This window comes from Manacus candei, unplaced genomic scaffold, assembly GCF_025592945.1.
Source record: "Manacus candei isolate 608988 ecotype Guabito, Panama unplaced genomic scaffold, ASM2559294v1 h1tg000018l, whole genome shotgun sequence".
NCBI lineage: Eukaryota > Metazoa > Chordata > Aves > Passeriformes > Pipridae > Manacus > Manacus candei.
The window spans coordinates 11,740,317-11,879,715 of record NW_026138066.1 but is presented as its reverse complement, the minus strand read 5'-3'; the positions used below and the strand labels follow the sequence as shown (position 1 = coordinate 11,879,715).

Sequence of the window (139,399 nt, the reverse complement as noted above, 5' to 3'; positions counted from 1 at the left end):
ATGAAGTCTTAAAACATCTGTTGATGATCAGGAGGATAGAGGCTCCAGCAGAAAAGGGCAAAGATGGCTTTTCTTACCAGTGTTTATACTGGCCTGCATTAGGATCAATCATATATGCAGTCATACTTCATCCAATGAAGCCTATGGAATTAGTTCTCATCTACTAAATACTCAGCACAGGGGACAATTATGTTAGTCTACTGCTAAACCACTGTTCAACATAAATTATTGCTAATCTGAGCTCACTCCTTAGCATATATTTGTTGCTGCTCTGATCATTTCTTTTTAGGTTGTTGTGAACTGTCAGTATTGGTTTTTTTAACAAAGGAACACAGTATTCAGAAAGTACCAAACAACATCTTTATAATTATCATGAAATCTCCTATAGAGCGTTTCCTGTTAACTTTCATAGTGTTTTGAAGAAAATTCTTTTGAAGGCTTTTATAGGCTCTTTTCCAACATATCTGGGGAGTCTGTTTTTCAACATCTAGTTTTACTGTTTAACGTTTATTTATGGCCATTTCAGTGCCTTTAACTTCCTAGGATTGTAAAATGTTTTTTTAACCAACTTACTGATTTTAGATTTACACAAATTTGGACAAAGACCAGCTGATTCACTAGTAATTAATGTATAATCACAAAACTCGTTCTTAAAACAACTTCATTTACAGCTTGTGTTCTTTCTAATGCTGCACATGGAGAAGCACACAGAGCTGGCTTTGTTTTGGCTGTGTACAGCTACACCTTGTGCAGGGTACAAGGAGGAAGCTATAAAGGCTAAAGTTCATGGTAGATATTGCAAACAGGACATGAATTCCAGTACAAGTTCCTTTCAGGAATCTAGTAATTTTTGTCACTTTTTCCCACACTATTTTTTTAACTTTGTTTTTAAACCTGCTTCTTTTTAAAGGATATGGATTGGTGTAATCGTTTTCCCCACGCACTTAACTACCAGCCCTTATCAGGACTGCAATGTAAGATCCTAGAACAAACTGGAATGATTTAGGCTTCTGGTATTTCCTGGCTGCTTATATAAATCAAAGTACCTTCTGACTTCTTATATCTGTATTTACAGTGATGGGAGCAAATATTTTTGTAGTGAACTCTATTAAACTTGAAATACAAATCCAGTCACATTCTGAAGTGTCCATTCCCTTAAGATTGTGTCACGGTAGTTGCTGCTTTTGGTTCTACATATTGTTCATGGTAATTCTTCTGCTGGTACAGTGAAAACTAGTTGTCCTCTGCTACTCAACTCTGCACATAACACACTTTGTACACAGCTCATTATTTCTTTACATCTACTTCTGAATAGGGAGAGTGCTTTTTCAAATAGGGCAGAAATTACTAAGCCCATCATCCTACTGCCCAGGTACCCTTAAGACAGTGTGTGTCTCTGCAGACCACATCGCAGCTGACATCTGGCATCCCACACAGAAAGAGAGGATTCTTTGCCTAATGGTTGAAATGTTCTCAATCAGTAAATACTTAAGCATAGCTGGAAATTGGAAGAATATGAGGGGTCTCCTGTTAAGTAGGACATCTGCCTGTAGGATCTTTCAAAAGAAGGCCCTAGGAAGGAAAATTACGAAGTGAGAAATTGTTTGTGTTAAGGCTGAAGTGTCCAAAAAACAAGTATTGTTATTAGTTTTGAATTAGCTCCTCTGATGTTACAACAAACCTTATTAGCCTTCTTTCAGCAAAAAACTAAGGTTGTTGCTTAACTTTCTGGAACAAGCCACGAATTCCTGAATTCCATTGTTTTTCAGAGGCTGTGGTTTGATTCCCAGAACCAAAATGAATCTGATTCTTAAGCTGGCATATACCATTAAAGCATTCCTAGATCAGGGTTCTGAAAAGAGAGGCTTCGGTTTCAAAACCTCTTTCACATTAATGGGTTCCTTATGAGTTATAATGGTGCAATTATGAGAGATGGAGAACCAGACTGAGCAGTGGGCTACACAGCACTCGCCCTTTTTGGATTCATTGGAGGGAAGGAGTAGAGGCTGAGGGTACTTAAATTTAGCCTAAGGAGAAAAACAAGACCTTCTAACCATGCTAGATGGCATCTGCCATGTTTAGAAGGCTGTTTGCAAAAGGACTCATTCAACAACATCAAAATCTTGTGGAATCTTTCTACTCTGCTTGAATTTAAATTACATTCTGTTCCTGTCATGGTTATCTGCTCAATGCCTTTGAGAGATATTTGCAGAAAAAAACTACTGCTTACTAATTTTTGGCTGACAGTAAGTTATGAGGCAGGTAATCAGTGGTTACCAATACCACTTTTATCTACTGACTCCTGAATTACTCAGTGCACACATGTTGCTGGTGAGGCTGGTCTGTGTAATTTTTGTTTTCTGTTTGTCGTCACCTGTCAAGCAGTTGAATGCATTAACTAAAATTTGTCTTCAGTTCTACAAATATGTGTGTGCTTATCATTCACCCTATGCATGTTTGAATGACTGGCCATGAGTTCTGTGCACTGCTGTGAAACAACACATAAAAATGAGCTTCTCCTGAAAAGAATGAACTGCTGTACTATACAACGACATAATAGTAAGGGTATCACAGAGATCGAGTTAGCTGGCACCATGTGCCCTGGGCTATTCACCTTGATGCACTGGGTTAATTAGCAGATTACAGCTGGCACTGCATCTACCATTATTTCCAATCTCTTATTCAGAAAAGGTGCTTCATGTAAATCAAGACCGATAAATAAGTATTCACGTGAGAGAAAACCCAGAGGCAAAGCTAAAAAAGGTTTTGTGCTCATTTACACTCTGCCAAAAACTACAGGCTTCACTAAAGAACTTGCTGATACCTTTGTGGCAACAGTGTTGAAATGCCCAGCTGAGTTGGCAGGTTAAGGCTGCAGAAATCTTGGACAACTGTCTTTGTCAGTCCAGTCTGCATATCTGACTTCATATTTGACCTGGCTGTTGGAATAGCTTCCAAAAACATACCTTACTTCATTAGGTACCAATCAGAACTATCTAAATAAGTTCTGGACTGTGTATACAGATTCAACAATAAGGATTTCTGGATGGAAAATTTTCAAAGGTATCCTTTTTAATGGCTAATACTCCTCTTCTGACATTATTTAATTAGTAGATGTTTGTCTTGGTTTCATGACATGGTCTCCAAATGGTTTTCTCCCTTTATTTTCTTTTTTTAAAAAAGTCCTGTGTTTAAAATTACACTAGATGAGGGCAGAAAACTAGAGAACAGATAGTCAGAATCCAGTGTACATCAGATTTGATGGCAAAACCAAACTCTACAGATTTATACTGTGATTAGAGTAGATTGGGAAAAGTCTTTCATGTATCTGGACCAAAACTGCTAGATCTTGTCTTCTAAAGCTATTTGGGACAGCAAGGCTTTGATATTCTTCTGGAAGAAGCCCTGGAAGGCTGCTAAGCAGATGGGCTCCAAAGCTCATGCCTTTATTTAGGAGGGCATTCTGAAGAGTACAGCTGCATTTCTCTCTTACCCAGCATATAAGCTTTCTTGCAGTCTCAGAACAGATTACATCTGTTGTGAAGGTTCATAAGGCACAGGGTGTCACTTAGGAATAGATTAACTAATACACTCATGCAGAAAACAGATCTTCCAGTCTTGTTGCACAAGGGTGGAAGTGGCAGTGAAGAAATTCTCTCTGCTTATGATACACGAATTCCAAGACCATTCAGTACCAAAACTTTTGTTCTTGTAGGCAATCATAAAGAAGCACGGAAAGGTAGGTGACAAACTTATGAAAATCCACACCCTTAGTCACCAGTATTTAATCACCCTAGAACAGAAATACTCTAGAATTATTATTAGAGCCAAGGAAAGTCTTCCCTTGGAATGAGAGCTTTTTGGGGTGATAAGACGAGGCTACACCTCGTGAGATGAAAGAGGAAAGATGTCCTTACAGGATTCACTTTGGGCTTTTTGAGGAACAAATGGCGTCAGTCTGGGCAGGAAAATCCATTCATTCTGAAAGAATACACCTAAACCCAAGAACTTTTCTGAAGAAAACCGAACTATAACCTCAGTGAACTTTGTATGATGCTGAGAATTGTTTATTTATAACAAAATGGAGAAAAAAGAGGCAGGAGCACCTATCTTGTAACATGAACTTTAAAGTATAAAATAAATATAAAGCCAAGAAGCATTCAGGCCCAGGAATCCAAAACAAAGTTTGTTCAAAACGTGAGCAGAGGCACAGCTGTCACAATGCTGACTTAGCATTCTTCAGGTTTCAAAGGAAAGTCAAGCCCATCAGTATTTCCATATCCGAGTAAACCCATACCTAGTCTTAGCTGCAGACATTGCTCTCATTCACACTCCTTCATCAGGACAAAAACCAGAATGTCAGTTGCCCTTAGACATAAAAAAACCCCAATGAAACCAACCAAACAACACGAGAATAATTGCATAATAATATCATATTTCTGCCTTTCACATAGAAGCCAAATTGGAGTTATAAATTGTCATAATTAAGGGTTGGACTTGATGATCTCAGAGGTCTCTTCCAACCCAGCTGATTCTATGATTCTATGATTCTATGATAATTTCAATTACAGTTTGGAAAAGTGATTCCCAAGCAGAGTTTGTGGACCACTAGTCACCTACAGCAATCCTCAGAACCACAGACTGTCCAGAATCCTGACAGAAAAAATCTGCAGGTTGACATCGCTTTAACTTTTTAAATTACTAAATTATAGAATATTTTTTCTCAATTCTTTTCCATAAAAGCAATTTTTTCTCTGCAGTCACTTCAGTATTTCACTGAGTTTGGTCCACAGTATGTCATTTCGGAAGCACAGGTTTTTTGTCCTTACTATGTCATTGACTATTGCAAATTGCCGGCAGGAAATTTAGGAATAAGACAGGTTTTTCATGGGCTACTGATGTTTTACCTGGAGAAACAGGCTTTATTTTGCACTGTGTACATAATTTCTTTCAAAGAATGGGTGAAAGTTTACATAGTGTATTTTCAAAATATTACTATGCTGAAAGATCAGTAAATATAAAAGCTGAGAATTTGAGTAATTCGCTCCATTTAGTCTGGCCAGACAAACAGTGGCAGGAAGGATGGAACCACGCTACATTGACTTTATCTTAGTTCACCAAAACAAGGTTTCAGCTGTGGTTTTAAAGAAGCAGAAAACATGAATGGCTGGCAGCAGCAGCTAATGAGAACCAGAGCAGAGGGCAGCCCCCTGTGAGACAGACAGAGGGCTACGTGGGGTTGTCTCCAGTGGGCTCCATAAATTGTGGCTGGGACTGTGGGCTCCCAGCAGTCAGAAAGGTTCATGTTGTTTGTGAAAGCTGAGCACAAGAAGGACAAAATCCCAAAGAGGGGCCATTGTTGGACACCACAAAAAAAAAAAAAGACCAGTCTTCTTTACTGCTGCTCTCACCCTAACTTCAGTTCATCACTTGCATGCAAGATTGTTGTAGTGCAACACTTGGCATTATTTCTCCTGTAACCTCCCATTCCTGTTGCTGTTTTCAGTGTCTTGATGACAATGCTTAGCTTGGTTAAGAAGCACGACTCCTTCATAAATCTCAGGTATAGCTCTATTCTCTGCAAGTTAGACCAAATGGCAGCTAAAAATCTGGCAACTCCCTGCAGTCTGCCTGCAGGAGGATTCCAACTTCTCCTGCCTTTGGTGGATTAAAATCAGTGGGAGGTAATTATTGTTATTTTTAGCAGAACACAGAGTACAGGAACCATAAACTGGCTGGAAAAGTCTGAAATGTGGAAAATCTGAAATTATACAAAGGCTTGGTTCCAGTCCTCAGTTATTATCATAAAGCAGCAAAATCTCATTCTCTTCCTATCGCTAAAGCTTTCTTATTGACTAGTCTGCCACATTTCTGCTTGCACCTCTCGCCACAGGTATCCTTGATCCAAGGTTTGTATCTGTGATTCAAACAGGAATAAAGGAATGTAAATATTTTAAATTGGAATTTGTTTAAATTGAATGTGATTTTTGAGCACTTTTGGACAGATTGCCTTTAAAAGAAACAATATAGAAGCAAAAAAAACCAAAACCAAAAACAAAAAAAACCAAAAAACCTCCCACCTTTTAAATTTAGCTTTCTGGCCTGAGGTGGTCTTCCATCCTACTGCCCTCAGTCACCCTGTGCATTTACTCCAGTATTTGCAGCACCATTTTGAGAGTAAGCTCCTTATGATTTTGCTTAGTGGAAAACTACATGCCAGCTTTAAAACTTCTACAGTAAGTTTTTATTTATGAGTCATTTGTACCAAAACCAGACACTTTTGGAACTGAATGCTGCCCACTTAGGACATCTAAGGAAAACAAAAGTGAAAATTTAATGTTAAATCTTTTTAAAGTTCCTTACAATGATCTGACAGCACAGGAAAGTCCCTACCTCACATGATATTGAGAATTTCATATTTTGTCATATATTCACCTAGCTATATTGAAACGCTGAGACACGATAATTTCTATTTAGGTAGGTCTACACTTTTGCAACAGCTTAGGCATTATTATACTTGCTATTTTAAAACAGGTGATGGTAAGCAAATTTTTGGAGCAGTCACCCTTTGGCCACATGTACACATGTGCTGATGTAGGACAAAGGTTTTCTCAACTGGAAGTCATACTTTCTGCTCTACCCATACCTATTAGGGACCTTAAGGACATTTATCATGCTGGTCTATGTTGTTTTCTCTCTTTCTGTCTTGCCATGGTGTGTATACAACCAGAGCAAGTGATGTCAAGAATGAAAAAGTTCATACCTGCAACATGGTTGCATAGTCCCATTTTTATCTTGAGTCTTTCTCCCTTATGTGACAAATCATCTTCTACAAGACAAGAAAAGGAATGAATGCAATAATCAGTAGAACTTTGTCAATTAGAAATGCCTTCCAGTGTGCAATGCAATCCTTCCTTTTGCAAGCACAAGCCTTCTTTACTGCAAGGATGCTGGGGAAGTCAATAAGCAGATGTTGCAGATCTTATACTGGTGGTGTTAATAAAGACTAGAAAGACTCAATGCTTTTAAAATATGGAAAATCACATAACACGTATAACGTAACACTTCCATCCCTGACAGTGTTCAAGGCCAGGCTGGTTGGGGCTCTCAACAACCTGGTCTAGTGAAAGGTATCCCTGCCCATGGCAGAGGGGTTTGAACTAGATGATCTTTAATCAATACAAACCATTTTATGATTCTATGACTCTATGATATTTCCTATTTGTATGTTTTAAGTATAAGAAAAAGTATGGGCTGTCTTGATCATTCAGTTCCTCTTTGATAATAAAATGCTTCTGGATTAAGTATGAATTAATCTAAAAAGCTACATATATAAAACTGATAAGAGTCTCTCCACTCCTATTTTTGAATTTAAGACAGGATTGGGATAAAAAAGGAAGCTCAAACAACTTACAGTATAACATAAAGAGAATAAAATACATCATATCTTCATTAAAGGGATCTTAGCAGATTTACATTTTACTGACCATAAGGATTTGTAAATATTCCAAAGGGATTGTGACAAAAATCATTGTTTTAAAGTTTCATACAAATCAATTATACCTCCTTCCAAGTACTTGGAAGTCTTTCAAAATCAAAAAAACTGGTTAAAAAGTGTTTTTTCTGGATATTTCCATTAATCTTTCAAACATCCACTTCGTCAGATAAATTGAACTCACTGAACACAAAATATCTACACATAGATGAACATCTTTGCATTTGTGGAATTCAAGCTACTGCCCCCATAGAGCTCAGAAGATGCAGAGTCATACTGGCAGTCGTTTTACTAGATTGCTTGTTTCGTTGTGTGTGTTGTTTTTAGGGAAAAACATGTATCTCCATGGTTCCACCTAACTAATTAGAGAAAACTTGCTACCATGTGGGACTTATGTCACCCTTTCTGTGTTTAATTATTTGCTACTATCTTTTTTTCTCGTTAGGAATTCAAGTCACTAACCATGTTAGATGGAAAAATACAATTATAATGATGGCTGCAACTGGGTTTTGACTCAGGAAATGCAGTTCTAACACATTGCCTCAAGTGCCTGCCTATATATTTGGAGATGGCCAAGATACACAATTTATACCATTCGGGCATTCTCCAGACATTAGAAGTGGGATAGAATTTTCTTTAATCCTAGATTTGCCCACTTTTCCACTTCACCAGCCAAAAAAAATGTGTTTAGAGGATGCGTTGTAGGTGCCTGTGGCAACTGAATATATTTATCAGGGCATCTGTTGTTGCACCTTTTTACTGCTCTGTCAGAAAAATATTTCCTTTTATTACAATTGGAGTTTTCAGTTTTCTGTCAAGAAAGGCCTCCAGTATTCAGAGAGCCTTTTGGTATGTATTATTAGTGCCAAAAAATAAAGTTTTACCAGACATCTTCCCAACATTTAATTTATATGCATCACTGCCTATTTTTTATTAGGTGTTATTTGGTATCTTTTCCACTCTGTCCCTCCTCACACAAGAAGAAGGAGTCAACCCTTTTCTCTTAGTCTCCCCTGTATATACGTATTACAATTTTAAGCCAAAACTGGGCCTTGTGACCATTATGTGTTTTTTCCCCATAAACATGCAAGCTGTAAATTGTCAGTTTTTTTAAGCCACCTGTGCAACAGTACAATCTGAGCTTCCTCTGCAAGTGTACTGCCATTTGTGTTTTAATTTTACAGTTATGCCCTGTATTTCCATAGGGAATCTCTCATTTTATTATCTCTCCTGGATAGTGGTGCAGGGCACCAACTTCCATGATTCCTGTACGTGGCAGTCTGATGCTTTCAACCTGAAGGGGAGCTCAGCAGAAAATGTTGTAGCAGAAATGGACAGGGAAATCCCTGTTGTGGCTGCTGCACAGGTCTTGTGTCCCTCTTGCTCCCACTGTTGTGGTGCCAGGCTGGGTGCTACCATGGGCACTGTCCTCACTCTGCACATGGGGAAAAATAGGGCTAACAAAGATTTTACTGAAGGTTGTAGAGTTCTGGTGGGGCTGGACCTCACTAGGAGGAGAGAGACAACTGAGGAGGCCAATCTTGTAGCTCTTGTAGCTCTTTAAAAAGATCCTCAGGTCTGATTTTCTAGCTTGGCTTCAGACTTTTCTCCACACTATGAACATGCTTGGTGATCACTGGAATGTGCAATGACTTGGTGTTTGTCTCTGGACTGGATGCTGAATTGCAAAGTCAACCTGACCTCAAACCTGACTCACCACTACAGACTTGCCTGTGACCTGGACTTTTGGTCAAACTTGGCTCCAGTCACTGAACCCTGTCTGCTCTCCTCCCTCGGGGGCTGTGGCACTGTGCCAGTGCTGACCAGCTCTGCTTCTGCCTTGCCACCAGCCTCATTTCATGTCTTGCCCTCCCTCAGGGGAAGGGAACCTGCCCTTGCTGCTCCCTGGCAAAGGCTTTCTCTCTGATCTAAACAAAAGAACACTGAAGCTTCAGTAATATTTTTTAAAAATACAGAAAAAAAAAAGCAACTGATTTTCTTCCCCTAGCTTTCTCAAGAAGGTATTTTGAATGATAAGTTTCAGGAACAAATCATCCCAAGAGGGCACCTGGTCTGGAACATTCCGCCTCAATGGCTGGAATGTGGCAGGTCTAAAAATCTGCTCTAAGTGTGTCTGAAATTTTTATAAATACTTCTGTGGCATTTTGCAAGAAATGGATGCAGGGGATGAGGAGAAACATAGAGAGAGGGGACTAGGTAAGTCAGTGAGGCATCGAGAAGGAGCTAGAGGAAGCAAAAGGAGCAGGTTTATCTTTCCTCTGCAGGAGCTCCAGTCACTCCTATGAAAGAAACATGAACCGAAAATTGACTCGAGCTGCTGCAACCAGATGGGATTCACCACCATGGTGTAAGAGAACAGGCAGGAATTTCAAGTGGCATCTTGACCAGTCGCACTCAGAGCTGATGTACTTTTGGGAAGTATGGATGAACACTCTGGTTTAGAGAGCTAAATATTATTCTTGCTATTGCCATGGGACTGTATGTGCAAATGAATGTCATTGAAAGAGGGTTCAGCAGGAATGAAAATTATGACAGCCTACAAGACAAACCACTGAGTAGGGTAGTAGAAGTGAAAAGGACTCTTAAGTCAGACTCCTGAATTTAAGCCTTTGTTTAATCTCAGTGACTGATCTAACTACGAGGAAAAGAAAGCCTTTGCTCATGATGCTTTTATTTTTCACTGAAAAAGCTTCTGCATATAAGACACAAAACTCATAGAGGAACACTGAGAAATCCCTGGTGAGATTTCTCAGAGATGAGAAATAGCACTGGTGTTTCGTATATTCGTGGTTCAAATATAAGTTCAATATGTACATATGCCATCTTGGAAGTGAAATGGAGCTGATAGTGCTTAAAGTAGCTGTAACTTTCCCCCCTCGCACACTAGAGAACCAAAAACTGGAGAAATCCCTCCTTGAAAAACTAAACATTTTCAAAAATACTTACTTTACTGTGTTCTGTTCAGTAAATCTTCTTTGGTTTATTTTTGCTTTATTTCCACCCCCCCCTTTCTTCCTTCCCCCTTTCACATGCAGCACAGATCATTTACAAAGAGAATTACAGGTGTCTTCTTGAGAGTAATGATCCAGGAGAAGAAGAAAGGAACAACAGACTTAGGATGTTTTCTATTTATAAATCCTAACCAAGAAGTTTCTGTTCCCTCTCATGCAAATTTACAAAACTGTCTTGTCTTGAAAACAACAACCAAACCACAAAACCATTCTGCTACTACTTTTCCAACCTTACTATAAAATAATTCAGATATTGAATACCCTAGTGCTTTGGGGCTTGTTTATTTTTTCACTTGTGTGTTGTTAAAGAACGATTTTTGTAAGGCTGACCTAATATATCTGTGATTTCTTGTGGGACCCTTGAATGGAAGTGCTAGGGAGGAGAAAAGCTTTTATGTGGCTTTCCCTTCCCCATTTCTTCTTTCCTGATCTAGAACCATCTGATCTTGGCTTGTGCCTAAATGCAAATAAACCAAAGCTGTAATTGCGGTGTAATGGTGTCACTGACTTCACAGAAGAAGTTTTCATCACAATGTTCCCCCTTCTTCCCAAATCCCACTATAAACCAAAGAAAGAAACCACTTCAGAGCAAGGTGAGGAGAAGCCAGAAAATGGTTTGTGATGGCAGGAATTAGGGGAACTTTGTTGAAATTAGGGATAGCAATGTGTATTGCCATTGCTCCATGACTTAATGAACTTCAACAAGCCTGAGTATTTTTAAAGGCCCTTGGGGCAGCAGAAAGAGAGTTTCAGATCTCTGTAAACACTGAAGTTTACTGGGGGGTTTCCATCAAATTACCAGCTGCTATGGTTAAAAACAAATCCTGTCATAATCTACTTTGTTAATTCTTTGTTTTTAAAGAAAAAGAGTAGTACTCGTAGACAAAATCTTATGTAGGTCACTAAGGTTGCAAAAAATACTGTGTAAATGCTGTCATAAAACCAAACAAAGCAAAATTATTCTGCTGTGAATAACATGTGGTTACCATTTGTTTACGATTTAGTCCAGCTATCAAAACAAGCTAAACATTTTGCTAAATGGTTCATAGTCATTTTAGAAAGAACACAGATAAGGGGAGGCATATCCAGGATTTGCTCTTCTAGTGTCAGCAGTGCTGCTGAACCTCTGCTTCCTCTGCCTGGGAAATAGGCAAGCTACACAGGCTAACTGTATATGCTGCTTACTGTGCTGTCCACTGGTGAGCTGATCCCACTGAAGCCATCCCAACATTTTAAAAGAAAAGAAAGAAATGCAATGAATTCCCTCTTTGTTTCCTTTAATTCTTTATGGTAGAAAGAATTCAGAAAGAAGAGTTGGGTCTGGGGTTGACAACACATCGTTTTCTTAGTATTCAAATGACTTAAGATCAGCAATTGTAACTTGTCCGGAGGATAAACAAGGAAATATTTTGCACTAAAGAGCTGTTGGAAGTGATGTGCAGAGGGGGAATGTCTGGTTGCCTGTGGAGGCTGAAGAGAGGCTTGCTTCAAAGCCAAGTTTCAAATATCATCTGTTTTCACTATAACACCATGTAACAAAATAAGCCTCAGTAAAATTTTCATTTAAGTGAGGGAGAATTTAAATGTTTTGCTTTTTTTCACTGTCATTTCTTCTCTAATTCAGAAATATGTTTGAAGGAATTTTGTTTGCTTGGATCTTGAATGTAAAGAATGTTCACTGCCCCGGAAGAGATGAAGTGTTGCAAATTGGAACTAAAAGTATAAACACGTTGGGAAGTTAGGGGTGTGTATGTGAGAATGTGTATGTGTAGATGCATTTTTTTTTGTGATGTGAAAGAGCTTATATAACAAAAACTTTCAAAATCTAAGGATAAAGATTCTGTCCATGATGAAGTTAAGCATCAGTAAAAGTTTTTTTTCTCTCCCCAGTTCACTGTGTTTTCATATGTAGGCTAGACAAAAAGAGATCAGGCAAAACTATTAAGTGAAGACAGGCACTAAAGTGAATTTGCTACGCAAACCTAAAATCACAAATGCTGGCTATCTTCTAGCTAAGCTGAGGTGCATGTGTTATTGGAGAAATGCATTGGTGGACAATTGCTTGCAACTGACAGATCCAAAACCTGACACAGATGAGCAAAATGACAGCTGATCCTAAGTTTCACTCTTACGGCAGGGCAGGAAGAATCTTGGCAGGTGATTTCTGTGTGATAAGGAGGCTCCCACAACAGGGACACATCCTGAAAAATTGCTGAAGTATGGCATTCGAAATTGCATGGCTGCTATCTGAACTGATTGTGTGACATCAGTTGTGGCTGTGGCTTGACTGTGTGCTCTGCATGGGAATACACTGGTAGTTTAGACGCCCAACAGAGACATACTAAAAGCTAACAGACACCCACACAAATCATAACCTCTTTTCAGAAAGGAAAAAGGAAGTTCTTTCAGGGGAAGGTGGGGCTCATGGCTCCTGAAGTCGTTTTTGGGTCAGCAGTGCCCCCATTGTACGTCATCTGGCAAACCCCCCCATAATGACAGCACGTCCATTACTTATCACACTGCTCTAGCAAAGGCATCTGAGGAAAAAATCCAGTGCCAAATACTTGGGCAAGATTGAGCAATTCAGTCCCTGGGAGAGGTGAGATTAGCAACACAGGGAGCAGCAGCCAGCTGGGGCCTGAGGATGGGTAGCTGCATTTGGTCCTGCTGGTGGCTGAGGCTCATTGCAATGCCTGGACATCCTGTGGAGAGTAACAGCATGCATGTAATGGAGCAAAGGGATGGACGCCCAGGAGAGACAGATCCTGGAAAAAACAGCTAGTGCAGGGTGTGCTGATATGTATGACGATATGGACACAATAATTGAAATGGAAAAAAACATCCAGAACAGGAGAAAGACAAATTTAGTTATGCAACCCACTGTTTATACAGCAAAAGGAAAGTTTGTACTCCCACCTGATTTCCTGAGGACTGCCTTACTCAACACCAGCACAGCGTGGTCCACTTGTGAGCACAATATAAATAATTCCCGAAGAGAACTGTCCTATTGTTCCTGTCCTCACTGCCAAACCTTCAGTCACCACAAAAGCATGGCATCTCTCTTGATCCAAGCTGGTCACATTTTGAAATGTTTTCTGGTAACTGAATACTTAGAGCAAGAAGTTCAGGGAAATGAACAGAATTTGATTTCCTAGGGAGCTCGAGCATGTGCCTGACTAGCTTTGATTTCTAAGATGCAAGCTCTGTATTTCCTACAGCAGGGCTACAGACCACAGCCTTATGTTCATAAAAAGCTATGGGACACAACGGAAACCCTGTTTAACTGCACCTCAGATTCTAGCTGTTGATCAGACCAGTTGCCACTGGTTATAATCTCACTGGCAATGTATCAGTGTTGTGCTGTCCTGCTGATTGACACAGGGCTTGAACGAAGAAAATCCCGGTGACAATCCTATATTTGAGTCAGGGCTGTGACCAGAGGTCTAAAAGCTTCTAACTAATGAGGGGTCCTAACCTTAGGAGAAAAGCATGAATGAGAACTGAGCAGCACCCTTTTCTGGTATGGATTGTTACATTATCTCTCCTTTTTACTTAGCTGTTTATTTTCATCAAACCCATAAGGACCCTGATCTTTGAGACGTCCTGCTCTCCCTAGTAGCCAAATGTGACTGAAACTAGCCAGTAGGTTCTGAAAGTTGAGGGAAAGTAAGGACAGACACATATATAAAGTGATGGTTTTTCCTTAGTAAATCTGGCTGAAATACTTTCCTCTATTAAACTACGCAGAAGCCATCAGAGTCATCCTATAAAATGGAAATGCTCAAAAAAGAGCTTGGTTTTAAATATGGTAACAGGTCAGCTCAACAATGTTTGAAGAGCAAGGATGCCAGGAGGCTGGAAGAACCAGTAACAAAGCCTCACATTTACAACAGAGGAGGAGGCAAATACAGAAGCCAAATGTGAGGCAAGCTACAGTAAGAAAAATACTAATAATAAACCCCCACCCATGATACTTTAAATGTATTCAGCTGTTTTGAAATTTTCTTCTTGATGTATGCTTTTATGCAGGCAGGCAAGCTTTTGAGATCAGTTCCCTAAACCACATCAAACACATGATAAGGCATTATGGACCTAATCCATTTTTACAAAAATACTGGCTGTCCTGTGAGGAAAAGGCAAATGATGAAACAACTGAGAAAAACACAACTCATTCTCTCTGCTTGTTCCCCTCCCTACTTCTGATCTACTTTAAAAGTAGGTGAACTGGATCTCAACATGCAAAAGTATTCCCTTTTAAAAAGCTGTTGGGAAGCATTGAAGAGAAATCAACACTGCAAGTTGTTCATCATGAACAGTTTAGTTCTTACTGGGGAAAGATTCCCCATGCCCTGGAAAATGGTCCAAACTGTGCTGTAAGAAATCACATCAGGATTATGGAATCTGTTGGGAGCATGGAATCAACTGAATGCTAGAGATCATTTGTTTGAAAGCAAAAAGGATAATAATCACAGTTCTTAGGAGAGTTATTATTTAAACTGGACCTCACAAGTTTTCTTCCACTGTCCCATTCTTCACAGCTTGTTAATTCAAGTGTACTCAAGTTCTCACCCCTACAAGTGACTTAAAAGATAAGGTTTATTAAACAGTTCATGGTAATCACCTATAAAAAGAACAGTTTGTATAAACACAAAAAATTATTCTCAGATCCCTTTCTTCTGCCCTGTATTTTCAGCACTCAGGTACATACTCTTTTCATTAAAAGACTGGTCCCAAGCTTAGCATTCACTTTACTTCAACTTCTGACTCTACAGACCAGGACAGAAGCGATAATTTCTAGTGTACATATATTAGAACATACAAGAGCTTGAGAAGCAAAAATTATACTACCTAAATCAGGGAATACTGTTATCTATGAATTCATTCCTTCAGGGAGAGGGCACCAGTTTTGAAGACTGAAGCAAAGAAAACCAACTGTCTGCACAGTGAATGTTTATTCAGAATTTTCCTTTCGACCCATTAACCTGAAAATGGGAAATACACTGAATGAGAAAATAATCCACTAGTTTAAGGTCAAGACACTGCCTTAATTTATTTTTTTTTTTAAATGCAAATAAAACTGAGTGCTTTGTGCTACATCTGTTCTCACCCAATGACCTGCATTTTAATTTATGGCCATTTCAACTTGTTTCTTCAGAATGTGTATAAGTATTTGCAGACACATCCTTTGCTAAGCTTGTTTCTGTCGCTCATTTTTTGTATGGTATGAGGTATATTATTTTAATATTCTGCTTGGTTTCCCTCATAATGAACTAGCCCATGGAGCTCCCTTAAAATAATATTGTATTAGCAAAGTTAGACAGTCAAAACCAAAGCAGAAATATCCACAGTTTCCCAAATTAATGCAAATATTTTTGGAAGCAGTAGCAAACTTGTAATTTAGCACTGAACATCAGTCTCTGCTCACAGCTGGAGTAAAATCTTGGTGTCAGGAAAAGGGACTGCAGGAACACTGCGGTGTTTCTCACATCTTCCCTTAAAGTGCTCTACTGATTTTTACCAGAGACAGAACTGCAAAATTAAGCAAGCCACAGGCCCCAGCTAACGTGGCAGTTCCTGTTTTGCTTGTAAAGTGGCCTGAATGAAGACACCATCACATGAAGCAGCAGAATAATGCTTTGGACACTAACGCGGGCATTTGACCTGCAGGCATCTCAGACACCAGGACGCAAAATGTTCTCAAGGGTAAGAAAATATACATCCCATTTTGCAGACAAATCCATTGGAAGACTGTTACCTCCTATCAGCTTTTGAGAGAGAAAACTGGATTCCCAGAAAGATTAAGCCTGTGATAAACTTAAGTTTCATGCTACACAACACTATGGAAAGAAAAATTGACCTGATCACATGCAACTCAAAGTTCTGATCTTAGCAATGTTCTCTTTTTCCAAGTACAGGCTATAGCTTGTTATAATTTTTTTTTCACAGAATGTCAAACTATACACTTACTCACTGGTGTAAATAATACACACTGGAAAGAAAAATGAGAGAGGAAGAGACTCAGCTTGGAAAAAGAACCATCAATTTTCTTTTCAAATGTAGCTGAACAGAAGAGTTGAGAGGGAACAGATTAATGATTACAAGTGCTAAACCAGGACTTCACTATAAAGTTATTATCATGTCCAGATGTTGGTTTTGCCTTTGACAGTTTTTTGAGGTTTCACTTATGTAAATACAGATACACATCTAGTCTAAGGGCATCTACGTGCATTTAAAATGCCTGTAATGCCTTTAAGAAACTGACCTTCATGCATTCTGCACTCCTGTTCACCCTCAAAATGAGGAATATGGTGATGGGATAAAAATGTTTGTTTAAACATTGAATATAGAATTTACTAATAGTACATAATTACTATTAACAGATGCATTCAACAGTTTTTCCAGCAACATACTGCAGTAGTTTTCATGCCTACAAATTGTAATATTGCCCCAGACGATGAGTTCAAATCCATGCAAAATTTGGGCTTATTAGATGTGTATTTACTGACATCTCTTAATGCATACTGCATCTTTTAAAAGTTCTTTGCTCTCAGAAGCTTTTAAAAATAAAAGTCTCTTAAAAAATGGACTTCTTCCCTTGAAAGTATTACGTATATCTGATTACTGTGCAGCCAAGTTGAAACACTCTCTCCATCTTCTATTCCAAAAGAGATGGCAAATAACAAGCAAGTTGGAATATTCTCTGCTTATAGTATTTAGGTTGTGGTTAAGGACTTTCCAACTTTCTGGGTTAGCACGATCTCACTAGAAAACTGCTGTAGATCAAGGAGGACTAGCACAGCTGACATAATTCAGTCTCAAACCAACCCTCCCACACTTAATAGCTCCTTGTGTCATCATGTGTCCTAAGTTTAATTTGGCTACAACTTAAGAGTAAAGGGATGTGTTCAGCAGATGACACTGGCAGGAACAGAAGAGCCTAATGTGGTCAGAGGTTCTGAAGGTAGTGTAAGCACTATGGTTGCTGATACACTGAACGTAAAAAGGGAAGGTTTTATCTTTTTTTTCTCTGGTTCCTCACAATTTAGACATTTGGATTTTTTCTGTGCAGTGTGCCACCACTCAACTGGAGGTAAGACAAAGTGGCAAGATTTTTCTTAATGTTTCTGCAGATTACAAATGTTGCACTATTCCAAAGTAAAAATCTATCCCGAAAAAACCCTGAAAGTCTTAAGCAGTTAAATTCACCATGCCTACTAATGAAATTGTTATTCTGTGACATATATAATTACCAATTAATTATCCCTTATTTAACAAGTGACTGTTGGCTAGAGGGTCTCTTTTTCGTTCCTCATAAATGTACATCTGCAGTGATGTAAAAGATTTTTTTTCCTGACTAAAATTCCTTTACACCAAATATTTCTTCAGAATGTTAAACAACTGAAGTTATACCTCCTTAAATGTCTTTTAGTAACCTTGTTTAGTTCTTCAGAAAAACAATTAGCCACTATGTCTCAAGTCAACTCTTTAAACCATGCTACTTCCTTACATAGGTTCATATCAGTTTAAAAGTATCAAACATACAGTCCTCACTAATTTCAGTCTTCCTTAAATTTGCTTGTCAGAATAGTGTTTATGGGATGATCAGTTCTCCTCTAGTCAGAGTGCCACCTTGGCTTAGGTTAAACTCCAAACCCCAATTTTCAACACTCCCTCTTTAGGGTAGCAGGTTGATGTAACTTCAGCAGGATTAGTTTTGGAGAAACATGAATTGCAGAGATTTCAGCAGAATTTTCACTATCTTGCTTAGAACAACATACAGGAATAAAATAGAATCAAAACTTTGGTTTACAAAGTATAGCTTTAATTATACAGACTGCTTAAATGCGGTTTTAAATATAGATTTTAGAAAGTCACCAGTGTTTCAATACATACTTTCTGAAATAACATTATCACATTTACTTTTGAAATACTTATTGCTAATATGTTAATATCTGTCGACTTTTACCAAGTGTTAACTATAACTATTGAATATTTTTGTTTAAGTGTTCAATAATTAATCCATCACTGAAATACCATCTCTAGACATTCTCTAGTGCATATATGCTTTTGTAGGGATTCAGGCATTACTCTGATTCACAGGTTATGGAGAGCAAAAATATGTCTACTAGACTCAGATGTGAGCCATGTTTAAGCTACAGAAAAAAAAAAGGCAGCTAACCTACTGAAGTGGCATAAGTAACTAAGAGAGAAGGTATTGACTCACTCATAAGTCTAACAAACTTACATACTTAGCTTCAGTTTTAGTCTTTTCTTGGTCTCAAAAGAATGTGAAATACCAGAAAATTAATGATTGTCTGGCACACAGCATTCTGGTATAATCAAAATTATCTGGGGAATTCAAATAGATTCTTTTAAAGAAGATGCTTTAATGAAATGTCATTTTTGACTCACGGTAATTTGGAGAGGACTCTTCAGGGCCAGTCAGGCTTGAAGTGCATTTCTTTATATTGTTCCCCAATGTATACATCAAGAGGTGGAAAGGTAGTTGTATCATTATACAAACTGAATTTTACATTCTTTGCTGAAATTATCAGCAAAGGCACCAACTTGGAGGGGATTCCTCATCCTATGGAAACTGCTCATCCAGAGCTTCTTTTGAATAAGCCCAACAGCAGCCAGAAAGTGGTTTCAACAGACCCACATGACAGTGGACAAGTAGCGAGAATTCGGTATTCTATTAATAATCACCCAGTCCCTTGCTTTTGTCACAGTATCACCTTCAAACCAATCTTGAAATGTTTGCAGCTTTCTACAACACTGCAAGCTGAATTTGATACATAACTCTTCTACAAAGTAGGAGTTTCTTTAACTTTGTACAGATTCTACGGTGGCATCGAATAGCAGGATATGCTTTGAAAATAGATTCAAATTGGGTTTTAATATTTTTTCACTTGTATTTTAGTTTCTCTCAAAACAGAGTATCACTGATTTGCAATCACTATAAGATAGCTGACTTACATGTAATTCTTGTCATGTCACTGTAGATATAGTATATTGGGAAAAAAGTACAATTCATCAATGAAACAATTTCATTTTCAAAAGTTACTTTACCTGTAAGTTATGAGACAGAAAGAAGGTAACTTAGGTTAAATGTTTTACAAAGAAAATCTAAAAATGATCAGAATGCAGTTTTAGAGACTTGGAGGTTTAGAGTTGTGGAATTCTTAGAGTTCTATGAAGTAATTTCTGAAGAATCAGAAATAAATCTGAAATGATGCAGCATCAAAACTGCAAGGATCTCATGAATCATTTTAATAGTGGAAAGGTTCAGGGTGAAACATGCTGCCTGTTCAAACTTTCTGGAAGAGAACGCAGAGCATCTTAGTTCTTAAAAACACTGTCGGATAAATCACGTCACCCATGTGACCCACGCAAAACCATTGTCTGCTAAAGCTCCAAACACATGAGCACTTAACAGGGCTTTCCAAAGGCTGAAATCAGTCTCTTCAGTCACTAAATGAAGATTCACTATCAGAACTGTCTTCTGCTTTGCCATCATCTCCCCAAGCAGGCACAGGGGCATCTGGGGTCCTGCAGGCAACAAAAACATTCTATGTTGCAAATCCAGCTGAGAACACAAGCAAGCCAGCATTAAAGCTAATGTGCTTTCACTGCAACTGCACACACTTTATTTCCACAACATTTAACACATTAACTGTTTATGGTTCACAAACTCACACCTTAGTGGTATTGCTTCACCTACACCTGAAAGATAAACACTAGAAACTGTAACTCACTGGACATCAAAACTTTGCAGACATCAGTCTGAATGCACACCTTTGAGGTTGTTTGGAGTAATGACAGATCACTAAGAAGTGGCAAACACTTGTAGAAAGAGTTGAAAGCAGGCAGTAATGATTAATTCAATTTTTTTCAATCTTCAGAGGTTCTAGGGCTGAAAGGAACATTCTGTACACCACTGAGCAGTGTAAATAGTACATGAAAAAATAAGACAGGAAATGAACAATATTGTATCCAACTAAAACTGCAGGGATAATTTAGAGAAGCAAAAAAAGAATTACTCACAGTGGAATTTGGCTAGAACATTGGGTTAAATTTGACATGCAAGAACAGCCATGGGATTTTTATGGACTACAAATGATCAAACCTCTTGTATTTAGTTTTAAAGGGAATATTTAAAAGGGATCTTAATATCATGGCAAAACATTTGCTTGGGGAATCTACTGGAGATGGAGGGAAGCAAGCCATCTAAAGAGTAACTAACACTACTGCCTGAAGATGCTGGATCTCTGGAGTCTCCCTGCTAAGTATGTAATGAGTTTGACATACAAGCAAGACTGAGCCTGATGAATTCTGAAAACAAGGTAGAATATATGCAAATAATTATACTTGGGAAAGAATGATATTCAGAGAAACCAGCTTCCTGTATGACAGTTAACATCTCTTGGATAAAATATTGCATTTTAAACTGAGCTGATAATTATATTTTTCATCCTGTTCTTATTTATCTTGGGGGTTCAGAGTTTCTTTTCCAACTTTAGTTCTGTTTATTATAATTTGTCTTTTGTGAATCCCTAAGGTACCTTCAAAGTGTTTCTAAACACTTTGGGTGCAAAGATGAGAAGTGTGTTACAGAACTGCAGAAGAGCCTTCTCCCTCTCCCCTGCACACCTCTAAAACAAATTAAGAAAGCATTTGCTTTCTCATGCAAATACCACTTCACAATATTATTCCTTGTTGCCGTGGTAATGACAAAACAGAAGAGCTGTGCAAAGACATGTGATCTGGAGAGAACAGTGCAAAACTCTCGTCTAATAAGAAGAGGAAGATGGCACTGAATTCCTTTAGTTTGTGAGAGGTGGACAAACTCTCCTGGAGCTGAAGGCAGGCAAGAGAGGAAGGGTAAGAAACAGAAGTTAAAAATAAATAAATTGAGAGCTTGACAGAATAGGCAGTTACCAAATGCTGTAAAAAGCTGAGGAAGAAGCAATAACAGAAGTGGAACAGCCAAAAGAAAAGAGTACAAACAACTCCATATTATTAGAATTAGCATATCTACAGCCACAAAACTCATGCTCAGTCACTGGCAAGTAGATGGGAGAGTGTGCAATAAGTGAGTGAGCCCACAGCAATATGCACATTTTCCTAATTTTCTTTGGGACTGAGTGACTAGGCTTAAGGAACCTGAAGACCCAAGAATTGTGGTGTGAATGGCAAGATACACATAAAAAAAGAACTCTATAATATTGAGACAAGAAAGCAAGAAAATTGAAAGAATGGTCACCCTCGACGCCTTAAAATATTCTGCATTATGCACCTTGCCAAATAATTAGCTTGCTTTAATCAGTCTTCAAACCCATAACATTTTAAAGAAAATCTGACTAAGCATTATTATTGCACAGAATCTTTGAAGATGGACTTTGGGACCAAATCCCAAACATATTCTGCAAGCCTCAATATACAGTAATAATGTTTCTGTCTTAACCCAAACCAGAAAACCCGAAAGCAGATATTTTTTTAAAAAACAGCGTTTGAAATATTAACCTTTTATTAATCTACTATAAAAATCCACCCAAACACGAAGAAAAAGCACCAATTACAGAAAGGTATGGACTTGAAGTGCCGAGTAAAAAATATAACACATTTAATACACATATAGAAAAACCATGTTTGATAACCCTCAGACTTGCACAGGGTCTTACTTCTGCTCTTCTTCCTATTTCTCATTCAATCAGTAAAAAATATCAACTGAGGAATAACTATTTTAGGTTTATTTAGACACTGGGAAGTAGCTGGGAGATAAATTGACTGAGCACGTGATGATACTTCAGGTTTATTTTGTTAAACAAGTTGCTAGTTTCAGAATAAGCCTTTACAAAATGTAAAAAGACTTCACTGGAAAGGAAACATGGACTTTCTAATACACTGACAGTTTCTGAAGAGGATGTAAAAGTGCTTCAAACAGTTTGGTGGCTATAATGTAAGAATGACAGTTAATACTTTCATCTATTTAACAAATTCTGTGAAGTATTACAGTAAAGCTAAATTAAATGTCAAATGTAAAATAATCCTAAAATTAATGTTTATGGCCACTATGACAAGTAGCTTTGAAAATTAGTATCTATTCTTAGTAGTCTTCACATCAGGTTAACTCAATCAACAGCCAAAATTTCAAACTGCTGACTTCAATTTACACTGACAATGCTGAAATCAAATTGTACACTCCATCTACTGAGGGAATCTGGAAACAACTGTGCTGTCCCTCATGCATCCAGCAAAATAAAATTGAGTTTGTTCTTATTAGTCTACAGTTTTGACAGTTTGTTATTGAAGGGTTGAAAGAAAACATCTGGGAAAAACCTCACACCCTAAACAGTGCAGTGAAAACGGCTACTGACATTTTATTTCATTTCTCATTGCTAAATGCATGTTGTGAAATGCTACCCTGTCATTGCTATATCCTTCTCCTTGAATCTCACCACCTCTGCTTGGCTTGGAAGAAAGGCTTTCATATTCTCTTAAGCCTGGATGGTAAAGTCCTGCAGCTTGCTGTTGGGAGGGTACAGGACTGACCCATGTACATTCTAGTCTCTGTATTTCCTGGGACATGCCTTGGACTAGACAATGCTGAAAAGATAGCTCATACTTGAGATTATATCCCTTCTCCTTTGATAATGATGGGCCTCTTCAGGCCTGTAAAATGCTAAAAAAACCTTTCATGGAAGACTTCAAAACCTGTTTTAATGCTGATAACTTAGACTCATAACATCTTGAACAAGCTTTTCTAAGCACACTTTTTTCAAAGTTTTTTAAACACATGTTGCACACCAGACCTACACAAAGGTACAAATTACTTACTCGAGAAGATCTGGATTTAGTCCCTCAGAAATCATTTTGTTTCGTATTGCCATTACAGGAACACCCTGTGTAGCAGGAGGAAGAATAACATGAAACTGCTGGACACAAACTGGTGAACTAAATTACCCAGGTTCATTTAAGCCACACTTTCATACAAATTTATGCAGGTCACTTGTCAAACGAGCATGGAATGATAATCTTAGTTGCCATCAGTATGAATCTAGAAGCAAGGAATGATTAAGATTAAAGGCCCTTTTAATCCATTTTATATTTATGGCAAAACATCTAGAGAAAGTTGCAGAGAGAGAATCAAGACTGGATACATATATTTGCATATCATGCAGACAAAACCAGGAAGGTGAAGTTATCTTTATGGATAAAAATGTGGAGAAAGCACAAAGTAGCACAAAGACATCACAGGACAGCTGTGCTAGGAAGATAAAGAAGACTTGGACATGCTGAAGATATACCTAAGAGAAAGGAAAACCAGGACAGTGCATCTGCTACCACTCCAGAAGGATACCTTAAGGCAGTGCTAAAAATTGGAAAAGTCTAAAAAGCATGCAGAAAAAGGCAAGCAGGACATGAGAACAGAAGCACAATTTAAAAGTGACTTGTCTGAATACAAATGCTTGTGCAGTCAGGCTTAAATTTTCTATGACTTGGGGACAGATTTCAGCCAACTATGTACATGTTAAAAAAATTCCTTCCTTTCACTGTAAGTCATTCCACAGCTTCTGCACTTTATTTTATTCATCAACACCTAAACATCCCCTCATCTTGGATCACATACCCAAGACCCACTTCATCTTATAAGAGACACATTCCAACAAACTGCTCCTATGTTTCCACTAAAGCCGCTCAAAGGCAACTTGTTGCTTTGCCATCTCCTGTTGGAAACCATCAGAAATACCATCTGGATCACTCCATGCCAATATAGGACATGGTGGGGGGGTGGGCAGCTGGGGTGGAAAAGAAGGATACAATTTCTGATTTGAAAGGGACAAAGCTACAGTTCTTCTAGCAAACAGCAGGAGAGGCCTCAAAAGCCAAATGAAAAGGAGTGTAGGACTCTTTTTGCATAGAAGAAGTATCTTTTGTTCAAAAGTAAGTAAGATAGTGATAAAATAAAGGGCAGCCAGAGAAATATGTGGTGCTCTTGACTAGCTAACCTGGCAAAGTGTGTACTAAGGTAGCTGCTTACTGTGTTTTGCCTGTGCAGTTTCACAGTAAGAATCACAATCAAGACTTGTGCATGAACGTTCTGGAATAGCACACAGACAGGTACATAGTATCAGCAATCTATCAGGCACATCAGCAAAAATGTCACTCAAATAGTTGCATGGTAATAGCCTGAAATAAAGAACTTCTCAGTATTTCACAACTAGTGTAGAATATGGAGGTGAATATTTTGAATATTCACTTGAATATTTCATGATAGCTTAAAAATTCACTTGGACAGCACGGATTGTGTGTCTATAAACCATCTTGTACTAATGCTTTTTAAAGCAAAAATGAAATTGAGTCAGATCAGGCAAAGCAAAATTCATATTTGCTTTCAGTCAAAGGGAACTTGGTACAGGAACTTCTGAGAATGGGTTGTTCTTATGTTGACACTTGGAGTAGTGCTTTATTCCAACATTGTGTGCATCAAAATCTGCAAGAAGAAAACCTCTCAGTACCTTTATATATCACAGATTTACTAATCAAACTAATCAAAGTTTAATCAAAATACCCTTTAACAGTGGACTTCTTTCCCCGAAGGAAAACAATTAAGATTGTACTTATATCTGTTTATTATACAATCAAGGCATTACAATTACTTTATCCTTCATGGTCTCATAAGTCTTAATCTGGAAAAATATTTTAATACTAATATTCTAATACTGCTAAATCTTACTAAAATGAAACAGAAACCTATTTTAAATCTAAAGATTAACTACACTGAGCATACAGGTCCACTGAAATGGCACATTTGTACTTTTCTAACCTACAAGCCAGTACTAAATTTCCATCGCATTTGTCTTGTTTAGTTAAGATTTGAAGTAATCCAAGTCACTGCATACTCAACAGTGCACCCCAGCCCCACTCCCAGACAGATCCTGCAGATCAGGAAGTGTGCATGTCCTGGAGAAGCCACAGTGCAAGCAGCAATCTTGTTGTAATATGGGTTTTAGTTTTCCATAGCGCACAAAGAGACCACATCCCATCAGTGCTGGCAATTCCTGAAGATTGGTGCACTCTCCATGTTTGTTTTTTATTTCAGTCCTTTAAAGCAAGAACTAACCTACTAACAGGCCAGTCAGAATCCTGGCATCTATACAGCCATTTCTGGTGTTTAGAATCAAGTCAGACTATTTGTATGTTAAACATGAAGTTTATCTCAAATCGCAGACTGCTCCTGTCCCACTCTCAATAGAAGCATTCTGAACATTTATTTTAGCAAATATGATACTGTTTTTTAAAGATTTGTTTGAATATTGTTGTTGTATATTTTAAAAAGTAAGAATTTAGTATGTTCAACTGCATTCCATCAAAATGAGTTTGTTACTATTTCACAGGAGAACTACCTTAAGTGCAGAATGGTGCTAATTCTTATACACTACAAATATAGCGAGCAATAAATAAATCATCAGTTCAAAAAAATCTTCAGCTAGAAACTTAATTTGGGCAAATAAATGACACCAACTGAAATACTTGACTGGAGGAGAAGACAAGTTTGGCAAATACAAAAACACACATTAAATTGTAGTATGTTAGTTTGACTTTCCTACCACACTGTTTACAACTGGCACAGGAGTCACCAGGAACTGCCAGTACAAAGGAGAAATATGGAAAGTGAGATCTCACTCCTCTAACAGTCACAAAAAATTCAAAGTAATTAGACCATCCAGCACTTTCACATTGACTTTGAAGTCTGGCATTAAATCAATACACTAACACAGTGTTCAACTCTGCTACTATCCCACTGCTAAATTTTCCAAATGGTTTGTAACAAGCTACCCATAAAGTGCCAATTTGTGATTCAAGTGAAAAACAAGGTCTGGAACATCATCCAAAAGACCAAGCACACCAATTGTAATAATTTCTCTGAAGAATGAGTGAAATCGAGAAGTTAGTTTTAACATTTTAGTAATACTATGACATAGTCATACTTTCCAGAATTATAATATGTATCATAGAGGAAATTTTCCACTGACAGATTGAAAATAAAGACAGGTTATTTTCTTTGTTTCCAATCTCATTTTTAATTTTGTGGATGTGAAAAAAAGAGCTCTTAAAAATGTCATGAATAGTCTCCCATTCATCCTTTCATTCCTTCATTAGCTTTCACACGTGCAAATATTGAGATTACATTAATTTCTTTCCTATTTATCTGTAGAACAGAACACAGATAAAGAGGTTAACAAAACCTGCATCGTGAATAACAGGAAACTGAAGTGGAACCACACAGTGAAGCAATCATTGTATCTCTATTTTAGTCTCTACAAAAACATGAAGTACTCCTGTTCTGGATTATACTAGCAAAGCTGTATTTTGTACCCTACAGCAAAACCAAACTGTAATCATGTCTGTATGTAGGGAATGACTCCAATTCTGCCAGAATAACTACACTTTCAGTGGTATCTTCTGTGACTCCAGCTAATATCACTTTGCATTACACATTTCACACCTTCAGTTCACAAGTATATCAGTAGAATTTCATAGAAAGATATTGCCAGGAGCTGTCTGAAGGAATATATGACATTAACTCATTTATTAGAGAAGATGTGCTAGAAATATTGTGATGTTATCCTAGCTTAAAGATTACTGTTGCAATATATGTTTTCAGACATTAAATGTTCACTTACAGCTGTGTGTGACATTCCACCTAAAAATAAAAGAGTAGCCAAAGAATGACATGAGAACTGACTTACCACTTGTACCATTTTGAGATATCTGGCATATCTTGGATCCTTGGCCACAGTTGTGACATTTTCTGTGACTACCTCCGTTTTCTGTAACCCTTCTTCCTGTACACTGTTCTGCTGCATACGAAGAAGACAACCTTTAATGGGTAGGTTGTACAGACCAGGTGTATGAAGAGATTTCAATCCATGAAATTTGATATTTAAAGTAAAGTGCAACTCTTCTTCATCAAGATTACAAGTTATACATGAAAAATCAAAAAGCCTCTAATAGCCCTGTTAAATCGCACTTAGTGAATAACACAGCACTAAATCTAAATGTTCCTTTCATAAAAAAATACTTTTAAGGATTATATCTATAAATCTCCTTCAGTAGTCCAATGCATTTTTTCCTCAAAATATTTGTTTGATCCCCTAACAAATGTTTCATACAGATCATGTAACTTTTAAACTATACCTTTTAGTATAAATCATTATCTAAAGGATAACGTAATGAAATCAAAGAATCCTTGAAAGTATTTAATTTAAATAAAATGAAAAATGACAAGAAGTTCTACTACTACTTAAACGAACACAGAAAACTGTATTTTTACTATAAAACTAACCATTTGAAAGCAGCACTGGAAACCTCCTTTCAGAAATATCTGAACTTTATATACTTAAATATACTTTATATACTTTAATATCTGGGAGGAGGAACATTTTAATGAAAATAAAATAATGATGAGTCATTTTCTAACATGGCTGAAACACACAGTGCTGTCCATTCTGTCTCCCATGCTGCTGCCTGCAAATCAGAGTTATAATCTCTGACAGGCAGGCAAAAGCAGCAGAGTACTCTGGCTACTGCTGCTCCACAGCAACTTCCACCAACTAAGAGAATGAGCAGAGATTGAAGATTCCCTGAGAAGAAACCGTAAGGGGAAACTGGGAAAAGAAGTCCATCTACAAATGGGCTGAAAAGCCTCACTTAGTTAAGCGGTGATCGCAGGATTTAAGTCTGGGTTAAAAACCCCACTATCTATACACATAAACCCCCCAAAACAATATAAAATTAATTGCAGAGATAGGATCTTAATGTTGATTGCTTGTAATAAGTTGGCATTTTTTGTACATAGAGAATAATATACAGAATATATTATAGACTGTATATAGAATATATAGCTATGCTTCATTACTTACTCCAGATTGAGGTGATACAGCTGTCTGTTGATCTGTAGTAGCTTGTGCCACAGGACCATTTGTAACACTATTTGTATTTGCACTGGACACTTCAAATTTGACATCTTCTAGGCCAGGAATAGAGGATAACTGAATGCATAAAACACCATCAAATAAGCAATGAGCACATCACAAGTCTACATGTACAATAAAACCTGCAGCATGCTGCTTACCATATATTGCTCAGCTAGGCTTTACATTAGTAAAACTAGCTCTTTATCACTATGGTATTTTGATTGGGGGAAAAAACCCCAAAAATCTTTCTATTCAGGAAGCTTCCACAATAGAAAATCCAAAACAGTCCACTGGAGCTGTCAAAGTCAATACAGGGTCGCAGCACAGGATAGGGTTCCACACCTTCCCAGAATTTTGCTGCTGCACTTACCAACCACACAAGACCATGCCATCTCTGCTACTTCTACAGTGAAAGAAATCATGACAAGAACAGCTCTATCACCTAACAGATGGATGACTGGTTACAAATTTTTCAATTTTCTACATATTTCACTCTTTTTTAAGGGAATGCTGAAAGTGGATATTAAACACACTGCATATTTATTTGAAGAAAATTCTATTTAACACAATTATGAAGAATTCTGCAAAAATCATCAATCATTTTGAAAACATATTTGCTCAATTCAGGCCATGAAAAGGAAGCTAGTTTATGTAATCTAGGAGGCTGTCACTGCTAGAAGACAAAGTCTGTATATGTACAAACCTTTGCATCCAAAATATTGAGTGTTGTTTCGATCTGTTGAATACGGAGAGAGAGTGCTGACAATTTCTACAACAGGAAACAGTCAGGATGTGAAAACACTTCCCTAGGCAATTGTACATATAAAACAGTTTGCATCTAGATAAAAAAAATCACTGTTGTCTTCTACCTGTTGGAGGCAGCATGTAAATGAGATCATCACATTAGGAAATAAATAAAGCAATGACAACTCTTCTTAGTACAGTAGCTACAGTGGTTCAGATTTTAAATAATTTTACTCTGCAGTTAGTTTTCCCAAATAATGACTGACAGAAATGAAGACAGACTATGTACAAAAGAAAGCCAAAGTAAATAGGGTATTCCTTTGGGGAACTGGAGACTAATGGTACATATACTGTACTCTCACAGTTATCAAAAGATCTTTCTTCAAAGTTTTTTCCAAATGTGGAAGATGAAAAGATGTGATGTGTGCATATGTAACAGAGCAAATACAAAGAGAAAATCTGATAAATACAGCAGATAATTCAAACTCTGTACAGTCAAAATTCACAATGAATCAGAACTAACCAGACACTTTATATGCTCCAAGTGCACCTCAATCAAATTTCGACACTTTTTTAAATACAACTCAAGTTTTTCTAAATTACTCTATAAGAACTGTCAGTCTTTTAACTAATCATTACCATACTCTACCAGACCTGTCCAAGAGAAGTTGGCTAGCACCCTGGCTGGCAGATATGTACCACTCTGACAGCTTTCTGGCATGTTGGCAAGATTCTGCCTGGCTCTGAGGCAGAACTTTAACACCCTTAGAAAAAGACAGTTCTGCCAATATGCTAGAAAAAGTAGAAAGAGACTGACAGGAGTTAGTCTTTTCGGATAGTGCACTGACTTGTTTACAGATGGTCCTTTGTTCATGAAGAGGAGTTAGTTCCTATTGGAAGGAACTATGTGCCCTACATGTAGCTGGGTAAGGGGAAGGAAAGATGTACAGAAGGCAATTATGTAACTTTATGGGTCTATTTGACTAGACAAGAGCCAAGAAATTTAGAGTTAAGGATGGTGTCAGCCCTAATTTTGAATTTCTTGGCTTCTGCTGACTTACACCATGACCTTTCACATTAAAAACACTTCGGTACTCCACAGACACAAAAAACTTTTCAAGGAGTTTATAAAGCAATTATTTAGTCTCTTTAGGTTAGCTAATAACTGTTTTATTAGGTGGACTTCACAGCCCTGCTCCATGCTCAAAGTGGCTTTAAATATCTGTGTTCTGATTTCCAGAGTGCCTATGTAAAAGGCAATATTGAGATTGTGTGACAACGGAGTTTTGGACAAACGACAACAGCATCATCAGGCGGTTACACTGTCCCACGTACCAAATTACAAGGAGTTTAAAAATTTAGGAAAAATTACTTTTTCTCCTCTGAAGCACCATATATTGATGCGGTAGCCAAATTTTATACTTGTCACGGGTCTGGCTCTAAACTTTACTAACAAGTAACAGAATTTCTCAGATTACACGGCTTAGTCTAATTGGAGTTGACTGCTGCCCTAGCCCAGCTGGCTAGGGCTGTATAGAAGTCTTTGTTGAATAAACTAATGAACAGTTACAAAAAAACCACTAAAGACAAAAAGGTTAAGCTCAAAGCCACATTAGAAAACACCCTTTCTACAAGGGAGGAAGCACTCTTGTCCTGTTCAGTGGACAGTACTAGTCTTGTTGGTCTGGCATATTTCCACTGAATCTAAAGTCACCGCAAAAATTTATTAGCCCTAAATATTTTTATTTTTCTCTTTTTTTTTAAAGCAAACTGAAGTTAAGGGCTTCAAGTTCTATACTAACCAGTTACCAAAAACGTCATTTTTTTCTACATCAAAATTATTTACATTCAGAGCTCAGAGTATCACCCTTTTTAATTAAAGGTGGTAAATTCTGAAAGTAAGGTCTGATGCACCATAGGTATATGGTATCCTTCTTCTATAACAAGTCAATAGATATAGATGAAGTTGCTCAGAACAAATTCCATGTATCAAAAAGTTCAAAGACTGTGCCAAACACAGAAGTTTAAGAAAACAGGATTGAATGTGGGATAATCAACAGTTCATGTGGATTCCTTGGGGGAAAAAATCTGTCTTAAGCACTTACTCAAGAGAAACCTTGAATAGAAAGCAGACTAATTTTTTTTGTTGTAAGCTACCAGTGTTACTGCATCAAAAATATTTAAATGAAGGGTTCTCATTTCTAGAATTTTTTAATTGTAAAAACTGACAGCTGGGAAAATAATAAACATACCTCTTCACAAACAGTAGAAAAGCGGTTCAGAAACTGCACTGTATGAACCACAAACTGGTTTAGAAACGCTACAGTTCTTTTCTGCTGAATAGCAGGAACCTGCATCAAAAAATGTAAGAAAATTAGGTTACACAGCTATTTCAATTTTCAGATTTGGATTCAAATATCTGTTAAAAAATGCCGATGCTTTAGAAGAAATTATTTTGGAAATATGTTTTAAGTGTGCTTGCTATAAGTGCCTGCATATACAAATCCTTTTTTAAGACACAGATACATATATATGCATTCATACAAATCCTTGCCACTAAAGTCCACTAACATGACAGTTGAGAATTTGCAGGATACATAGAAAAGGCAACAGACCTACATAAATGAAGGACTGTTATCTTGTTTAGGAAAACGGCTTTAGATGAAATTGTGAAATTTCCTGAAAATCTGTGTTAATGTTTCTTAAAATCGGTGAGGAAATTACAATCTTTCCTTTTGAATTTTAAGAAGGAAAAGCAAACTTGGTCACCCATATTAATATTCAGATGCAACCAACAGCATCACCAAAAATAAAGTGTAGTGATGTCACTGTCTCAGTATTTAGTGGCTACCCATACTGTTTCTTACTTGCAAATTACCAAATTACCTAAAATTACCAAAAATTATCTTCCAAGTGAGATCCGATACTCACATACTTTTCAGACTAAAAGGTAGAATCTTAAGTTTGTCAAAAAAAGGTCTGGTGCCCATAATGTAACAGACAATTGGCATTTTTATTTAAATCATTACAGAAGACTGGAATCAGGAACTTTCACCCAAAAGTTTATATGTAAAATTACAGAGCCTCAGGATTAATTACCATGGACAACTGTTTTAAGTCTTAACCTTCAGAGAGGAAATTTGCCTATGAAACTGTCATTGGCTGAAGTGAAAGCTTTACAAGGAGAAATATTTGCAGCCAAGCTTCAGCTGCACTGAACATCAGTTTGTGAACAGAGTGAACTATATACACTACACTGTGACAATCTTAAAACATCCTGATTTTTTTCTGACGCTTTTGTTGCTACTATCTCAAGTCTTCAGCCTGTGCACCTGTATAGCAGGGTTTGCTCAAGTTCAGTTCTGTGGTTCCAAAACCAGTCAAACAGTGCTTACGACCTTAGCAGAAATCTGTGGGGTGGCACAGAGGATGGAAGGACCATCGGGGCAACTGAACTGCCCAGTCTTTATGCTCAGTATTGGGGAAACAAAGTTTTTTTTTTTTTTGACTTTTAAAAAAAAAAAAAAAGTTTTTGCATCTATAAAAGACATGAATAATCAGTTTTGCACGGGATTTGCCTCACAGATAGGCGACTGAAACGGCTTAGTCTTTAAACATAACGCTACCGCAGACTTTGCGGCAAAACCCACTGGGAAAGGTGAACCCTGGAGACACGGCTGAGGACAAGAGCCCGCTTGTTCCCGCTTGTCCCCTCTGCGGGAACTCGGCCGGCGGTGCCAGGGCGGCCCCGGCCCCTCATCCCAAAGGGAGCTCCCCTCGCCCGCGCAGAGGGCAGAGGGCCCGGGCAGAGGGACCAGGCGGGGACACGGGGCTCGCCCAGCACCAGGGCCAGCGCAGCCGCCGCCGCCGGCGGAGGAGGCGCGACAGCTCCGCACCCCCGGGCCACAGCAGCCCGTACCTTGGTGAGGTCAATGCCGGAGCCCACGATGGGCAGCCCGTCCTCGTCCATCCCCGCGGGGCCGGGGCCGGGGCTACCCCACCCGCAGCAGCTCCGCGCACCCCGGAACCCCCTCGGCCCGGAAACAAAACTGAGCTCGGCGGGGCGGGGCGGGACCGCTCCCGGCGCGGCTCCTCCTGGGAAGCGCAGTTCCTCCTGGGAAGTGCAGTCCCGGCCAGGAGCCGCCCTGGCCCAGCTGCTCGTTAAGTTTTAACGCGCTGCTTGTCCCCGAGTTTGTGTGGTGTCAGTGGTCCCAGCCGCTGGCATGGTCCTGAGGATCGCACTGACTCACAGCACTCCACAGCCTCAGGACGTAGCCCTGGATTATGCTGTTTGGGGAGATAAAGTGTCATCCCCTGGGGTCAAAGGTCAAGGAAAGAATGAGAAAAGCCTGTGAAGAAACTGCATCTGTGCTGTATGCATTATTTGGGTGGGGAGGGGCCTCGCTTTGAATGTGGGGGATAAAAATAAGGAGAACTGAATGACCTTGTGTTTTTCTGAACAGGACAACACATGGCTGCAATAGTGTTATAAATGATTCCTGTACCTTAATGCTTATAGAAAAGGAAAAAAGGCGCAGGTAAGCATAAGCATGGCCTGTCTACAACGTTTTTGTTTTGTTCAGCAGTACCTGTCACTAGTTTCAGCTCATCCTCATGCTCAGGGAGTAGGTAGGTCTACCCTTTCAGCCAAGGAACCTCAGAGGTACAAGGCTCCAAGGAAATGGGGACTAGACCACAGGTTTTCAGGTGTTCCTCTGGAAAAATTCCCTAACTGTAAAATAACCAACCTCTTCTTTTTTTTTTTTTTTTTTAATTTTAGAGTGGTTGCTTGTATTCTTTTTCTTTACAACAGTTTCAAAGGACTGTGCCATTTAGAAGTGGGGTCCTAATAAGAAGATGGGCTGAACCCCTCCAGTGCACTGCATCATCAGGAAGGGTTTCTCGCCTCTCTCTCCCCCCTCACTAAAGGCTACACGTGCCCATTTCACCATTTGTCTGTTATAGCACACAGTGATCCTTCCCTTAAGGTGGTTCCAATCACCATCTTGGTGGAGAACTAGTGTTAGAGGGTCTGTTTTCTGCTTGGTTCATTAATCAAATCAGCCAAAGTGTTTGTTGAACACCAGAGTCTAGTGAGCAGGGTTACAGAGTAAGACCTAGTTGGTTTTGGTAGGAAAAGTACTGATAACTCTGCTACCTCATCCAACTTCATCTGTGACATTTCAGCAGAAAGGTAACAGAAGTACTTCTTTGTTGGGACACACATCTGAGTTTTTGTGTTGTGCTTGATTGAGCTCTACTGGCTGAAATTGATAGGCACAGTGAAAGCTTAGGAACAGGACCTGAACTCCTGGTACTGCCAATTTGTCTGCCATCTATGCTAATAAAAATTTGAATGTGATGTCTACGGTTCTACACAGTTACATACAACAGATTGGGAGCTGAATAGAAAGTATACTTAACCCCATCTTGTATATTAAATAATTTCTGCATCTTCTACAGGTCTTCTATGACCTAAGACATCTATTTTCTGGGATGGCCAGACAACTGATTGGGATCAAAACCATTAAAGAGCAAGTCATTAGAAATCTGAGGACATGTTGCCTCTATGGAGAGTCAGGACTGGCAACTGCATACAGAACATGCATCTACTCCACCCCCCCCACTCCAAGCTGATTAACTGTGAATAAAAGATGAGAAATGACCTTTAAATCCCCAGAGATGTGGCTCCAGACAGAACATTACACGCACCTGCATCTGTAAGTAAAACCAACTCAAACAGTATATGGAAGTAGTATTTACTGGGTTATTCCATGAAAACAGTCATTGACTTTCAGAATTCATTCTCATGCTCGCCAGGAATAATTGAAAAAAAGTCTATCCTTTGGAAAAGGCATGGGATGTCAAACTGCACACTGACCTCCCAGTTCTGATGTGTGGGCTAAGTTTTGGAGAATCTAGGCTAAGCAACGAAAAAATACTAGAATGATGATGTTTGTTATAACATTGGAACAAAAGACTACTAACAGTTCAATCTATTAGGTAAAACTTTGCTTCATTTAAATTCAAAGGTTTTGTACTACTGGAAGGCAAGACAAATTGGGGTGATCTGGAGTCCTTGTTTACAGCAGTAAATCTAAACAGACTGCAGTGAGGAAAATATTTGGTGAAAATTCTCCATGGTTACATCTGAATGCTGCCACATTTAATACCCCCCCCCAAATTCAGGGCAGTTAAGAAACTACCATATTCTGAGGCTATGAGTTGAAAGCTTCTCATGTGATGAGATGAATAAGGATGCACTAATTGCTGTAATACTCTGAAGATTAAAACCCAAATGTGCTATGCCAATTTTGGTTTAAAATTTACCAAAATTCTCTATTTACTTCCAAATTATTATAGTTAAGCATTCTACAAATGCACAGACAGAAACAATGGTGGCTTACCTAGAGCACTTAATTCTATTGCTCAGGTTTACATAAAATTCTCATTTATCTACTGAAGCAGCTTTTTTTTATTACTTTCACAATATATTTATTAATAACCTGCTGTCAAAAGCACATCGTGATTACTCTCTTGCTGAGATAGTATAACAAAGTTTTTTGTCTCTACTGCTTGAATTACTGAACAACTTGTGATTCATGCTATGCTTTGGAGCGCTGACGTGTTGTAGGCAATTTCTCACCTTTCCCAAAGGAAGGACAGTGGGCTAATCCACAAAGTTCAGTGGGTTTAGCTTTCAGTTCCTAGCTTATAGGTGTTGTGTAAATTTGTGTTGGGCAAAGGAGCAGCTTGTTTAAATTATTTAAGTGAATTATCTTGCCACCTTAATTACCTCAAAACCCCCACTAAATTATATTCAAGAATTAATCTCATTTATCATAAAGTGTCTATAATACAAGTTTTCCAGGCGATGGCACAGAAAATTCATAATGTAGATACATAGTCAGATCTTATCTGAATGTTTTGGTCTGTAAAGCTGGATAAGAAATCTCACAAGAATATGCTCTACTGTGAACTTTCTGGTACTTCCTGCTTTTAATCTGGCCAAAAATACTACATAAAAAAGTGCAACGCAGCACTTTTTCTCCCAGCTGGAGTTAGGAAATGCAGGGTATGAAAAGTAAAAAACAGAGAACGGAGAAAATGATCCAAATTTTCCAAAACTTCTTACAAAAGTTTTAATTGAACTGGTTTGCTCAGCTGTAACTATAAATGACTGATCTCCCAATGAGAGGATTTATAAAAAATAATTGAGTAATAATATCTTGATTTATTGTGTGTACTATTTGAAAATATACTTTGTATCAGCACCCATATTGAATGATAAATGTCAAATTGAGGAATAAGTACTATACAGTACCTAACTGCTGGCAGTTTATACCCTGTGTATATGTTCACATATATGGAGGCATTTAAAGGCCCGGTCATGTAGCTCCACCTTTCAGTGAAGGAAAGATTAAAGACTGTTTCAGAGTTACTGAAATGAAGTTTGGTTGAACATTAGTATTTTTAAAATGTTAACTTTCAGGATGCTGAGGCTAACTTGGAGTGCAAAAGCCATGTGTACAGAAAACTGATCAAAGCTCTGTCTTCATCATTAGTAAAAAATATTTTGTCTTGTGATTAGGGTACACTGAAAAGTAAAGGGAGGAACATGGGTTTCAAAGCATTGAAACCGACCTGCTATATATAATTTTATATTGCACGAAATCAGAGCCTCTGGTCAACTGCAAAACAAAACTGCACAAGCTGAGAAAAACTGGCAAGTGCTACTGTAGCTTACAAGGTTCGTATGCATCCTGTGTGCTTATATACTGTTACATGTCCCAGGACACAACACTGGGTTAGAATCAGCCCAGAACTCAAATAGCTATACAACTGAGAGACAAGTTAAACAGAAACAAAAAGCTGATCCAAAAAAATCTCCAGACATGCTGTCACCTGATCCTCCACAAGGGGCAATAGTTGTTTTTAATAAGGTGGTCCAATGAAGAGCTGAAAAGGTCAGTGTGGATTAACATTTGCTTGATTTCCCACAGAGTCTTCTAAATCCGTGCCAGCAAAGGGTATTCAGGTAAAGTTTTCTCTATGAAACTGATATTGCCTCAATGATTCTTCTCTCAACTGAACTTAAGCTAAAAAACTCCCCTATCTCTATGATCTTGGTATGTCAGAGTATGTACAAATCTCGCAGAGTTCAGAGAATTATCAACCCTTGACAGTTAAACAGACTGAGAAATACAAATGTTAGGTGTTATGTAGGTTTATTTTAAAAAAAGAAAAGAAAATGGAAAGTAAATGATAAATCATTTGGAGTTCTCTGAAAATGGCTTGTCATGTTGCAGTTTTCCAAGTACTGTGCTAAGGCAACATCAGAGGATTAACTAATTATTTTGTATGGAAGAACATGCTAAAAACATTAGCTGCTTGGCTTTTTGTTTGTTTGTTTTTGGTTTTTTTTTTATATCCACATTACTTTTTGCCAGTGTAAAATGAAGAGCCTGGAACTTGGCAAGATCATTCTTTAGTAAACAGTTTTAAGTAGTCCTTAAAAACAGTATTAAAACGGAGCATTGTGGCTTCTGAATTAACTACAGAACAGAAGAATTTCTGCCCTTTACCCTCTTGAATCTTAAGCAATTCTAAATCAAAAAAGTCTCAGTCAGAGTGCACCTGCACATACCTAATGCAAATTGCCATTGTCAATATGATAGTGGGTATAGTGTATGGTATTCTGCATAGCTAGGAGCTCTGAAAAGCTTTGCTCTGAGAAAGGACAGAAAAAACCCAAATCTGTTTCAGTTTCACTACACACCAGAAGGACAGCAATGCCCCAGACCAATCCTTCCTTCCAGATCCACAAAGAATTTTACCTGTGTCTGCAAGCGAATTAAACCACCTGTTAAGCCTGCAATCTCCAGTCAAACTATGGATACAAGATAAACAAAGCACTGTTATCTTGAAACATTCTCCACTCTGCTTATTTTACAGTTTAAGCACACACCAATCAAGACTGGTACTTATAAGGAACTTTATATTCATCTTTTAGGTAAATTCCAGTGGCAGTTGGAAAGCAAAAGTTCTCAAGGATAAGGAATGATGAGAAATAAAATAAGTCTTACATTTTAAAAGGTGACTGTAGTCTCACTTATTGTTGTCCTACTTCTGAATTTTTTTTATGTTTCCTGCATAAATAGGAACAAACAACAGAATAATTTAAAATCTAACTACTGCTAATAAGGATGGCTATGATGCTATAAGGAGCTGTTACACTAGCTGAACATCTTGATATCCCTTCACTTGCAAAAGCATGCAAAAAAGATACTGAAGACAGGAGTTATGTCTGTCTTTTTCTTCCTTTACTTCATTTCTGGGTCTTGTATAGGAAGGACAGGAAAAATATGCTTCTAGAAAGCAGAATGTCTTTGGTTTTTCCTGTAAAGGCTGGAAGTAAAAGGCTGTAAACAGAAAAAAACCCACCATGCAGTTTGACATGCTTGAAGTAAATCCCTCTGTCATCTTAAGAGAAATAATATTGCTTCAAATCATCATTCTGATTTTACCATTAGCTTCTTCACTGTTCGTGGTAATTCAAAAATGTTCAGGGACAACATTTTTTTTCTTATAAGATAGTGATGGTTGGGAAAGTTAATACAGAGACAGGTGTTCTTTCTGTAGGTACTCTGGACAATTTCAGAGTACTTGAGCTGTGTTAGTGAGATTGTCGACTGGGGTTGCCGGACATAAAAGCCCTTAAAAAGCACTTAAAAATTAATTTTACACCAAATACTATATTTAAAAAGTACATTTTATTTTAAGAGAAATAACTAAGCATCAGATGTACGATAACCAATTTTACAAAAGCTCTTACAATTGCAAGCTAAAAATCAAACACAAATGATTCATACCTTACTTGTTCCTTTCTTATGTTCTCCAAGTGAATAAATACCATTACAAAGAGTAAATGTTTTCATTTTACTAGAAAACAGGCATTATGCTGTAAAGTTTGATATTAAAGGCAAATGATTATTTTACATTTCAGTTACCCAGAAGAAAATTTTATGATCTCCTCCAACTGCACATAATGGAAGAGTTCTGTGCCATGTCAAACCGGACCCTACGGCTGCAGTTCCCGTAAGAATGGGCTTCAAAAAAAGACAGAGAGAGAGAAATATCAATACAACTTCCCTTATAAATGATTTCTATACCACGTATACCAAGTTGCATAGACAAATAAACACTATAGATTAAGTACTCCTTAACAAATACAGTTAAAATACAACAGAAATTCAACTGAAAAATCTGATTCTCTTCTTAGTTTCCATAGCTACTTACCACATTTAAGTACATCAAAATAGTCCATAATAACAAATTGTTTCAACTATTTACATTATTATAAATGTTATTGTTATTTTAAAGGCATACTTTCAAACTTAAAAGCCTTTTTAAATGAAATTATTTCTGTTATTTCAGTGTACTCACAAATAGTATGTTTGGAGGTAATACTCTTACTGTAAGTAGTACAAATGTATGCTGACTCCAGCAAAACCAAAATATTTCTTATGCTTTGCATTTTCATTCATGATTTAAAATGCAATTAGTTCAAACCAGTAAAATACAAAACTAGCTGGTTTTAACCTCCTTAGTATTAGAAATATCGACAAATTTATTAAATAACAGGTTAAAGGTGTTTTTCTTCCCCTTAGCACTGATATGGCAAAGAAAACTAAAACATATAGATTAAGCAGCCCTTAAAATAGCAGGTTAAGTGTGCTGCAATTTTTTTTCCTTAGTATGGATGTCACAAAACAAAATAAAATAGGAACAACAAGAATAATTTCTGGATGGTTTGGGCCAGTTTTTAATTGTAGCTTTTTAGTATATATGAGGAGAAGAGATGAGACTCAGAAATTTACCTGGGGATGTCCTAAGTGATGAACCAGGAGTTGAGTCGTTGTCTTTCCTGGATATCCAGTGGTTGCAAACAGATTTTCATTCACTCGGGACCATCTATGAATAAAACGAATGTACTTTTCAAATACTGCTGTCACATGATCCGTAGCGCACACAAAGTGGAGTTCTCTCCCTTGTGACTGTGTGAGGATGTCAGGTATTCTACTAACAGCAGAGGAATAAATTTAGCCAAATGGCTTGTAAATGCCTCATATGCATGTTGTTGTTAAAAAGAAAAAAAATCATGGGAATGTAACGTGTGTATACTAAATGTGGGTCTATAAACTTTATAGACCAAGTTTATATAAAGTTTATAGACCAAGTCCCCCTAAAAATGACTTAACTGAGACCAGGTTCCTAAACTCACAACTGCTTGTATATACATAGATTTATAGATTTATATAGACAAACCCCACAGAATACAGACAACACATACCTGAACAACCTGGCTCGATCAACATGGACGGGTCGCTTATCCTGTGGATAACTAAAACAGACATTCAGGGTAAAAAACTGCTCTGCAAACAACTACAGCTCATACTAGAGGTACCAAAAGCATGTATCATTTAAACAGTGAAGGGGACACATTGTCTACTCTCTGTGAAGCACCTGAGGGAAAACTAGACCATTCCTGCAGCTTACATCTCAGTTTGAGGGAAAATTGAAGTAGTTATCCAGTTTATTATGGATCAATAATTATCTATTTATGACTTAGAATGAAACTTTAACACATAAAACTTACAGTGAGAGGGAAACAGTGAGATTCTATCTCAAATGGACAAAAAGACAGACAATCTTATTTTTAATAGATAAAGATGAAACAAAGAATATCAGGGAATGGTCTGTATTGATATCGTAATTACTGATAATTGTTAATTTATTTACTGAATAGTTTATACAATATACAGTGCATTGGGACTACAAAGATGATTAAGGCACTGGAGCATCTCTTTTACGGAGAAAGGCTGAGAAAGCTGGGCCTGTTCAGCCTAAAGAGGTGACTGAGAGGGGACCTCATCAATACCTGTAAGTATCTGAAGGGAGGGTGTCAAGAGGATGGACCAGGCTCCTCTCAGTGGTGCCAAGCAAGAGGACAAGAGGCAATGGGCAGAAACTGATGCACACAAGTTCTACCAGAATAAGAGGAAGAAATTCTTTACTGTGTGAGTGACAGATTGCCCGGAGATGTTGTCAAGTCTCCCTTGCTGGAGATTCCAAGACCTGTCTGGATGCAATCCTGTGCCCTGTGCTCTAGGATGACCCTGCTTGAGCGGGATAGTTGGACCAGACGAACCACTGTGGTCCCTTCCAACCTGACTCGTTCTGTGACTCTGTGACTGACATGCTGTATTAGCCAAGTAGCTGCATCTCCTCATGTACTGATAAAGAGGAGAATAAAGAAACCTCTCTCATGGGTATAAAAATACCTGGAGCGAGTGATATCCCAGATCAGCCAATCACTTCCAGCAACTGCTCCGATTTTAAGAGTATTTTTTAAACACCAGTCTGCTGACATCAGTGGCGTTTGTTCACACTCTAGGGAGAGAATGGCCTGCTGTGTAATTAGATCATAGAATCGGATTGTTCCATTCTTCTCTGCTACCATCAGCTGTTAAGAGAAATTAATAGAATGTGGTAAACTTAGCATGTAATGAACCTTAATACCTTTTCTACTCTGTAGCAAACTTAGAGTACATTCAAGCAAACATTAACAATACTAAAATAGATACAATTTTTCACTTTGTACCAGAAAACATTCTCCTGGACTCTCTTCTACCAATAAATAAAAAGCACTTTAATCTATACTACTGTTACACTGTTATACATAATGATTACATTATTTTATCTCTATGTATCTATAGATATCTATGTATATAATTTTGGTGGTTAGAAACACCAGTTCTTAACCACCAATGCACTGTGCTTTTAGAATTTCAAAGCAAAATGTTATTATTTTAAAATGGAAAAGTTCCTTTTCTGAGTTAAAAGAACTGACTGACAGACATAGTGCTGTAAAAAAGAAAGGGTTATCAAGCACTGAAACAGGGTGCCCAAGGAAGTGGTGGAGTCACCATCCCTGGAGGTGTTCAAGAAATGATTGGACCTGGCACTTAGTTGATATGGTGGTGGTTTGGTCAAAGGTTGGACTCAATGATCTTAGATGTCTTTTCCAACCTAAATGATTCTATGATTCTAAACACACTATTAATCAGTGTAACTGTACAATCTGATTTTATATAACATCTCTTACTTCATCCTGTAACAGTTTGCAACAGATTTTATCTAAACTTTTTCCATTAAAGTAATACATTCAAGCAGTTGTTAATTAAGGACTGTAGAATGAGCTTCCTCATTAAATCACAGAATGATAGAAGGTTTGGGTTGGAAGGGATCCTAAAGATCATCCAGTTCCAATCCCCCTGCCATGGATATGGAGACGTTCCACTAGACCAGGTTGCTGGGCTCCATCCAACCTGTCCTTGAACTCTTCATGGAATGAGCATCCACAACTCTGAGCAACCTGTTCCAATGCCCAGATGACAAAATCAGATTTTTCTCCATGAGGAGCATTGGTTCTTAGATAGTCATGAATGATAAAGAAAGGCAAAGAACCATAAGAAACACTACTCTGATAACATTCAAGTTTGTTTGGAAAAACAGAACTGTCACCAAAACATGCTTTTCTACAAACTAAAGGACATGGTGCAGTAGGCATTTTGACCTGCAATAAGCTTTTCAGCAACCACTAAGTCTGTCAAGTTTTATGAGCTTTTTGAAGGGACTTTTCTTTAAAAAAATATAAAATCCTGTGCCTATAAGAGTCAATAAAAAGACGTGCTAATAATAAGTAAGATCCTGTACTATTGCAATATTTTTTAACAAATCTATTAATTTTGTTGTGCTAACAAAGTTGCCCAGTAACAAACAGCAGCTAACACATTCAAGTGTGATTCTGTCTGGATCAACATTTTTCCAAGCTTTCTTAGTAAGGACAGATACTGATATTGGTGGAAATGTGGTGAGAATAGAGCTCCTTCTTCCCTATTGCTATGTAAATACTTTGATATCTTATTTGACTGCTTTCTTCTGTTTTAAGTATGTTTTTGTGGTAACCTGAACAACTATTTGTAGCTGCTTAACACAGTTATTGATAGGCACAACAGGAATAATAAATCCAAGACAGCAGGGACTAGACCCTTAATGAAGCTGAATATTTGGGTACATATCAGCTGATTCATCCTCCCCAGTACAATAACCAGATAAGTACAAAATCACAGTCTATTGATTTGATTTTTCAAAGCGTATTTCATATATGGCAAGCAAGAACAACAACAAAAAAAATCCCTTCCTAACTTCAAACAGATACTTTTCAAAGCTTGGCATGCTCTATAAGAGTCTGTGTTACTGGTGAACTGTGTTACCGTAACTGAGTAAAACCCAAGCTTTTCTCTGGTAAGCTTTTCTCTGGTATTAATCTGTAAGTTAATATGCAATCAGCAGAACAGTTATCAACAACAACAGATGTATGTAATAAAGAAGGAATATTTCTGATGGGAGGAGTAAGGGACTGAGGGTAAAATGACAAGAATGGTAATGAGAATTAATTTACAGTCACTTCACATTAGCAGATCCAACGGATATCCAGTTACAATGTACACTAGCTCCCCAAACTTCAATGATACAGCATCAAAGATTCATAGTTTAGTTAAGTCCCCCTCCTGTTTTTTTAAAGGTGATGAGGGTGAGAAGCTGAAAACCACAACCTTAAAAGCCTCCTCAGGATGCCAGCAAACACTCATTCCAGGAGAACGTAAAACAAAATGGGCCTTCTCATTTCCTTCCAAATCCCAGACCCTAAAGAAAAAAAAAATAAATTGACTGCAAATACATTAACTTTCAGTGCCTCAATACATCCACAAAAGAAATGACCAAATAGTGTTCATGCTGTATCATTTCAGGAAGTCAGTAAGAGTGGTCAGTGCTGCAGATAATGTATTTTAACACCGATGAGCCAGGCAGAGCCTCCATTTAAGTATCAAAATAATTTGACAATTTAGTTATCTAAACATGAAATCTGGATGAGATGCTCCCACTTTTTTCATAAGTCACCACTACAGCCTTTGTACTGTCAGTGTTCGTCCAGTTGATACAAGCAACCTAGAATGTAGTACCAAGCAACTTAAATCATCCACGTTGCCATGAAAAGGATAAAACCATGCATTAAAGTATTTTGGTTGCCTAATATGTGAGTTTCCAGCGTTTCCTGGTAAGACAAGATTGAGTAATGGAAATGTAAGAATCCAGAAATGAAGCTAAAGTAAACAAAAGGATCTACGGCAGAGGTAACAAGAGGCAACAAAGGGTCTTGGCAAGCTTTCAATAAATAAATAACATGGGCCAGTTTATTCTTTTCCTTTAGAAGGGCTCGCAGTAAATATCAAGCAGCCATAACAATGTTAAAAAATCAGCAATATTTGGACAATATGGATTGACAAGGAAGTGTATGCTGAAACTCCAAAATTAGGTGATGACTGAGTTTTCTTTGGATGCATTCAATATGACTGTTAATGAGCTATGAAGCTACTTTGTTTATAAAATGCAACAAAACCAAAACTGAACCTCACAGCAACTGATTTTTTCCCTACAAAATCAGTAGCTCAGTTGTAGGACAAAGACATCACAGTTGTGAATATCAGCCTGAACTACAAGGCTGAATACTATTTATATGCATTTGGACACTGAAACATACACATATATCCTTCCTCTCTGACATGCAAAACCTTAGAAACAGCCAATTTTTAAAGTTGTGTTCTGCCCAGTCTTTTGAGTTAGATGAGTGGCTACATACTATTATTGTTTATTTTAGAGGATTTTTGCTGACTTCCTCCAGACTTTTTCAGTTTATATCTCACCAGGGTGCTTAGAGCTTTATATTTAAGAGATTTCAAAAAACTCTTAAATAATACATCATAAGTCTAGACAAAATATATGGGAATAAAGTAAATATATTTAATGAACAATGTTGTTTTCTTGTGCCAAACCACAACAGATCAAATATTTGTTCTCCCTGTAGAAAACACAGGGTCTCTAATCTTGAAGAATCAGTGTCCTTATTAAAAAAAGTCAAAACAAAAAGCTGACAAGTGTTTAAAAAATGAAATATCTACTTGATTAGGTAATTTAGAAACATACAATACTTTCTTCTACTGCCAAAAATTTTGCCTTGTAGATTTGTCCAAGTCAAATCAACACTTTCCATGTGTATTTACTGTGCAGGGAGAAAATTATGATACAACAGAAGATAGTGAATCATTTTGGCAAAAGGAACAAGCCATGATGTTTCCTTCCCTGAGGTGAGTGATGTTATTAGGTGTTGAGACCGAAATTTATATTTTTACCTCCCTAACTTTGTTATTTATAAAGTTACCAGACTTGTACTTTGTAAGAATGGCAGGACTGCTAGTAACAAAGAGTGGAGGGAAGGGATAAAAGCCCCTCTTATATTTCTTTCTTTCTTTATTGATACCAAAGATAGTCTAATTTAGTTTTGAAAAAAAGAAAACCCAAACAACCCCCAAAAAACCAAACCAGGCAATACATATCAAAGTAGATCTTTGTCTGAATGCAGCAAGTCTACACAATTACATATGTGTTCAATTTCTTTGTGACTAACCCAAGTAAAAAATGTGCAAAGACCAAAAATTAGCCAAAATGAATTTCAATTACTCAGTTACTCAGTAATCATAACCAAATCAGCTACAGATGCTAAAGAAAACCCCTCTACTTTTGTCTACATTCCTATCACGTAAATCAATCCAAGACGACTGAGCATTTTGTCTCCCATTCAAAGCTCTTGAAACTTTACTAATATTATCACAATTTTATACCAAAGTAAACTACTGTCTACTTTTCTCCAAACATCTGTATCTTTCGTAAACCTGCAATGTGTCATCCTCTTAATTCTCCTCCTCCGTTCATCAACTATTGTTGTATAGACTTGTTACTGGGCTCGTGGTATTTTTTTCTGATGTTTAAAAAAAGGTCCACAAAAATTTAATGGGGAAAAGTTTGAATGACGGCAGTTGAAATAACGGCCAAAGTTTGATTAATGGAAAGTCTCAAAAATAATATGTAATCTGCCCAGTAAATTAATTATTTTTTTAAGTATCTAAGGACTGAGAAATTATATACTGCAATACTCTCAAAATTTAAACAAACACAAAATACAGACACAGTTGCAAATGCTGTTAAAGAAAATTCTTGAGATATTAGAACATTTCTCTTGTCACTCACATCTGTAATTAAACAAAGAAATGACAACTGCAGTTATCTCAAAGCTTGAAGATATTCAAGCTCCCTTGGATCAACTATATTTTATGTCATATGCATGAATATGGATAATGACATGCTGCATGTGTGCATTAATATCATCACACAATGGACTTTTATTACAGTCGGCAAAGTATTTATTTGAACTCTGAAAACCTGTCTTGTGGCAATGGAGATGATCCTTATTTTATATTCTAATTTTCTGAATTATGAATAATTCTAACTAGCAGAATCAAATCCTAACTGCACTTACTACAATAGTAAAAGAACAAAACCATATTGCAATCTTCAGGCATTTCTCAAATCCCCAGAAGATGGAAGTAAAAGCAGGAATTCTTCCAACAGAAGATTTCAAATAATTTTAGTGAGCGGGGTGTGGGCTAGAACAAACCTTGACATCCGATAAGATTCCCAACCACAAAGAATGATCAACTATACTTGAACCATTACTCAAAGATTACTCATATCCAAAGTGGTTTTGTTGTTTTGTTGGGTTTTTAATATCTAACTTTAATATGTTTCTTTATATCTCCATCAGAAATATTCCATGTGCAAGGAAAATCCTATCACTTCTGAAAAGCTTAGAGGACTATAGAGAAAGGAGAGATTCCTTTTACTGAAATCACACAAAGGTAAAGTGAAATTGTTCCTAACTGAGCACAAGGAGTGAGGATATCTCACTAAAGGAAAATGGAAGTGGGCAGATTAGTTAACACTGCAGAGAATACAACCAACATTGGCCTTATCTAAGGTCTTCTGCCAACTCCATATGGAAGTGGTTATCAAAGATCTGGAGGGTACTATGCAGGACACATAAGAATAGAAGGCTGAAGTGGAACTGCAGAAATTCCTTCTATCTGGTCAGGTGAAATATTCAAGACAATTTCTAGTAATTTATTTTATTTTACTGACAAAGAATTCAAGTTATCTAATGCAAAACCAGAGACCACACAGCATTTTTGAAAAAATGTGAAGCTTCATTTCTATCCTTTCAACCAAAAAAAAAAAAAAAAAAAAGTCTGCTAAGAGTTATCAGCTTATTGTTTCCCATATAGATGTAAAACTAAATGCTGTAGTATGACTTTTCCTGAGAAACTCAAATACGATTCTGCCAATGACTTTCTAAAATACAAATTGACTTCTAAGCAAATCTAATGCAATTATTTCTATTTAAAAACAATTTATAGGCTAGACTACGTTCTAGCACTGTGTGACCCTTAACATAAATAATAATGTGCCACACAGGAAATTACTACATCATCCTCGTATTTTGAAGACTTCCTAACTAAAAGCTTATTCACCCACACTTAAGACCAGACTGAAATAACACTCCAAATATTTGATTTGGAAAGTGTTTTTTTTCTTAAGCTGATGGGAGAGCAGTTAATACTCGCACAGTGGTTGTGAAGTACAACACAAGATGGTTAATACTTGCATTGTGGCTGTAAAGTATAACAGAATTGTGTAAGACCACATTCAGGGGAACAGGGATACATATAAAAAGTGGGCAAATTTAAAAACTGGACTCTTAAAAAATATTCAAGACTCTTCTTTATTTTCCTCAATTATAATGCAGAACTAGCTTGATAAATTGTAACAGGCATACCTCAGAAAGGACAGGTATTTTGGGATGACATTTCTTATATGAAGACAGATTGGAGAATCCAATCACACAAACGGATGAAGATAGAACAACATGAAATAAGACACCTTTTATAAAAACATTGGTAAAAATCCATAACTGACTGCACTAAAATGGGAAGATACAAATAAAATATAATTTTTATAGGTAGAAACAAGTGATAATGACAACTTTTCAATACAGCCAAAGGCTGAAATATTTATTGAGTACACAAGGTAAGATTCAAGTGCAACACGTGCAACATGTGCTGGCAATACATTAAAGAACACAAGACAAAAAAAATAAACAAGAGTTACCATTAGCTTTCCTACATATTGTCTAGAGAAAAACCTACACAAAATAACTGGGGCATAAGAGCACCATGTAAAAAATATATGCTACAGATTAAACCCCCCTAAAACCAGATGGAACACATTTTGAGAGTCTAGTTGATTTAGCTTTCAGTGATATCAAACCTTTCCCCCAAATCTCTGTCCAGGGAGCAAAGCTAACCTTCTGATGGACTGGCATTTATATTATGTGCAACACAACACTCAACTTCACGGCGACTGATAAATTAATTCACAAAATCATTGTCTATGAAGTCACATGAACCACGGCCTAAGTAACTGAACAGAACTCAGAAAGGAACCAAAGGGCAAGTATATGCACAGATAAAGTGGAAGATAATGCAATTGTACATTCTTTTGCACACAAAGAGAGAGGAAGATGATGTAGTTTAAGGAATAATTAAAATTAGAGAAAAAGAGAGAGTGAGGGAGAGAAAGGTATGGATCAGTCTTTTTCAGCTTTTTAAAATACAAACTTTTATGATACCAAGAAATGGACAAGCAGATTATTTTAATTACACATAAACATTATATAGAATTTTGAAACTGAGATATGAAAGTTAGATTATGAAAGAACTAGACTTAAAGGAAAACAATTAGATTAAATTCAAGAGGCAATTTACTTTTCTGCCATGACCATATTTGGCTTTCAGCAGTAATGTAGAAATATCCTAAATTTGATTTTTGACTGCACATAAGAGATATTTACTTTTGTTACTTCAGTTGCACTTAATTTGTTATCACATATGATTTATAAATGAAACTGAGTCAAATTTTTGTTTAATATAATGTTAGTTATTTCAGCTATTTCCTCTGCCATTTCTTTAGAATTTTGCAATGAAACATTAGAAATATTTTTCTATTTTTAAAGAAACATTACAGCAATTCTGAAATGTGTAAACAAGTGAAATGAAGCAAAATTTTAAAACTGCAATATCCTGCCAAAGATACAGTTTAACTCTAGGCTTATGAACAGCTTCATACATCTTGAAATATAGCTATGCCTGGGACCAAAAGAAGTAATATATGATATTTAGGACTCAGGATTTGAATTTTTCAATCAACTTTCCAGAGGTAATTTTTAGCTACAGGAACTTAGATTTTTAATATAAATACAGTTGTAAGTAACTGTAACACAGTGAGTTTTAAAAGTGTTCCAAAGGTGTCTTCTTTCAGAAAAGCAATTTTTTTAAGGCAATATTAGTTTTGACATTTTTGGTGCAGTGAAACATTAGATTATTAAAGTGTACTGCATATTTACATACCAACACCTCTTTACTTGTCTATGAACGCACATAACACTTACTCACAACCACCTGACACAGATGACCACTGCAAATATTTTTATGCAAGAGTATTTTTAGTTCAGCTCTACTTCACAGCTGGAAAAAAGTCTTGTGTTGTGAGATCAAGGCCAACAAAGACAACATGCAAGAAACAACAAGCATTCCTGAGTGACACAGCAGCAGCTGAAAGGTAAGAACACTGGACAGAACTAGTATCTGACTTACACTGTCTGTCCTCCAGCCAAAATGACTGATCCCAGCTCTGAGATGCCACTGTTGTAGCAGCCTGTGGCATGTTGTTGCATGTTCAGTATGTGCAAACTGAAAATCTCACCTCCTTAGAGGTCTCTGCTAAACTTACTACTAAACTTTCTACTGAGTGAAAGCCAGAGAAGACCTAAACATGTTTGTATATATTCATTACATACTGAAATATTGTATTAAAACTTTATTAAGACTTAAAAGTGGAACTCAAAACTTTGTGTCCTTGTACTAACTGTTCTAGAACTTTATTCCACCTGTATTAACAGATGATGTATCCTGAGAACAATTTCAGAATGGAAACTCAGTACAGACAGGAGAATTATTCCTCTTCTTACATTACTACTGAAGCAAATTACACAGTAAGTTAAGAATGATTTTGGTAAGTCCCAAGGAATGCATTTTCCATTAGTTTTGAAAGTGTAACCTTTAAATTCAATAGAAAAGGTCTTCATGCCCCACATGTATGAATGGAAAAAATAAGAACTCAAGTAGCCAAAAAAAATCCTACTTATTTCCCATGGCTTTTAACTAAAGACTTTATGGTTTATGGCATAAAATGTCCTTCATAGTTACTAAGCTGAAATCTTGTTAGTATATGTTAATTATATAATTTTTATTTGCTTTTAAAGTAGTATCAATTAGACTACTGGTTTTAAAACAGTTTTCTTTCATCCCAGGAACATTGAGCATTTCATAAAATAAACAAAAAAAGGCCACATGGTCAAACAGCTTTTTGCTGAATAAGCCCAATATGAGTTTAGATTTAATAAAGAAACCAAGGAGAGGAAATAAATCAGAACAAGCTACACATAAGTCATACATTTCTACTGTTCATTCCTAATGATTCTGTTGGAAATACAGACGGGGCATCTATGGAGAATCTGCCTACTCGTCAAAGTAGCATTTCTGAGTTCCTCAGGGGTGTTAAAATCACAGGCCTTTAAGATTTTCTATTTAGGTAGGACAGAGTAGCTCAACTAAAGCTACTAAACTGTGATTTATATCAGTTGACGATCTACCCTTCATAAAATCTCATACACTGAGTAATCTTTCTAAGAGCTATTCAATTCTTTCCTGACAGGTAGAAGATGGCTTAAATGAAAAACGACATTTTTTTCCCTGAGTCATTTATATAGGAATTGATATGGTGGTAACTTCAAAGATCAAATATACAATTCATATAATTGGAGAAGAAACTAAAACAGTTCCTCAATTGAGAAAGTTTTGAATTATCACAGTTATTACAGAGAAAAGATGATGCTTTCTCAACTCTTGCTGCTCTGCTGCAGTGACCTGCAAAGCCTGCATGGCTGCCCTTCTGCCACTCCAACTGCTTTGAAGGGATAAGAACAGCAGCTTTTAGCAGACTCGAGCACTCTATTAGAAGAGGAAGATGGGTGACCTTTTGATAAGGAAAAACTCCTGTACTACAAAACTTTAACCAGCCTTTTCCAAAGCATTAAACCATGTTTCCCTTCTACTTCCAGTAATATATATCTAAATATATGGGTTTGAAGCAGCTATAATCATGATATTTTGAGCTGCCAGTACCACTGTGTAAGTATTGTAATGTTTTTAGGCTATGTCATCCCTACCTCCTGGTAAGGCTAACCAATTTGGGTAAGTTCACATATGTTGATTTTAAACTTTACTTGTCTGATGACAGAATGGATAGAGAGGGTCTATATAATTCAGAGCTGAGCTATGCATGGCTTTTATTACTGTCCAGCATGGGGAAAAATAGTGTATGCAATTCCAAGACACAATAGTTTTTTCACATTGAGTCTAGTTGGTTCGAAATACTGTTCTGAAAAAAAAGAACCCACAAGTCACAACAAAAAGCCAGTCTGCAACCTAAGTTAACAAGAATAGTCCATTTCTTGTCTTGTTAGTGGACTGGTCTTGTCAGTCGGCCATGAAGGCCAACTAAAAATAAAAAAATAAGTGCTTATTTATTTAAGTGAACATGTAAGGTATTCACACATAGAAAAAGTCAAACACTACTGTTTCAATAGTGTTTTGAACAGAATGCATACCTGCAGGTGTGATCATCACTTACGCTTGCAACCTCTTGACCTTCACTGGGAGCAAACACCAGATCATTAATGTAATCTGAGTGGCCATCAAATGTCTGTCAATGAGAAAAAAAATAAATACTTTTACCTTAGAGAAAAAAATAAATACTTTTACCTTAGAACTGCCTGCTCCATCAGCCCACAATGTACTTAATAGAACTGCTAACGGAAAGATGTGTAAGTGTTAAGATAAAACTATCATTTTACATAGAAGGTAAAACAAATGTTTATCGATAACTGGGTTTCTTTAAAATATCTAATTCATGTGTAGATTCACACTGTAGGTGAAAATACCCCCTCACTATTCCTTGTAGTTACCACACAGGTCAGTTTGATGCTCTTGCTTGACAGAGATCATACTAGAGCTTTTTATCCTTCTTTTGACCACTGAATTTTGAAAGTAGAAGATAACAAATCTCAGAAACAAAGAGGAGAATAAGCAGGAAGTGAATATGTGCATGGTCTACCTATATTAGAGAACTCTGATTACTGGTAAATAACTCTGATCTCTGAATAGTCATTTTTCCTACGGGTTCCTGCGAGCAGCAATACAGTTTATCCTGAAGGAACAATAAACCAGTCACTTATCCAGCACATGTCCTTTTCCAAGCAGGCAGTGCACAAATTGCCTAAGAGGATAGGTCTACTAAAGATGGCAAGCCAAAAGGCTACCTTTAGAAAAAACAGGGAAAAAGCTCGCAGTGAAAGAAGAAGAAACAGAAGACAATGCACCATCAAGACCTTGAGAAAATCAAAAATGAGGAAAAGCAGTAGAAGCAAAATCAAGGAAGTCATACAGTACCTCAGCAACTACCCACAATTTCTTTTAAGCGTTTGAGAAGAGCAAACACAGTGCATTGTGCTCTCTGCTTTACAAGCTGTTGTGCTTAAGAGAAAAGAAAATGGGGTATAGCTCACACTCTTCTTTTACTATGAATTAATAGATCATCCATTCTCAAATAATAGGAGACAAGCACCCATGGTGTGAACGCACATGTGAACTGCCACTCAAAAGCAAACATCTGATGTTCTATCAGAAAGCATAAAGTTATTTCAATGGAAACCTTGTTACTGTGTAATTCTTCTCATCTGATGCTTCTCAATCATGACATTTTTATTTCTAACTACTGCAAATAATTTATCTGTAACAAAACCCAATTTAGCAGCACAGCTTTTCTAAAGAAAAAAAACCCTCCAGTTTTAGTAAAAATTAAGTTATATAATTCTTACGTATTTTGAAGACTGTTCAGTTATCTTGGCCATAATACCAAAACACCTCTTCCCCCCCTTAATTCTATTAAGTGTTTTGTATTTATCTACAGATATCAGTAATCTTTTGAGGTTTACAGTATCATCAAAAACCTAAGTTAAATAACTTATACACATTTAGTAATAAGCAAGTATGCAAAAGTCATCTCATTAGGGTCCAGTTAAAGTTTAAAGTACTTTCAAATTCATTCACGTGGGGGCTAGGTATGAATAAATCATCTCAGGTCTCATTAGAAAAAAATCAGCTTTCTCTGTCTGTGCATTTATACATATTTACTCTCATTAAATATATCTGTGGCGGTTTTGACAGGCAAATGTCCATGTGTAGATATATCTGGTATCGTTCCATCCTCTTCTATTCAGTCCCACTGATTAAGTCTCAAGGCATAGCTGCTCTTGTTTTGCCCAGCAAGGTATCATAAAAATGAGACAAAAATATCCTATGGGTAATAGCATGAGATGGAGAGATTGCAGAGGAAACCAAGGTCAAATGAAAACAAGTTCCACAATTTCTGAAAGGGAAACAGACTACCTTGTCTCTAAGTATAGCTATTCTGAGGAACAAATGCAGAACTGATAAAAAAAAATATTTCTCAAGCACACACAAGAACTAAATCCCCCTCTCTAAAAATTTTATGAATTCTTCACCAATTCAATATAGAAACATTTTCAGCAGCCAACTTTATTTTTTCCAACAGGTCCTAATTTTATTAAAACCTAATGGATTATACCAGAACGAATATATCAAAAGATGATGCTAAACTATTTAGACAGAAATGCCAATTTTTTGAAAATTTTCAGCATTCTGAAAAATGCCTCATTTTACTCCCACAGTTCTGATGAAATATGCTTTTTATTAAACAAAATTTGAAGCAGGAGAAGGAAGCCATAACTCATTTCCAAATGAAAACCTCAAAAGAAGAAAAAGGTTTCATGAAGATCCATCGGTCATATTTTACCTTTTGTTTTTTTGTTCTGGGCTTGATCCAACCCATAAATTTTGGATTAGTTGTGTTGACAAAGTAATGGAAAACTCGGTGTGCTTCAAGTTCCTTCTTGATAATTACATCAAGACAGCCTTTCCATGGGGAAAACAGACTAAGATTACTCAGTCTATCCCTCCAGAAGCAACACACACAAATTGTTTACTATAAAAGACAAAATGTTCAGAGATTACACTGTGACTGTAATCACATACTTCCTTCAGCATTGTTTGCACGTTCTGTACCTCTCCTGAAAATCCCATGTGTTAAGTACGCATTATATAATGGATAAAAGTTTTCCATGTGTTCATCCTAAATTCAACCTAAGGTTTACCAAACAGGCTTCCTGAGGTATCAGTAACTGTTACTAAGAAGCCACTGTATCAAACTTTATTGGAAGCCAGCTCAGGGTAGTAGCTCATGGTGAGTTTGTGAACAGTTGAGACTCTGCATGTGCTTTGAATCAGAGCTAGGGGTTATTTTTTTCTTGACAAGAAGTCTAATGATTGTCTAGGGATAAGAAATTAAGACCATTACCCAGAGAAAGGATTTTCCACACTTTCTATCGGAAAAAACCCAGAAGACATTTCTCAAAGACAACTTTTACCAATATAAACAATAAACACACTAGTCCACATTCTTTCTTTTCATTAATGAGTTCCCTGCTAATAGGTAAAATAGCTATCACAGTAGGTTCTTAATAAAGTTCTTAGACTTAATTCCAGTGATGGAGCTTGCATAAACAAAGCTAACAGCTTTACTGTTAAATTCAAGCCATTTGTATTGAATACGCACCAAACAATTACAGAATCATTAAGGTTGGAAAAGACCTCTGAGATCACTGTGTCCAATCATTAACCTAACACTGCCAGGTCCACCACTAAAGCAAGTCCCTGAGCACCACATCTACATGTGTTTTGAATGCTTCCAGGGACAGTGATTACACTACTTCCCTGGGCAGCCTCACCACCCTTTTAGAGAAGACATTTTTCCTAATATCCAGTCTAACCCTCCTCTGGTACACTTGAAGCCATTTCCTATTGTTCTATTGCTTGCTACCTGGAGAAGAGACTGACCCCCACCTGGCCACAACCTCCTTTCAAGCCAGTTGCAGAAGGTGATAAGGTCTTCCCTGAGCCTCCTCTTCTCCAGACTAAACACCCTCTGCTCTCTCAGCTGCTCCTCATAGGACTTGTGCTCCAGACTCTTCACCAGCCTTGCTGCTGGACACGTTCCAGCACCTTCAATGTCTTTCTTGTCATGAGGGGCCAAAAACTGAACACAGGATTTGAGGTGCTGAGTATAGAGGGACAATCATTTCCCTAGTCCTGCTGGCCACACTCTTTCTGATACAAGCCTTGTTAATCCAAAATAAATAAAAAAAATTAGAATTTAGATGCTGAATTTATCTCAATGAAGTCTGTAGTACCAGGCTCATCCCACTGTTTCATTATTTCCACTTATTATCCACCCATCAGTTACAATGTTAAAGTAACTTCACATTCTGCTAAAAAGTTAAAAGATTTAATTCACACCTTAACATTAAAGCCTGCTGTCTGAAATATCATAAAACTGGCAGATATTACATAAATAGATAACTTTTATAAGGAGTGACAGAGCTTTTAGAACTATTTTGTCAGAAATACTATCCAAGTTGATAATAAATATATCAGTTATCCCACTGCCCTGGTGGCAAAGTCACATAAATTGACCAAAACTGAAAGAAGGAAATTAAAGGTATGTGCAGGTATGAAGCAACATAAAAAGCATTTTCTTTAAAGACATTTTGGCTTTGGTAACATCCATCTTTACTTCTTATGCCATGCTTTTATTCATTCTATTAGCAGTATGACCAGATAAGTGACACCCACCATTCATTTAGTATGACAAATGTCATTGTCTTACTAATACAAGCCAACAAACCACAAAAAAAGTGTATTATTTTCTCCTTTATACCCATTAAACCACTCTCACCAAAAGAGGCATTATCATATCCTAAAATAGTAAAAACCAAGAAACACTCCCCCAGGTTTCTTTGTATTAATTAGCTTTGCTTATTCTTAGCTAAGACCTCACAAAAAAAAAAAAATTCAAACTGGATAGCACAAATATCTAACTGACATTATTTCAAAGGAAGAACTTCAAAGAAAACCAAAAGATCATGTAGCTGATAATTACAGTTATTCCCACTTTAAAAACAGAAAGGTATATACAATACAATAATTATCCCTAAAGATGATGGATAGAGGATCTTTCAGTTTTGTGCTCTATCTCATACAGTACATTAAGCAAAATGATCCAGAATGACAGTTAAAGATTAGACTTCACTAAAGACTAAACTACCTTTTAAAAATCAGCTTAGCTGCCCTTACCTTAAATTCATTCTTGTCTTGAAGGTCTGAAGTAAACAGCCTTAACTTCCTATCAGAAGCTGCAGTACAAAACCTATACTCAACAGACAAAAAAAAGCCTGTCAGTCAATCAACATTGCAATGGTTGACTTTTTAGCAGTTTTCTTTCAGTTTAAACCTGCAAAGTGACATGCGAAGGAAAAATCAGATTTTGAAAAATGCCAAAAGCATCTATCTTAGCTTTTCTGCTTTGGTAACAAGTAGAGTTATAATTGGAACTTATCAATAGTGTGTATCAAGTGCCAAGAATACTTTTCCACAGACAGAAATGCAAAACATTTCACAAAGCTAAATCTCAATCAATTATCAATTATCCATTAACTGAAATATCTTTCATAACTGCCACTGAAACTTCCCTTGGAAGAAGTTAAGAGGCAGAGCACAGAAAAGAACCCTCATTATCAGTGGTCTAAAATACCAAAACATAAAATTCATAAACCAATTTCTAACATATTTTAAACAAAATACTGTACAAAAACACAGCAGTAAGCAACTATCATAATTCTGAAGAATCATACAAACTATTGAGAACATTTTAATTCTTAAGTGCACATTTAATAGCTAACTATCTTTCTAGATTTACATCTCAGTGTCTCTCACAAATAGTATTTGACCTGCTCTAAAACACAGCAGACTATGCAGACCACTACAAATAAATAGCTTTAAATAGCTTTATAGAGGAAGCCATTACAATGATCTCGTACTTAAAAAAGTTCTTAAATCCTTTTTCACAGATGTGAAAGAATGAACTAACTACATCTGAGGTCCATGAAAATAATGAAAAAAGTATTATTTACTGCTTGTTCACTGGGGAGAGGGTCAAGGGGCACAAGAAGTAGAACAAAAAAACAAACAAATGAACAAAACCAAACAAATCAACAACAAAAAGATAACGTTCTACTGAAGTGTTCAGAGACTTCATCAGTGATTTCTCAAGAGTTAGATTTCACTCATAAGCTTTGAAGAGTCCAATATTAAGGAACTAGGGAAAACAGGTAGGAGACAAAGATTCATTGTAGTCATTTAGTGTAAGTACCTTATCTGGGGAGGTATAGCATCAAGTCTAGTTTCAGGACTCCATGCTATGGCATCAACTCTGATTCCGTGGTGAAATGTTCTTAGTGTCTTATATTGCATGCCTTCCACTTCTGCATCCTCCTCCTACAGAAATATTGCAGTTAGCTGATTCAGAACAATGTCTCGGTGACTTCTAACAAATCAGATTGATATGAAATGGAAAGGCTTTCAAAATTACACGTATTTGGGATCTTTTTAGATCGTAACACCATCAAATTGAAAACCCGGAACATAAGGAAAGTATTAACTTGAAATATTTAAGTACTTAAAAATACATTAAATGACTGTAGTCTCAAGCCAGAGGCCAGGGCAGAGTAAAAAAATCAGAACTGAGTTGCAAAGATGCTGAGCTCATTCTTTGTCCAGGTAGTATCTTCACAGATACAACTAAAGCCACTTATAACAGCAGGGTAAGTAAGTGCACACTGCAGTGAGGAGAAACAACATGAGCAAAAGCAAGCATGTAATTTAAGCTCTCTTTTCTCTGAGCTGCTTTCACACTATGGAAAAATGCTAGCACTTTCAGAGCAGCAGTCTTCAAACAGCAGGAGCTAGAAAGGTGACCTCTGTCATCTAACTATAATTACAAACTTGTTTATTCTTCCCACTGGTGAGAACACCGGATGGTGAGAAAAATGAAACGAGCTGGGGTTGTGGACTCCATCAATCAGTTGACCTCCAAAAAACTTCCATAATTCCTCAAAATATCTAATGGATATTTCTACAAAATTTTCTCTATGTCATAATTCTGGTTTATGGTAAAGAACCTTCTGTATGCCTTCTGCATAATGTAGAGGCTAAGCAGAACCTAGCTGAGGATGCGTGACAATATCTACAGTTTTCAATGCTTCTCAACAGGGAGCAAGAACAGCATTTTTCTCCCCTGCTTTGAAATACTCAATGACTCCACATGTGGAAGAGAAGTTATGAAAATTATAGAAAAACTACCTTGTACCAGCGGTTGTCAAAATTTTACTTGCTTCCTTTTCAAGGTCTACACTAGAAACAAGGTAGAGAGCAATACAGATGACAGTATGTTTTTATGGCCAGCACTAGATGCCTTTCAGAAAAAATTCCAATAATAAGACCCCGGGGAATAACAATAATAAAAATACCAGTTATGCTATTATTCATAATAGACAAAGTACAAAAATAATACTGTATAATAGAGAAGTGAGATGAAAAAAAAAAACTTAAAAATTTCAAACCATTGTTTCCAATTGAGTTTCAAGCATCTAGGCAAAAAACTCCACTTAATTAAAAACATCTTATACAGCATAAGAATATACAGTACTTGGTATTTCACATTTTAAAAACTTTCACAATATGATGACTAAATAATTTCAAGGTAAGAAAGCATATTTTACTGTTTCCAACAGTCTGTGAGAGAGATCCAATAAAAACAATTGGGGAAAAAAAATTAGGTAATTATTTCCACAGTCCTTCCCTAGAAGAAATACCCACAAAATTAGCACAGACATGTTAGTTCTAACCTTGAAAGTAGTTGTAATCTTTTCTACTTCACAGGCTAGCTGAAAGCTTTAGAAGATAATTTAATCTAAATAGCAAATGTATGTAAAACAAAATATAACTGTGCAAAAATGTGCCAATTACCAGTAAAGAACAATGAGCAAAACAGAGATTAAGTCACATATTTCCTAAATTGGGCATTTAAGTTCTGAGACATTCACCAACATTAGCAAGAGATACTAACATGGGATTACTCTTCCAGTAGAATACTTCTGATTTCTTTGCAGTCTACTCAGAGGGTGTAGTGATAGAATGAGAGGTAACAATTTTAAACAGAAAGAGGGCCAGTTTACATTAGATATTAGGAAGAAATTCTTTACTGTGAGGGTGATGAGGCACAGGGAAAGATTGCCCAGAGAAGTTGTGGATGCCCATCCCTGGAATTCTTCAAGGACAGATTGGATAGGGCTTTGAGCAACCTGGCCAGTGGAAGGAGGAACCAGACGACCTTTAAGATCTCTTCCAACCCAAACCATTCTGTGATTCTATGATTCTAATCAAAAGGAACTTTATACCATCCCATTTATATCAGCAAGATGGTATTATATCAGTGTGTATTTTATATATATATATATATATAAACATATATATATATTTCTATTTTCCTGAAGAACAAGTATCCCAGACTTGTTAATGTAATAAACAAGTAAAATTGTCCCGTTTACACAGGGAGAGGAGGAAAGAGGAAAGTGGCCAGAGTCTTTCTATAGTAGAAGTGCTGGCAAAGTAAGTTTCAGGACACAACTAATAAAATCAACAATAACACAGACTAACCTGAAATCTGCAGGTCCCAATAACTACATAATTATTGCCACCATAAGCAATGAGGGAACACGCATCTCCACTGTCAAAGGGATTGAATTTTACCACATGCACATAATCTTCACAATCCACAGTGTAAGCAATGTTTCTAGTAGAATCTTGCTTCATTTTCAGTGGACTAAGTCAAGGTATCACGGAAGCAATGTCTTCTCCAGGATGAAAATCTACATTCCTACACAGAAAGTTTTAAAAAGCAAGGATTACTCATTTGCATAAAGAAAAAACGTAAAAGGTATTTGTGGCAAATCAAAATTTCCTGAAACATCATACTTAAGAACACAAAAGCTGCACTTAAGCTTAATATTTTCAGATGTAATGTAGTTCCATCAATTAAAATATTTACTAACCTAGCATATTTTCAAAACTCTCTACAGACTTCAGCAATGACTGCAGATTTTGTGCTACTCTTGGCAACTCAATAGCAATACAAGAAATTAAGTAACTGCACACACCAGAAAAGTCACATACTGTATTTTAAAATTTTCAACAAATGACAAGAAATGACACATTACTACCTTAAAATTCTCTTTACTTGTCTACCTCTTTAAAGATTATCTAACTACAAGCAGAGTTAACCAAAGCTACAGAACTGCAAATAAAAGTAATCATGCATAATCTTTAAACATGATTTCATGATTTATGCCTCCCCAACTGCAGAGCACCTATTACCTCTACGTACTAGAACTTGTACTTTATTGTATTTAACCAATTTAATACAAAATCAGGTTCTTGTGCTAGTGATTTCAGAATCACTCCTTTTAGTCCCAGTACAGATTTGATGTTAGTTTAAGCCTTTTTGGGAAATCAGACTTTTAACTACACAGCTCGTGGAAAACCAGCTTGAAATCTCAGACCTTTGCTGTGTTAATGATCTGAAGGTCTCAGCATCCAAGACTGAACATTCTGGTTGGGAGCCAGCCAGGTTTGACACGGGCATCATTCAGACACAGAGAGGCTCTCCACAGTTGTGTGTTTATTTATTAATTCATCCAACAAACCACCACTATAAACACTTAAGCCATATAACTTGCATAGCTTTGCTCCTACGGCCAAATGCAAGTTCTAACCCTATCTGTAGTTTCCTTCCTTTAAGGCTTCCCACAAACACAAGCCATTATAGAAGGATAGAGTGTTAAGGGGTTGGAATTGACCTTAAAGACCACCTAGTCCCAATCCCCTGTCCTGGGCAGGGACACTTCCCACTAGACCAGGTTGCTAAAGACCTTATGCAACCTGGCTTTGAACACTGCCAGGGTTGGGGTATCCATGGGCAACTTGTTCCAGTGTCTCACCACCCTCACAGTGAAGAATTTCTTTCTAATATCTATCTGAATTTCCCCTTTCAGGTTGTACCAATTAACCCTTGTCCCGTCACCACAGCTCCTGACAGAGTCCCTCTCGGGACTCCCTGTAGTCTCCCTTCAGATACTGGATGGTTGCTGTGAGGTCTCCACGCAACCTTCCCTTCTCTAGCCTGAAGAGCCCCAGTTTTCTCAGCCTGAACCATCAGCCATCAGACTAGTCTTAAGTGAAAACACCAAAAATATCATTAGCTCCATTTCTTCAGGAAACACGCTTAGGGCAACTGACCCGCGTGGGTGCCCGCTACCTCCGCCCATCCATCCGCCTCCTTTACCCTCGTACTTCCCCTTTTGTCCCTTCGGGGCGCAGCTGCTGCTCCCCGGGGAGGCTGCCCCGGTTCCCCCGAGCCGGGGGTCCCCCTACCCGCACCTCAGAGTCCCCTCCGCGGACCCGACCCCCGCACGGCCACCGCGGGTCCCGCTCCGGCTCCGCCCCTCCCGCGCCGGGAGCGCTCCCTGTGCTTCCGGGGCAGCGGCGCCCGCGCCCATTGGGCAGCGCGGCGGATTTGAACGGAGCCCGCGGGGCACCGGGAGCGCCCACGCTTCCCGCGGGGAGCGCCCGCACGTCCCGCGGGGAGCGCCCGCACGTCCCGCGGGGAGCGCCCGCACGTCCCGCGGGGAGCGCCCGCACGTCCCGCGGGGAGCGCCCGCACGTTCCGCGGGGAGCGCCCGCACGTCCCGCGGGGAGCGCCGCCGGCAGAGCGGGAGCGCCCCGGCCGGCCCCGGGCTCGGGGGTAAAGGCGCTCCGGGAGCGGCGCGGGGGTCGCGGCTGTTCCCGGGGCGGGACCGTGGGAAGGGGCTCCCTGGGGCGGGCGCAGCGGGAGCTTTCAGCTGGGGGAGCGGTACCGGTGATGCTCATGCCGGCTCTCAGGGGTTAGGGGTTGCTCCGTAGGGTTTTTGGCTTGTTCAGGCTGTTTACCCGGGAGTTTGCTCGGAGTGGCAGGTATTGTCCCTTGGAAACCTCTCGGAGCAGGGAGAAAGAGAAAAGACTCCGGAGGGGTTTTAATCTGTCCCACGCTGACTTGCAGCTGCACAGCTGTTTCAGAACTCTGTGGTCCCCATGTGACTTCGTGTCAGCGTAAAAACAATAAAGTAGGTTGTCCTCTTCAGAGGTTTTGCAGAGTGAGAAGGTGTAGTTGCTGTTGCAGTCTTGCTTGTTGCCTGATGTCTCCTGCTTTCCCTACCCCTCGCACATGCTTCATCCCTATTTCCAGTCGTACCAATCACCAAAAACCAAACCCAATGTGAGCTCTGCCTTAGCTAGGTGAAATAAAGCAAACAATTGGGTTTGTGTTCTGGAAGTAAGCAGTATGGGTATTGCTCCTCTACTGTCGCTATGGTGTTAGGGAACTTTGTTTCAGAAGAGAACAAATTTAAAGGCAAATTTTTACTACAGTGTCTAGTACCTATGTCTTGACAAATGCAAGAAGGTGAAAAAGACCAAAGCATGGAGTAGTCCAATTATTGTCAGAGGAAATAGGGGAGATAAAGACTTACAGAATTAAAAAGAAAAATAAAAATAAAGACTACATAGGTAACAAAAGTATTTAGAGTTAACTTAGTTAGTAAGTCTTAGAAATACTAAATCTCTTTTTCCAGGTTTAAAACATCCCCATATACCCTGACCTGAATGTATAGTGAATGCAGAAACTACAGAAGACATTCTGAAGCTGCTTTTGGAGACAAAAAGACTGTCATATTTGTGATAACATTCTTTTTTGTTGGTATAATGTACAAGAGGGATCTTCATGAAGGTGTGACATACTTTTAACCCCTTATCTTCACAGTTGCTTTGTCACAGTGAGGCAACTCTGGTTAAGTGGAAATAGTTTCTTGAAGGAACTTGATCTTTAAGAAAATACAACAGGATTTGCACAGCTTATTGGAAGGTGAAGTCATGCATATGCTTCTTGCATAGTTATATTCATTTTTCTCTTGATTATCTCTGTTTTCTACTCTAGACAATGATTACTTTCCAGCAAAAAATTTTAAACTTGGTCAAGTGTTTCAGAAGGCAATGGCGTTTATTTTCAAACTCTGAAAGGACTACGGTATGTGGAGCAGACTGCATGCTGATGGCATTGCAACTGTCCATGGCTGAAGTCAATAAACAGGTTAGCATTCTTTTCAGTATGTTCTTGATACTTAAACTTGGTTCACTTACTGCAGTTTTGGTCACTTCATTGCTGTTTGTTAAAACAGGGTGCATCTGAGAGTCAGATGCAGCAAGGCACTAAAATTAATATGATTATTGAATCAGGACTTAGGAAAAAGAACTGCAAGACAGATGGGAGGATGGAAGTGCGTTAAGTGTATATTTGAGCTCCAGAATTTAATGTTAAACATTAGCATATTTTTGCTGATCATGTAGCTTCTGTTTATTTCCATCAAAATTTCCATGTTTCTTTTGTGTGTAGGTCGGGGTGGGAGAACTATGGCATTTGGGATACATCTTTTTTCTGAGTGCTCCAAAACTTCTTTGGAATGACATGAGAAGGATATCAGTGTAAAACTGATTTGGTATAGTCTGCATGAGCTGTACTTGCAACAGTCTGTTTTTAGCTGCCATTTTTTCTGACACTCATCAGATGAAGACCTATATGGACATATAAGTTGTGAGTGTACACCCTGTACCAGTAGGAATTACGTGGCTTTCTTTGGATCTGCACAAGAGGTGTCTGCCAAATGATGAAGAGGAGGTGTAACCCTGAGGTGCCTCTGAAAGAGGCTCTGTGGCTTGTTAAAGCAGGGTGATTGGGCATTAGGAGTCATCTGAAACTTATCAGATACAGTTGCAACATACAATCAGACCTTTGCATGTGTTTCATCTAGTAAGAACTATTGCAATATTCGTTGCAATAACCTAAAGATATCTTTTGGGATCAATGAACCTAATTATTGGTGAAAATAATAAGTCCGTTGTTGGCAGACTTACCCAGATGTTGCAAAGTAAATCAAACATGGAGTACAAATCTTTAGTTTGAAAAACCAAAACAAACACACCAAATCAACAAACACAGCACAAATGACAAAACCACACCAAAGTCAAATCTCCAAACCAATAAAAAACCCAAACAAACAGAAAACCTTCTTCAGTCTGTGCATGCCTAGTTGCAACATATTATTTAAAAAATTGCCACTTGTACTGGAAGAAGATTATATCTCCGAGGAAATATTTCCAGAACCACTTTTTAGTGTCATTGAGTTCATCACCAGAAAAAACTTTGTAGTCTAAAATGTGCAGACTGGGGGTATGTCTTGTCTAAACATTCAGTATAAAACTAGACAATTCATCTCCAATGTAATAAATGTCGCATCAAAAACATTAGAATCCCAGTATTCTACATTTGTACTCCATAAAATGTAATATATTCCAACCAGGGGCCTGATGTCCTCGCAATACCTGTGTAGGTAAAATCGGAGGATTAGCATGCGTGCATCAAAATGAACTCCTGGAAAACTAATTACCTATGGAGGCAATCACTGTTTGTCATGTTTGTTGTGATTCTAAGGGAAAGCTACAAGCACTTTTCCAAAGCCAACTCTGAGAATTAAAATGTGTTCTGTTGGATGCCAAAAATTACAGACATGAAAAAGATGATACTTTTATGGTTTGTTGCTCCTTGTTTCCTAACAGCTTACAGTAAGTTTTTCCCTTCTACTAGAGGTAACTAGTTTGTTCAATTATTTCCTTTTTCCTCCAGTGAAGATTCCTCCTTTCCAAATGTATCTTTTCTTTCAGAGATGATCTAACAAAAATTATAGCAGTTATTTTCAAGTAATTGAATTTTAAAATATATAGCTTCTACTTCAGATCTGAAGAAAGACTAAATGTTCAGAACCTGATTTGGTTTTTCTGACTATGCTAATTGGTCTAATAAGACAAATTATTGGTATATATAAACCGTATGTGTGAATTAAAACTATTTTAACATCTGCACGTACCACCTCTGAAGTTCAGTTTCTTCAGATGGGTATATGTTCATAGTGTTAGATTAAAATGTGTCTGTTTTATTTTGTTCAGCCCTGAAACTTCAAACTTAGATGTAAAGCATTACAGCTGTAGGCATGTTCCTTGTTAGGTCTCTGATTTAAATACAATAATTTTGTATTATTAGCGTAACACCTGTAGGATGGACATCTATTGTAATAATATAGTCAATTACTATAATAAAAATAATTGTGCTAATAGGCTATTGACTGGCTCTAATGGAAAAAAAAAACCAAACCAAAAATCCAAGCTACCACAAACAGCAAAAAAACTATTTTCTTTCTTTATCAGACTGGACAATTTTAATGAATTTGATGTTTTAACTGTTATCTCTATCTGCAGGAGAAATGAAAAATAACAAAGCTTTTTGAAGAACTCTTGGAAATTTTAAAAGTTTGATAATCTGTTAGTCTTAAATTTCACCAGAATGAGGGTAGCAAACAGTCTGATAAACAGTGATCAAGTAGCAGGGATGAAAGAAAAAAGAAAATCTATGCTTTGAATTCCTCTGAAAATACTTTGTTTTGTACCACAGTCGTGGCCATATGGCATAAAGACAAGTGACATAAGGTCTGTAGAGAAAGCAAGTACCTTTTACCTAGATTTGTTAGTATAGATCTAAAATCTAGGAACACTTTCAAGAGAAGAACCTTTCTTAAGGTTAGAAATAGAAATAAGAGTTTTCAAGATGAAGTTCAGTTGAGGCTAATTGTTTTGAGTGTATTTGCACTTGTGGATCAGAAGGGGTAGAAGATAGATTATTAGGTCAAATAATTAGCTTGTCGTTTTCAGATCATGGTTGTTTTACCTAGTAGTGGGGAAAACCAAAATGTATAAAACAATTATTTTTCCTGAAACTGTGAGTTCAAATTCTCAGACTACTCTTATAGGTGTTGTAAATCTCTTCTAGCACTAGAGCTGTGATACTGACAGAAAAAGTTCTTTAATGTTAATTTTAGAAATACATTTTCCCTTTGGAAATTTGTGTTTGTATATTTCTGGTCTGTACAAAAGCAGTTTTGGTGTGTGGTTTGGTTCTACTCTGTGCTTCTGTGAGTGCATTTTGTATGCTGACTGAAGAGCGTTATGTTCTGCTCAGTGTCTTGTATTTCTTGAAATGATTTTCCCAAATTGTCCTGTTTCCATGTTGGCAAATGAAGAAAAATGCAGAGTTGGTTTACAGTGTTAGTCCCTTGAACTGTTGTATCTGTCTCCCTTTTGGTAATGAGACTCTCCTACCAACTTGGAAGCAATTATATATAATATGTTGCTTGTAACATATTGTAATGATGCTACCAAGAGACATTGTCTTGGCTGTTCTTCAGTATGATTAATTTTTCACAGAATCACAGAATGGTTAAAGTTGGAAGGAACCTCTGAACTCAGCTTATCCAGCCTCCCTCAAGCAGGACAACCTGGCAATGCCAGTTACCCAGGACTTTCAGTTGCCCAGATGTCTTTTAAGTGTCTCTGAGGATAGAGACTCCGTAGCCTCCCTGAGCAACCTGTGCCAATACTTCAAAGTAAAAAAGTGTTTCCTGATGTTCCTGATGTTCATAGGGAACCCGTGTGTGCTTCACTTTGTGCCCATCACTTCTGGTCCTACCACTGGACACCTTAAGAAAGCCTGACTCCATCCTCTTTGCACCCTCCCTTCAGAAAGTTATATGCATTGAGGAGATCCTCCATGAGCATTCCTTTCTCCAGCCTAAACAGCCCCAGCTTTTTCAACCTTTCCTCATACCTGAGGTTCTCCTGTCCCTTAATCATCTTTGTGGATGATTAACTGAGCTTTGTTGGACTCCCTCCAGTATTGTCAGTGTGTCTCCCTTGTGCTGAGGAGCCCAGAACTGGTCACAGTACTTGAATGTGGTTTCACCAGTGCTGAGTAATCACCTCTACAAGGGGCAGGCTCTTCTTCAGAAAAAAAGGTTGCAGTAATAAATATTTAATTGGATTTTTTTTTTTAAAGCAAATGATATACTGAGACTGTTCTACTGTAGTTTCCCATAACCTCTGTAACCAAATCATAAATATTTAAGTTATTGTTTCTCGTGTTTTTGTGTTGCTTAACGGCTGGAGTTGTTTTAACTGTGTCAAAAAACTCTTGCTACTTAAATTTTGAGGCATCTTCCCCAACTTATCAATAGGACTTTGTCTTCTCCCTCCCACCCCTCTCCTCTATAGTATTACAGGTGTCTGTTTTGAGGGGTAGAGGGGGGAGCATGGATGTGGTGTGTGTGTGTTTTTGTTTTGTTTGTTTCTAGCTAAGAGGGTTCTAACTTTTTGGTCATGTGTTTTTATTACCACTGTAGTTGATATTGTTGACTTCAGAAATTACTGGTTTGTTGGATGGATGACTACAATATTTACTTTGCCTGTTTCATGATTCTGTTGTTGCAACTGCTGTTCTGTTGACCCGTACATACAGTAGCTCTCTAGTCCTCCTTAAACAGAGAATACCTCTACTCTCATTGACCCTGGTGCTTTTTCCCTTGACACCCCCACTGTCCACACCCACCCCCTCCTCCCAGAACAAAAAAGAAGGTCTTCGGTACCCATGCCAAGTAATACTGTAATTCCTGTAAGCTTGGAATATTGACCTATACCTTCACTGCTTCCGCAGATTGCAATATAACAACTATCAGATGTCCATACACTTGTGTTTATATGAACCAGTTTCTAAATCTCTGCATGGCAATGTCAACATTTACTGTTACAGGATACTTAGTCAAAATGCTGCTTTATACTACTTCAATGAGCTTTTTATACCACTGTTTGGGAACTTCTCTGTGTGAGAGTGTATGCAAGCAACGAAGGCTTAGTAGGACTGGAGGTGACAAGACTGCAGAATCTCACAGAAACTCAAGGACAAAGCCAGAAACAATACTGCAGTCTAGGAGCATGCCTAAAAATAATAGAACTAGAGAAAACACGTGGGTGATGGTTAAGCACAGCAGTCTTTTACACACATATTCCGAAAAAGGCTAGTGGCCATATGTTTGGGGAAGGTGGGAGACAACATGTTATTGCTGAAATACACAACTTTCTGGTTTTTAAAACAATTTTCTGTCAAAATAAAGTGAAAAAAGCTGATTTGCTATGTAGTTAGCCCTAGAAAGCTTGCAATACCTACAAAAATACTAAAAAATGGTGTCTTTAGGCATGTAATGTTGCTACTGGATTTCAGATATTCTAATATAAGAGTCCAAGGAAACTTAGCATATGGCCCTATCTGGAAGTGAAGTGAATGGAACCAATAATATCTTATTGGTTTTATGCATATGAAACAAAGTACTTGCCGTGCCTATAATGGAATGAAAGCATGGGGCTTTTTGAACTTCCTTAAGCTATGAGCCAGCTGACATATGCTTACTGCAAAACAGTACATTATTTCTTTAATTAATTTTAAAACCAGATACTTGACCAATGGACTGTGTAAGTAATAGAATACAGCATCACAGTGAACACCTGAGCACGAAGGTTAGTATCTGGAATGCAACTTTATTTGTATTTAAAATATTTTTGCAGCGCTAATATAAACGTTGTTAATCTCTGCAAGCCCTTGATCTGGTGAGGAAAGGTTTTGATTTATTAGATACTATATGAAGTAGTGCTTTAACTTAGTACTTCTGGAGGATTTTGTTTCAAAACAAAGTGAGAAAACATTTTTTTTCCCAATCTACTGCTGTTTTGATCTGTTTAAATTGGATTATACTATGATTACATGTTTAATTTTTCGAGAGGCTGAAATGCAAGTCAAGTGCTTTTCAGAAAACATACATGACATTTTAATATTCTGGTGATATGTGGAATAGCATGTAAGTTCATAGAGTTGATTTATCATAACCCATGCACAAATTAGAAGGCAAAAAGTGCTCTGAAAGTAATATGTATGAGTACTCTCATTTTCACTCCTAGTTTTTTTCCTAGACAATATCAAAATAATTTCAGGATTTTGGAATCGTGTATTTAACCAAATCTATTGGGAAAGTTGTGCTAAATATGCTAGAACCCTAAGGAGGGATCATTTGGGTTGGATTGACTTAAATTACTGGACTTTCTCATGTTTTTGTGTTTCGTGTTATGTTCCCTTGCTAATGGTGTTTATAGGTAATTAATTTGCTTAATGTGAAAATGTCATGAAATAGAATTAAACCTTTCCGGGTTTAATTAGACAGGCACTGTCTGCCCTTATGGACATAGCAAAGCAAGGCTTGTTACTCACTTCCAGGGCATTTATATTCTGTTACACGATGAATTACATGGCAGCTTTTTTTTGCTGCCATGTGTTGGGGAATGCTTTAGGCACCAGTAGCGTGGACTCTGTTTCTTTGATGAAAACTGGAAAATTTGCTACAACTGTGAAATTACTTATTGCACATAATCTGAGGTCTAACTCGAATAAAAGGAGCTTGGGTGAAAAAGTTTAGCAGCAGGAAGTGGGGCCTGGTACATAGATCAAAGAGCAGTGTGTGGGCAAAAATGAGGAGTGTAAGTTGTGAAAGAGGAGGTGGTAAGAGCAAGGAGTTAGAAGACAAGGCAGAGGGGTACTTGGGACAGGGACACTGGGCCAGAAGCTGGATATGAGTGTGGTCTATGCTGTATAGTTAACATTAGTTGTGGTGCTAGTAACAGATGGGTGTGCATTGCTTTAATGTATTTATTAGAAGGATCTAGCAGCAATGTTATGCTAAAGTATAGCTGTACTAACACAGGAAAAAAACCCCTCCTTTTTTTTTGACACGTTTTCCTAGATTACTGCCTGAAGCAAGGTAAGAGAGCTGTGTTTACTGCCTTTGGGAAGTAAATACCTGCCATGCTGAAAACTATTTCTGCAAATAAATAACTTTAGGCAAGAAGTAGTCCTGTAACATTCAGTGTCTTTTCTTATGAGCAAAGACCAATATACATATCTGGTATTTTAAAGATCAGGAACAAATACTGCGTATAACAAAGTTCAACTGTAGATGCAAAGCACTGGAAGAACTTCAACTACAAGTAAGAATTTGTTTATTATAAACTTAGATGATAATAGTTTTTTCAAAAATATGTATGCAACTTGTTTTAAATTTATTTTTTAAAGCTATGTTGAATATGAAACAGTATTTTTTGCTTTTTTTTTGGTTTCTATTAGCACCATGGAGACTTCACGGTATCACTTAGTGATGTGCTGGAAACTTGGAACTATTTGTTACATGACAAACTGGGATTATCATATGAAAACATGAAAGAACCTGAAGATTATACTGATGTTAAAAAAGCCTATCACACCTTCTTAGCAAAAAGCAATATGTTAGATCTAGTAGACATATGTCAGAAGTGCTATAGTCTTGGACTTTTACCTGAAGATGAAAGCATAGCCCCTGTAAGTATTATGTTTGATCTCTGATGTTGTTTTGGTTGTTTTTGGTTCCATGGATTTATGACACTTTTAATTATACACAGGATCTCTGAGTTATTCATAAAAGTTACTTAGTGTTTCTATAGGGGAAGCACTTGAGTTTAAATTATTAAATATTTTAAAGAGATTTTAAATTTACTCAAAAATTATTTCTTCCTTTTGTCCTGCTGGATGAGTGAGTCCCACAACTCTTCTATGAATATATTGCTCCTTGCCATACGTGGAAGTGAAAAATGAACTGTAGAAACTTGGTAAAACTGGAATAAATCTTAGTAATTAACACGTGCCATGGAATTTTGGATGTATGTTGATATGCAGCCATAATATTTTTAATTATTCCCATTTTGAAAATACTATGCTCTTTAAGCAAAAACTTTGGTTTATTACGTTTAGTTCCAAGTTAGATTTTTTTTTCAGAATCCAAAAGAGGTTCCACTTCTGCCACTCAGTCACAGCTCTGTTGCAGTTTGTTGCAGGTCTTTTGTTTGTCTGGGTTTTTTTAATGTGTTTTTTCCCCCTCACTGTTTTCACGAGGAAGACAGAGAACTTGAGTGGGCTAATGAGCTCTTCCTAAACTTGGCATAAGATATTAAATATTCTCCAAAACATAGGTTGTACTTTTAAAGACTAAAACCAAAAGTAGGTTGTAAGGGCTGCGTTAACCTCAAACATGACCAAACTGGCAGAGATGTAGGTTTACACCAGGTTTTAAAACCACTTTTGCTTTCTAGTCATCTTCATATTGAAGTTTATTCTGATCTTTTTATTAAAGGTTCAGCTGTTGGAATTCATTTCTGGCATAACTAATGTGCAAGAAAATAGTGGTTCTGTTCTTCCTACTCCTACACAAGTCGACAGACAGGGCCAGGAGAATGTGAAGGTAAAAATTATTTCTGTCTGTTGTAATGTTCTGTATATATTGAAAAGTTAAAATATAGCATCATTTCCTTTTCCAATTTTGGTATTCAAATGTGGCTGGTTTAAAAAGTATAGAACCTGTGTATTCAAACTCTGTATGATTTGAGTACACTGTAGGTGTGTACGGGGCTATGTGCTGAAATTTATATCTGGGAGACAGTCCTTTTATTGCAGGTACTTGATGTAGACTTAATCTGCATTGAAACACCAGGGAATAAATTTTTCTACACGTACAGCATCACTCAGACATTGTCTTGAGTAAGTGTTAAATGATTTTCCCAATGCTGCAAAATGAACTAAACTTCTTTGATTTCATTTTGTTAACTCATACTCCCTTACATACAGAAGAAATCTAAATAGCCACTGAAGTGGCAGCTGTAGCAAAGCAAACAAAGTTTGGCTGTCCCTGTAGAGGAATTGAGGACTCTCTGGGAGTACTGGGTTCTTTCCTTTTACCCTTTCAACCACCAAAATAAGAACCTCTGAATGCTGTATAACAATGCTTGAAGTGCTGTAGCTTTACTCATTTCCAAACTTGCTTTTCTCATAAGTGGCAGTTTCAAATCAATACTTCAGTATAACTCAAAATATTTCTGAACAAGAAAATATTTTCTGAACTCTCACCTAAATAGCATTTGTACCACTAACATAATGGCTTTCTTGCTGCTCTGACTTGTGCAGTAAAAATATTCTTTGCTTTTTTATATTCTCCTAGGTCTGTCTTTGCAGGCTGTCACACATACATGTTAGGTTTTGATACTGTCTACATTTTTGTTGTATACATTCCGTTGAATAAGAAGACATTCCATAGGAGATATAAGTTTTCTCATTGTACTTTCCTCTATTAATGGTCTTTTTTTGATCTTTGCTTGTAGAAAACTGCAAATTCTTCTGTCCTGGGACAGAATTTGTCCTGTTGTTCTTACAGGGTCCAGAACAGTGCTGCAATGTTAGCAATTACAGTGTTATATTTTGGTTATGTGGGTCACAATTTTTTGTCCAAACTCAATCAGTGGAGTTTCTTTGATTGAAATCCCCTGGAAGTCAAGAGAAAAATCACTGAATCTGTTGCAGAGCTGGCAAGTAGTTTAAAATCTTAGTCTATTTGAACTTAATGACAAATTCTTAGTTAGTTTAATATTTGCCTTGGGATAGGAAAGGTATATATGTGAAGACATTTCTAACTAGAAATTTATAGCCAATTTTAATAACTAGAGATCCAACCCTCAAATATTTTGTGAATATTCAAGAATAGTATATGTAATTCTTGATTATTTGCCATGTTTACTTTTCATCAAGGCAGAGTCCTCACAAATAAAGTAGCATTTTGAAATTATGCAAGGTGATTTTCTTACTCTTCCAGAAATCGCATCAGTACATGTCTAATTAGCTTTAAAATAAAATGGAACATAATTTAGCAGTGGGATGACCAATTTGTTTTCTTATACAGGCATCAATCCTGGCAAAGAAGTCTGTCTGTTCATATTTAAGCCTATTGGTGAATTCTAAGGATGATCTGGCATTGGCTCATATTCTAAATGTTCCTGACAGAGGACTTGGTAGAGAAGCCTTCACTAACCTGAAACATGCCTCACAGAAGAAGGAAATGTCCATTTTCCTGGTATGTGTGTCAAATGAAACTCCTGTTTCAGAGTCAATGAACTTCCTTTGTAGGGGTAGGACTCCTCAGTCTCTTTTCCTGCTCCACCATGTCCCTCCCTTAGGAGACAGTTCTCTGCAAACGTCTCCTTCCTGTGGGCTGCAGTTCTCTGCAGACTGCTCCAGTGTGGGTCCATTCCATGGGATGTGGTCCTTTAGGGACAAACTGCTCCAGCATGGGACCCCTACAGGATCACAAGTCCTGCCAGCAAACCTGCTCCAGCATGGGCTCCTCTCTCCATGGATCCACAGGTCCTGCCAGGAGCCTGCTGCAGCACTGGCCTTGTAGAGTGGTCACAGCCTCCTTCAGGCATCCACCTGCTCCAGTGTGGGGCCCTCCACAGGCTGCAGGTGGAGATCTGCTTCCCCTGTGGACCCCCATGTGCTGCAGGGGCACAGCTGCCTCACCATGGTCATCACCATGGGCTGCAAGGGAATCACAGCTCTGATACCTGGAGCACCTCCTCCCCTTCCTTCTCCACTGGCCTTGGTGGCTGCAGAGCTGTTCCTCTTACATATCCTCACTCCTCTCTTTGGCTGCTGTTGTGCAGGTTTGGTTTGGTTTTGGTTTTCCCAGGAGCTGTTGCTGGTGGGCTCAGTCTGTCTTGGAGCCGACTGGCATCGACTCTATCACATATAGGGAACACTTCTAGCAGCTTCTCACAGCAGCCACCCCTGTACCACCTGCCTACCAAAACCCAATCATACAAGCCCAATATAGCAGTGAGACTGAGTTCAATAAATATCAATGTAGTATTAACATTAACCAAACCAAGCCATTAATGATGCATTACAATGTGTTTCAGTTTTGAAGTGCTGTAGTTATTTTGGTTAAATAGTAAACCAGCATTTTTATGTGTGTTTGTCAAAGTTTAGACATCTGGAACCTGAAGTATTTCTGTGAAGAAATTTCTTTTCTTAGAGCAATCTGGTGACAAAACCCCTCCTTTGAAATGTAGACTAGAATAGAGGCCGAAGTTTGTAAGTGTAGTATTGCATTTTTTTTCAGATTTGACTCAGAATTTGGGGAGGGTAATGCTTTCTAGTCACTTGTAGCTTGATCAGTCTTGAAATAGTCTTTAAGATGAGATTGATATGGGACATTTCTGCTCATTTTTACTCTCAAAGGCAGAGAACTAGAAAAAAAACCCTGCAGACAGTTTTGTAGTCTTTCTCAATGCCCTTGTATATGAATTTAGAAAGCTACAGCATCAAAATACAGTGCTCCCAGAGGCTTGTTGCTAAAGAATCTAGTCTGGTATGTGAGGTGCATTTATCCTTGCAGTAGTTATAGTCAGCACAGGACCATCTCAGAAGTAGTTCAGATAGGGTAAATAAGAATTTTTCTCTCCAAAGAACCACTGTAGTCCCTCATACTCAAAATAATCACCAAATTTTGCAGCAGAGTAGTCTTAGTGCAGACAAGGATAAAACAATATGGGTATGTAGCAGGCACTGAAGCAGCTGCATTCTTAATTTTTGTTGTTTAATGAATACAGAAAATTTGTGAAATCTCGGTTCCAGTATTAGTTATTTTAGCTCCTAATGCTCTGTAAAAGAAGCCTGTATGTGTTTGGACAGGATTTACTACCTCTTCTTCACAGTTGCCAGAGGGAAAACTTCTCTACCATGTAAAGAAGTCTTCTTTTTTGGCATCTCTGTCTTGTAGAAATCTTGCAAACCTAGAATATTTTCCCTTGGGAAGGCAAGGTCCTATGAACTGTGTACTTGATCCACAGGAAATCTTTAGTACAAAGACAGGAATACTGGCAGGTTTACTTTCTTTACTGGAGTAATTCCAGTTTTACTCTTTCCAGTCCTAAGATCTTTATGATTTAGCTCCAGAGTCTGAAATTAAAATTTATATGTAGACTTAATATTACTGAATGTGTCTCAAGTGTATTGGATTGTTATCTTTACTTTCACTTTTCTCAACAAGTGCTAGGATTTTTGTTCTGACTGTTACCTTAAGATTTCAGGGGTTGTACTCCAAGGTATACTGCTTTTGACACACCACTTGTTTTCATTGTTTTGTAGCATTTTTCCTAAGATTTGAATATGCATTATTTGCATCTCTGAAAATAGATATAATACTGAAGTCAACTTTTGCATGCTTATCTTAAAATTATTCTTGGGTCATAGACAGCCTTTAATATAAGAGTAGTTTTTGTGAGGCCAGCATGAGTGTTTAAACAGCATCAACAGCAAGAGTTCTATACCCTGTTTTAATAAGTTTTTTTCTAAGCTTTCAAAGGGCTAATATAAATATCAAATTCACTGGGTCATTTTAACTTTGGCTTGTATTTTCTTTTTTTAATACTACTGAAATATTTAAGTATTGATCTTGCAAATATTTTTGGTGAGATGTCCAAAACTTTTCATTGAGGCATTCTATTGATTTCAGAGAAGTTATTTCTGCTATCAGCCAGCTGTTATACACTGTTTGCAAAACTGTGGGAGAGGCCCACTTCAACATGTGTACAGTTCATGTATGTCTACAGTTTCATATTTCTGAATATTTCTCCTAATAGATGGCAACATCTTTTATCCGAACCATAGAACTTGGAGGAAGAGACTGTGCATCTTCTTTATATGATCCTTTAAGAGCCCACGTAAAGGGGCTCTCCAGCTTTGTTACTTTTATTGACAAGCTGCAAGAAATTGTTGGTGAAATTTTAAATCCCAGGTAACATGTTTTCTGTTATATTTTTGTCTTGTTGAGCACCTCTTATTCTTGTGTATGTGTTCCAACAAGAAGGAACAAAAGAAAATCAAATAATGTACTTATTAAATAATTCAGAGTAAGTGAAAATTAAACCTTGTTTTAAAATATAACTAATTGAAAAACAACTGGAGTAAAATTATGGCTTTTTGAAGGGTTTTTTTTGTATTAGATTTTTGTCAAATCTATATATGTATGGTGAATTGGTTAGTTCCCTAGTTGTAAATGAGCTTACAAAGATTTCTATCTTGTGAGTCTGGTAAGTACATAAACTGACATGTGCTTTACTTCTTGATAGTTAATGACTTCCTTTTTGTCATTTCATTCTTTTTACTCTTATGTAAAGGAGTCTTTATTGCTGCTAAAAAATGACAATGTTCGTTATTTAGCCTTTCTTTTTTTCTTTATTTTAGCTACATAAGTGAAGCATATGAATAATTTCTTAGGAAGGCTCTGCTGGAGTAGCTAATTTTGAATGTTTTTGAAGAACTGAAGTTAGTCTTTTGGGCAGGCTTATAAATGTATGATTAATTAGAGAAGCGTAAATGTAACACAGGAATTTGAATTGATAAATGCTGGCATTGCTACAGACAGAAGAGCTATTTTCTTAAGCTTTATAGAAATTAGTAATTTTTTTCATTTACAATCAGTAATTTTTCCATACAAAACTTTAGCAAATCAGCTGTAATAGTTCTGTCCTTGATACCAGCGACTCTTTTTTTAGTTTGAATTGAATCTAATCCTCACAGCAGAAAAAAAAAAAGTTATAAGCAAAACCATAAGCGTTATTTAAGTTTCTGTTCAGTTTACATTAAATATAGAAGCAGAGGTATTTGTGAAGTTGTTTTGCAGTTTTTTTCTTACTTTTTTATTCTGCTTCTTTGTTCTTTCATTTCAACATTCTGGATCCCAAAGACGTACTGTCTGTGCTGGTGATTAAAGAAAACTCTTAGCTCAATGTATACTATATGCTTTTTTCTTTATTTAAATCATATCTGACACTGTACATTGATTAAAAAATGAGAAATGGAAAAACATTTATGTGCATGAACTTACTTTTTACGATGGAAAGACCACATTATCAGGTATACACAGTTCAGAAAAGTATAACATAAAATGCTTCATCTTGTTAATTACCCCTCTATTTAAAAAGGAGAATGTTTAAATGTAACAAAAATCAGAGTGGTATAGTTGCTGGGAATTATCAGTTTCTAATTGCATGAATTCTCTAGAGCTTGGAAATTCTTTTTGGCATTGAGATATTTATTCTGTAGCTTTCCATACTGTACCTGCTATCCCATTTATTCTGGGATATAAAACTTGTTAAATTCAGATTCTGGTGTGCTCATTATGTTGAGTGAATACATACAGGTATCACTGGTGGTCTCCCTGAGTGGAAGCTGATGGTACTGTCGTGTTTCTGGTATCTCTCTATATGGGCTTTATAACCTCTCAACATAAAATACTAATATTGTCTTTATATATGTAGCTATATAGTAGCTCGGTGCTTATAGAAACATACCAACCAGTTAACTGTCTTTGAAAGAATCTTCATTACTATGTTGATGTTCTCCAATATTATAGATCTAGGATATACAGCTTAGAAACAGTGAGGGTCACAGCATTGGTCAACAAAAAGATGTTTTTGAGTGTTTGGTATGTCATGTAAAGGAAGACTGTCTGTGTGTCCTGCCTGTGATATGGCAGTTGTTGTGAATTTCAGAGGATGCAGTTTTACACAAGAAATTTGTAAAGCTCCTGCAAACTAAAGAGCAGAGTTAAAAAAGCAGCAGAAGTTTCAATTGCTTTGTCTTTAGAAGCCTGCTGAGAAACCCAGGAGCAAACTGGACAACCTGTCTACTGCACTGCTGCTTCTCTGATGCAGAGATTAGCAAACCTGCAATAACCAGGTGTCTGTATTTGCTATGTCACTAGAAAACTGAAGTATTTTTGGTTGTTTACTTAATGATTGGAAGTCTGTTATTTCAGTTTCGTCTTGATACAGTGGAGATGTTATGAAACTTTTACCTGCACAATTTACAAAGTAGCTAAAAAAAGTACTGGGACATGGAGGGACACATGCTGAAAAATGTTTTCTTCATCTGCCTCTATCAAGTCCTTTGCTTTGGAAATCTGGAAACCAAACTGAAGATGCTGGACAGTGGTGGGATGTGCTCAAGGATATCCTGAACATGGTGGGAGATATTGTGCAACTAAGTAACTCCTAATATGTGGAGAATTAAAAAAAATGTGTTTCTCATCTCCCCATCATTCAGCTAAGAAAGTGAACAGTAGATGAGATGAGGGAAGGAAAATCTGTCAAACAGAGTGGAAATTTAATGAAATTATGATGATTTGTTTCAACTGTAGCACTCCTGATAGCAGGAGAAATGGAAAGACAAAATGAACTTTGGCAGTTTCAAGGTGTGTTCACTGAGCAGAACGAACATTCTCACAAATCTCTGGCATGCTGAAATAGTTCAAGTTTGCCTCTCCTCATTCTCCAGATGTCTAAGATTAGAAGAAATCACTAATCTTTCAAGAATCAGTAACATGAACGTTCCTTAACATTTAAGGATGCTGTAAAACTTGTAATGCTAAAACTGTTTATAGATACTGTACATATAAGACTTGGACAATGTTTATACAGTAAATGGAGAGCTTGGATGTTCTTCTTTGTGCCTGCTTCTTGTCAAGGAACATATCAACAATGTATTTGTCAGTGAAGTGGATGACTATTATACACCTTAGGGTCTGAAAACTCTTGTTGGTATGAATGAAAAAATGCAGTACTAATTAATCATTCTGGAAATTCTTTTCTTTAAGGCCAAAAGAACTTAATATATTTCTGGAGTGACTTTTTTCAAGCTCGGTAAAAGTGTGACTTAAAACTGAACGATGGGAAGTCTTTTGCCATATTGGGTGCTGCACTTGATGGTTCGTATGGGGGAGGTGTGCATATACATATATATACTGATTTCATGGAGTAGGAAAGTTGGGAGATTGGCAGCACACCTTCTCCTAGGAGATGGGCCCTGCCCTCGGTGCAGACGGTGACCACTGGGTGTCACCATCGCCCAGCTCACATCGGAGCTGGTTCGAGCTCCCCGTGTTGTTTCGCTCAATCCATTGGAGCGACAGCGGAGCTTCGGAGCGGGTTTGCATTTTGGGTCCCTGAGCAGCCTCCTGCAGCCGGTTGTAGCAGTTATACAGCTCACCTTGATCATGTGGATTAGTGCATTCAGCTTTCCCTTGACAGGGAAAAATGCTATTTCTTGTATGTTGCCTTTGTGAAACTGTGGTTGCATCTGGAGATGCAGTATTTTGGGAGAGACAGCATATTGTACTTTATCTGGGCTTGTGCTGAATTTTTGAGTTAATTGGACAGCTTTCACGCAGCACTGGAGTTTTGTGGTCTAAAGTTACTGGAAAGTTGTGTGAGTGTATGCAAAACATTGTATATAGGATTCCTTAAACTTAGAATCATAGAGTAATTCAGGTTGGAAGGAACATCGGGAAGTTTTTGGTCCAACATCCCACTCAAACCAGGGTTAATTATGGGGTCAACTCAGGTTAATCAGGGCTTTATTCAGTCAAGCTTTGTGCAGACTCAATCCTTGGAGGTTTTCAATCTCCCTCTTGGCAACCTGTTCCACTGCTTGTGTCCTCATGGTGAAAAGTTGTGGGTTTTCTTTCTTATATAGAGTTGGGACCTCTCTTGTTTCAATTTATGTCTATTGTCTCTTTTCACTGTCAACATGAGGAGGCTGCCTCTGTCTTCTTGGTTGCCACCTTGTAGTTATTGGAAAGCTGTCAGTAAATCCTCTCAAAGCCTTCTCTTCTCCAGACTGAACAAGCTGTTCCCTTAGCTGCTTCTCACAGGGCATGTCTCCCTGACCATCTTGGCAGCCCTCTGCTGAACTCACTCCAGTTTATCAGTGTCTTTCCTGGACTGGGGGCCCAGAACTGGATGCAGTATTCTAAATTTGGTCCAACGAGTGCTGATTAGAGAGGGATAATCACATTCCTCAGACTACTGGCTACGCTACTGTTAATGCAGCCAAGGATACTGTAGGCCTTCTTTGCTGCCAAGGCATACTCCTGGCTCAGGGCTAGTTTGCTGAACATGCACCAAGACTCCCAGGTTCTTTTACATAGAGCTGCTCCCCAGCCTGTATCATTGCAAGGGATTATTCCTTTCCAAGACTTTGCATGTGTTGTTAAATTTCGTATGGTTCCTGTCAGCCTGTTCCTTTTGTCTGTTTAGGTATCTTTGCGTGGCAGCTCTGCCCTCAAGCATATTGACAGTTCCATCCAATTTGGTATCATCTGAAAACTTCATAAGCATGTATTTTTATCATCAAGTCACTGCCAAAGACAACAGAAAAAAGCAGGTTCCACGATTGGCCCCTATGGTACTCCATTTTTACTGGCCTCCAGATAAAGTGAGCTCGATCATCTAACCAGTTTTTTCCTTATCTAATTGTCCATCCAACCAGACTGTCTTTTTTTTTTTTTTTTTTTTTTTGCAATGATTTGCTTCTCTCTGTTTCTCAGGGACCTCCCCTGGTCACCATGACTTTTCAAAGATGGTATAGAGTGGTCTTATGAGTGCATTTGCCAGTTCTATTAATGTTCTTGAATGCAGTCCATTTGGTTCTATGTGCTTGTATGTACTCAGTACTGGCAAGTAAAGCCTGATTTGATCTTTATCCACTGCTGACAATTCTTTTCTGAAAGCATTCTCTAATCAGGGGCCTGGGAGACCATCTTGGTGAAGACTGAGGCAAAGAAAGCACAGAGTCCCTCAATTTTATCTGTGTCCACACTGTTGGACTGTGCCTTTCAGCAAAGGTTCCTCATTGTCTTTGTTCAGTAGGTGAAGCTCCTTTAACATTCCTTGTTAACATTCCTCAACTCCAGCTGAGCTTTAATTTTCCTGACAACAAACCTAGATGCCCTGGCAATGTTTCTAGATAGTTTGTACCCCATCCCTTCTTCACCATCCTGTGTGAATCTCTTTTGCATTCAAAGTGTCATCAGTTCACTGTTTGAGCCAAGCTGGTCTACCAATATTTCTACATATTTCCCTAAGCATTGTGATGGACTGTTCTTGTGCTTGTAGTATTATTTTTGTATAATATAATTAATGTTATCATAATTAATAGCATCAAATTTCCTGAGCTCCTTTACCTTTTATAACTTTCTCACATGGGATTCCATGGCTGCTTATCAAGAATCTTATTCTGGGAAGAATACTTGTTTAGTTTTACAGTAACTTTATCACCAGACTTAAGTAACATAGTATGGAGAATATGAAGAGTCTCTCCAGTTTCTTCCACCAAACTAAAAGAGAAATTTTAGCCAATACAGCAAAATCAGCAGCAGCAGCAACAGAATTACAGAATTCTTTTTTGCTGTGTTTTTATTGTGGATCTAATGATCTGCAAAACTCCAAAGGGTTTAAGGTAGAGTCTTCACCTAGTATAAACTTCTGTAGGGTTTAAGAAATTAGAGTAATAATGCAACCATCCATTGTTTGAGGTGGAATTTTTATATAAATTCCATCAAAACACTGTGAGTATTTTGATATAGTTATTTTTTATTTTGCAGATGTAATCAATATCTAGATAAGTTCCCTGATATGATTTTATTGTTGAAATTTTGAAATCTAAATTAACATGAACTACTAATTTTCTTAATTTATTCCTATAACATAACTAGAAAAAAACACATTAGAGTTGCTTTAAAGGCACAGCTCCTGCTCTGTTAGGAGCATTTGTATTTTGTACCATTTCCTATATAAATTTTGTCCCACTCTTCTACCCAGGTAAATGAAGCCCTAGCTGACATCTGCTGCTTTGTGTCTGAGAATGGAATTACTACTGCTCTCTTTCTATAGCTCTAAATTAAAAAATTTAGATAACTGTTCAGTTCTTATCAAGTTCGAAGACATCTTATAAATCCATAACAAAGAAAAAAGGCTGTGATCTCCACCCCACCCCGTGATCACTAGGTGTTTGCGATCTGTTGTAAGATATTTGTTCCTACTACCTAGGTCAGATAGCTATATATTTATCATCCCTATTTTACCTCTGTTGAAGTTGAAATGAATGAATTAAAATGTTGACCTTAGTGTAATAGAATATTTATATATTCTTTTCTGTTCTTGGAATAGGCTTGAGGAGTCTGTTCTGCTTTTTATCAGGTTTTGAGTATTGTCCATTTTCCTCAACTTTTTTTTCTTCTTTATGCTACTTTAGTCTTTTCCACAAAAGATCTATTTCTAGAAAATAAATAAAAGTGCTCTTCATCATATTAATTTTTCATACTAAGGCCTCAGTTCTGTAAGAAGAGTTCTTGCCAATGCCATTTAGATCTTTGGTAAGGAGAGGAGGTTGTTTAAGTGTAATCTCAGTAGGAACCAAATAGACAAAGCATGCTCTTAGTTTCTTATAAATTAGTTACCTCTACATAAAAAAATACGGTTTGCTAAGGAAAAGGAGGTGGAAATAGTCAGAACTGGGACTGAGATGATATAAGGTGAGAAGGGTTCAAGTGGACACAAGATCTGAGAGTATTTTTAGTAGAAGCAACCAGTGACAGAAGATATGATTTGTCTGATGCCTAGTTAACAGGTAGAGTTTTACATTGTACTATTTTTTTAAACTCCCTTTAGAAACACTGGTTCAAATAAGGCATCTTTAGCATATGATTCATTTTATCTACTTGTAGACATCTGTTTTTCTCTAGCTGCAAGATAGGTGAGCTGAATCCCACCTGAAATGTCTACTCTTTTAGTGCTGGTTAAAGCTGAAACAGTTAAGTTATTCCTTCTGTCAGTTGATCTAAAATGTTTGTGAATTTTTTAATTGAAAAAAAAAAAAGTTAATTCGACATTGTAAAACTAAGCATTTAGTGGCTGCTAGTGAAGTCTTAGTTCAGTGGCCTGAGATGTTCACATTAACATAGTCTTTAATTGTGCAATCACATACTTTTCCCTCATCCACCCACCCGGCAGTCCTGGCTGTTGTGGATAAGAAAAAAGAGTGTAAATTTAGACTGTGTAATGGAAGAAGGTAGTGTTTGACCCTTTCCAGCTGGTGAGGCAAATGAAGAATAGCGATGATCTTAATTAACTGTGCAGGTGCCCAGTGCTAGTTATATAATAATAGTTTTTCTTCCAGCATACGTACATGTATATATATATATATTAAATGTGTGGAAATGATAAGATGTAGATAAGGTCAATATATCTGTAGACAGAAAGAATTGAACCTAGTTTTCACAGGAAATTTCGGTCAATCCTTTCACCTGCTTGTTTGTCTTGGAGTTCTAGGTTCAGCGCAGTATTTATGGAACAGATACTCCTCATTTAATACAATACTTTTCTCTTTTGAGGATATTATTTTGAAAAGTGCAAGTTTAGGATTGAGGAAAATAGAGCAGTTTGGCAAGAAGCATCAGGAGACTTGGCTACAATTCCTATGTGCACCTCTGAAACACAACTCTTCTTCAACAGTGCTTTCTTCTTACCTCTGGACAGCTTGTAGTGGATTTTATTTTCCTCCCTTTGAACTTTTCATTCTTTTGTGGTTAAATTGAATTGTGGGGTTTGGAGCAGTGGTGCAACAGCATCTATTTTATTTTTTTTTTTTAAACTATCCTTTCTAAGATCTGGATGGGTCTTGACTTGTGGACAGAGAGACTTGACATAGTGACTTTTCTTTTGGCCAAGTGCTTACATTGTGCCTAAATTTCTGCAAAGCGTAAATTTTTCTACTTAATGAAGCCTGCAAATCTGATGTGAATTGAATAATCTTTAATCTGTAAAAGTGTGGAATTGCTGAGAATTGTGGGGAAATACTTGGATTTTAACCAGAAAAAAGCAAAAAAAAAGAGAAGTTTCATGTTAACTTCAGGTTTTCTAAGTTATTTGCAGGAGTCTTGTTCAACCAGAATAAGCCAAAACAGTAAAGTCCCTGGCTCAGTTCCCTCCATGTATTTTAACTGGAAACAATATAAACAAACTATTTTTCCTCTGACTCAATTCTTATTCTTACCTAGTTCTGCCCAATTATTTTATATTTTATATGAATGTAGACATGCAGAGTTTCATGTGGTGGAGGTTCTCCCAACTAGAATTCTAAAATTCATCTTCAGAATTTAATGTTTGCAAAATATATCTTTCTTTGAATTTGCAAAGTAATCTTTTAGGGTAATTCGGCAGGAGTGTGAAGGACAGCAGTAAGCATAGAGGAAGTCGAAAATAAGTCATCAGGTCACTCTTGGCTGTGTGACCTGGAGTAATAAAGCCATTGCTTTGGGTTTTTGACAGAACTGTGATTTGCAGTGTTATAGATATATCTAAGAATTCTATTGTAAGTGCCAGTAGCAGCTCAAGAGTTCAAGGTCTGTGAGTAAATATGGAGTTGTTTTGTACTGTCCACAGTATGGTTAAATCTGTGGTGTCTGAGCTATATTGATGTTAGGTTACAGTCCCCATGCTGCATTTCTGCTTTGATCTGGATTATAAACCTAACTAATCAAAAAAAAAAAAAGCTTTTGGGAAGAGATACGTTCTGATGCAGGAGAGTTGAGTGGTTCTTGTAACACCTTATTTTCTTTGCCCAAGCTCAAGCAATGATAAAACATACTTAATGTTTTGTGTAGATAATGGGCAAAATTATTAAGCTTTTAACTCAGGGGGGTTTATTCTGTCTTTCACAAAGTCTTAATTAGTTAAGACACATTTGCTGAAGAAAGAGATGATCAGTGTGCACCTTTATAGCAAACAGTGATGTTCACGTGGTCTAATTGCTGTCTATTTAAATAGAATTGAAAGCAAATTGGAATTTTGAAGCACCTTCACAAAGCACAAAGGTCTCAGAAATTTAATAGGGTATTAAACGGGAATGCATCTGAGTAAAAAGTGTTGTTTACTCTTAACAGTTTATGAACAAAACAGTAACTGTAGGTTTAAAGAATGTACTTTTCTTTGAACTTTTAAGGTGAAGTTAGTTTTGTGTTGCAGCTCGAAGTATTATTAAATGCTGAATTCATTACCTTTCCTTATAATCTTTGGGTTTTTTTATTTTTTAGCAAACTATTATGTTGGACAATACTTCTACACTGCTGTTTGATTTAAAAGATCAAAGCTGCTCTCTTTGATTAACTGTGAAGACTGGCTATGTTCAACATTAATAGGTATACTAAAGTGTTGCCAAGATTAATGTGGAGATGACCCTGTGCCTATTTTCAGAATCGCAGGGGGGCGAATTCTGTCAACAGTGAAGATGCATTTGATAAAAGGCCGAAGCAATGGGGATCCTTTCTGTCAGGCAGTAGAGGAAGTTGTACGAGATTTGGATTTGAAGATTAAAAATATTATCGATTCACAACAGGAAATCTTGACTGCTAGCACTACTGGAGTCAGTCCAACACGGGTAATGGGACTTCTTTTGTTCTTTTTACTATTTAGCTTTTATAAGAAAGCAAATGTCTTTTGCCTGTTTTGTTCTTTTTCATTTTTAAAGGAATATCTATAATCTTTTCCTAACGGTACAGAGTAGCGTCATTTCCTCTACACTGTGGTTTTAAACTTGTTAAAAGACTTACACTTCAGGATTACACTGCGGATTTGCTTAAACTAAATTTCTTACCTCAAAATTGTAAATAAAATACTCTCCAAAACTTAATTTATTTGTGCAGTTATTATAGATGTAAATACTTAAATGTGTTGGGTTTGCCACTAATTGAAAGGCAGTAAATCTCTAACAAGTTTCCAAACAAAAGAATCTCATGAAAGTAGAATTAAGATTTGAGAACATATATCAGTAATTTTTGATTAAAATACACAGGTTTAATTAGTTCAGCATCAAGTATTTCAAAGTGTTTCATATTTAAAATAAGGTTAAATATGAAAAAGGTCTAAAACGGTGAAATGTGGAGCGGGAGTGGAATAAAAACCTCAAGCATTTAATGTATAAGTTTTTCTCGTTTGGTGTTTCAAGACACTGATGAAAGTATTAATGATTTTAATCATTTTAGTAATGGAAGTAATCAGGATATTTAAAATTCTGTAAGACAAGTATAGAGAGCACAATAAAGGACTCTGGGAAGAATGGGTGGAGGGGTCCTATTCTGATTAATTGGTGATAAATTACATTAATTTGAAAAAGTCAAGTCTGTTTTGCCCATGATGGCAATTGGTAAGTGAATAACTTGTCCTCATCTCCACCCCTTGAGCTTTTTTTCACGATGTTTTCCTGTTTTGTTTAGGAGGAGGAAGGATAGAGCAGCTTGGTGAGCAACTGGCAGCTAGTCAGGGTCAACCCACCACAGTCCTTTCTGGTGCCCAGTGTGGGCCTGAGGAATTAGAGATAAGGACAGTAGTTGAGAGAGGTAATGGGCAAAATGTGGACTGAACACTGATAGAGAGCAGTGTAAATGTGAGGAAATTTTTTTTGTGTAATTGTGAAGGGATGAGGGGTAGAGTGTTTGTGAATTGTTTCCCTTTGTCAGTGTCGTGTTTATGTTATTTTGGTTTTGGTGTAGGAAATTCTTTTTGTTGATGTGAATGAAGTCTTGTGAAGATTTGTGATGGAGGTATATTTTAATGATTATTCTTAAACGTGATTCATAGAGACGAGGGGTGGAAAAGGGAGATTAGATAAATGCTAAGATGGTGATATCAAGTGGCATATTTTAGTGGAGCTTGGTGTGGAAGAACATTTTACTAAACATATAGAGCAATAGGTTACATTTTGTAATGAAAAAAGAAAGCAAAATTGAAAAAGTCCCTTAAGATTTCCAAATTAATTAGAACTCTATTAAAAAAATAGAACATCTGTACTGTTCCATAAGGATCTCAGGACAGCGAAGATTAACGCTTTGTGCTGACTTTTACATAGAACTTGGGTTTTTTTGTTTTGATTTTCACTTAATAAAGAAACCCCCAAACCCCGATGCTCTATTTTTTCTGGAAAAATTATTATATTCAGAGTAAGTTCTGGTTTTGATAGGATGTTATGTTTTTTTATATGTAAGAGATTGAATTATTTCTTTGAGTGCAAATTTAAAATATGATCTTAACTACAGAGGTGAAAATTATGCCTCTACTAGCTCCTGGGAAGGCTACTTCCTCATAAAATGTACCTGAAAAGAGTTACTTTGTTAGAAAAATGTTTGCTTTTCTCCTGGCAGTGGCAGTTTTCTTCCATCATTGCTCAGTTTTCCTGCAAATACCTGTTTTATAAGAATCTAGAGCTCCAGGAAAAGTTATTACTTTATGCAGCAGGAAACAGTACTTCATGTTGAACCCTGCACGAGTGGCTAATAGGAATTATGATTAATTTCTTCCTAAGAAAATTACTACTGTAAATGGAATCTGGCTGGTGTTTCTGGAACTAGCTAGAATAATCTGAAGTAGCCAATGGTCATTACCCTTGAAAGACCGAGCAACTATTTTATTTAAAAAATAATTTGATTCATGATTTTAAGCTTACTTATTAACAAGGCTTTTTTATTAAAGGGATTATTGTCTTACCCAGAGTTCTTATTGTACCTTGGACAATAGGATTTTTGCCTATGGTTAGTTCAATGAGGCACCGTCATTGTAGTACTTGAGATTTCTGAAGTTTATTTTTTGGTAGGTAGGAGGTCATGTTATTTTCTAAAGATTATTTTTTCCTTTGTGTATTATCAGTCAAAATTATTCCAAATTTGTACTTTTGTCATTAAGACAAGTTTACCATGACACATGTGGCATTCAATAAAAGTCTATGTTGTGGTGATGTAATGACTGAAGCGGTTCAGAATAAATTTTGAGGAAATTAAACAGTACTGAAATAGGCCAATTCTGTAAAGCCAAGTAACAACCATTTCTGTAATTGCTATTTCTAGCTATTGATTATAACTTATAGTAGCTGACTGACATGTGTTGCTATGGTTTCTTGAAAGCTACATACACTAATTGATGTAATCAAATACAGAGAGAAATAGAATTTTATCTTTTCAAGACTGTGTTTAAAAGCAGTTAACTGATTAGATAAATGCAGTTCACTACTTGTCTTGTCCTTCAGAATATAGTCAGAGTATGCAGTGTTGCTGTGTATTAGTAAATAAGAAAGCCTATAGTTTTTTAAAAACTACTACTATGTACTGAGCCCTCAATTTCTCTGTGGAATTCCTAGTACCTTTAAAGAAAAATATAGCAAACTTGCAATTCTTAGTCCCATAGTGGCTATGGATTTCTCCATCTGTACTGCTGACTGTTGCATTGAGCACTTCCAGATGTGGATTATTATTTTCTTTAAGGAATTCTTTATTCTTTTAGAAAATCATGAGGAATTCACCCCGTTTCAAACAACAGGAAATAGTGCCAAAGTACCGCTGTTGTCAAATCTTGATGGAAATCTCACTTTTAACCAACTGCTTTAGCAGATTCTGTTGGTCAGAGGGGTTGGGCTTCACCAGAATGTTTTTGTGTACCAGAAAATTGTGTGTTAAGTTGCACTGCAGTTTCATCATGGATTTGTATATTTTTCTGTGTAACTTGCTCATCAGTGTGTACTTGTACCTGGTAGTGATCTAAACTCTACTAATTCCTTGGGATAAGAAAAACTTTCCCATGTAGAGAGGTTTGCCATGTTTACTGCAAAAGGGAAGGAGGGAGTTCTCACACCTTGTGCTGATGTGGGTTGCTTTTGGAGGTGAGATATTGGTCTGACTTCTTGACCTTTCCTGTTTTATGTTCCTTCTTATTTACTTTCAGCCAAAATTGCATTCCATAAATCATGGCACTGCATATTGTGGCAGAGATACTGTAAAGGTCTTACTAGTTCTTCTGGATGAAGAATCTGTCCATCCTCCTACCCAGAACAAAGCAGATCTGTTATACGACAATGAAAGCTTAAATTTGTTTGGAATCACCTCTGTTTTGACACTCTTCAGGTGAGTATTAAAAGGTCTTTTGGATTTGTGTTGTGCTAGTTTGTTTGGGTTTTTTTTAAAGATCTAATACTGAGTGTCTAACAAAGCGTTGATGTTACTTACACGAGGCAAATGACCAAAGTGCAGTCTGCTGTGAGATTAGATGTAAAGGAAAAGCATTTTTAGAACAGTCTTGAGTTTTCAAAAGTATTCTGCCTCCTAATTTGTATATTCTGTAACTTCAGGATACTATTGCAGCATGGACTTTGAGTACATTTCTGGGCTGCACAAACCCCATGAAGATAATCCTTTGCAGCACATTCCAAATACTCATCTCTTTAGTTTGAACATCTAGGTTCAAATATGGGCTGTCCAGTGACAGATTAATATTTAATTTCAAGATGCCTAAATTGGAAGATGGAAGATCTTAAAAGTTGAAGAATTGAAGAGTTCCACTAGATTTATTGTTCAACCTCTTTTATGAGACGGAAGGAGCAAGCACATTCTAGTAAAACTTTAAAAGAAATTTTTGCTATTAAGAATTCTAAATAAACCTATAATCACTTTAATATAAAAGTTTGTAACAACACACTGTGGAATATTTCTTTCACTTCTCAAATACTTGTGGATAGCTGTAGCTATATGTTCTTATTTCATTATGTAACAAGCTTGAAATAACCCTGATTTCAGTTTTTTATTTTTCCATTGCTTCAGATTCAGGTTAATGCTCTATGTGAATAGAATCAAGGCCCACATGAATTCTTCTGAAACAAACACTGCTATTCAGACCTAGAAACTTGACTTTTTTTTTTTTTTTTAAAGCAACTCTCCAAATTAAAATAGACTTTAAATCATTTATTCCTGAAGAAGATTGCCCACTGAGTTCTTTGGTTTCACTCACCTCACTTAATTTTTCAGCTGAACTAATTTTCTTGAATATTCCCCAAAAGGATAAGACATTTGTTTGACTTCAAATCTTCTTGGTGTAGGTGCAAGTAGGTACTGCTATCTGGGAATTTATATAATAATCTAGACAATTCTGGTGTTTTCCTTAGTAATTCCTATTGGTCAATTTGGTTTAGATTTTATGTTCCAATATATAACTTTTTAAATATTTATCTATGTGTTTCCATATACAAATTGGATTTAGGATTAATTTACTCTAAGAATTGAAATTATGATCCTAAATAATTATTTTAGGAATAAAAAATGAAACTTGCAAACAACACCTCTTGTCAATTTTTATCAAATCTGTGTTCTTCATCTAGCAGCTGTAAGGTTCCAACTGCTTTATGAACGCTGAACACTTCAATATTCCACTGGATAACATCTAAGGTGTCACTCTGATTTGTGCCAATGTGCAGGCACCTCTACAGTACACTTTTTTGTTAATGCCTATGTCTCAAGTATTTGATCAAGAGTGTTTGCAGCTTTTTTTGTCAATTTGTTACTAGTAGTAAATCTGGAACACTTTACCCCATCTGTGGAAGTATCTTTGGTAATAGACATCACCACAGTTTTCAGATTCTTGATAGTCTGAGCTTGTGCATCAGATGGTTGGTCACTTCATATGATAGTTTTTGGTTTATGTTTTTCGATCACATAGTAGTTATTTTGAGATTTTTCAAAATGCTTTTTTTTGTTTCTAGAGATTTCATTACTCAAGAATCTCAGAATATATTTAATATATTGTGGGTAGTTTTGTCTGGATTCTAGTTGGAGAGAACACTTACTTTTCAGGTGAAGACTAAGATTATATGAGAGCATCTTTTTTCTCAAAACATCAGCATTGCAGGAAGTTTTTTCTTTGTTTTACTCTCAAAAAACTTCTAGATAGATTGGATAGATTTATCTCTCTGCACTGGAATCTTGAAAAAAGCTGCTACTGAGAAGCAGCTACTCTGTTGTTTAATATTTTACAGACTTTAAAAATATTTTCATCATAATTTGTGAAATGCATGCTTATTTGGAAACTGAAAATATAAACCCTGCAATACATCCCTTTGTTTTAGAACGTTCTAAACCAAGCTGAAGTTTTTCTTACTTAATCTGCCCTTTAGTATATCCTTCACATATTTTCCTTCTGCAAGCACCTCATTCCAATCTACTGGAAAGTATTCTCCTTAGTTATCATTATGGAAGTTCAAATAAAATTCTCTTGCTATTTTTTTTGTATTTTGAAGCTATATGTAAGGCAGAAGTGTGCTATTTTGACCATAGCATTTTAAATTTTTTTTAAGCAAATATAAAAATGTAGTGATTATATTGAAATCAAAGTAAGGAGATTCTGATGTAATTAATGATATTATTTATGTTTTAGAGTTAAGTTTTACATGACCATGGATTAAATATTTTCATAACTTTTTGCAATAAAGGTTCTCTCTTTCTGGTTTTTGCAAGTTCAACAGGTATTCAGCATTTGAGGCACCTTTGTGTTTGCTGCTGATTTTTGTATCCTTCCCAACATCTTTCTGTCCTACTAATGTTAAAACCAGTAATTACTTCATGCTCATTTATTTTCTTGTTTTTTTAAAAATTTCCTTCTGTTTAAAGAATACCCATGTTGATGTGGTGTTCTAAACAAAGAATCTCTTGAAAACCCATTTCTGTGGGCACTGACAGGAAGCTAACCTATCCATGCACTGCAGAAGCAGTGATGATTTAATCAGTCGCTTGTCTGGAGGAGACATCAGTTATGAGAAAAAACAAGATGCTGAGAATTTTTTTCATGGGTTACAGAGAGGATTCATGAACCAGAACAATAGCATGGACATTATCATGATGAAGCTGCATCTATTGGTAATTATTAGCAGAACCATTGCAAGGCCATGCAAAAGTTCTTTGCAACAGACAAGTAGAAATAAACAAATAAAGAAGTTTTATTTATGAAAAAATTGAATAAAATTAGCTAAATAAATAAAATAAATAATTAATTATTGTGGAAAAACCTGTCCTTGTACGCACACTGGTCTGCCATGGGCTTACACAGGGAACTAATTATTTACAAATGCACAGATTAGTTCTTATTTCAAGACCAAAACTCCCCCTTTATATGCATCAATAATTTTTTGCATTATATATGCATCAAATATTTTCATTGATATAACTATTTACTTACTGCACTGAAGAGGGTGGAAACATTTTGTATATTTCTGTTGAAAAATCTATAAATATGAGGCAAATTATATTGAATATCAACCAGATGCTTTTGAAGGGGGTGTAAATAGAATGGTGGCTTGGAAACTCATCACCAGCATGACATATAATAATAATACTGTGGCTACAGAGCCACAATATTTTAAACATACCAGAATGGTACCAGAAATTGGAGCTGTAGGTTTGGTTTCATTATGCTCTCTTCAGTTGTCACAGTACATGTGGTTACTAAGGAAGGTACTTGCCTTCCTCTTCCTGAGGTACTTGGTATGGTAACAATTTTTCTTAACTAATTGCTTACATGTTCTAAATACTTTTTATCTCTTTTTAATGTAGATCTCCGGCACAATCCAATGGATCTTCTCCAAAACCTCTTAGACAACGTATTCAGAAATCTACGAAGGAAAAAGTATTTAAGGTACTGTGTAGAAATTGCTACGCAAATATAAAGGCACTAAAATAATAGTGGTAAAATAAAAATAACAGTGTTAAAATATTCAAATACCTGGCTGAAATGTATCTCATTGCTAAAGAAATGTCATTGTGATTAGCTTGTGGTAATTGGCCCAACTCGAACAGTATTGTAATATGAATGGAAATATCTAAGACTCCAGAAGAGAAAGGCTTTAAACTTAAAAGCACTTCCTAATGAAGATTTCTTAATGGAGCTATACTGGATTAATCTTTATCACTTCATTTACCCATCTGTGTGTTTCAGGACCATAGCAATAAAACAAGCTATTGGAAAACAGAGGTAAAACTGAACATAAGCACCTGATTTCAGTTCTGATAACACAGGCATTGTGGAAGTGTAATAATGACTTTTTCATTGCTTTTTTTCTCTTTTGATGCTTTTTGTTTGTACCAATCTGAGGACGTTTCCATAACATTGCTTTGTGAACAATAAAATAAAGATGTTAATGTTTGCTATTTTGTAGATGAAATGGAACGTTACAAGAATATGTTGGTATTGTGAGAGACACTATTAAAAGGAACAACTTCAATGTTTGCAAAAATTGCAGTCTTCCAGTGTACTGCATTTTACATAGTCATTTTTCTTCAGAATTGCCAAACTTGCATGTTGTGATTATGAAGGGAGGCAGAGCTTGTCTCCCGCAGTATTTCAACAGAGAGCTAAATAAAAGTAGCAACATAATATTTTTTACAAACTGACAGCGTGTAAAAACTCAAACCTAATTAGTATATAAGGGGTGTTTTAAGCCATCGGAATTAGTTCCAGAACAATGAAAAGTATCTTCCTGTCACTGGACATGAGGTAGACTTGAACACAATAGTACATATCTAAGAGGCAGAAAGACATTAAAATCAAAAGCACTATCGGTATTTCTAGCATGCATTTTAAATATGCTCCAACTTAATTCTGAGTCTTTTTTTTTGGGATTGAGGGAATGATGGGCATTTTGTACACATGTACTAATTACGATGAAATTTAGTTTGAAAGTCATAGGCAAATTATTAAAGATTGAAGCTAATAAAGAATCTTCTTTATATTAATTTTATATAAACAACACATTTAAATTGCAGCTTTACTCAATAAATAGCAAAAATGTGTTGTGGTGTTTGCATAAAATGTTGAAATAGATAATTTTCTTATCTAAATGGAAGTTTTGTAACCAGATCTATGAACAGCTGTGTTCAGTATCAAAGTGCAAAAATAATTATCTAAAGTAATTACCTGTCACGTTTGAGGCATTTGCTGGAAGCATGTGATGTTTTTAACAGAAACAATCAAAAATATGAGTTTAGAGACTGATTCATATTATGAAAATATTTTAACTTTTTTGGAAACAATTTTATTAATTTAAAAATAGATTAACTACTCTAATTTCTGTGCAAATAGTAGTTCTTTCAGAGACCTCTGAATGGTTGAATGAGTTCTACTTCAGGAGCAGGAATTGCTTGCAAAAGTTCTTTATGACAGTCTGCTGTGCTGCTTTTGTGATGCCTGACTCTGATAAGGGTTCTGTGACTCCTATGATCATCGTTAATTTAATACTTGTTCTAGTCTCGCTTCACTGTGATTGATGAAATAGAAGTGCCTGTTTTGTTCTATTTTGCTACATCTGGTTTTAGCCAATAATTTTTGAGATCTTTCAGTCAACTTCTAGAACTGAGTTTGATGCTTACTAGATGCCTAATATAATTGAGGAAGATTATATCAAAATATAAATTACCTTTTGTCTTATGGAAACCAAAATTCAAAGAGAACAAGTGACAGGTCTAAAGTCTGTGGTTCACACTCCTAAACTTAATTTGGCATCTTAGAAGACTGTAAAGGTTACTTAGTATTATCTTTTCTAGATTAAATTAATGATGGTGAACTCTCTTCCCTGCTTTAGCAGTGTGACTGGTAACATGATCAACATGTTGAACTGAATAGCTGCTTGGGGCTATACAAGTCACATCTTAGAGCAACACTGAGGCTGCTTAACTGCCTCTAGTAATCACAATCAGTCTTCTTTATGGCTTTCTTCTATTGTATCCTGTTGTACCAGTGAGACCATGTACAGCATGGAGCTGAGACCAAATATCTCAAGATGTTTTTCCATTTAAAAAAGTGAAAATAAAATCATGCAGGTCAGAGTGTAAATATTCCTCGGTTATACCCTCAGCGTGGGGTCCTCTTACTCAAGGTGAGATGTCTGAGTGTTTCACATTATCTTTGCAATTCTCTTTTCTGTGTATTGGCCAAACATTGGCATCTAAATACACTGTATTCCTGTGAAGTATGGAATTATTCTTCTGGTATTCCTCTGCTCACCTTAGTCTTGCTTTTCCTTCCAGCCAACTAAAATGGCTGTTACCAAAAAACTAGTCACTTTTGTAACTAAAACTTGCACAGTTCTCAACCATTCATATTTGATCTCCATCCTCTCACATAAAATCCTATTTTCTTTCTTGAAATGTTGATCTTCCATTTTGTCTTTTTCTGGTTATTTCTCTCTACCTTTCTAACAATTTCTACAGTTTCTTTTGCATGTTTCTACTCCTTCCTTTTCTTTCTTTTTATATGAAGACATTTTTAGGTCCCTGTCTTTCTCTTCATTTCTTTCTCTGTACCTTCTTTGTGGCTGAATACATCTGAATACAAATGGAACTTCAGCTATCAACAGTTCACACACCTACAACTGACCTTATGTCAAAACTGACATCTTTTGTTAGTTCTATACCATCTTGTGGATACCCAGCTCTTGATCTTGAGGTGATATGTCTGTCTTTCCTGGTATATTTAACACTGAAGATGGTATCGTACATGTTGTATTTCTACTCCATAACACCTCTGGGATATGTTTTTCTTTATCTATATGTCTACTCAACTGTAATTTATTAAGTACTCATTTTACTTTCTAGGATGCTGCTGTGTATTTTTCTTGGACTTGATAGTTGTGGCTTTGGCCTACTTTTCTTCACTGAGATTGCCGTATAAAAAGTTGTAATCAAAGTGATTAGACACTAGATGCCATTCTACTGTTTGTATCTTAGTCTGTTCCTTTATGTTGTGGTACATATAAACCTACTTTTTTTTAACCTCTCCAAATCCATTGATTATTTCTGATTTGCTGCTTTGAGGTATCTGTTCTTGCTTACATTCAGCCTGTGATACCAGTATTCATTGTTCATTTGTTAATTTTCAGATGAGCCCTTTTAGCTGTCTTTTATACTGTTTCTTATGGCTGAAGGGATTTCCTGTGGTGATCTGCAGAACTCATTATACTCCTTTAAAACCTTTTTCAGTACCTTTAAATCAACCTCTCCCCAAACCTTAGCAGTGTTTTGTGTTGAGATGGATGCCCATTACAATGACTAATTTCAGTTCCTTTCTCTGTGAATCCATATATTTCTTGTCTTGGATTGTATTGTCTCTTGGTAGAAATAAATTTTGCTATGTCCTTACTGTACAGCACATAGCACAAAGAATTCCTTTTCTATGACCATAGATCTCAAGTCCTGTAGTAATATGTACCACCTTCATACACTGAGTATCAGTCTTCATTATTATTCCATGCAACCATTTTGAAATGGGTACAGGTTGCTTGTAAAATTCACAGTTCATTATGCAGAATGCACTCATGTTAGCAATCAATTCAGAAGAGATACCAGACATTTGTTTTTTGAATAAGAGAATAGCAGTATGATGTTTCTTTTCAATATCTGTGATTCTTCAGAGGAGTTTTTTTTGCTGTATGTGTGATGGTAGCTTTAGTTACAAAAGATTGCCCTAAGGACCTTTTTACCATGCTGACACTGATAGGTGTTCGATGGTTAGTCTGTAATACAAATTGAGATCTCTCATTAGAACTTGTCCCACAAAAGTTTCCTTTTCCATGATATTTGAGAGAAGAAAAACACACTAGTGGTGATTAGTTTGCTTGTATGCTGAGTCCCATCAATATGTATGTGTTGAATAAAGAAATTTTGGACAATCTAGAAAGTAAAAAGAGAAACACCTAAACTAAAAATAAATTTAAAGAAAAAGTGAGAGAGAAAATCGTTATGCCCTCTCTTTCTTCAAGAGGAACCGATCTCTCAACTTCCGTAGAATTATGTAGAGGAATGTGGATTGATAATATTTAGACCTAGGGCACACCATCATGTGTATGTGTTTTAGTATTTGAAAATATGGCCAGTGGATAAAAAAAACCAGATAGTTATGAACTGGAATTGCTGTTCAAAAAAAAAATAGTCTGTGGATATTTCCATTGTGCCAAAACAAATGCCTGGCAACAGTTAGTGACAAAGAAATATTTTTGTCTTTCAATCCTCATTAAATACTGGAAGAAATGCAGAAAGATCACCTAACTATAATGGCATTTGTTAGGAAGAAAAGCTGGTGCTCTTACTCCTTGAGGAGAAAGAAGTCTGGGGAACAAGCGTGTTGCATTGTTTCATTTCCTCTAGCAGAAGTAGGTAAGAAAAATAATAAGAAACTCCTTTCAATGTCTATCTTTGAGAGACAGTGTAGTTTCAGGTTTGTTATCTGTTGTTTAAGTGACATGTCTTCTGGTGAATGGTACTTCGTAGAAGGAATCTTTAGTACAGAAAGGTCTGTAGAACATCTATTGAGTTATGTCTTGTCAGCTGTCCTTACCACTCTTTTCTGCTTTACAGAAATATGTAGAAAACTTAATTGTACAGGGGAGAATTATTTTATCTGAAAAGGATTCATCCAACCTTATGTTTGCTTCTTTGAATCATACTTCTATTTATATGAAATGGGCAGGTACCCCGTTGTCTGACTACTTATTTGGTTGATTTCAATGGGGTTATTAAAGTCCTGCTTAGTGGTGTGAGAGGGGAATGGACAGACTGTTACAATAAGCTGCTTTGTTTTGGTTGAAGAGCAATTTAGGACAACAAAAATATTGCTTATTAAGATTTTCATCTTTCTTCTGTACTGCAAAATGTGAATGAAACTTTCAAGTTGTAGGTGAAATACTGTTCCTGAACTAAGGGGATTGGGTGAAACTGAGAACTTCAGGAGTTAAGAAGGGAAAGACAAAAGTTATTAGGCTGTGAGAATGCAGTATATAAGAGAGTAACAGATCTTTTTTTGTAAATTTAAGATTGTTTTGGCCTTTTGATACATTGCTTTAGAAATCCTGCTGCATTGTTAACACACTTACCCTGAAACAGCTGCAAGGACTTTCAGTAGTTTGGCATGTTTTTTTTCTTCATGTAACCGGAGACAACCTTTCCTATATGAGGCACTATTTCCCTCCAATTGGGAACATAACTGCAGTTTTAGTTTTAAAAAGAATTTGTGGCTTAAGAACTCTAACAAATCTTGGCATGCTTGAAGTTCATTGTAATTTTACTGTGTATAGAAATCCTTCCAACAAAAAAGCTCCACAAAGCAAAAAATCTCTGTCTGCCTTTCTCATGTGACTTTTTCATGTCTCTATAAAATGACTTAATATCTAGCTTCATGCTCTGCTCTTATTTTTCATTGCTTAGTTCTCTAAGTGCTGTTACTTGAGAGAATTGTTTTGCCTGTTTGTAATTCCAGGACAAATAAACTATGAGTTGGAAAACTGCCAACAGGAAGTTATCAAGAGCTTTCTTTATGCCCGCTATAATTGTGAACAGAAAATTCATAGCAATAGAGAAGACAATCTTTCCCAGGTAGTAGTCTCATCTGTTGTAGCAAGAAATATTTATTTCCTAAGCAGACTATAATTATGGAGAACAGAGTCACTAGTAGTTTATTAGAGGATAGAAGAGAAGAAAAAAGGTTATGTTTAGCACAGTATCTGAAGAAAGACTTGGTGTCGGTTGATAAACCACATTTATATAGAAAACACCACTTTTGCTTCTACAAGGCCCCTAAATTACTTTATTTAGGATCCATACCTGTGAGTTTTGAATACTTTCAAAAGGCAATAATGAAGTGATTTGAGATTTATGTTCTCAAAACAGTAGCAGGTTATTTTGGGATAGCAAAAGGCTGGTACAATGTCATGCTAAAAAAAATAAAATTATACTTTTGGTACAATTAAAACCTGGGCTATTCAGGATATTTTTTATGTTTGAATAACATGATGCCTTGGTTTGGCAATGACACCATTTATTGTTTTGTTAATCTTTCCCTTGCACCCTCTTGCCTTCTTCAGCTTTCTCTTTCAACTTACCTTGAATATTTTTTTTTAAAAGGACAAGAGTAAGGGTGGAGAAAATAAATTTTCTTTTTATCTCTTTTTCTCATCCAAATAATACTCCAGTTGTCTGGCTAGAAAATAAAAACATGTGTTTGTTGTTACTGATGCAGGTTTTCAAATTCTATTATGCCATTCCAGTGTATAAACCCCAAATCTCAACATTCTTAGTGACTAAATATTGGCAGTACTGTCTGTATGCAGATGCTGGAAGGAGATCTGGAATAGATTATAATCTAACTTTCAGAAATAAATAGAGCATACACCATTAATATTCCATATAAAAATGAATGTTTTATATGGGCATCTCAAAGAACTGAAAAATTTCTTTAGATACAGGTATCAAGGTGGGAGAATGTCCTGCTTTATCTAGTCATTAGGACTCCTGATTGACCTACTTGGGCTGAAACACTGTCTTCTATTATAGTTTCTTCCAGCTGAACAGTGATAACAGTGAACCCTTTTTTTCTTAAATGCAGCAGTATTTCTTTCTTGGTATAGGGATAACAGCAACATGCCACTTGCTTGTGAAGAGGAGAGGGGATACTAAGTCTTGAGTTCATTGCATGCCATTTGTGTGCAACTACTCAATTAGCAAACTGGTCTCCCAACATTTTTCCTCTCCCAGAGCTGTGGGTCATTGGGGTGGTGCTCTTAAAGCAGTGGATTTCAGGGAATTTAATATAAAAGAACTCTAAGAGCTTTTTCTGAAGCTTTTTATTTTATTCTAAGAGCTTTTTCAAGCTGTTGACTGCCTTCATTATGTGTGCTTCAATCAAGTTTTAGGTTGATCTTTCTTCTTAAAAACATTCCAGTGAAACTCTATTTCCTAATTCAATGTTAGACTTGTGCCTCTTTATGCTGCCTTCAGGCTGTTAAAATTTGCCTATTGCTACCTCACCCAATGTAATACAGTTCTTTTTATTACTGAATATACATTCCTACACCGGTTAGAAAGTTTGATCAGTATCTGATGAAAGTGGCATAAACTGTGACTGAATTTTGGGGATGAAGTCCTCTGTGAAAGGAGGCTTCTGGGATCACTATTTTCTTTCCTTCTGTCTAAATCCGAGAATTTGAGTTGGAAGAAAATTATATCTCTAAGGGTCAAATCCGAACTGTAAGTTTTAATCATGCTTATCCTAAGAAGAAAAGTAGACTTGCATAATGCAATCTTTTTAATCAGAAAAGTGGCTATAAACCTCTTATTCAACAAATTACTCCTACTATATAGTTATATAGCAACATTTCTTCTGTAGCAGTGTTTCTTGCTTGTTCTTTTTCTTGATGTTTGAAAGTAGCACCTGTTCAGCTCAAATTTATTTGAATTCACCTGTGCTGTTGTAATAGAATTATTAGCTAAAAATCCAGATTTATTGTAATTATCTACTCTGTGCTATATGTTTTAACATAATTTGTATAATCTAGTACACTTTCAAATTGAAGTGAGGGCAGATTTTGTCTTTCAGAATCTGTAGCATTTATGATCAGTTGTATAGAAATTACCACGCTTGACCTGAAATTCTAAGCTGATATGAAGCTGTGACTTAAGTGTAAACTGAGAAAATTCAACCTGCAGCCACTAATTCCATTATATATGGATATACTAAAAAAATTTATTTAATTTTTTTGTATTTGAACCAAATATTTTGATTTATCTGTGCTATGAGACTAGGTTCCCTGCTTCTGAGACTAGGAGGTGGAAATGAGCGTGCAGAATCAAGTACAGAAGGGTTCTTCAATACTGTAGATTTCTGGTAACTTAAACTATTATGGGTATGTTCTGGCAAATGTGGAGTTAGACATTGTCATTCAGTGTTGAAATGGCTTTATTTTGTGAGTAAATGGGAATCTGAAATAATACTTTATATTTCACTTCTGGGTATAAGTAGAGTGAAGCTTAGTTTGTATTATCTATCATTCCTTTTCTGTGTTGCTTTCCTCTATGTACAGATTGGTTAAGTGGAGAGACTCATCCTGTATTTGGCATTTGTGAACTGACATCTCAAAGATGATGACCTATACGAGTGTAAAAATTGACTGGAGTAGCTATGACACTCAAAGCAGTAGCGTCTGCAGCCTGTCAAAAGAAGGGGCTAACTTAAGGCAGAGAGCCTTAAGTTGAAGCTGTAACAGTTAATGTGTAACTTTCTGAAAAAGCTGAAAAAAAGATTTTTTTAAATTATTCTAGGACTTTTAATAGCATAATATGAGTATGCTTGAAAGCCTTTAACTTTGTAAATGAACACTTAATTTTTTTTTTTAATGTGAGCATACTCTTTTTTGTAGTATTTTATGTGAAAAGAATGGGGAAGCTTGTTTTACTAATCTTGCAGGTGTTGTTTTTTACTTTTGTAAATACTTAAAGCTAATAGCAGATTGCTATTTGCAGATGAAGCAATCTTCAATTAAATCCCAGTTTGCATGTACATATAAAAATGATTTGAGTGAAATGGGTCATCAGCATTCTCTTGAAATTCCAACCTGCAAACATCCTGCACCAAAGCAACACTTGAAAGCTGGATATGGGACAGGTAAGCTGTGGTAGGATTGAATAAGAAAATGTGATAGCTAATATTTGAAATGTTATCCAAAAAGCCTTTATTAGAACTCAAGTATAACTATGTTTTCAAGAAAAAAAAAGTCTCATTGTTCTGTGCATGCTATAATCAGTTAAATCTCTGAATTAAAATTGTGATGCTAATGCTTTGAAAATATGAATGTTTGAAAATTACGTGTTGATGTTATGTTGAGGTAAAAAAACTATATGTGTACATATGTTACTTAACATTTGTTCTTATTTTACAAAAGTCAGCTAAGTGAAATTTGTACTTTTGCCATTAAAAGGGGTGAGAAATGTTTTAATCCACTACAAATTATATCATATATAAAATTTCTACACCCTTTAAGACTCTTTTCCAATATCTTAAAGTTATAAATCCACTTCCTTAAGTTAGTTGCTATTATATGTTTTAGAGCAATGCCATTTTGTGACAATATAGCAAATGTAATTGCAATGGCCAGCATAGCTTTGTTTAATTGATGGAACATTAGTTTTGATTAAAAAAATAACGTGACAGTCTTGGTATAAAAGGGATGTATATTCCCAGGTAACTTTTTATTTCTTCACATGTTTTTTATATTCGTACATGACAGAAGGTACAAATTCATGTCTTGATGTACCAGTGCTTGGAACTATTTCTGAAAGTCTTCACCAGACTAGAAGTTGTACAGAAATGGGAAAGCTGAGTTGTCAGCCAAGGAACAAGAACTCCAAGAATGAACAGATGGATGTGAATAATGACAAAGTAATCTGTGACAAGGAAAGTGAACCATCTTTGCAAAAAAATGCTAAAAGACTTAAGACTTCAAACAACTCTCAGAAGGAATTGGACAGCAAAATTGGGGGTAAAAGAAAACAGACCAAAACTTCAAGTAAGAATAAATTGATTGCTGGTCAGGCAAAATTAACTCAATTTTTTCGACTATAGGTTTTTGTTTTGACATACATAGTATGTTGACAGTTGTAAAATTTTGTGAGAAAAAGGGTGAAATTCATGAATTGCTTCCTTTCATACTCAAATAATTGAAAGTAGCTTGTGTATAATATTAGACAACTTATTACAAGTCTGGATTATGCTGAAGTCTTTTATTTTATAATAGCAATACATTGTTAGTAATTGCAGTACGTGCTTTTTGGTAATGATTTATGTATCCTTCTACAATGTGATGGGAAACTGTTTTTGGATGCATATGTATAGCCACACTAAAACACAGTAACTTCAAATTGCATTAAATTCAAAATAAAATGTTTACTCTTCAAAGATGGTGGTGCAGATCAATAGTTTTCATGCTTGCCAACAAGGTCGATAGACTCTTCCCAGCATACACCTGAGGACTAAGGGAGGAAAAAAAAAAATCTGAAGGTTTAAATCTGCAAAGAACTAGAATTCTTATGGCCTCTGAAAACATTAATTTAAAAAATGCTCCCTCCCCTGTGCACTGATTCACAACAGGCATGGAGTTTCTACGTGAAATTTTATCAAATTGCTATATTGACATTGCACTATACTTTACCAGAACGAAATGATTTTTTACGTAAAAATAAAATTTATTTACTGTCAAAATCTCTTCTTCCTATAGGGAGTTTAGCTGAATTTTCTTCATCTGTGGTTTCTCTTTCTTGTACTGATTCAATATTTTGAATTTCAGTGTCAGCTGGAAAAACCATGGCTCCCTTCAGTAGTTGTTTTCTACCTAAGTTGATTGGCCTGACATGATTTAAGAAATCACGTCTGGAACCTGTGTCCTGTTTTGAGGGAAAACAAGAGTAGTGGTTTATCTTTATTTACAGTCAGTTGTGTTCACATTTTATACTTTATACTTCATAGTGCAACTATTTTATGTTTCAAGATCATAGGTTAAAAGTAATGACCTGCATTACATCTTTGGCCGAAAAGGTTTAATGGTAAAGAACATAATGAAATAACGAGCCTCATGTTTGGCGAAGTTAAAAACCTGTTGCTGCATATAGGGACATGCTGAATCAAACATAAATATAGGCTTTTTCCCCCCCACAAGCTTTGGCTACATATAGTTCTGTAAAAATCAGATTTAATTCAACTGTCCAAGTTACACATTCAAAATCCTGGCACTAGATACTTACAGCTGAAAATTTATTCTCGACTATGGTATGTTAAACTGGTATTTTTGTATATTTACCAGGTTGTTGCTTTAAATTATTGTACTTGTTTTCTAAAGGGGTATAAATAAATTTCCTTTTTATAATTAAGTCAAAACGTAAAACTGAACTCACCAAAAACTTCATGTTTCCATCATTCTTTTCATTGAAAACAATGCTGTCTTCAGTCAGGTAATGCTTCAGCAAAGGTATAGCTCCTCTGTTCAGAGCCGTGTCTCCATTTCGGAGAGTTTTTCCTAGATTTAGTGTGGTTAGCAACATGTCTTCATCTTCCACCTCTTGCAGAGATTTTGAAACTGAGAGTAGAAAACCTTGAGAAAAAAGAGAGAGGGAAAGAATTAATATGTATGATGAGATACACATTCTTAGTTATTTAGTGCTTCCATAGAAGTTCAGCAGTTCTCAAATGTTAAGAAAGCTTTTCCAGTTGTAAATTAACACATTCTCCATTTGTGCCCACTTTATATATTTCACAGGTTGAATGGAAACTACTTCAGTGGCTGATGAGTTCACCCTTTTAAAATGACTCATATTAAGGAGTAACATTTTCTATAATCCTCCTAATCCCATCTGTTGTTTAGAACTAAAACTTTGCTTTATCATGGATAATTTGTTTCTTTGTATGTTTTCAGAATAGCACAGATTAGTTCCTTTCGATGGGTCAGTATAACAAAGGTCACAGAAAAAGTGATGTCCATTTGTGTTGTTTATAAAGCCTTACCTCCAGTTAAGGCAACTCAAGAAAAGGAACTAATCTACTTAAGTAAGGAAGACTGTTGTAAAGATATGTTCTATCATAGCTTTTGATCAAAACTTGATTCACTAGAGTTGAAGACCTTGAAATTTAATGATAGCTTAGACTGCTACCGTGTTAGAGCTGAAATTATTAGTTTGTATTTTGATGTCCATTGTACGAGGTTGCATTATTCAGAGTTAGTCTAGAAATATTTATTAATACTTAAATACCTGTATTTGTTTTCATTTTCTTACTGAAAGTGGACCTTTCCCAGCTACAAATATAACACAGTCAAATATGCTAAGAATGTAGAAAGAAAAGTAAACTTCAGTTTTTCATTTAAAAAGTCTTTGAAATGTGTCTGTTATCCCATGGAAGGAAATGTAGAAATTTCCACATACAGTCTCTAAAGGTTGTTGGTTTTGTTTTTTTACCTTATCTGGAAGGCAAATGAACCAGCTGAAATGTAGCTAATCTCTTAATGTCAGTGATACAAACCACCTATTCTGTGGCTGTGTGCCTCTTAGCTAGTAATTTATATTTGTTTTATCTTTTAGCTTAGTGCAGGCTATCAAACATCCTGCTATTCAAGGCAAACCACTAGGAAATTGAGCTCTGATCACTGGTTACTTGCTGGACACGCACCTACCTTGCCAAAGTAACTTCCTGATAAGAAGTATAATGGCAAAATATGTCATCCAATCTCTTTTTGCTACTTTGTATTTTTCCCTCACATTACGTGTTTGTATAGTTTTGTTCAATTAATAAAGCACTGGAGGAGTGCTTTGGAGCTGTGTTGGCAGCAAACTTGTTTTTATGTTCTGGTATGTATTAGGAGTTGGGGACAAAGCTCTCAACCCAGTAACTGTGTGTGTGAAACGAGCTTCTGCTTATGTGAAGCTACAGCACCCACAGGTAAGCAGCGTCTGTCACACATTGTTCACTTTTGAATTCTTCTCTCATTTAATACAAAGAACAGTTCCAGTGAGTACAACTGGCCTGGATCATTTGGAAAGCCCATCTGCAGTGTCTATCTAGTTGTCTACTATGAGACATAAGCCCATGTCTATGAAAGAATATAAGATCAGGGCAGACTTGTGGTATTCCCCTCAGTATACTCCAGTGCTTCTTAAACTGGTGGTTAATTTTTAAGTTTTGTTGGATATCTAAGGTGGTTCTAGTAATAATTAGTAGAACCTTCTAATTAGACTGCTAAGAAATCAATAGCATATGTCTATAAATTCAATAACTTATCTAAACTGCTCTGAGCAGGCAGAAAACTTTCATACATCTGCAGATTTGCAATGTGTGTGGCTGTGTACAGCTCTTAATAATGCCTTTGGGAATCCTAACACTGATGTCTACATATTTTCCTTTTCATCCTGCAATTTTCAATTTTAGTAAAAATGTATAATGTTTTAATAGATCAGCTTCTATGTTTATCATCGTTTATGAAATTGTTTTTTATTTTTAAATAGTAAATAGTAACCCAGTATTGATTCCAGAACAATAATAATTATTTTGAGAAACTCTTCTTACTTCTATATTACATGTAGTAACAACAAAATACAAACTCTTAACATCTGAAATCTCACATTATATGTGAGTAAATAAAATCTAGGTGATAACGTGCCTGCAATTTCTCTCATACTCATTTTAAATTCTTCTAGGAATGGGTTACAAAACAATTGTAATACTTTCTCTTAGTCTTGTAAATAGTTTCTTTTAGTCTGTAACTGCTGTATGCAAGTGCTTGAACCTAATGCCTAGTATTGACTGAACAATAAATAAACCAGATATATATTGTATAAAGTCAGTTTTGTTTCCCCCTATTATCAGAATTGAAAAACTTTGCAATGCAAGAGAGACTATTTAAGCAACCTTAATAAATCATTTTAGTGAATTGTAAAATAGCACAAAAGTACTTGGTCGATATTAATTTGCCCAGTGGCATACTATTTCTGATTTTAAAAGGTGGTTTGGGGTTTTTTTGCTTGTTTTATTTTTAGTTTGGATCTTTGGATTTTATACAAACAACTGTAATTTAGTCCTTTTAGAGTGCAGTTAGAAGATATTTGACATTTGAAGAAATGCCACAAATACTGAAACTTTGGAAGACTGATTTAAAACCAAATCCAAACTCTTCATAATACTTGTTCATTCGTGTGATCCTCTAGTAGCAGAGAAGGAAATGCAGACTCTTTCTTATCCCTGCAGTGTGTAAAAACATGGAGTTACATGCATGGTGTGTATTTCCAGGCTACTAAAACATTTGGGTATTTTTAATAACAACATGACATCCTCTTCAGTTGATAAATAACTGAATATATTATATTTTTTGTAGCAGAATGAAGAAATCTGTGGCATTTATTTTATTAAAAGACCCATTTTAGCAGTAGATTTATCAGTATACATTGTGTATTGTGTCAGACAGGTGAAACTGTTTTAATTTCTCAGGCATAGATTTTATTTTTTTCTGATCCTTTTTCTTGTGATATTGGACACAGTAAAAAGAATAGAATGGTAGTATAAATTGATTTGTGCATTTTAATTAGCACTGATACAAATGGAGGTAAAAATATTCCAGAAAGGATTTACAGAATCTAGCAAGCACATTTGCCAAGAAGTTGGCTACAGCCACTCGGAAGGAAGTAATGAGGTTATGAGTTGTATCTGAAAGCCTAATCCTTTCCTGGGTATTAACTGTATCAATTCTGTTTGCTCATACATTTGCTCATTTTGGAACCAGATCCTGGAACTTTCTCAAGAAAGTGGACACTTGCTTTCAGTGACCCCATGATACAAGCTGTCCATCTAAATACCTAAATGTTTTAGTTCCAAAACACTCCCACCCCAAATCCAACAAGCAGATGCTAAAGTGGAGATTCTCTGTGCAATAATGGAAAGAACATACCAGCTGTTCACAGGACATATGAGAGGTAATTAGCACACTTCATTATATTGACTGTAGGAAATTAAGACTCTTGCCTAGCACCATTTTGTTGTCCCTCCCTGCTGAATTGGTAGTCACCTAGAATCAGCAAGTTGATTTAGCATAAATTAGGCACAATGCTGCTTATAATAGGACAGCTTTGGACTTGTGCAGAAGCACAACTCTAAATATTTTGAGTCATCTTCTGTATGTGTGTCTGGCGAATGAACAAGAAAAGGGTGGGGGTGAATCCCCCACAGACTTAGATGACTTTTAGTGAATTTCTGCCCAAGATCCAGAGTAACCATTTCAGTTCTCTCTTGAATTATTGTCTGTGTGTTTATAGAATGAAATGTTGCATTTTTTTGTGTTAGAAATTAATTTCACAGTCAGGAAAACTTTAAAATATTTTCTGCTGTTTGTTTTGAAAGACATTTCAGAATTTCATTTGGAGGAACTGCATAGAAATGTAAATATTTCTGAAGGAATTGTACAGCAGAAGAACTGAATGATGTGTGTATAGTTCCTTCTGGCAAAGTTAATGATAGGCATGTTAGTCACCATGTCTGTTCCTCAATAATATAATGAAATGGTCTGTTCTTGTAGGAATAATTTGCCAATACGCTATGTTTAGAATTAATTGAGCTGTTCCTTTTACTGTTTAAGAATAAATTAAAAACCTCTAAAACCTGTCCCCCTCTTCCCAACAAGTGATTTTCTTATTCTGAAGGACCTTTTGCAAAACAGTCCATATGTAAGTCTATTAAGGGATTTCCAAATTAATCAGTACAGTGGAAAGAGGAAAAGAGGAAGGAAGATTCCTCAAGCAATATTAGCTTCTTAATTAAGAAAAAAGCAGAGGTGATAGTGAATGTGCTGAGTAAAACTAGACTACTAGGCAGAAATTGAACAGCAGCATTATAAACATTGACCTGTTGGTTACAGCAGATAAATTTTTATCTGCTGTTAGCTTCACAATAAATCTGTAAGCAGAGAACCTTATTAGTGTCATAACCCAAATAATAACTTTGGACTTTAGAGTATAGATGAAATGGTTATATTATTTTTTAAGCTTTATAAACCTCAGTTTCCCTTTAGAATACTTTTCTATGTCTGCCAGAATCCTCTGATTTTATGTATATATTTTTGGACTATTTTGCTTCTCTTCATTCAAATGTACCTCATGAAAAAGCTGTATCTTTGTGGTGGTTAACCCTGACTGGACACTGGGTGCCCAGCAAAGCTACTCAACTGCTTCAGCTGGACAGGGGAGAGGAAATATAACTTAAGGCTTGTGGGTTGAGATAAGGGCAGGGAAAGATCTCTCAGCAATTAGAGTAGTGAGAAAAACAGATTCAACATGGGGGAGTTAATTTAATTTGTTCCCAATAAAATCAGATTAGGGTAATGAGAAAATAAACCCAAATCTAAAAAACATCTTCCCACCACCCCTCTTTTCTTCCCAGGCTCAACTTCACTCCCCATTTTCTTCCCCTTCCTCTCCTCCAGTAGTGTAGGGGGGATAGGGAATGGTGGGTTTAGTCTGTTCATCAAATGTTTTCTCTGCTGCTCCTCATTCCTCAGGAGTAGGACTCGGATTCTTCTCCTGCTCCAGTGTGGTGTCTCTTCTATGGGAGATAATCCTCCACAAACTTCCCCTTCCCATGGGCTGCAGTTCTTCACAATCTGCTCCAGCATGGGTCCCTTCCATGGTATGCAGTCCTTTGGGAACAGACAACATGGGTCCCCCATAGGGTCACAAGTCCACCAGACCTCCATGGGCTGCAGGGGAACAGCTCCTTCACCATGGTCTTTGCCACAGACTGCAGGGGAATCTCTGCTCTGGCACCTGGAGCACCTCCTCCACCTCCTTCTTCACTGAACTTGGTGGCTGCAGAGTTGTTTCTCTTACAAGGTCTCACTCCTCTCTCCAGGGGCAATTGTGCAGGGGTTATTTGTCCCTTTCTTAAGTATGTTATCAGAGAGGCACTGCCACTGTTGCTGGTGGAGCTTGACCTTGGCCAGCAGTGGGTCTGTCTTGTAGCCAGCTGGCATTGGCTTCACTGGACACGTAGGAAGCTTCTGGCAACTTCTCACAGCAGCCACTCCTGTAGCCCCCTCTCTCCCCACTACCAAAACATGGCCATGCAAAATCAAGTACAATTTTATATGTCTCTCTTTGCACTTGCATTCAAATTCTCTAAAAAGAGTTTGAAATACTCTGTTTTCATGTAAAAATTTGCATTTCTGAGAGAAGTCCCTAGTGGACAAAATTACTGTGGATAAACCACTGTCAATTATTCTGAAACCAACCAACAGCAGAAACTTCTTATGAGAATAGTAAAGAGAATAAGAAAGACTGGGCCCCTTTTCTTTGCAGGCAGATTAGAGGATTTCAGCCAAGGAAAAATACAGGAAAAAGCAGGAGGTACAACTGCAATTTTGAACTTTGAGTACAGGATATCTGGGAGAGGCTATGAAGCTGGCTATCCAGTGCAAATCTGCTAACATTCCTGTGATTTCTACTCTTCATCATTATTGTTCATATGGTTTTGATAGTGCTGAGGTGAGTCGTTTGTTTTGCATAACTAACACTAAGGCAGGAGAATTTCTTTAGAAGTATTGTCTCTTGAAAGTTCTTGAACAATGCTACTGGGACTGCTAGGGGATTAAACATTCTAAAGGGCAGTGAATTCTGTTATTACACAATAATCATAAGACTGACCATGGCTTGCATTTGAGAGGAGCAACAGTTCTTCTCTTTGTTATATGAAGGAAATCTGGATAAGACAAAAGAATGTTATTACCAGTATTGTCACTGGTCTTATCCATAAATTCTACAGAGCTTGTACTTGTATTCCACACAGATTAGTACAGGTTCTCTTACTCAGCTGAATCCTCTGAGTCTATTTGCATAATGAAAGTTGACATGCTGCTCTCATGGGCTTATAAGAAGCATGAAACCAACTCTACCACAATTTCTCCTTCTTAGAGCAACTGTACAGTAAATTGGCTCTTTGTAAAAATCAAAATAATTTGCTGATTTTTTTTTTTGCCAATAATGTTAATTTTTATTTAATTCTTTTTTATTTCATTCTCTTTGAAGAAGAATTGCATTTTCATCTGAATTGTTTCTACTAATTTTTTTTTCTTATAACAGAGTATAAGCCTCAGTTGTTAAGAATCTTGTTTCTTGTGAAACAGTAACATCACATTGTGAATCCATGAAGTACTTTTACCCTGCTTTGAATGAGGTACATTTCTGAGGTACGCTATTTTGTAAGTAATTCTTTAAATAAACACAAAAGACAGAGGTGTTTACATACAGAAAAACTCTAGTATTCTTTTCATATGGTAAGCTGAGTCACATGCCTAAGGTGTGGTTCTGGGTTTCTCCTCCTGCATTCTGGCACAAGGAATCAGTTATTTTTAAATTCTGTATTGTGAAGTGAAATTGAAACCTACAAAGTTATTCTCTCTTTGTTTTGCCATACTGGTCCTTGACACTGGCTAGTCTACTGTTTACTCCACAAGAGATTGGACCTAGATGATATTTAAGGTCCCTTCCAACCCAAACCATTCTGTGATGTTATTCCTGCCATCCATACGGTGTTAGCACTATGGTGTACAGAACGTTACAAGATTTGTGTTTTCTTGATTATTTCAATGCTTGTGATTGTTATTCAAGGTCTAGGAGTGACATTATGATTTAGTGACTATTGTATCCTTGCAACATACTTTTTTTACTGTTATCTATGCCAGTAATTTAACCAAAATGTATCTGCTTCTGTTATACCGATTACAGTCAGGTCTTTTTCATCCCAAGCATGTGAACTCTGTATATGATTGAAACATCTGTCTCACAGACTCTGAGGAAGAGTAATTGCAGTCTGTTAATCATGCAGTTTCTACTCTGTATTACCTTTGTCTGCAGATGAAACTGTGCCACCACTGATACTCAAAAGTACAGCCAGATACTTGTAAAAGTTTTCAAACGTAACTGCACAGAATGGCAGTCACACTGGAGATTCTCAGGGAAGCTGTCCAGGAGAAATCAGCTAAGTTTCTGGACAAATTACGTACCTCTATGCCAGCGTGCCTTGTAATTCCCATAAATGAGGGCTTGTTGGAGTCAGCCAAATTACTCTGGCATATGTCAACTTCTTCAGTGTTGACAATCCAGATGGGTGGATTGTTGCTATCCAGTGCTTTCTGCAAGCTTTGAACAAGTCTATAAACACTGGCGCCAGGATTAACTGTGGCAGCAGTCCACTGGACAGATGAGCATAAAGGTCTACAAAGATCAATGCCACAAGGTAAAGAATTACACAAAACTTTATTTAATTAGAAGAAAAACCAACCTGCTTTTAAATTACCTTATTCTAGTTATGACATCCTGCTGTTTTAATCGGAGATGTCTTTTATGGAAGATAACATTGCTGTAAGTGAAATATCAATCATTATTTGCATTGATATAGAATCATGAAAAATTCACCTTATCCAGAGTTGTGTATTTTATAAGACTCGGTCGGTTAGCCTGGTATATCCTTATGTTTAGCACTTGTTTTGCATACTTTGTACTTTGAATATTAAGGGTCATTTTCCCAAAGGCAATCAACAACAGCTATGTTCTTTGATAAATGTACTGCTGCAATTACTTTTGCCAGACATTATGACTTCAACTCGGTCATTCATTTAGACACCAAGTTTTGGTGAGAAGTATTATTTACAGCTGAAATTACTCTGTCTCTCCAGTTTGGGGGATGCCATCTGCCGTGCTTGGTTGTATCCACAGTGATTCACATTCAAAGAATAATTACTTGCCAACCAGTATGTCTGATTCTCTGACATGTTATCAGCATGCATGCCATATCATACTCTGTTTTCATTTTTACTGGCACTGCCTGCTATGGACATGGAGTTGTAAGTGACTTTGAAGTGAGCAAAGTAAGCAAGGGTTCCTGCCCTCTATGCTGTACATTTGGGTATGAGGCAGCTGAATACACATGATATTTCTATATGAGATCTTAATTTTTTTAAGTGGAAGTGCTACATATATGCAAAGAACAGAACCAACATCTTCAACCAGAGGACTCATTTGCTGCTTTGCATAGGTAGTGGTTCTTTTTGGATATATAGTGATTTGCCAGTGTTGTTCTACTTAGTACCTGAACATTCCTTAGCATCTACTGAACCCTTGTTTACTGTATCCCACTGCAAACCATCTAGCCCTTCAAAATAATGGGACTGTTGGGGGGGGGGAGTGGGAATCCCCACCACTGTCTTAATTGACATTATGAAGGGATGGTACAGTCTGAAATCCCACCTGTGCTTTTGACAGACGTTTTTCTTGACCAAAATGTGAGACAAAGATTACATTTACCCATCACTTACCCATGCCTAATTAAAAAGATGTGGAAACTTGAGCTACTAATTTCACAGATTTCATGCATAAATACTGTTTTTTATTGAAATTTTAGCCTTTAGCTATTTTTCTGAACTGGTAAAATTGGATTCAGTTGAACTAATTTACAGTTTCTAAGATATTATTAATATGCAGTCATGGTCAAATTTGGTGGCCACTACCTGTTGGTTCAGAGTTGCCATCTATAATTGTGAACATTACTTTTAAATAAACATCTTAGGCAATTTCTGGCAAGGAAGAGTCAGACTTTTTTATCATAAAATCTAAAAATTCCTTTCTGCTGGAAAGGCAACACAGCAGGTCACAAGCATTCCAGGAGACATCTGGAGTGAACTGATGATGCCTTCTTGACACAGGCTGACTGAGGAGCTGATGAGGTGAAGCACTCTAATGGACCTGGTACCAATAATTAGGAACTGGATGTGAAGATTGTCATGGCTTTGGCTAAAGTGGCCATAAATTGATGATGTTCAGGACCCTGAGAGAAAATAACATGGCAAATAAGATCACGATTTTGAGTTTCAGAGGAATAAACTTTGCTCTGTTTAGAGTTCTGCTTGGGACAATCCCAAATGGTTGTCCAAGGAGAGAGGAGGGGTCCATGATTGCTGGGTCACCTCCTCTAAACTCACGACTTCCATCTGAAAGTCAAGAGAAGCTGATGAGAGGGCCTGTGTTGGTCAATAAGAAGCTTCTAAGAAAGTCATAACCATACAGGATGTGGAAGTAGGGACTTGGGAGATGAGAGAAACGCTGCCTGAGTGTGTGTGAACTGGCTTGAAAAAACAAAGACTAGATGGAATTGAAGCTGGTGAGGAGTGTGAAGGGCAAAAATGAGTTCTACAGCTCTATTGGCAGAAAAAAAGAAAGAATTTGGAAACTATGTCTGCTACTGAACAGAGAAGGACATAGAAAAGCTAGGATGCTCAGTGCAGACTTTGGAGGATTTGCCCTCAGGGATCCCATGTTCCTGAGTCCAGAGGGAGCATCTGGAGTAGTAAGAACTTTTTGGTAGAGAAGAATCAAGCTGGGGGGCCTTTAAACAAACTGGACATACGTAAGGGGGGGTGTCTCTGCTTTGAGTGGTGTGTTGGACTAGATCATAACAAGGTCCAGTCAAACCTCAACTAATTTAAAATGCTGAATTCACTTTTACGTCACAGTGGATATATGTTTGCTAAATTTAGATTTTCCTAAACATTAGTATTCTAAACATTAGTTTAACTTTTTTTCATTTCAATAGATCTATATTTAACCTGCATTGTCTACCTGATTTATTAATTAATGGAAACATTATTAGTGGGAAATAATGAAGAGCCACCTATATAGCCATATATATTCATTGGTGGAAAGTGGTAAAGAGCTTTTTTTTCCCCACATTTAATGAATGTGCAACAAATTCATATTTATTACATTCTGTGGGGTTGTTGAGCATGAAGAGAAACAGAATTTGAAGAAAATAAAGAGAAGTTAACATGTGTGCTATAGTTCTATACTTTTTGTCAGTTTTGTACAAAGAATATGACCTACTCGACTTCTTAATCTGACTTGATTTCTGATTTATGCATAATATATAATAGTGGCTCTAAACTGGTGGCAAGATATGAAAATGTCCAGGTTAGAGGCCAAACTGTTTCATTTGCCTCCTCCTTACGTACATAAGTTGAAAGAGAAAAAAAAAATGTTTCCTACCATAATTATGATAATTTGATAGTAAATTACTGCTTAAGCTCAATTACGTATTAGTCCCTTTTTGGAACTCTCCCTGCAGCATTATTTCTGATTACATAATCTCTTGAGTATTTTTGTAGATGAAGTCATAGATAATCTAAAAAACCAACAGTGTTTTGATGTTAGAAAAATGTGTCAATTGCAATCATCTAGATTTTTTCCTGTTGTCGAAATTTCTTTCATAAACAGGCAAACATTTCTAGAATGGTAAGGAAATTGTTTATCATCAGCATACTAAAATGGGTGCAAAAGCTAAACAGTTACATATGACATTGATTATATTGAATAAGATCATCCCTGCAGTATTTTCCACATGATGATTGTGCAAAATCATGCTTCCGATGACTTAATTGCAGTTCTTTACATAATTTTTCATTAGAAATAGTCAAGCTCTACATTTTGCTAGGTATTGTCATTAACTTTACATATTTTTGTGAGAGCTGTAGTGCTTAATGAAAAATTGGTTTTAATTACCAAGAGAAGCTGAATAACATTTCCTTCCCATTTTAAACACTAACTTCTTACTTCTTGTAATAATTTGGAGATTAAGCTCATCACATCAGTAAGCATTTTATCAACCAAAAGAGGTCACTGAAGTGAAACTTATAATTAGACTTAGACATATACCAGTTTTAGGAAACAGCAGAATTTGATCATTAGATGTTGAACTAGAATAGTGAAAATATGGTGAAATGGTAGGGTTTATTAATATAAAAATTAATTGTTAATTATAGTTTAAAATACAAATCTAAGACATTTTTGTGGATGGTATATTCCATTCTTTATTTTGAAAAGTATGATAAATGTTGAACTAAGCCTGCAAATTAAAATGTGGCGTAAACTCTGTGTATGTGCCGAGATTTACAATAATTTGCAGACGTAGTGGGTCTCTGTCATATAGGAATTTCATGTGGGGGAGACTGAGGTCTTAGGGTCTCACAAATGTCAAATCCATGACATATGTAAGTAGGGTCATCAAATACATTCTGTATATACCATCTCCTACAGAACAATTATTTTGAGAATTAAAACTTTCTTGCATTCCTTGGTCAAAAGCAGACAGAGTATTTAATTAGTATTAGTGCAAAAGACCTTAGATGTAGAAAATGAATATAAATACAAAATACTTCTGATACTGACCAGCAATAACTTTTCATTAAAGTAAAACTATCTGTGTACATGTACACATAATAAAAAACATAGTAAATTTAGTTTTCTTCAAGTAATCTGGGACTGGAAAATGGGTCTCATTGAGATTTTTCCATTGGCCTGCTTAGCCAGACGATGAAATGTCTGATCTTAAATGTTGCAATGTCACAAGCTTAGAAAGAGTTGTTGTTGGCATATGACTGCAGAGAACTCAAGTTAGGGGCAGAGTACTTGGTATTTGGGGAGAATTCACAGGGAGTGTAAATGTTTCTCTGTCATGATATTTGATACTAATAACAGCAGTTACTAGTATTAGTTATTAGCTTATTGGAATCCCCAAATGCTAGGCATGTTAGTGTTGACAAAGGATGTCAAAAGGCAAATAATGCAGTCAAAGGTCAGTAATAAATTTTGTAATGTTGCATCTTAAGTGTCTGGCAGTACTGGATCTTGGAGACATCTGGCTACTTTCTTAAAAGAAGAGTGAGATATCAGATATGTATGTCAGTATTAATTGTGAGTTTGTAGGAAAGGGTTATATTTGTCTGTGACTATAAGTCCTTTCTTGATGTGACCCCTGCATGCTGAACAAACAGAAGCTCTGCCTACCTACTGATAGTACCTTGTTACTTGCAGGTCTAACATCATTTTTGCAGCTGTGAAGAGGACCATGGTTCCTTTTCACCTTCACAAAAATTATAATCCTTAATTTTTCTGTAATCTCTTCTTATAAACATAGCTTGTTTTTAAATTGTATGTTCTTTCCTAAGATCCCTGGTTAGCCTGTAAATTAAAATCAAGAATGCTTATTAGCTCCAATATCAATGGAACTGTATCTCACTTAATGGCATTCTATTTGCAATACCTAGGAAAGAAATGCACTTTTTGAATTGACATTAAATAAGTTGAAAATGCAAGATAACTCTGGAAGTTCATGGAAGGTGGCCTTGTGCTTTTGGGAATTGGTGAGATATCAGTTCTTTCTTTGATAGATCAGTCTCAGTTTAATAAGAGGTTCATATAGACACCTATGGTAAATTATGCACTTGCTGTTCTTGTAAGTTTTCCAATTAGGAAGGAGATTTAATTGGCAAATCAATTTTAATACCTAAAATAAAAGTAAATGCAGAAATATATTTGTTTTCTCTGTTTTGCCATGTAAAGCTTGGCTCAGCAGGAAGTATGTTCTATACAGTTTTTCAAATGATGCTCAATAGTCAAAGAACTAATGAGAGACCATCCCTCTTAGGCTTTGCAGTCCCTGTATTTGGAGATGAACTGTCCAAATGGCTACAAAGAGCAAGAAACTGAACTACACAGTAGTTGCATAAAAATTGTATTTTAGCATGACTGACTGCATGCAGTATTTGTTTTTTCTTCATGTAAGCAAAAATCTTTGGAGTGAAGGTAATAGAAGCTGTGTTTTTGAATGGTAACAGTAACAATCAGAGATCTTCTGTTTTTCATCTGCTGCAGGTAGGTATGTGAGAGGTATTATATTTGATTTTGCATATATTTTTCTGGCATACAACATACAAAAGTATGTTTCCAGATGTTATGAACCATTCATTCACTTCTGCAGCTTAATCTTTCTCTATATCTCTTATCATTTCTTCATTAGTGTAACATGCTCCACTTTTTCTGTATAATTTATTCCTAGAGTTGGAATGCCGTCTCCGATACAGCATCCTTGCATTTTTAATAAGAAACATTGTAGCTTTAAGGTTTCATGATCTTTTCTGGCAGGGTAGTGGGTATTTTTGGTTGGTTAATATTTGTTTTGTTTTGTGGGGGGTTTTGTTTGTTTGGGTTTTTTTTTTTGTTTGTTTGTGTGTAATAAAGCTTGTAAAGTTCTCTAAATAATTTCTCTATTTTCTCTAGTAATTTGCCATTATTCTAGCATATTTCAAATTCACTTTCAAAAATCTTAAGATATGGATTAGATTGTTTTAGCCATAGGCTAGTGAAGAAACACGGGGACGTAATAGTTACCTATGTATACTGTATCTTTTTAAGTTATAAGGAACAGAGGTTACAAATAATAAGGCAATATTAGAATTATAAATTGAAATAGGTTAAAAAGGGATTTGGGGCGATAATTCTGACCAAAAAAAAGTTAGGAAATTATGGAACACATCTTATTCTTTTTTAATTCATTTGTTTACCACATAACCTATTTGCAGTCCTTGAAAATTCTCCGAGTTTGGAACATCAGGTCTTGTAAAATAATAAGACAATGAGTTATTCAGTGGTAGGAGTTTAAACTATGAATGACAAAGTTTAAAACAGGAACTGGACCTGTAGTTAACTAATAAGAGAAGCTTTGAGCTTTATCTTATAACTTCATTCTTTTATTCTTGACTTCTCTGATGTGTATGGTGGTTTGGGTGAGGTAAATAAGATAACTAGAAGTTGTGTAATTTATTCATAGGGTTCATTTGTCACTTTCAGAAGTGAAATGAGTTAAGCACTAAACAGAAGAGTCAAAATAAGGTCTGTCTGAAGTATTCACAGATATACAATTATCATGTTTTAATGAGAACACTTACTATAGTGTGACCTTTCATGGAAAAAAACATATATACACAGCCATAAAAAGAATTTTCGTTAAGAAATTATTCTGTTGAAGTGTATTTGTGCTAAGTGCTTCTGAAAGTGAGAAACTACTGGTAGCGGGAATGCTATTTATGAAAGGGGTGACAAAGAACTGCTGCAAATGAGATGGTAAATAATCACATTTACTTTGTCCTGGTTAGAGAATAAAAAGCAAAGTGGATTTATATCAACAAAGCACTTAACCCCGTTTTTAAGTTATTCATGTCAATAGTATAACCAGTGATTAACTCTTGTAACTCCTGCATTTTGCAGTGGTGGTGCTGTTTAAACACTACATTTGCAATGATTACACTGTTCTGTTGCCATCAAAATTCCTAAAAATGTTTTTTAATGTCACTGTATATCTGCTATTGTGTAGCTGGGGCAGGTAGTATACTACAGTAGGATTGCTGGCAACATTATAACAGGGATCTTTCCCTGTTCCACTTGATGATTTCTTACCTAATCACGGAAATTTAGTACAAAGATGGTGAATATTAGTACTTGTCACTGGCATTTAATTTTACCCTTAAAAGAAAAAAACTACATTAGTGTAATACTATCTTACACTGATTTGAAAAAAAGTATAGTTTAGTGGAAAGCTGGGGAACAATACTTCTCTCTGACGTGCAACATCCTGTTCAGTTCTTAGATTTATATCTGTCTGGCTCCAGAAACTGATAGGAAGTAAGAGCATTTACACTACACATTTTACATGTGCTTCACTAGACCTAGATAATTTATTCACCTGTAGATTTTTCACTGAGAAATGTGCGTGTGGTTTAACATTGTATCTGAATGTATTAACTAACCTTGTCTGATCTGCAAACAGGGGGAAAAAGGCACAAAATTAACATGATGCTATTCTCTTTCTACCCATGGCTCAATGGTCAGGCAATTTGTATATTGTTTGTTTTTGATGGAATATCTTTTACTTTTCACTGAGTGAAAATAGTACAGCTGATCACAGCTCCTGTTCTACCTGTCTGCAGGAGGTCTCATCCACTTGTTCTTCCTTGCCAGGTAGCTTAGAGCAGATATCCAGTATAATATTACCCACACTGATCTGCTCTTTAATGCTTATTGATAAACTCTCGTTTGCCTCCATGCATAGAGGTCAACTCTATTGCCTCATCTTCCTGACTTGTCCTTCCTAAAGAGCCTGTTTCCATCCATATCAATACTATAGATATAGTATCCATCATACCACGTCTCCATGATCATAACAAGATCATAGTCCTGTAACTGCACACAGATCTCTTAATTCCTCATGTTTATTGCCCATTCATCAGGCATTGGTGTACAGACTGATTTCCCAGAAAGGGTTTGAAGTTTTTTTCCATAGCATTGCTTTACAAGCACTTCCTTGCTTACATACAAATATTTGTTGTGATCCTGCTTAAGCTATTTTGTGGTCACTTTCACTCCCAACACTTCAGGCCCTTTGCCAGCTGAGTCCCTCAGTCCCTCACACAGCTGCTGGTAACTCTCTCCCTTCCCTGTGAAGATCTAAGAGCCTGAATCTCTCCTGAAAATGGGTCTTCGTTTTCTGTATTGCTCAGGTGTTTTTGGAAGTTTTACAGAAGAGATGTTATACACTCACTTCTAGAAATCATACCTATCACATTTGTTGAATTCGTGTCTGTATCTTGAAGACTGGGGAGAGCGAAGTTCAGCATCTAAAATGCTTTCTGTGATAATTTCTAAATTGTTCGTAAACATTTAAAGCCACAGAAATTCATACATATCCTAGGTGATAGAACTCCACTTACTGATTTATGTGCCAGACACATCTGTAAATAACCTCCGTTGAGTTTCTATAGTTCAGTGTCTAATGAAAAAATCTTGATTTAGCTGCATAAGTTGCAAAGTTTATTGTCATAATACAGCCTGCAAAACAGCAATTGAACTTCCTTTGCTGTAAGCAGTGAAGTGTAAGCTTCAAAACCTTACACTAAATATTCAGTGAAATGAACTTCAAGAAATCTTGCTTATTGCAGAACTCATTGAGTTATTTTGAAGTAATAACTTGCATAGAGTTAATATACTTGAAACTATGGATCTGAAAATCAAAATATTACTTTTTGTAGTTCCTCACAGTAAGGCAAATATTATAAAACAGTAGAGTCATAAAAAAAATGGAAATATATTTAAAAAGGGAAAGCATTTATTGTGTTCTATTGATACACATTCAAATACATAAAAGATATGTTAACTCTGTGAAGTGTAGTGTACCATATGCAAGAATGATACTGTTTTCCAAATACTAAATCATCATAGCTATTCACTATGACAATAATATTAGGGACGAAATAAAACTTTGAGTGCCATTAGTTTAAACTTATGTGGAAAGATGTTTATGGTACTACTGGAAATACTCCATTGAATTGCACTTATTTCCTAGGTTTATATTGGGCTAAAAGAAGTCATTAGCAATCTGCATTTTGAGAGCATTGTTGGTACAATATGGTGGTGTGAGTCACCAGAATCTTTGTGTCATAAAAATTGCAGCCGGAAGGAAAAATAATAATAGTTTGCCCAGAGTAGTGCATCTCATTTAGTGTATTATAGTCATTGCCTTTTTATGTCTTGTTTTTCAAAATATGAATTTAGTGCTGGTAAAAGGTACTGACTTGGAGTTTTGAAACTTTTCCTCTGTCCTTGAACAGACACAGCATAGGCAGCAGCAATCTGTGTCTGTGTACAGATGCAGCACAGGCAGCAGAATTGCCACCTTCCCTCCGTGATTCGACAATATGCCTTGAACATGACTTTAGATCAGTGGTGGCAACCTTCTGGGCTGCATGTTGAAGCTGTCATGCTTTCCCATTGTTGATAGAACACAGTGATGACTTTACTACTGCTGTGTCAGAGTTCACTTTTCCATTTTCTCTTGCTCTGATGGGTGAGATGAACTGGTACGATGACGACGATGATGGCAATATTAGCAGATGATTAAGAAAAATTAGTCCTCAGTTAACCCTTAGTTCCTTTAAGAGGCAAGATAACACTCTAAGGAGACTGGGCATATCTCCATTTCTGACTTAATGTTTACTTTTTAGGCAGCCTATAAATGTAACCTTCAATGCTTTCTGATATACACAGATCTTTCCCTAGAATTCACTATGTATCTAGCTTTCCATTAAAAAATATCAAAAGGAAGAAAGCAAGCATTAATTTGGAAGTGAAAAAGTGGAAGAGACTGTGATTTAATTTATGGGGAGCAAAAAAAGAAAATTAATTTAGGGTCCATCCCATGGAAATATAGTTTCTATTAATTGAGTAAGTTATAATATTTTGGCCAAACACAGATAAAACAAATTATTTTGGCAAAGTGATAAACTTTGATTATCATACACTAGAATGGACAAAACAGTCCCAAGTAGGATGATTTTTATCTAGATGAGGAATGTTCAGTATAACCAGATATGAATCTGTAGCAACAGATTGTTCAGGATCTTGAATGTAGATAAAGTTACATCTTGAGATTTGTTTACTGGTAGCTATTATATATGAATATGTTTCTTATTCATGTCTTGTGAAAAACCGAGAGGATATCCCTTACACCAATTTTAACCTTTCAGTTGTTTCTACTCCAAATTTCATGACCTCTTATTCTACCCAGTGTTCATAATACTGCCATGGCTAGTTCTTTTTTCCTGGAGACTTCTTGTGTTTGCAGCCATATAGAGCATGAAAAAGAAGGGATAGTATCAGCTTTTCTAGCACAGGCTTCGCAGACTGCACAGTAATAGAAAAGGCTGCTGCTAAAAACCTTTGCTGCTGGGAGGCCTCATCTACCAAAAGTAGCACTCTTGGAAGTTCATCACTGACTTTATAGATTCAGTGTTATTAACATCATTGAAGATACATATTTTTTGATGGGTTTGTGTTCTATAATCATCATATGTACTGATGATGTTATTTCATGTGTCACAACAATTCTTAATGCTTCATGAGGAATTTTTATTAGCATGGGCACTTTAATACACATTTTGATGGAAGGGGAATGTTCACTGGATAGCTTTATTTCTTTAATGTTAAGATGAACTTTTGCAAAGTGGGATTTTTCCCTTACACATAAGTAACACACCAGGGAGTAACTTCTTTTTCTTTCAAGGCAAGTTGTAATAGAGCATAAAGCATGGCACAAGCTTGTTCCTCACCATAAGTGTTTCCACAGTTTCTCTCTCTGAGACAGAACTTACAGGACCAGCTGCCTTAAGGGTACAAGTAGATAACTTCATATACTTGTGCAAGGTCCTAACACCTCACAAAATTGTGCTTACCATAAGCACTTAAAACATTTATAAGAATTTATACTACTCTAATATCTCTTACAACATACTTATGTGCTGGTTTATTTAAAAATTTTTTTTTTAATTTCTTAAAGCAGCAAAACCAAGAAAAACATAACCTGACCCCAAAAATCCTGGTCAATGTCCATTGGGTAGGCCAGAACTGCTTGAAGTTAAATTTAGACTTGATTGAAACTGGGCTCCAAATCTTGTTTAAAAGTGCTCAAGTATGGTCCAAAAATACGTCTTTGGAACTTGCTTAAACTACAGTATTTGGAAGCACAAATGATTACTCCTATTGAAGTTATTATGACTTTTAAATGTGTTACTTTTACAAGAAAAGATACTAACTTCTCTGTAGCTACTTGCTGCTGCTATGTACTAGTGAACCTGGATGACTATCAAAAACCTAGAAAGTTACTAGAAGTCTAAGAAGGAAAAAAGCATACTTAAATTACAACTGAGTTTTTCTGGTTAATAGCTACCTGAATGGCAAATCCTCATAAGTTCTTCTTGGTAAGTTCTATGTAAGAATTGTGGCTGTGAGACTTGATCTGGGCGATGAAAGTAATTTTCTTCATGGACTGCTTTTTTTGCTTTTTATCACTTAAATTTGCTTTTGATTATGATAGCATTTTGATAGCAACAAAAATGAGCATCTTATTTCTTTAATTTGGTAATTAAAAGTAAGAGAGGCTAATTTTCTTTCTTTTTTGTTTTTTTAAGGAGATCTTAACTTTTTCCTATTTAACAGCAAAGAGCTAGTCAGAAGAGCATTTGCACTGTGTCTGGCTACTTTGTAATTAGTAGAACAATATATTTGTTTTCTTGGAGTATATTGTGGATTTCAGTGTGATGCAAAAACACTGAAAAAGAATGTAAGAGAAGGTCACAGAATTGCTATCTGTAGCAATCTCTTAAGTCAGTCATAGCTATGTTCATCAATGCCTTTTAATTTTGCATGTCTTTGCTTTAATGAAATAAACATCTGATCCCAGGATTTTAGATTTTTAATTGTTTTGTGCCAGAGACCTTTCAGTCTCTTTTCCAGATGAATACATAGTTAGGACAATTCATTAATAAATAATATATTTAGCCATATTTTGTGCCAAAAATAATTAAAGTAATTCTAAATTCTAGTTAGAATATGGATCCAAAAACTTGATTTAGTTTCTTGCATTATTTCATAATTCTGACTCATATGTCCTCCTTTCTTTAATTTTTGAATACAGTCATTAGAGGTCTATCTCTCTTGTCTTCCCACAATAACGTTTACTAAGCAAATTTCCTAAAATTTGAAGAATCAATTAAAACAGTAAAAATTTCAGATGTGGTAAGAACTAATCATATATATATATATATATATGTATATATATAACAGAACTTTTTTAATTAAAATCTTGACTTGTACAAAAATGTAGTAAGAAACTTGTTGTTGGAGGAAATACTTTAAAGCATTTTAAAATTGACCATAATAAAAGAAAAACTATCTTTAACAGTTTTTTTCTCCTCTAGTTACTGTGTAAAACTTTGTCAGAGTCCTAGGTAGTTCTTTATTTCTTCAGAGTCACCTAGTTTCTACTGCATTGTCTGGTTTTGGAGGTTAGCATGGGCATTTGGGTCCCCAGGCAGAGAGCAGGATCTGCAGTCACAATAAATTTAAGAAAGAATCCCATGAAAATGCTAATTAAATAATGGAAAGCAGATAATGGGTTTAATAATCCAGGTTCATTTTTTTTAATCAGCTCTTTTACTTTAGGAAGCAGCCCACCTGTGAACAGCAAAGTCAGAAAAATGGAGCTTGTACTTTGAAATCCTTCAGCTGTAGATACCTGAATGAAGCAAAACTATTTAGGGTCACTGCAGTTTTGATTGCATCTCCTATACCGTAAGCAAATGGAAAAAAAGATTGTCAGGAAAAGAGGAATATAAGGTCAAGTGAGTCCTATCAAAAAGTATCTAGTTCAAGTACAGTCCTTACAACTCAGATATAGAAGAAAGTTGTAAGACCTTAAATCAAGACTCAGCCTGTCTGCCTCTGTCAGGATCTGTATAAAGTCTGGCAGCACTTTTGGACTTTGGGAAAATATACCTGCTGACTCACCAAAATTGATCTTATTTTGGGAGGCTCATATAATACCATCTATCCAAAACCAGGCATAGACAGCACAGAGAGGTGATATTTCTCTCAGAGTTAGACAGTACAGTTGTTGCTCCTCATTTCACCCCACAGGGTCTTTGACATCTTTACCTGTTGTCAGTGAGTTGAGTGTTTAGAGATTGAAATTGCCCCAGCTGTGGCATAATTCAGTCAAAGTAAAGTTGAAGAGTTCTTTTCTTGATTCAACTACTACAGGAACCGCATCTTGGACTTCAATAAACTTTAAAGATTATCTGTCAGGTTTGTCAGCAATCTCAAAACTGCTTTTTTTGACAGAAAATGTTGCTCTTCCCTTCTTATCGGATTGATTACACTTAAAAAGGTTAGAACCAGTGATGATATTGCTCAGTCATGCAGCTCATATCATTAGTTTTGAGTAATATCAGCTGGGTTAAATATATGTTCAGAAATGAAAAATTCCCATTGCAGATTTTATCAGAGTTCTAGGAGCCTATATGATAGGCAGATAAATTCTTTACATGCCCTTTGGTGACATAATTATGTTCTTGGTGATCTGAGTTTGTCTTAAGTGTTCACTTATTCCCCTTTTTTGCCTTCCCATTTTGTTATTAAATGTGTTTCTCTCTAGTTTGGTCAGAGTTCCTTGACTCTTCAGAAATTATCCAAACTTTGTAATGCTCTCTCACCAAGGGATGTGAATTTCTGTTCCATAAAACTATCTACCCAGTAACTTTTCTTTGTATAGAGTATAAAATCTATGTTTGGAAATAATTCATCATTCCCAGTTTGTAAGTTATATATTTCTTCAGACAACTGTCACTTACAACAGCCATTGTAATAACTGTCTGCACATTTATCTTCATTGTACAAATGTGATAAATTTTGAAAGACTGCACAAAGGAGTTTAATTCAATATAACTAATATTTTTTTAAAAGATTTTGTGTTACAATCAATGTCAGTATTTCCAAATGTGTAAAATTTTGCAATGAGATTCAATTAATTATTTCTCCTAAGATGGCTAACATTCTGTATTTCCTCCAAGATTTTAGTATGACTTCATTCTGCACCATGTCAAATTATGTTTCTAGTCTAGGCCAACAAACACTGTGTAAGAACACATTTTCTCTAGTGGAAAAATGAAATCTTGACTAATTAATTCTTGATTGATATTTATTTTGCTTTTACCCTTTTTTTTTTTGGTATTGGCATTTTCTATGCAGCAGAAAATCACCAGTTTTCAATCAAATGTACTTGTGTGTTTTAAGAAAAACTGATATTTCTTTTAGAACAGAGGAAATTAGCATTACTTAAAAGATTCGTAGCTGTCAGTGGAAATTAGTCTCAAGCAGAAGTAGTTAAGGAAAATAAATCAACATTAGTAAATTAACTTAAATTTAAGAAATCTCTACTTGGTTGTTGTCTGATTGCAATTCCTATTTCCTACTAGCTAACTGAAAGTTTTATATAATTTCAGTGCACTAACACAGGAGTCTCAGCTCATATTGTTTGGCCCTTAGCTGGATTTCTTCTAATTTCTTTTCAATTTTAGTCAGAAACCCTGTTGGCTTTTAAAGAGATTTGCAATCTGTAGCAGTCATATTATACAGAACAAGAGGAAGAGTCTGTGCTTGGTCTTCTGTTTAACAGGAAGGCTGTCTTCAACAGAAGTGCTCCACTGCTATTGCTTTTGCAACATATCATTACAATCAGTATCATTTGTTCCATGCTTTTTCAGCATCTGTGAAGCAGCAGCTGGTTACTGCTTTCTTCATCATCAAAGTGCTTTCAAGGACGTTGGACTAGAAACTTCTAGGAGAATTTTATTAATTTGCAAACACGGGAATGTGAGTATTTCAGTGTTGGTTTCAAATGTAGGTCAAGTAAGATGTTAAAAAATATTGGGGAAGGCTCATCCACCGTGAGAATGTGTGTGTTGACCAAATATGAAAAATCTTCTTGGAAGCGATGGAATTCTTCTTATAGTTTTGATGGCTCTCCATTGTTTTGATGGATTTAATTTTCTTCTTTATAATTTCATTTTGCTAAGGATACCAGAAATAAAACTAGTCCCTTTAAATTTTCATGTCGCCATAAAATGTCTACATTTGATACACTTCATTCCTGGAATTTACGCAGGTCTGACACAAATGAATCTTCTTCGGAGGCATCTCTGCACATTCTAACCATCTGTAATTCTTCTGCAACATTGAGCATCTACAAATTGCACTTAATTGATAACCACCAGTCTACATTTAACTTATGTGAAGTTTGGCAGTAAAACCTAAAAGATTTGGACATTTCAACTTAGATTCTGTGTCTTGCTATTGGCATCTCCTTTGTTCTCACATGGAAGTGGAATTCCATTTTTATGGCAAAGCTATTAAGATATGTGTCATGAAGAGGCAGTTTCTGTCTCAGCTAATTGGCAACTTCTTTTTAATTCAGCATAAAATTGGGAAAGTTCAGATACAGAATGGTCAACACTTCAATGCTTTAAATAGCTAAGAAAAGGTAGTAGAAGCCTTATGGGACAAAAGAATAATAGATTATCTCAGTGCTCTGTCACATTCTTTATTTAGTTGAGGCCAACCCATTGCAGATGGTGTAAACAATAGCTAAAGTTGGATACCATCAAATATACAGCCAAATTGCTTTGAACATACTTTAAGATGACACATGTGTGCTACTTCTTAGACCTAGAAATTCAAATTGATTCTTGCTTTCGAGGTTCTTTTAGAATAGGTGAGACTGGTCATTTTGGAAAGAGACACAATAAATTTGCTATTTGGATTTGCCCACCTGCCAACTTATTGCTGAATTATCCATAATTCCATTGCACTTCCCTTGGTAAATATAAATTAAAGTAATTAATTAGCTACTATAATTTTCCCCAGAAAACCGAATTTATTTTATTCTGTTATTATAAAATCATAGAGTTATTGAGGTGGTAAGGAAGCAACCTCCCTGCTCAAAGCAGGGTCAACTGCAGCACATCGTTCATGTCTGTGTGTAGGTGGATTTGAACATCTTCAGAAGTGAAGACTTCACAACTTCTCTGGGCAACCTATTCTGGTGTTCTACTCTGTCATTAAAAAAGGGGTTTTTTTACATGTGAGTGCAATTTCTGTTATTTTATGATCCACTCTCCTCTTTAGCTTTCATTGGTTACTATTGGAAATAGTGTGGCTCTGTCTTTCTCTACTGCCTTGCATCTGATATTTATACACATTCATAAAATCTCCCCTGAATCTTTCTTCTCATGGCTAAATGGTCCCAGCTTTCTCTCCCTTTCCTCATATATCAAAAATTGGAAATTATTCTGGTAGGTGAGGAAACCATATTTTATATCTTTTTATTACAATTCTAAAGTTGATCCCAGCTCCCTTATTGATGCATTTTTGTTATTCCTAATACTTTTTTAATAGGTATGCTGATCCTAACAACATCACATTCTTCCCTCCTCATATTAAAATAACTCCTATTACCTCTGCATATCTCTTTACTGTGTAAAGTGAAATAATATGTATAATCATAAAATATTTCTCATTACAGTTTAAAAAAATGAAAAAATTACAACAAGCATCTGCAGTTGTATTACACTTAAGGTGCAGTGATTAGAACTAATATGTGGAATACTAAAGTACATTTATTTAAAAGGTATTTTGATTTCTACCACTAGGAGGTATGTGTCCTTTCACATAATCAGCTCTAGAAAAATCTTGTTTTGGTTCACCTTGTTCATAAAATCATTTCCCCTTGGTTTAATAGTCTGTTCTTTGCTCCCTCAAAATGGCCTAAAAGCATTTCCTCACTCTGCCTTTTCTTGCATTTCTGCATTACTTTAGAAAATAATAATAATAATAATAATAATAATAATAAAATCTGAAATCTAATCTTTCTAAATTACAAAACCACTGACAGAAGCTATCTACGTTTTTCCCTAACTTTTTTTTCAGTAACATCTATCTTATTTCTAACTAGCCCTCCTTATTCAAAATTTATTTCCCCTGAATTAGTTTGTAATTTCTAAGGATAAATATTCTCCAATTGCAAGTTTACACTAATATCTAGTCTTCTCTGTGCTCTATCTTTCACCAGATACAATTCAGTGAGGGACAAGAAATGTGATCTCAAATGAAACAGATCAGGCAAAAGACTTTTGCTGGGCTTGTATGCAGTAACAAGTGCTAAATGTTAAGATTTTTGTACACTAATTCAGGTTCTCACTTAAAGGCATCTCACTCTGGTCATGCATCTTAGAATCTCATTCTGAAGAAATTTGTAAAAGGCTTTCAGTCTCTTTCTTGCAAATCTTTGCACCTACAAATAAAAATCAATAGTAGAACACTTTATTTTTTTTTCTATTTGAATATGACAAAAAAATCACTATTTCATGCAAATTGTAAGATATAAAAATAAGTAGTAAAACTCATTACTCTGAAATAAATCAAGGTGTTGATCAAGTACTCAGGATTAAGGATCTCTTTCTTTCCACATTGATTTCAAAATGCAGATATGTGATCTCTATCTAGATGTTAAGAAGAAATTCTTCACTGTGAGGATGGTGAGGGACTGGAGCAGGTTGCCCAGAGAAGTTGTGGATGTTCCATACCTGGAAGTGTTCAAGGCCAGGTTGGATGAGCCCCTGATCAACCTAGTCTAGTGGAAAGTATCCCTGCCCATTGCAGGGGGGTTAGAACTAAATCATGCTTAAGGTCCCTTCCAACTTAAGCTTTTCCATGTTTAGCTATGGAAATAGAGGGGTTTTTTCTATCTTATTGGTTTGTCTCATGTGCTGGTCTTCATATTAACCTTTAGGTAATATTTTTATTTATCAAATAGAGTTTCATTTAGAAACCCCCTTAAGATAATGGTTAAAATCCTAAAATCCTCTTTCCCCCCCCTTTCCCTTTTCTCCTTCCCTATGTGTTTATGAGCTTTGTTATTGTGGGGAATGCTACATTATCCATATAACATTTTTCAGTAACTGCACGATACTAGAGCTCTTGTCTTGCATCAATTATATCAAGCCAAAATCTATGACTTATGATCAATAAATTTCTTGACTATAGTGGGAATTCTGCTCAATTTAAGACCTGCGGCATTTGGTCTGTAGTTTTTCCTGTACTAAAAGAACTTGATCATGTTTTCATGAAATAAACCTAGTCTTCTTTTCTATTGGTTTTTCCTTTCCAGGATCTCGTTTCCTCTAAGACATCTGGCATATAAAATTGGCTGACAGGAATGTTGCCTGGTGCATGAGCCTTGGAATGTTAGCACTCTAAAGCTCAGTGCCATATCATGAGCATGTTTTTCATAATGTTGGGAAGGATAAGTTTCCGGTTTATTCTTGTGCACAGACTCAGGATTTTTCTTTTAACAGTGCCTTCACCATTTATATGTAGGAGCTAAACCTGTAGCTGGTAATGTACAGAGAGCCACTATGTGTTCAATTAACCACTCTCAAGACATCAGAACTGAAAGACTTGATTTCCTCTCTGAATTGAATGCCATGAATGCATTCACAATGACTGTAGATGATTTTCCCTCAACTTATGTTTTTACTTATCTGTTACAAGGTTGATGGACTGTAAAAATATTTGCTTTGCAGAATAGTCATGCTCTGTGTCTTTCTAGCAAAACAAACAAAACGAAACACCAACCTGAAATCATTCTTTGGTTCCATTAATATGAGAGGTATCCATTGATCATACTAAATCTTGGATGGGGCTCTTAGGCAGACTTATAGCTGAACTATTTTTAGTTTTCTAATATAAGGAATATATAATTGAAATATTCTGAGCTGCTGTCATCTACTGCACATAGCATATATAAGTGGTATTATTCCATTAGTCAGACTTGCATCACGTTTGAGCTGTCATATATTCAGATATACCGAAGTCAGAGAGCTGCAGCTTCTCTCAAAACCCTCTAAAGGTTCTGTGTCTCTCGTATTAGATGGTCAGGTGAGTACCAAATTCACTGAAGCTCACTGAGCTGAATACACTGAGGTTAAAACTGCTGCAAAGTGTTAGAAAAGTAAAGCTACGGAGCAAACAGGTGTGTGAGGTGGCGGAGTAAGAAAAAAGCAGGGCTGAAAGCAAGCAAACAGTAAAGGATTTGTTAAAATCAAGGAGGAGAGAAACCAAATATGCACTGCTTAAGCTTCCTCAGAGATAGTCTAGTCAGTCATCCCTGGTGTACTTTCCCTATGCACCAATTTCTCAGGCTCTTTTCTCCTTGGTATCACTGCTCTTCTTTCTTGCTCATAGCGGGCTGATGCTTTCTCATGTGTAGGTTCCCACTCTATTGGCATATTTGATTTTCCTTTCCTGTATGGTTTTCCTTAATTCTGCATTATGAAAAAAATTTCACTTTTGACTGCTTTACATCTGTGGAATTCCAAGGGGAGAAATCAGATCTATTTTTTCTAGTCCACAACAAATATAACAATGAAGTATACCCTACTAGCTGTAAATATCTTCACACTGCCACTCTAATAAATGATAACTGTTTAAACTTCCAGTATTTTCATTGCTATAGAGGTAGTGAACTTGATTTCTGTTTAATGAAAGATAGCAAGCCACCAAATTATGCACTTTTAAAAATGTCTTATTTTAGAGAGCTGAACATTTTGCATGTTGAGCATAGCCCTGAGTCTCTGCTGAGAATTTGCTCCAGAGACAGAACCTAAAATAATATAGCCACAGAAAGGATAGTGCATGAATCTGAAATCTCTGTCTGCTTCATATTTCAGCTACCAGTTTTACACAAAGGAAATAGTTTCTTGTTTGTCAGATGTAAAATAAGGCTTACTATATTACATACATGTACAGTTTAGTGGAACATATTTTAAAAATTTGGAGGTAGGTTATTTATAATTTCCAGTAAATTACATAGTTTTTCAGAATGCTGTGTACATAATGGATTTTCAAATTTACAGTAAAAGCGGATTTCAACATCTTCTATGCAGAATTAAAAAGAACTGTGCAGAATATGAATTTTGAACTCAAGTATGCATATCTGTAATATTCTGCTAGATGTTTAATATTTCTTCTGCACTGTATAGATTCATTAATATCACTTACCTGTCAGACAATGCAGTTAATGGAATGCAATAATCTTTTTGAGGTGTTTTATTTACTCTGCCATCTCTTTCCAAGACTAAAAGAACCCCAAGCTTTTCATGTTTTCTTGTATGTCATGTTTCCTAGACCAACAGTCATTTTTGCATCCCTTTGGTACCTTCCATTCAACACCGTACATGGACTGATGCAAAAACCAAGTACATCATTCCAGTAGAAGCCTTAATACTTCTGAAATTGCTGTATTTTCTTTCCATTCCTCCTTCTCTAGTTTCAAAGATGCATTTTACCGTGAATTACCTCCGCTGGAAACAAAAGAAATAGTTATGTAAATTTAGTTTGTTAAAGATGAAGATTATTTCTTCTCATATAATTAAATTTATATGCAAAACATAAGAGCCTTTTTTTTCTTCACTGTGATTTTTTTAGTGTTAGAATGTGAGAAATTCATCACACAGGGGTTGTAATTTTGAATCTATAACATGATGTTACATGAGTGAAAGTTGTTCTAGGTTGCTAAATGAGAAGGCTTATCAAAATTTCTCAGTCCTTGATTTTGGGCTCCTAGAGAGGTGAAGCATTAATATTTAAAATGGCCCATCTTATGTATATTTATAGGATAAATTTATGACACTTTCAGAGGGCATTTTTCTCCACTGTTTAAGAGTAAGACCTGAAAACTAAAATTTTCAATAGTTACAAGGAGTTGTGATGAATGAGTGCAAATTCACAGTGGAGAAAGGTAGAAATTTCTTGGAAATTCCTCTTGCTTTTTTTCTCTAGTGAATCAAGCAGATGCTAAGCTAAAGTTGGAAGTTAAAGTTAGCAGAAGTGACATGTAATAAGGAAATCAGAAATCACTTGTTCAGTGTTTCAAGATGTCTAGAATTCTACAGAGAGATAGGTATTTGCTTGTTTATATGGATGACCAAATTTAGTACTTCAACCCCAAAGATGTAACTGGGTCAGCTGGCATTCTTTTTCAAGTTTCTACTGTGGATTAACTCCTCTATATGCCCTAGAACAACAAAATGAGAACGTTGAAACAAATGTTTTCACCTCAAAATGCTGCTTCGCTAATATATAAGCTACGCATGTAATCTTCTATATCAAAACGTTTTTTCAAGGACAAGTTTAAATTCTTGAAATGTTCCATAGTATATTTTCCAAATATAACTTTGAGATAGTCATCTGAAAACCTGGACTATAATTTCTTAGTTATAATTTTGATCATCTTCAGATCCTGAATTAAAGTGAGATGAATGGCTTTAAACTGAAATAGGATAGGTTTAGATTAGATATTAGGAAGAAATTGTTTACTGTGAGGGCGTTGAGGCACTGACACAGGTTGTCCAGAAAAGCTGTGGATACCCCATCCCTGGAAGTGTCCAAGGCCAGGTTGGATGGGACTTTGAGCAACTTGGTCTAGTGAAAGTTGTCCCTGCTATGGCTGAGGAGTTGGGACTAGATCATTCCAACCCAAACCATTTTATGATTCTATGAATGTTTCTTTTCAATCAATGAGGTGCTTCCATACTTTTACTGCTTTCTTCTTGACACAGTATATAAACAGAGATGTTATTACCAAGCCTTTAAAACAACCAAAACCTTACTCCTTTTCTGAGCAAAGAGCATGGCAAATAGTTGGTATGTGAATTTAGTGTATTGACATTTCCATATTTAAAAACTGCCCAAATCTCATTTGTTTAAGCACAAAAAACCTCTGTGAATGCCATTAGTAGTATTAATGAATATTCAAATCTTCATTGTCTCCTTTTGGTTTTGATAAGTAATTTTTAAATTGCGTGTTAATCTTTCCTCTTTTAGGAATATAGTTTTATTCTCCAGAGACTGAAGGAATTGTATTCACAATGAGATTTTATTTAAGTACTCCTTTTTTCAAACTGAAGTTGAAAACTTTAATCAGCTAGTAAATTAGAGAGTACAGTTACAGCTTGTTTGTCTGAAGATCTTGCATCCCTCATAAGTACATTACAAGACCCTTAAATCTTACTGTCAGATGGTGGTCAGAAGAGGGGTCTCAGTAGTGATTCAAAACATATTGGTTGGGTATTTTCTTGAATTAGCTCATTTTTCTTTTTTGCCTTTTTGAAGTGTTTGCCCTTTTGACAAAGAGTAATGTCTGTTGTGCAGCCCTACTGACAAAGCAAGGGTTGAAAAATATGTAGCCATTGCTGATTTCTTCTAATTCAATACCACTTAATTCCTTACATGATTTAAGTTCTTGTTTTGATCCCAAAGATTTCTCAAGAGATTATTAGGGAGAGGGACAAAATCCCCTCACCATCTCTTTTGACAGCTGAATTTCTATCTGCGTTTTTTCAGGAGACCAATGAGACCGTATTTTGACAGAAGAATAATAAAAATAAACCTGTTACAGGTACATGTATAGTTCAGACTGTAGTTGAAACTGGTACATGGTAAGGGTTTACACTGAGTGTAGAAACCTATATCTGTTTTTGTTTACAGTCCTATTCATAAGTCTATGAGGTCCAGTCTGAGGACTGTACTATATAGTGTTTTCAGTGAGATTTATAGGTTGATGTCAGGATGCCTTGCTGTCTTTTGCCTTCTTAATTTGCAGTCTGGTAGATTCTGATATCTGAGACTTAACTTTTAGGATGTTGTGTTACAAGTGGGATAAACATATTCCTCATATATATATATTCTTATAAATATATATATACACCTTATAGATTTATCTAACACTATGTTCAAATGAATGTAATAGCCTAATTTTTCTTCAAAATTACTCTGAAAAGTCTGGGTTGACTTTATGTATTTATTTTATCACATAGGTTACTTTTTTCAACAAATAAAAAATTTGAAACAGTGATTAGGAATGGTTAAAAGGCAAACTTAAAAACACAGGCAACAAACTTTAACATATGAAGTAACATTGTCCCATGACACAAAGATAGATAATCTCTTTGTAACTGGATAAGGACATCATAAAAATTTTGAAGGCCTTGACAGTACTTCCTCCCTGTTTCAGTACCTTTGTCATCAAGTCTATCCTACACTTGATCCTCTACCCAATCAAGAATAATAGAATGGCTGCAGCAAAATATTTGATTTTAACAGTGAATATAAAACCAGAGTTGGAATTCTTGAGTGCTGCTCTTGGTTTAATTATGATTTAGCTGTATAATTTTTTGAAAGTTAGCTATAGAATTTGGTCTTTCCCTTTTGTCTGATGTAAAACGAAGATAGTTCTGCTTCATTTTCTTCTGAAAAACACTGCGAGATGTTCCAGAAGTAGAAAGAATTATTCATTCACAATCTCATCACTCAATTACTTGCTCTGGTTACTATCAACTTTTTGGTTATGTTCAAATTATATGGCATACCACCTTGATAATGTGTTCAGGCTTCAGTAATCTGTGGTACCACATGATACATTTCTAAACAGAGTTTTAGAGGGGCCTTCATCCTTGAGGATTATATATTAATTGTTATGCTTCAATTTTTACATTTTTACTTCTGGCTTTTCAGTTTCCTGAAATTTTTTAGATTAAAATTTTGCAGAGTTATTTTCCTGAGTAGTATCTGTAATTGTATGAACACTCTGAAATTGGGCAAGTAGTAGATATTTCTGCATAAGGGGGCAGGCTGGATAGGAAAGAATCCACTGTATTATTATAAATTATTGAGGATTTTTTTTGCCGAATATTGAACAAAATTTTTTTGAGTGGAAGAGACATTCCAAATAAAAACTGCTTTTGTTTGTTCCATTGTTTGCATTGATACATTGGTATTTTAAAATTGTATATTGTGGTTGAGAGAGTTGAAGAAATGAATGTAACAGGTCAGGAATAAGTCATAAGATACTGGAGAAGCACTGTGATGTCACTGGTTAAATTCTGATTTTTTTAATCAGGGTGCCAGGGAGAATTTGCCTCTATCTGGCACTAGTGTGCTGAATGATATTGGGAAATTATTCTGTCCAATCTGTACTAAAATGAAAACATTGTGATTTATTTCCTACCTTTCAGGACGTGAGAGGTATAATGAAGGTTTTGTAATATTCTTTGGAAATTTATCTGCTGCTGGGAAGGCTGAAGGAGTAGTAAGCACTGCAAAGAGGGAGACAAAAGTCTTTCTTAGTGGCCTAGAGTTACTCTCACATGGAAGACAGATCACATGGAAAATGCTTTCTGAGGTGTTCTCTGGATGTATAATTACTAGAACATGAGATATGGGGAAAGAATATTTATCACTGATATTTTTTGTACAAAGGAAGTTGTTCACACAGAACACAAAAGTTGAAAAAGAAGGAGGGAGAAAAAGGAAGTGCTTATGGTACTGATGAATGCTCAAGATAATGCCAGCAAGGATAGTTTTGGAACACACTGTGTAATAAAAGACATTTTCTGAAGCAATAGTTTGTCAAGATATTGGAAAATTGCTTTCAGATGAAAATTCAAACACGAGTTTGCTGAGTATTCTTATCTTGCAGTCTACAGCTTCACAAGGGGAAGCAGAGGGGCAGTCACTGCTCTCTTCTCTCTGGTAACCAGGGACAGGACCCAGGGGGATGGCCTGAAGCTGTGGCAAGGGAGGTTTAGGTTGGAGTGGTCGGGCACTGGGACAGGCTTCCCAGGGTCACAACACCAAGCCTGACAGAGTTCAAGAAGCATTTGGACAACAGCCTCAGGCACATGGTGTGACTCTTGGTGCTGTCCTGTGCAGGGCCAGGAGCTGGACTTCGGTGACCCTTGTGTGTCCCTTTGAACTCAGAATATTGTATGATTCTATATTGTGTTAGCTTAACCTGATTATATAGATACTTTCTGGGAAGCCAACTTTAACAATTGAGGTGACAGCTCCTCAGTTAATAGTTTTACCTGAAAAGTAAAGATCCAGCTGCATAAAGAAAACCAGAGGCTGTAAAGAAATTAAAAATACATATGTTGTTAGGAATCAATGAATAACCTTACTCTATTAGAATCTTCTTTCAAAAATCAAAGAAAGAATATGTGGGTTTGTTTGGTTTTTTGTTCATTTGTTTGTTTGTTCTTTTTTTTTTTCTTGCATTGGACAAGGGAATAGAAAAAAGTAAAGGAATGGAGAAAAGAAGAGAGCCCATATGAAAAAAGTAACTAGCAGAACAAAATCAAATCAAGGGTTTTGTACTCTGACAGGGGGAAAGAATCTGAGCTATATGAAATATAGGAAGCCTGAAGTTTATAATTTGTTATTTATCTGAAAGACATATAGTAATTTAAAATCCTTAAATAAAACAAGGTTTAAATGTACAACTTATTAAACATTACTGTAGAATGTCAGTGAAGCAAGTAAAAAGAATAGAGAGAAATTAAAAAAGTATAAAACTCATTGCATAGCTTTCTACTGAATAGCAAAAGGCACATAATGAATTAAAAAACAAAAATATAACAGTATATCTATATTAATAGAATTAAATTAAATAGAAAAATACATCTGGACTTAGAATTTTAATAATTATAATAATATCACTTTTGTTATTGAGAAACATTGTAAATGGACCTACTGATTGTATGTATTTATGTACTGATTCAAATACCTTACTGAGTCTTGGCCAAAGACTTGGATGGCATTTCTATTCTGCTAATTCTGTTACTGCACTGGTGCTTAAAACGAATAAGTTTTCATATTAACTGGTACAGTTTTTCTGGCTGACATAGCAGAGAACATGTAGTATTTGAATGAAGATTGAAAGATGGGTAAAAAATTATAAATGGTGTTTAAACAGGACAAGAACAGCAGGAATTGTGTTTGATAGTAAGTTATACTTGTAGAAAAAGCTACTTGAAGCATTTTGTCTGAAGTCAATTGCTTATTTATCGATTACTAAACCAACAAGGGAATGTGCTTGAAGCAGTACAGGGTTGTTTTCAGCATGTTAAATTACCAAGAAATTTACTGACTGATTTGGCTCTAGAAGTGTACAAAAAATATTTGAAGCTGGGAAGTACCAACAATGATAACAATAACCAGATGAAGATCTGCAGAGAAGGGAATAATATGAAGAATTTTTTGAAAAGCAGGGATTTGAAGAATGTGAAATGAAAAAAACTCTGCCTTGCACAGTATGAATACTGATTCTGGTAGGGATTCTGCAGTCAGGTAATTTTAATAAAATCTATATGAATCCAGACACAGGTACCAGATTGATTCTCTGTAATGTGTACTAGAATACAAATGATGGATGGGACAGAAACATAAATTATTTGAAAGAATTAAGGGAAATTATATCTGAAATACAAATGCCTAGACCAAAACTGAACAAAAACGGGCATATTCTCTGTGGTCTGTTAATGGTGGAAATAACTGATTTTCCCTGCTCCATCTGCTTGTGAACCTAAAAGATCTTCAAGTGATTACAGTTGTGTAGTGTGTTCTGTGCCCAGAGCTGTACCATGAGAGGCTGAGGACATGCTTTGTGGTGTAGTACTGGGCACCCAAACAGTGCTGGAATTGTGGCTGTCACCTTCCCCCCCCCCCCATTTTAAGCTAATTGCATGCTAATTATGCATAGAATCAGTGGGAGGTCTGTTTTGATTCTCATGTTTAACCTGATGGCATTCAAACCTTCTTCTCTCCCTTCTTGACAGCATGCCCAAATAAGTAGACTTATCAGCTTTTTTTGTTACAAGGACTGGGAAGGCATTTGCTGCTTTTCCTACAACATTGGGTCGTGATGTAGCAAGAGTAGGTGATATATGGAACAGAAGGAAAAAGCAAACAAAAAGAGTGAAAACATTACTTAGTAGAGAGAGCACACGCTGAGAAGTGAGTCCTGGAGAGCTTGGAGTCTGATCCAAAGACAGTGCATTTTAATCTAAATGGTTGTTTTATTAAATTTTAAGTCCAAGCACTCCCCAAACAAACAAAACCAGCCCAGTGGTAATCTGCAAATCCTGCTTTAATCTTTGTTTTATCTCAGTTTGACTAACACTTTTCTTCCTGTTCTGTTCAATTTCTTCTCAGCGTTTTGGTTGTCAAAATAGAGAGATGACAAATGACTTCTTTGCAGAAAACCAGCAGAAGATGTGTGTACTTCTGATGCATTGCGCAACATGTGAAAACTGTTATGAATGTTAATAGCTCTGTCACCCTCTCGCTTGGTAAAACATACTTCTCAGAGGTAACTCCTTTCAGCAGAGATGAAAGACTGGCTTAAAATCAGCACTAATCAACTTTATCTAAAAGGTATGTACAAGAGGTATAAGTAAAAATATAAGGATGTAACCCAAAATTAAGGCAGTAATGTGTCAATAAAGGGTATTTTTAACCAAGTGGAAAGCAGTATGAAAATACAGGACAAAACCACACATAGCTGAATGTAAAAAAAAAAAAAAAATCAGTTTAGTTCTCCATACAGAGTGTAAACTTTGCACTAATAAAATAAGAACATCTTCCATGACATAATTAACAGCTTATGTTGATACTCCTAATTTTACTAAGTTTTCACAAGTCCTCTGGCCTTCAGGTAGCAATGGATTTCTAGACTGATTTTTGTCTTTAGTTGTAATCCAAAAACTGTTCCAAGTTTGGGCAATAAAGAAGATAATTTCAAAGTAAGTCAATATACAGGCTTGGTTAATCTGCA

The 139,399-nt window shown here is 36.3% G+C and overlaps 4 protein-coding genes across 7 annotated transcripts; 1 reads left to right on the top strand and 3 right to left on the bottom strand.

Moving 5' to 3' along the window:
• Window positions 1–18,256: 18,256 nt before the first annotated feature.
• Window positions 18,257–33,314, bottom strand: WASHC3 (WASH complex subunit 3). 2 transcript variants are annotated; one of them, XM_051784739.1, is made up of 7 exons: window positions 33,175–33,314; window positions 31,508–31,606; window positions 29,215–29,280; window positions 28,458–28,586; window positions 27,285–27,395; window positions 23,368–23,432; window positions 18,257–20,079 (listed from the first exon to the last, which is right to left on the bottom strand). In XM_051784739.1, the coding sequence occupies exons 1-7, from the start codon at window positions 33,223–33,225 to the stop codon at window positions 19,995–19,997; spliced, it is 606 nt and encodes a 201-aa protein (XP_051640699.1). In that variant the 5' UTR covers window positions 33,226–33,314; the 3' UTR covers window positions 18,257–19,994. The 2 variants fall into 2 exon arrangements, with proteins under 2 accessions (XP_051640699.1, XP_051640700.1); XM_051784740.1 differs by having other exon boundaries at window positions 27,285–27,392.
• A 5,695-nt stretch (window positions 33,315–39,009) lies between these two features.
• On the bottom strand, window positions 39,010–62,002 carry NUP37 (nucleoporin 37). Of its 2 annotated transcripts, none has more exons than XM_051784726.1 (10): window positions 61,922–62,002; window positions 60,143–60,362; window positions 57,798–57,922; window positions 56,723–56,795; window positions 52,060–52,154; window positions 43,937–44,027; window positions 41,600–41,781; window positions 40,609–40,659; window positions 40,136–40,229; window positions 39,010–39,364 (listed from the first exon to the last, which is right to left on the bottom strand). In XM_051784726.1, exons 2-10 carry the CDS (start codon window positions 60,296–60,298, stop codon window positions 39,251–39,253), a joined length of 981 nt encoding a protein of 326 aa, XP_051640686.1. In that variant the 5' UTR covers window positions 60,299–60,362; window positions 61,922–62,002; the 3' UTR covers window positions 39,010–39,250. The 2 variants fall into 2 exon arrangements, with proteins under 2 accessions (XP_051640686.1, XP_051640685.1); XM_051784725.1 differs by lacking the exon at window positions 61,922–62,002 and adding an exon at window positions 61,045–61,106.
• Window positions 62,003–63,515: 1,513 nt separating this feature from the next.
• PARPBP (PARP1 binding protein) lies at window positions 63,516–102,531 on the top strand. Of its 2 annotated transcripts, none has more exons than XM_051784693.1 (10): window positions 63,516–63,665; window positions 70,680–70,910; window positions 71,719–71,826; window positions 73,315–73,485; window positions 76,055–76,209; window positions 85,508–85,691; window positions 89,021–89,199; window positions 92,671–92,752; window positions 101,401–101,542; window positions 102,165–102,531. In XM_051784693.1, the coding sequence occupies exons 1-10, from the start codon at window positions 63,516–63,518 to the stop codon at window positions 102,497–102,499; spliced, it is 1,737 nt and encodes a 578-aa protein (XP_051640653.1). In that variant the 3' UTR covers window positions 102,500–102,531. The 2 variants fall into 2 exon arrangements, with proteins under 2 accessions (XP_051640653.1, XP_051640652.1); XM_051784692.1 differs by having other exon boundaries at window positions 101,377–101,542.
• Window positions 102,532–102,840: 309 nt separating this feature from the next.
• On the bottom strand, window positions 102,841–104,163 carry PMCH (pro-melanin concentrating hormone). Its single transcript, XM_051784741.1, has 3 exons — window positions 103,825–104,163; window positions 103,128–103,317; window positions 102,841–102,906 (listed from the first exon to the last, which is right to left on the bottom strand). Exons 1-3 carry the CDS (start codon window positions 104,071–104,073, stop codon window positions 102,857–102,859), a joined length of 489 nt encoding a protein of 162 aa, XP_051640701.1. The 5' UTR covers window positions 104,074–104,163; the 3' UTR covers window positions 102,841–102,856.
• Between the last annotated feature and the right edge of the window lie 35,236 nt (window positions 104,164–139,399).

Excerpts from the sequence above, each read along its gene's own strand:
- PARPBP (XM_051784692.1), top strand. The coding sequence starts at position 63,516 with ATGATTACTTTCCAGCAAAAAATTTTAAACTTGGTCAAGTGTTTCAGA. Across the intron at positions 63,666-70,679 it reads TGGCTGAAGTCAATAAACAG|CACCATGGAGACTTCACGGT; the intron begins GTTAGCATTCTT and ends GGTTTCTATTAG. Across the intron at positions 73,486-76,054 it reads AGGAAATGTCCATTTTCCTG|ATGGCAACATCTTTTATCCG; the intron begins GTATGTGTGTCA and ends TTCTCCTAATAG.
- NUP37 (XM_051784726.1), bottom strand. The coding sequence starts at position 60,298 with ATGAAGCAAGATTCTACTAGAAACATTGCTTACACTGTGGATTGTGAA. Across the intron at positions 41,782-43,936 it reads ATCCTGAGGAGGCTTTTAAG|CTGATGGTAGCAGAGAAGAA; the intron begins GTTGTGGTTTTC and ends TTCTCTTAACAG. Across the intron at positions 40,660-41,599 it reads TGGGATATCACTCGCTCCAG|TTATCCACAGGATAAGCGAC; the intron begins GTATTTTTATAC and ends TGTCTGTTTTAG.
- PMCH (XM_051784741.1), bottom strand. The coding sequence starts at position 104,073 with ATGTGTATCTCATCATACATATTAATTCTTTCCCTCTCTCTTTTTTCT. Across the intron at positions 103,318-103,824 it reads ATGGAAACATGAAGTTTTTG|GACACAGGTTCCAGACGTGA; the intron begins GTGAGTTCAGTT and ends CCCTCAAAACAG. Across the intron at positions 102,907-103,127 it reads AGGAAGAAGAGATTTTGACA|TCCTCAGGTGTATGCTGGGA; the intron begins GTAAATAAATTT and ends TTCCTCCCTTAG.
- WASHC3 (XM_051784739.1), bottom strand. The coding sequence starts at position 33,225 with ATGGACGAGGACGGGCTGCCCATCGTGGGCTCCGGCATTGACCTCACC. Across the intron at positions 29,281-31,507 it reads TTTCTACTGTTTGTGAAGAG|AAATTGTCAGCACTCTCTCT; the intron begins GTATGTTTATTA and ends TTCCTGTTGTAG. Across the intron at positions 28,587-29,214 it reads TCAATATTTTGGATGCAAAG|TTATCCTCTATTCCTGGCCT; the intron begins GTTTGTACATAT and ends TTATGCATTCAG.